The sequence below is a fragment of the Esox lucius genome, chromosome 19, assembly GCF_011004845.1.
Source record: "Esox lucius isolate fEsoLuc1 chromosome 19, fEsoLuc1.pri, whole genome shotgun sequence".
Lineage (NCBI taxonomy): Eukaryota > Metazoa > Chordata > Actinopteri > Esociformes > Esocidae > Esox > Esox lucius.
Window position 1 is genome coordinate 14,255,232 of NC_047587.1, and position 127,269 is coordinate 14,382,500.

The 127,269-nt window shown below is 42.8% G+C and overlaps 3 protein-coding genes across 8 annotated transcripts; all 3 read left to right on the forward strand.

The window, feature by feature from the left end:
• Positions 1-2,051: 2,051 nt before the first annotated feature.
• si:dkey-29p10.4 (tripartite motif-containing protein 14) lies at positions 2,052-10,907 on the forward strand. Its single transcript, XM_010883657.3, has 11 exons — positions 2,052-2,449; positions 4,502-5,171; positions 5,722-5,857; positions 5,957-6,052; positions 6,296-6,397; positions 6,815-6,961; positions 7,231-7,253; positions 9,012-9,157; positions 9,427-9,641; positions 9,999-10,121; positions 10,300-10,907. Exons 1-11 carry the CDS (start codon positions 2,179-2,181, stop codon positions 10,516-10,518), a joined length of 2,148 nt encoding a protein of 715 aa, XP_010881959.2. The 5' UTR covers positions 2,052-2,178; the 3' UTR covers positions 10,519-10,907.
• A 28,257-nt stretch (positions 10,908-39,164) lies between these two features.
• On the forward strand, positions 39,165-93,023 carry tp53i11b (tumor protein p53 inducible protein 11b). Of its 4 annotated transcripts, XM_020056778.2 has the most exons (9): positions 39,165-39,287; positions 47,881-48,009; positions 63,660-63,746; positions 71,784-71,923; positions 80,730-80,788; positions 81,009-81,057; positions 81,822-81,918; positions 89,072-89,173; positions 89,968-93,023. In XM_020056778.2, the coding sequence occupies exons 4-9, from the start codon at positions 71,795-71,797 to the stop codon at positions 90,102-90,104; spliced, it is 573 nt and encodes a 190-aa protein (XP_019912337.1). In that variant the 5' UTR covers positions 39,165-39,287; positions 47,881-48,009; positions 63,660-63,746; positions 71,784-71,794; the 3' UTR covers positions 90,105-93,023. The 4 variants fall into 4 exon arrangements, with proteins under 4 accessions (XP_019912337.1, XP_019912339.1, XP_019912338.1 ...); XM_020056780.2 differs by lacking the exon at positions 47,881-48,009; XM_010883656.3 differs by lacking the exon at positions 63,660-63,746 and having other exon boundaries at positions 39,166-39,287.
• A 5,086-nt stretch (positions 93,024-98,109) lies between these two features.
• Positions 98,110-121,570, forward strand: cd82b (CD82 molecule b). Of its 3 annotated transcripts, none has more exons than XM_029115180.2 (9): positions 98,110-98,248; positions 105,042-105,114; positions 107,972-108,044; positions 114,029-114,153; positions 114,852-114,926; positions 116,831-116,929; positions 117,875-118,048; positions 118,657-118,740; positions 120,997-121,570. In XM_029115180.2, the coding sequence occupies exons 2-9, from the start codon at positions 105,052-105,054 to the stop codon at positions 121,072-121,074; spliced, it is 771 nt and encodes a 256-aa protein (XP_028971013.1). In that variant the 5' UTR covers positions 98,110-98,248; positions 105,042-105,051; the 3' UTR covers positions 121,075-121,570. The 3 variants fall into 3 exon arrangements, with proteins under 3 accessions (XP_028971013.1, XP_028971012.2, XP_028971014.1); XM_029115179.2 differs by having other exon boundaries at positions 98,113-98,244; XM_029115181.2 differs by lacking the exon at positions 98,110-98,248 and adding an exon at positions 98,814-98,896.
• The last annotated feature ends 5,699 nt before the right edge of the window (positions 121,571-127,269 follow it).

The following is a 127,269-nucleotide window of genomic DNA, read 5'->3' on the forward strand; positions in this document are numbered from 1 at the left end:
GGTGTATCTAATTTTCCTCTTGACCATTCTCTGGTATTCCCTGGCGTTTCAAGTCAGGTGAGTTGGCTGACCAATCAAGCACAATAATACCATGGCAAACCAGTTACTAGTCGTTTCGGCACCGTGGGCTAGTGTCAAGTCCTGCTGGAAAACAAAATCAGCATCTCCACAAAGCTTGTCAGCAGCATGAAGTGCTCTAAAATCTCCTGGCTGATAGCTGATTTGACACTGGACTTGATAAAACACAGTGGACCAACACCAGCAGATGTCATGGCACCCCAAATCCTCACTGACTGTGAAAACGGCACACTGGACTTTGGATTCTGTGCCTCTCCACTCTTCCTCCAGACACTGGGACCTTGATTTCCAAATAAAATGCAACATTTACTTTCATCTGAAAAGAGGATTTTGGAACACTGAGCAACGGTCCAGTTCTTTTCCTCCTTCTCCCAGATAAGACACTTCTGACATTGTCTCTAGTTCAGGAGTGGCTTGACACTAGGTATGCGGCACTGGTAGCCTATTTCCTGGACACGTCTGTGTGGTGGCTCTTGATGCACAGCCACAATCCACTCCTTTTCAAGCTCCCCCAAGTTCTTGCATGACAATCGTCTCATCCCTGTTGCTTATGCACCCCTCCTACCACACTTTTACCTTCCAATCTATTTGCCATGAATATTCTTTGATACAGCACTCTACGAACAGCCAGCCCTTTCAGCAATGACCTTCTGTGGCTTTCCCTCCTCATGGAGGGTGTGAGTGTCTTCTGGACAACACTGTCAAGTCAGCAGTTTTCCCAGTGATTGTGGTTGTGTTTACTGAACGTATTTTTTATTCTAATATTTTGAGGCACTGGATTTTTGATTTCCATGAACTATAAGCCATAATCATCAAGACTGAAACAAAAAAAAGGCTTGAAATGTTTCACTTTGTGTGTAATGAATCTAGAATATATTAAGGTGTCACTTTTTTATTTGAATTACGGATTAAAAATAACTTTTCCATGTTATTCAATTTTTTGGGGATGCACCTGTATGTGTATGTACAGCATCGGGGAGACACCCTGTCATCCTCCTCAGCATGATACCTGCTGAGTGTTCGCGAAGGACTGGGTGGAGGGCGCGTGCACTGTTACGAGCCCTAGTTTGGATAGTCTATCTCTTTACTGGGGACCGCGGCAAAGTCCCAGACCGCTCTAAAGAATGTAATCTATGGAACACGGAAGTGGCACTGGCATTGTTCAGTAAATAAGATTAAGAAATATCTCCAGAGGTTTAGAGCAGGCCTGTGTTCAAAGATGAATTTAACAAACCACGGGCCGGGTTCCTTTATACTTTTTTTTGTAGTCCTAGACTAGGCTTAATCCATGTCTGCGAAACCAGACCCATAGAGCCATGCAAAAGATTTGTGTATCTATGTGGTCCAGGATTCTAGTGTATTTTATTTGAGAAATCTTGTGAAATTTGCACATCTTTCTTTATAATTAATCACCCTATACAGTCACCTTATCGGTCTGTACTATACGTGTTTCCTTTATTGACTGCTTTTAAAGAAAATAATGTTTTAAATAAGTGTAGTTTTTCAGTCTTTATTGCTTTGTGAGTGAAAATTGTGACTCCCTCGGCTTGCCTGGTTAGATAAAGGTGAAATAATAAAGTTATCTGTAGGTATTTTGAGGTCAGGTGAAGTTAGGTTGAGGACTATGGGAATTGGCCACATTTTCAGGTTGATTTCAGGGTCAAAGTCAGTTGTCAGGCTTCCACAATGGTGTGTGTGTGGGTGTGTGTGAGACAGAGAAGACCAAGAAGACAGTGGGCTTGAAATATATATATATATATATATATATGGGTCCAGAAATGTCTAGTTAGGGAAACTCGTTCAGGTATAATTGTTCAAGTGTATTAATCGTTATATCCAAAGCTAAATGTCGTTACCGAAGTATATATAAAACGTATAGGTTATATATTAAAAACAAAAAACGTTACGTTATTATTGCGTGTTGAAGATTAATAATTATGTCGCTGTATCTTTAAGAATGCCACGGGTGGAGAGTGAATTGGGTATAGTGTGGACGTAATTCAAAAAACCAAGCTCCACCTCCTGGTAGTTCCGTTTCCTTACCTTGTTGTCTGTCGTGTTGTTGATTAAAAAATAAGAAGACGCTGGTTCTTATTACCTATGGGTGCCTCGTTGGAGACCCCGGCCCGCAACCCTCCTGTGTGTCCTTTGTGCCACTGTGTTTTTCGGAATCCGACCGCGCTGAGATGCAAACACTGTTTCTGCTATGGGTGTATAAAGGAGTTATGGAGTGGTTCGCCATACGGACCTTACTTCTGTCCAGAGTGCAAGGAGGAGTACAAGAAATTGCCAATTGGGTTTGATATAGACACTACTGCGAGGCGGGGGAGAGATGAAGAGCCGACACATTCACGCACGCCTGCTGCCACAGGTATGGAACTTGGTTGTATTGGTTCGGTAAACAAATTGTTGCAAAACGTTACGTCAAACATTTCTATTGGACAAATGCAGGTAGGTCCCTTCCCGTTTCACTCTGTTGGACGCAACGCGTTGCTACTAAAACGTTTGTTTTGAGCGAAATGAATACACCTCAGGTAGTCTGGGTAGACATGGCATCAAGAAACATGTTTGGGAACCACTGATTCAGAAGACAAAATACGTGACATTCGATTCGAGCCTATTAATACTGAAAGAGGTTTGGGGTTAGCACTATATGATTCTTAGGCTGCAATAACAACTGCAGTACTGTGATATGATTACTAGCCTGCAATAACAACCGCAGTACTGAGATATGATTACTAGCATGTAGTAACAACCAAAGTACTGTGATATGATTACCAGCCTACAATGACAACCGCAGTACTGTGATATGATTACTAGCCTCCAATAACAACCGCAGTACTGTTATATTACTAGCCTCCAATAACAACCGCAGTACTGTTATATGATTACTAGCATGTAGTAACAACCACAGTACTGTGATATGATGACTATAGCCTCCAGAGTTGGGGAGTAACGGATTACAAGTAAAAAATAAACAAATAAATCAGTGTAATCGGATTACACCTACTTTTGAAACAACATTACTTTTGGATTACTTCAATTGAAAAAGAATATAAAATACATAGTTATTTGAACCAAAATATGAATTGCGCTCCTCAATTGTGTGTGTGATCATCAGGCGCTCAAAGGTGGATGCTCGTAACCATAGCGACGGAGGAAGCGCTAGTTTATATTTCTCCGGTTTTCGTTGGTTGGATGGGTGGTAAAAACAGAGTACATCTTCCATAATATTAGCTGAGTCATATAACATGTTATTTATCTACTCCACGCATAATTCTCAGAACAGGCCTACCTGGTGTTATATCTTTCAAGTTTCATGGTTTACTTGTCAAATGCACCTAACAACACAGCCAGGACCAGTTGCACCTGTTTAATAGATTAGGCAACTATTTGTTAGATAGCTGTAACATAGCACTGCCTTCAAGATAAAACATTATATGGAATTTACCATGACATTTGAGGAGAAAAGGAAGCACTCTGCCAAAGGATGATTATTTGCATTTGACACGGCCACATCAACTCCGTCCATACAGGTAGGCCATGTGATTGTGCTTGCTTTGCATCTCTGAAAATTGTCTTTTACTTTAAGTGCAGGTTTATAATCACAGTTTCTTTTGAAAATCCATCACTGGTGTCAATAACAATTGCAGGTTACGTTCGCGCGGGTAAATCTTATTTCTAAACAGGTGTTCAAGATTGCAAACGTGAATTTGCGTGCCGGGTGTTTCTGCAATATTTTGACAATGTTGGTTGTGGGGCAAGTCATTAGACTACTGCAGATTTTATTTATGCGCGAAAAGCTATGGATATCTTTTTATATGCAACAATGTCAATACCCTTTTCCAGTAATTGCCATTTATTTTTCAACAATGTTTTCAAGCAATTAAAAACATTAATAAAACACAAATAAGAGAACAGGCTTAGGCATCATTAGATTTTGGGTTATGTTCAGATAAAAAGTCAGATTCTGGGAGATTGAGGTTTATTGGATTATTTGGAATGACTGAATATCTGACCGACCTTTAGCATATAATGTAGAGATGTAGCCCAATCATATTGAAGTAAAAAGGAATGGTTTAGAAACACATTTCCAAATGCACTGTAGCCTACAAAACACAAACGGTAAAATGCAATTCCGTTATTGGCCTGCTATGTAATCTCTAACATTGATTGATCCCATAAAAGGTGTTCAGTTGGTTGTAAGCTATTCCTGTTTGTTTTCCAATGCCTCTTAATATGAAAGTAATCTAAAAGTATGGACAGGTAACTGTAACGGTTTACATTTAATCCCCAACCTTGCTAGCCTCCCATAATACCCAACCCTGCTAGCCTCCAATAAATTATTACTATAGCCTCCAATAAAAACTGCAGTACTGTGATACTGTGATTAATTTTTCTATAATGTATGTCTCATGTTCAGGCAGGGAAGGCGTTGGCAATGAGGTGAACCTGTTTGGCTGGAGATCTTCCCCCTCCATCTCGTCGCTGTCCAAACGTATTTTAGGAAAACGGCCTGCCAGGTCACCTGAACCAGGAGGCCGTCGCCATGACAACAAGAGAGCGGCCACTGCAACCAGCGTTCTATCCAGGGGAAAGGCCAATGACAGTGAGAGACCCATCACTTCCTCTTCCAGGTCATCAGCCAATCAGAACAGGTCCTATGATGTGGGTTCGTCCAGTGATGAGGAGACTCAAGCACCGTTAGCAACCAAACCATGTAATGCCTCCACCAGCAACCCCAGAGGTTTGGAACCGACAGGAGACCTTGTTGTTGACCTGGACTCTCAACCAGCTGCAAGAGAACCACCTACGGAGGCTCCCAGCGGATCAACGGGCCGACCCAGCAAGCCCACCTCTCCCGCCCGCGCCCCTGGAAGTTCCAACCAGTCCCCAAGCCTGAGTGGCTGGACCTCCAGGGAGAGCCCCGTGCCCTGCCACTACTGCCCCAGCCACGCATCCCTCCCCGCGGTCAAGACCTGCTTGGTCTGCGGGGCCTCCATGTGCTCTGATCACCTCCTTCACCACATGCAGTCCCCCGTCTTCCGGTCTCACCCCCTGGTTCTCCCCGTGGATGATATCTCCCCCTGGAGGTTAGGGTTTACTGGTTGTCACGTATTGACACATAGTAGGGGGTCGACTGATTTGCAAATGGGTTTGAGAGTTCTTCCAAATAGTGTTTGCTTTGTTCCGACCTTTGAGGGTTTGAGCTACAACATTTGACATGTGAGTCCAGGTCTGGTGGTTAATGTTGTCTATATGACACACAGGTCTGCATGTCTTCCATTTCTTTCCGAGCCTTGTAGATCAGTGTGGACCTGAGAGTCTATTTAGACTGTGGGCCGTGAAAATTAATCCTCACTTTATTTACAGGGTGGAGTCGCAGAACTTTTCATTTCAAAATGGGCCCACAGGCCAAAACATGTTGGGAACCCCAGATTTCAGTTTTTCAAATTGATATGTGTGTGTATCATTTTGTCTGTTTCCTACTTCGGTTGGAATGACAAGAAAGTATCACATCTTCAATCTTGTAATACTTTGTAGACAAAACTTAAATGAAAACATTTGTTTGTAATTCAGCTTGTTGCTGCTAGTTGATTGATAATTTGTCAAATACATAAATCATGATTTGACCATCACCAGGTGCCTGGAGCACCAGGAGATGAACCGGATCTTCTGCCGCCAATGTAGTGTGTGTGTGTGTACCGTGTGTACTGTGATCGGGTTGCACCGGGACCACGCATGTGTCAGCATCCGAGAGGCGGAGGAGGAGCTCAGGGTGAGGAACAATGGACGGAAACACCCATGACCCCTGTCTGTTGATCGGGTCATAAATTCAATGTATTGTGATATTTAGTACTGTGTCATATTCTTACAGGGGAGACTGAAAGAGGACATGAAGAAGATGCAGGGAACAGAATTGTCCTTACTGAGCAGAGTGACTGAGTTGACAGAGAAGAAGGAGTCCTTCCAGGTAAGAAGGAAGACAGGAGGGCATGTAAGACCTTGTGTGGGACATATTATTCATTGTTATGTCCACTCTGAGGTACACTGAGCCAGTTTTGGAAGTTTACTCAAAGGTTGCATCAGATAGAAATTCCATGAATAGAACTGACATGAGTCCTTATCCTACCTGTCGAAAATGCATATATCAGAACCTTCCAAGGCTTGGTGGTCTGCTTAACATGCCCCTGGCTGCTCCTCTCTCCCTCCCCAGGTGTTGCTTGAGGAGGCACGTGCAGGGGTGCAACAGCAGTACAGGCTTATGCGAGAGTCTCTGGAGCAGGAGGAGGCCACAGCCCTGCAGTGTGTCTCTCAGGTACGGAGAACCGTCTCCTCTAGAAACAATAAAACAGCGTGTGTCTCAGGTACGGAGAACCGTCTCCTCTAGAAACAATAAAACAACGTTTGTCTCAGGTACGGAGAACCGTCTCCTCTAGAAACAATAAAACAGCGTGTCTCAGGTATGGAGAACCGTCTCCTCTAGAAACAATAAAACAGCATGTCTCAGGTATGGAGAACCGTCTCCTCTAGAAACAATAAAACTGTGCCTGTCTGTCTGAAGTAATGCCTCAATAGCATATGTTGCCTTGACGATGGAAACAAGCTAAACAAAGCCAGCAAATGCTGGGTGTATTTAGGGGTCACACAGGGCTACAACTAATTCCTGGACTCTGCTGGCAGTGTTTATAGTAGTTTATAGTTGGTTGTAATATGGTGTGTGTGTGTTTTCCAGGAGGAGAGTACAGCTGTGGGGGGATTGGTGGAACAGCTGACCCAGCTACAGGAGACCGTCACTCTCCTTCAACACGGTCTCCATGCCCTGGAGGGGCTAGCGGACGCCCAGGGTGCCACACGCGTACAGGAGCAGGCCTTCATAATGGTGCCTGCTACTTAACCCTCTTTGTTCCTGACGGTTTTGGGGTACACAGTGTTTTTGGGAGATAGCGTGTGATTGCCAGGGTTGGTGTCAGTTTAGTTTTGGAAGAAAAACAGAAGTGAATAATTTTTTTATCAGATATCTGTTTAATTTGTTTGGTTCTCTTTTTTTATTGGTCTGCAGTTGAACTGGGCCCCTGGTGCATAAACACACAGGCCTAAACAAATGTAACATATCTAACATATATCTATTGTTTCTTCTGTCCTTGACAGGAATATGGCAAGATAAGTAAAAGGTAAGCAACTTTCATGAATAATCAGCTATATCATGGAGGCTCAAATCGTGCTGTGCCAAATTTAAAGATGGTTGAGGGAAGGTCATATCCTCTGTGACAAACAGAAAGTTGTAAAATTTAAAGCAGATGTGCCTTTCTTCAGTTTGACATCTGAATAGTGGAAACCGTTCATCCTTCATCAGAGCCTTGTGGTGAAACTATGACTCAACTGTAGAAATAAACCTCTAGGTTAAGTCACTTATGAAATATGTTTTTTTTTTTTATAAATTACTTTTGGTGGGAATATGTTTTGAAATGTTTTGTTGATCAGCTAACATCCATTATGACATGTTTGGGTCAGTTTCAGCTATATTTACATACAGTTAGGTCCCGATATATTTGGACACTGACACAATGGATTTGAAATGTAACAACTGAGATTCAAAGTCCAGACTTTAATTCAAGGGGTTGAACAAAAATATTGTGTGAAACATTTAAGAATTGCAACCATACACATTCCCTTATTTTTAATACTTTGTTGAGAATCCTTTGGAGGCAATGACTACTTCTTTCCTCTGCCACATCATCAATAAACACTAGTGACCCAGTGCCATTGGAAGCCATGCATGCCCATGCCATCACACTCCACCATGTTTTACAGATGATGTGGTATGCTTCGGATCCAAGCCTTCTCAATAAATATTTCTTCCCATCATTCTGGTACAGGTTGATTTTAGTTTCCTCTGTCCAAATAATGCTGTTCCAGAACTGGGCTGGCTTTTAAAGACTCATCTGGCATTTCTATTCTTGAGGCTGTGAATGGTTTGCACCTTGTGGTGAACCCTCTATTTGTTCTCGTGAAGTCTTCTCCTTATGGTAGACATGGATAATGATATGCCTACCTCCTGGAGAGTGTTCTTCACTTGGCTGGATGTTGTGAAGAGGTTTTTCTTTACCATGAAAAGGATCCTACGATCATTCACCACTGTTGTCTTCCGTGGACGTCCAGGCCTTTTTGTGTTGCAGCCATCACCAGTGCATTCTTATTTTCTCAGAATGTAGCAAACTGTTGTTGTGGCCACTCTTGATGTTCCTGCTATCTCTCTGATGGAATTATAATGTTTTGCCCCCTGTTTCACTTGCATTGAGAGCTCCTTTGACTGGATGTTGTGGGTTCACAGCACCTCAAATGCCATAACTGGAATCAACTCCAGACCTTTTACCTGCCTAATTGATGAAGAAACAATGAAGGAATAGACCACACCTGTCCATGAAACAGCTTTGGAGTCAATTGTCCAATTACTTTGGGTCCCTTGAGAAAGAGGGGTCTTCATATTAAAGATCTGTAATTACTAAACCCTTCGTCCAGTTTGGATGTGAATAACGTCAAATTAAAGCACTTTAAGCCCATTTTCATTATTTAACTGTAACTTAAATATATTTTTGTAAAACAGCCAAAATAAAAAAAAAACTTGTTGGTGTCCAATTATTTCTGGACCTAACTGTATATCCGCTATCACAGTTCAAGTGAGGTCTAACAAGTGAGGTCTAACAAGTGATGTCTAACAAGTGAGGTCTAACAAGTGAGGTCTTTGTAGCAGTGCTATGCTGCATTCATATCCACTTTGGAAGGTGGTATTCACCAGTTACAGGAGTGTCACCTGTCCAGTGCTGGTGGGTTCTAAATTACAGTGTTGTCAATGCAGCCTACTACTGAGAATAGTATTATTTATACCCTGCCTCACCCCCTCCTCTCCCCTGCCTCTCTCACTCCCCCAGCGTGTCTGAGAGCTGTTCTGTGAAGGAGCTGGAGGCTCCAGAGGAGGTGGACATTGCCCGTCTTCGATTCCTGCGGCAGTGGACTGAGCAGAGGCGGGACTCAGTGGTCATCTCCCTGCCTGAACGAGACCCCTTCAGACTGCTCTGTAGGTGACCTCATACAGGTCCTATTACAGGCCCACTCCGAAGCACAGGCTGCTGGCAATGCTAGGGTCGTAGGTTCAATAGTCTATGGATGACTGCATGCAGAAGTAAATAATAAATAAATGCACCAACAAATGTCAATTTATCTGGGTGAACGTGTCTCCTAAGTGACACAATGACAAATGTGTAGGTACTGAAAGAGGTTAAAGTTACGATCAGTGTTTCTTCTGGGGGTGGGAAATCTGTCATTACATCCCTGTGTTCTGTTCAGACGGCGCCACTCCCTGTCTGGACCCGGACACAGCCCACCCTAAACTACTCCTCTCTGAGGAGTACAGGAAGGTGGCCTACAGTGAGATCCTGCAGGCCTACCCAGAGCGGGCCGCTCGCTTTAGCTCCTTTCCCCAAGTCCTGGCCTGTAAGCCCCTGCAGCGGGGACGCACATACTGGGAGGTGGAAGTGTTAGCAGACGAGGGGAAATGGAAGGTATGAGATGGTACATGGGGGAGTTTCTGACCAGAGCGTCTGCTTGATTTATTAACACGATGAGTTGTAGAGATTAGATTAGACTAGAGATTAGAGTAGAGATTAGATTAGAGTACATTTAAATGTTCCGCTTTGATCGCTTGTGAAAATATTTTTCTTAAATGCCCTTGGTGACACATAACGACGACAAACAACATCAGACAAAGCAGTTATCTTTTTCCGTTCCTGTTGCCCTATCAAGAGTACGTTGTTGATTTAGTTTCATTTTATTTGTCCAGTGTGCACGCAGAGTAAAATCACGTGCCCCCAAAAATGTCATGAGAATAACCCAAACAATCCACCGGTCAATGTCCACAGGTGGGGGTCTGCGAAGGCCAGATTGGCCGCAAAGGCCAGAAGGACACCTGCCGGATTGGGTTCAACCCGTACTCCTGGTGCCTGCTGAGTGAGAGGGGGACAATAGAGGCCCTGCACGATAAGGCATGTCATTAGTTACACTAGAACATAGTGTTTAGTTCTCCGTCTCTGTTTAGGGTCCTATGTACATCAGCCAAATACACACCTAGTAACATGGGTGTTTTCATTCAGATTCTTCTCTTTCTCATTCTACTGAATCTCGATTCTTATCTTTCTACGTGTGATTATTTTCTTTCTAAAGGTGTCTGTTCCTGTGGAGGTCGATGACCTGGAGAGAGTGGGCGTGTTGGTGGATTTAGATGAGGGCAGCCTGTCGTTCTATAAAGTGGCACCAGGGGGAGCTCTGAGCTTGCTACATTGTTTTAAACAGAGATTCAGGGAACCGCTGTACCCTGCGTTAGCGGTGTCCAAAACACAGCTGACCATCACAGACTTGTTCCAAACACACTCTGCACAATAGGTGTTGGGTTGAGGTCCATTTTTAATGCAGAAAGTTAACTTAAACTTCCAATTCTCATTCCACATTTGCCTTCTGACAAATATTTTATATTTTAGTAGACATTCTTATCCACATCGACATCAACAGTAGTGAACGCATACATTTTTATTCTGCTATGCTTTGGGAATGAAACCATCTGCTCTGGCGCTACCAGCAACATATTGTAACCGAGTGAGCTACACGGGACCAATAAAACATTTATCTTAAAGATGGCATTTATTTAGGTAATTTTGTTATTGAAATGTCTTTCGAACTGGGCACTACATGGATGAATCTCAACACAGAAACAGTACTAATGATGTTCACGTGTGGTTGTTTTGAATTGTTTTAATAAAAAACCTGTCATGTGACACAATGACTCAACTTATAACAATAGATTGTATTGTTGTGATGCATATTGAATGGTTGGTGGTGGGGGGGAACAGTCATGAGACCTGAGAGGTCGGGAGGGAGGCGAGTTGCCCTTGCTACTCCCGAGTCAAGTAGTCCGGCTCTGCCCTGTCGAGGTTTAGCTTGAGCCGAGACGCTGGTCAGGCACACTGAGATGAGTGTCCCCAGCAGCATGTTGGAGCAGAGAAACAGCTGAGTGTTTGCTGCATAGCAGTCAGAAGAGAGACCATGTGAGGATATGACAGAGCCAGGTGATTTGGTGTTTAGACAAAAGAGGATCTGGAACCAAACCCTGGGGGACACCAGCAGTGAGAGACTGCTGAGCTGACTCAAATCAACCAGGTAGGATGCAATCCAAGTGTGCAGAGCATGAAAAGTGGAGAGGTGGACTTTTTTAAAGTTAGTCGCGTAGCGGATGCTCTTAACCAGAACAGCTTCCCATGGGAATCTAACCCACGACTCTGTTGTTGTAAGCGCTGTGCGCTACTGACTCAACTCCACACGGTTCATAGTGTAAAGGGCAGCTGGCAGACCTCGGAGGATGAGTACTGGAGAGAGTCGGCACGGGGAGCGGTCTTGGCTGAGTGGTTAGAGATGGCTCACTATAGTGTTTTGTTAAGATGGAGGGGATGCCGGTCTGTTGTCTGTGAAGTCAGCAAGGTCTGGTGTTGAGTTGTTGAGGAGGGCAGTGACTCAGGCCTTCCTGAAGTCAGAGTGGATGCAGCCAGTTTTCTGGGATGAGTTGATGACTGGGGAAGGAAGGAGTGGGATGAGCTCTCCCAAGAAGTGGGGAGGGTAATAGGGAAAGGTGTTGAGTGAGTGGACATCACCGCTTTTAGAATTTCACCTAGAGAGCAGGAAAAAATATGAATATGCCTTGGAGTTTGGTGTTTGAGGAATCAGGGAACTCAAAGGGTTTCGTTAATGGATGTCGTCAGTCGACAATGTCAAAACTGGGAGTTACACTTATCAAACCCCAAATGGCAGTATTGTTCAATTACATTCACCAGCCATGTATCTAAAACCCTGTATCAAACCTTGTGTGACACCGTGGCCCTTATTCCCCAGGAGCTTTTCTTTTCATCATGTTTATGCCACGTTTTTGTACGATGGGAGTCATTTAAGTGCACAGTGCAAAGAGAATGCATCCCTGAAGAACACACAGAAGTCTGCATTGTAGAGCCAGGTATTAGCATATCTAACAGGTTTTACCATCCACCTCCTTGCACACCTGTTGTTTTGCATGGAGAAAAAGACAACTTGGAGATTAGTCTTTACATGTGGTTTGTTAACATAGTCCTTTGTGACTAGACAGAGACTATGATTTATTCCTGTAAAAGAATTACTTAACATCTATCTAACAGAGAAAATTAATTGGAAGAACCTCAGTTGCCAAACACGGTTTTGAACATTTTGGGAGGGGGAGAGGGATAGGGAGACATGCAGAGAAGGGAGGGGGAGAAGACCGATGAAGCTAGCTGACCAGCAACTCTTTAACGACTGACCATGGGCGTGAAATTGTTGCCATGGCAGCCTAGACTGGCACACCTGCTCGGAATCAAGTTTCTCGGGTCTTGATGTAACACGTCCAGTCCGTATGTGTTGGAGGGAGGAAAGGCCGTTAAAAGGGCTTTTCAGGGCGTGCATGAGTGTCTCTGCCCATAGAATACAAACACAATGCAGAGACACAAGCTCAAGATCCAGATAAATACATTGGCCAGCTAAGGGCTTCCAGTTTCATGCTGGCGGTATGGCATCCTGATTGATAAGTAGTATCCGCCCATGGGAAGAGGGATTGTAATTATGGTCTGACAATTGTCTGTTTATTTAGCTAAATAAAATTCCTTTGCACTTTTATAAGGCTATTTGGCAAATTTGTATCATAAGTGTCAGAAATGTTTCTGTTTTGATGCTCAGTTCCGGCTCAGTGTTTGAGATTTGAACATTTAGCCGCGCTGTCTGGACATACCTGTGCGCCCCTGAGCTGTCTGGACATACCTGTGCTCCCCTGAGCTCTCTGGACATACCTGTGCTCCCCTGCGCTGTCTGGACATACCTGTGCTCCCCTGAGCTGTCTGGACATACCTGTGCGCCCCTGAGCTGTCTGGACATACCTGTGCTCCCCTGAGCTCTCTGGACATACCTGTGCTCCCCTGCGCTGTCTGGACATACCTGTGCTCCCCTGAGCTGTCTGGACATACCTGTGCTCCCCTGCGCTGTCTGGACATACCTGTGCTCCCCTGAGCTGTCTGGACATACCTGTGCTTACCGTTCCTGTCTAGACATACCTATGCTTACCTACCTGGTCTAGACTAGCCTCTTAAACCAGGCCTAGAATGTCGCTAGGCCTGGGGAATACCTATAGGAGTTTTGTTGCAAAGGGGTGGGAAAAAAAGTTTTGTCAGTAACGCCTCAAAATATGTTAACCCTGTCAAATGCATTGCTTGGTAAGGGCTTATAGAGGTGCTCACAAGAATAATGCCTTCTGTGCAACAGTGATGGCAGCATAATCGTTAAAGTTCAAGTTCAAATGTATTTATCAAATGCACCGAATAACACAGCTTCATCCTGCGCAGTTAAATTCTTGTGACATGGCTCACCCCATCGAAATCTGTAGATGTATAACACATTTGTGGTGAACCATATCAGTCTTTTAGATACAAACATAACCTTCTCCTAGGTAAATTGTCCTTATTGCGACCTGACTACACACTCGTGTTAGAGGATATAATAGGACTGGTAACGCTGAATGATGGCCATCACTACCTATCACTACCTCGAATGGCCATCACTACCTATCACTACCTCGAATGGCCATCACTACCTATCACTACCTCGAATGGCCATCACTACCTATCACTGCCTCGAATGGCCATCACTACCTATCACTACCTCCAATGGCCATCACTACCTATCACTACCTCGAATGGCCATCACTACCTATCACTACCTCGAATGGCCATCACTACCTATCACTGCCTCGAATGGCCATCACTACCTATCACTACCTCGAATGGCCATCACTACCTATCACTACCTCCAATGGCCATCACTACCTATCACTACCTCCAATGGCCATCACTACCTATCACTACCTCCAATGGCCATCACTACCTATCACTACCTCGAATGGCCATCACTACCTATCACTACCTCCAATGGCCATCACTACCTATCACTACCTCCAATGGCCATCACTACCTATCACTACCTCCAATGGCCATCACTACCTATCACTACCTCGAATGGCCATCACTACCTATCACTACCTCGAATGGCCATCACTACCTATCACTACCTCCAATGGCCATCACTACCTATCACTACCTCGAATGGCCATCACGACCTATCACTACCTCCAATGGCCATCACTACCTATCACTACCTCCAATGGCCATCACTACCTAGTTTTTGGGCTTTTCCATCGCCAAATTAAAATCAGACTATAGTCCTCACAGGAACTACCACAAGGGGGGTTTCACACCTGTCATACCCCACTTGGGATAGAAAACACAGCTTATTAGTTTAAACATTCACTGGAGAACCATACACAGTGATTTACGTAGATAACATCTCTTGGGATTAAGTTCAGCTGCTCAGGGGCAACTCACCTCCTTTGCATGATCAACAATATGAAATGACCAACAATTAGAGGTTTAGGAATAGTTAGGTTTAGGAGTCTGAGTTAGATTTTGGCTTTACGCGTGGAGTTAGTGGTAGGGTTAGAATTTATCCCAAAAAGGCCCCCTCTGTGCATGTGTCCCTCTGTTGGATACAGCAGGGCCATTAGCAGCCAGGGAGACATCAGCAGAGCATCGGAGCCTGTTCACAGTCCACTCTGCCTCTCTTGGGTTGCTTCATTGTCCACTGTCATCCCATGTGACTGTGTGTGTATGTGACTGTGTGTGTGTGTGTGTGACTGTATGTGTGAGTGTGTGTGTGTGTGTGTGGGCCCGCCCATGTCTGTCAGTCCGCAGCCCATCCCCCTGGTTCTCTGACAGATCCTTCTGTCCAGAAAGCATGTTCTGGGTTCTGACTGTTCATCCTTCTATTTTCTACTCCCCCCTCGCCTCCTGGTCTACTGGTCTTGATTTCAACCTGTCTGCTTGTCTCTAGGTCTCTGTGCATCATCATGGCCTTATTCTCTCTGAAGCCTGATGGCTCTTTAATCTTCCTCATCCTTTTATTCTCACCCATTTTATCTTCCTCTTTCTCTTCTTCCTTTTTCTCTGTGTCTCTCTCGTTCACTCTGTCTTTCTGTGTGGATGTATTCTGTCTCTTCCTCCTCTGTTACAGTGTGCACTCAACCTGATCTATGCATGCATTACAGTAAGTGGCTCTGGATAAGATGTCACACTATTATCATCGTTATTATAGTCAGTATATAATAGAGTCCTCTCCTTTCTGTCAGGATGGAGGTTGATGCTGCACTCTACAGGCTGTAGCAATCATGTCCCAAATGTCAACCTTTTCTGTACAATACTAATGCACAATAAAGGGTGCCATTTTGAACACTCAGATTTATAGTGATTTTCCTTGACACCTTTGAGACAAATGTCTCAGCGATAGTCAGGATGTGTAGGGTATGTGTTGGTGTTTGATATGTTCTCCTCTAACTATTTCAGATGGACTTCTCTCACGGTTCCAGATTGATTAGTCCCCTCATATTCCAGCCCCCACCCCCCCACTGTTCCAAATCAATTCACCCCCTCATTGTTTCAGATCGAATTCCCCTTCCTCACTGTTCTAGATCGATTTTCTCCCCTCATATTCGAGATCAATATCTCCCCCTCATTGTTCCAGATTGATTTCTCCCCTCATATTCCAAATCAATTTCCTCCCCTCTCCATTCCAGACGGATCTCCCCTCCTCACTGTTCCAGATCGAGCCCCCCCAATTGTTCCAGATCGATTTCCTCTCCTCACTGTTCCAGATCATTTTTCCCCCTCTGCTACCGAACACTGTTATTCCCTCGGGTGACAGGACAGAGATGCTGTGATTGACGTGAGACTATGATGAACCTAATCATGTTTTTTGTGAACATTATTATATTATATATGTGGACACTAAATCAGCGGTTCAAGTCAGGGGCTGTTTTCACCAAAAATCTTATCACCAAGAGGCCTCCCAAATAGCAGTAAAAGATTCTAGCTCAGAGTTTCCTCTTGAACTTTATTCACAAAGCTGCTGAGACCAACTTTTACTAAGGAATGGGGAGAGGTCTTAAGCTAAGAGAAAAGGAGGGGTTGACCCCGTTGCTATGGATGATGTCGTGTTCCCCAAACAAACTTACTTACTATACCCACTGTGATTGGCTGATAGGAGATGGTACTCTGTCAGTGAATTCATCATAGCAATACTGTAGAAGAATGTGTGATGTTACCATATTGAAATAAAGATATTCAAATAAAAATGTTGGCTAACTTACATGGAAAACTCATGCAAAACATATATGTTGAGGATCTCTCAACATATACGTATGTGCCCTGAGTAGGTTTATGAAATATATAACTTGCACTTCTCACATTATCATGATGTAATGCATGTCATATATTTTAACGTTGAATATTACGTGTTAAAATAATAAAATATATGAATATGCAGTACTTTAAGCATTTCTCATCAACAAGAGACTCATTATGAAAACAATATGCATACATTTTAATACAGTATCATGAATGCTATTCCTCTTTGTAATACTACTGCAAAGAAACAACTAGATAACATAATAAACACATGACAGGAAACAATGCAAATATGGAAATATATAAGTTATATGTAAAAGCTAAATGCATATTACCAACTATAATTTTATCATTTATGTAAATATATTTACATGTATTAAACATATTTGAAAACAGCCAAAATCGAATAGTAAATAAGTATGACATAAATCACCATACATTAGTAACACATAAAATACAAATACTAGTGTATGTTAAAAAGAAAATATAGGCACATATTAAAAATATATGTTTTCGAAAGATATGTCAATAAATAATATTTCCGTGTGGGAAGTGTCACTGATTAAACCAAGAATGATATACAGACTAGTCCAGATATATTCAGCTAATTGTCAGCCTCTTGCATGTCTGGCAGCCGGTAAACAACCTTGATCTCTGGTGTTATTGGGTTGTTTCTGTTTGTTGGTGAAGTGACTGTGTCCCTGACTAGCTCTACTATGATCATAATACCCTTGTGATTAAGGTGATATCTTGTTAAAAGCTTAGTATCAATAAATGTTTCTAAAACGTAAACCTGATTATGAGGCGGATTGCAGGCAGCAGTCCTTTTAGGATTGTTTGTGACCTGGTCTTAAAGGCTTAGGGGTCCTCTTGAATACTCCTAACATTTTACAGATTTAGGAGCTGATTTTATCGCTACAACACTTTGTGAAATACTCTTAGGCCAAAAATGTAGGAGGATGTTATGCCCATTGTTTTTTTAGAAGTTCTTCTAAATCAACAAGTTGCAAGCTATTTCTAGCCTTAAGATGTTTTTGTGAATATGGCCCCAGGAGTGCACAATGAAAGAAAATATATGTTTCAGAATAGAAAGAAAATAATCAAAAAAGCAAAACATAGAAGGCATTCCCAGAACACCCTACATATTTCTAGAACAAAAACATCTCATAATTGTTTGATGTGTAATTAAACTGGACCAGGCCACTTTGCCCTTTACTTACATGCTTATAGATTTTTGCAAGTTTGCGGTCAATTATATTTCAATTATATGTTTCTCTCTATTTAAATTCCCCTACATACTCTTACAGTGAGGAGCATTTGAATGGAATCTACTTGACTTTCTGAACTGACCAGAATTAAAATGGAATTCAACCTAACCCTGATTCAAACATTCAGCATCTAAAGTTGTGCTCAAAAGTTTGCATACCCTTGGAGAATTTGTAATAATGTGCCATTTGTAAAGAAAACATGTGAGCAGGCAAAACACGTTTTTTATTTCTTATGGGATTCACATTCAACTGTAGGTCATTACAGAATGGCACAATCATAAAACAAACATGGCAACAAAGATATTTTTTTTCAAAAGTCTGCATACCCTTAGTTCTTAATACTGTGTATTGTCCCCTTTAGCATCAATGACAGCGTGCAGTCTTTTGTAATAGTTGTCTATAAGGCCCTGAATTCTTGAATGTGGTTGTAGCTGCCCATTCGTCTTGGCAAAATGCCTCAATGTGATGCAAAGTCTTTGGTCATCTTACATGAACTGCACATTTGAGATCTCCCCTGAGTGTCTCGATGATATTAAGGTCAGGAGACTGATGCCAACTCCAGAACCTTCACCTTTTTCTGCGGTAACCATTGGAGGGTCAACTTGGCCTTGTGCTTGTTGTTCTGGAAAGTCCAAGAGCATCCCATGTGCAGATTTCGTACAGAAGAATGCAAATTGTCTGCCAGTATTTTCTGATTACATGCTGCATTCATCTTGCCTCTCTCCAAACATAGCGCTTATGGTTGTGACCATATAACTCTATTTTGGTCCTGTCACTCCAAATTACAGTGTGCCAGAAGCTGTGAGGCGTGTCAAGGTGATGTTGGGCATATTGTACCCAGGCTTTTTTGTGGCATTGGTACAGTAAATTCTTCTTTCTGGCAACTCAACCATGCAGCTCATTTTTGTTCAAGCATCGTCGTATTGTGCTCCTTGAAACAATCACACCGTATTTTTCCAGAGCAGCCTGTATTTCTCCTGAGGTTACCTGTGGGATTTTCTTTGTATCCCAAACAATTCTTCTGGGAGTTTTGGCTGAAATCTTCCTTGGTCTACCTGACATGGACTTGGTATCAAGAGCTCCTTGAATTTTCCACTTCTTAGTAAGTGATTGAACAGTACTGGCTGGCATTTGCAAGGCTTTTGATATCTTTTTTACATCCTTTTCCATTTATATAAAGTTCCATTACCTTGTTACGCAGGTGTCTTTTGACAGTTCTTTTCCGCTCCCCATGGCTCAGTATCTAGCCTGCTCAGTGCATCCACGTGAGAGCTAACAAACTCATTGACTATTTATACACTGAAACTAATTGCAATTTAAAAAGCTGCAGGTGTGGGAAAGTCTCCTTTAATTGCCATTTTCATGTGTCTGTAACAAGGCCAAACATTCAAGGGTATGTATTTGGGTGATTTCTGTTATCACTATGATTTTAAAAGGAGCCAAACAACTATGTGATAATAAATGGCTTCATATGATAACTATCCTCCAAATCAATACCTACATTTCACAATTTCCGCCAGCGTATGCAAACCTATGAGCACAATTGTGTAACCTGGTTGCCAGTGGAATGTTAGCAAAACAGACGGGCATCTAGGCTAGCATAGCCACACTGATAATAATGGGTGTGAAAAAGTAATTGAGATTTCCTAAAAGCAACCTGTTCATCTCCACATTCATCACCTATTCAGCTGCTTTATTGCACCTTGGTTTATGAAGGCGAAGCACCATTTTGATGTTGATGTTGGCATGTTTTCCCAAATGGTCCCCTGCTCCTTATTTCGTGAACTATTTTAACCAGCCCTGCTTCAAAAGTAGCAAAGTATTTAAAGAATAGGTTGTTGTTTTGAATGCATACATGATTTTTAAAGGCCAGTACGACATTGCTCAAAGCCATGTTAATGTCCTGCCTCTGGTTTTGTCTACCCACACTGTAATGGAGATGCCCTTCACTGTGCCAAATGAACCATCAATGTATCAACACACAGAGAGAGACAGCTGGGAGGAGCACAGAGGAGCCAGATAGACTCAGAAAGAGAGGAAAGAATAGCCAGAGAGAGGAAGACAGGGTATCTTTCTCCCTGACAAGGCCAAACGAGTACTTCAGCTCTGGTTCCTGCCTGTCTCAATGTCTCCAACCCTCATGACTCTCTGTCCCTGAAAATCACCTGTTCACAGGTTTTTGCTTCGGTAGTATTCACACATGTACGCGGTGATGTTTCACAACTCTTCTTCTCTATCGTTTAAATACCTTTTACTAACACTATGCTCATTGTTCCTACCTGATCATCGCTCAATTTGGTGAATATACCGTATGTATTTTACATTGTTTTACATACTACGTACAGAATCACCACACAAAGGCCATACGTTTGTATGTGACCTCAGTGAGATTCAAATTCATAACCCTGGTGAGCCACAAAAGACCACTGCATTGCTTATGTGCAATACTGTCAAATGCAGGACCTGATTACCATCCATAGTAGTAACCACAACTGGTAAGTATATAAGACTGGTTGTCATCCCAGGGAACGGCTTTCCCACAGCCGGATAAACAGCAAGGTAGAAATCTGAAAGCCTGAGCTGCTGTAAACCATCACAAGTACATCTTTGTTGATAATGGTGAAAATTCGATAGTGTTGGTGTCTATGTGCCTGTACAGTGTCGAAACATATCCATGTGTGTAGCCACATTGCACACCTCATTGAGTTCCTCCCGGTTATTCTGTTTGTTAATGTTAGCTTCCACCATTCAGATGTGATTCAGGCACTGGTTTGGGCCAATCCCTGATTACTGACCCTAGACCTGGCCCATAATCTCCTTTTTAAATATGGAGGTAGAAGGTCTTTGACCGTCCATCCCCATGAGCATGTCACCCTCCTTCCTTCCATTGTTAACTTTAAACTTGGTGGTTAAATAAATTATCTTGTGGTGAAATACGTTTAAAAACCAAAAGTTTTTTTAAATGCAAGTTTTAATGGGTTACAACAGTTATCAGTTTGGAGTTTTGTACAAATTGTTTTTAAAAATTGGCACATATTATTGATAATAGTCTGCATACTTGTCAGATGGCCAAAGTGCTGACAGGTCTTGTATCAATGCTGCCTAGGTCCTAGTGTTTCACTGACAGGTCTTATATCAATGCTGCCTAGGTCCTAGTGTTTCACTGACAGGTCTTATATCAATGCTGCCTAGGTCCTCGTGTTTCACTGACAGGTCTTATATCAATGCTGCCTAGGTCCTCGTGTTTCACTGACAGGTCTTATATCAATGCTGCCTAGGTCCTAGTGTTTCACTGACAGGTCTTATATCAATGCTGCCTAGGTCCTAGTGTTTCACTGACAGGTCTTATATCAATGCTGCCTAGGTCCTAGTGTTTCACTGACAGGTCTTATATCAATGCTGCCTAGGTCCTAGTGTTTCACTGACAGGTCTTGTATCAATGCTGCCAAGGTCCTAGTGTTTCACTGACAGGCTTCTCTCAAGTTTCCTCCTCCGTCACCTCTGACCTTGGATGGGGTGTGTCATATATGAAACCACAGTGGCATTTCCAGCCACGCCAGATGCCTGTGTGGTCTATGGCCGTTTATCAATCCACGTTTTTGTCCATACTTGCGTTCTTGTGAACTCGTTTGACGTCATCTTTCATGGCCCAAGTACGGTTCCAATCCAAAGAACGAAAGTTACAGAGAACGCCTGAAAGGCCCGGATGTGTACTTGATCCACTTGTTCAGCGAGAACGCATCTGATATCTCAGAAGTTAGGAGAGCAGAAAAAACTGCAAGAAATGGGTATTGTAGTCGCTGAATATTTGCTTATTTTATTTAAGAAATGGCTAATTTATAAATTTGCTCCGAATTTTCGATCAGCTAGCTAACATTATTCAGTGTAGTGGAGAGGCTAGTTAACTTTAGTTAAGTTCAGTAATTACAGTACAGGTAGAGAGGGACAGCTTTTTTAGAATTAAAGTTGATTTTCACATTCCAGAAAATGTCATATACAATGTCTTATATAATATGATTGGGGCTATAGTCTCCATACAACCTTCTGCCGTTCATCTTCACATCAATATTTTATTCAGGGACTCTTGAGGAGGTTACAGCCCTCATAGAGTGGAGGGGTATTGCGCAATAGCCAAGTACACATGCATCTCAATCCAGATAGGCGTGTTCTCTGTCCTCGCAATCTTGCAAGTCCATTCTCGCTTGGCAAGAACGTTCTTCTCAAGGACGATCTTAGCGTACATGGAATTGATAAACATCTGGTCCTCCTTTGCACTGGCTATGGACTACTGTAATTGGCTCAAGTGGAGAGAGAGTGAGCTGCAGTTTAATTCAGGTGTTGACTCACTGTGCCCTGGTGGGAGGCCGGGGGGGGTCGGAGGGGTCGGAGGGGTTGGAGGGGTCGAAGGGGTCTGAGGGGTCGTAGGGGTCGGAGGGGTCGGAGGGGTCAGAGGGGTCACCTGTGTGGCGATGTCTTACACACTTTCTGTATGGTGCAGATGTGTCACGTTGTGACATTGAAATCAGCTTTCAAACAAGCTCTACTTAGTAGCTGAGTTTACAAATAACAGTGGTGTATGCACAACTGGCTCCGGTTTGTGGCAGGGATATTTGGACAGATTTTGACGGGCATGGATGCCAGCTGGCACAGCGGGAATCAAAATGATTCCAGGCTGACGAGAGCCTTCTCAAAAGGCATAGACCGTAAAGCGCTCCACGAGAGAATGAACTCCACTGGAGATCCGGGGAAAGGGAGTGAAGTGGCTGCTCTTCTGGTTCAAGCTTTGTACAAGAATAGCTCCTTTTTTACGTAACATTCTGAACCTCTTCCCTGTATACGCCCGACTGATCCCGAGAGAGTTCCCTACGCATGAGGACAAACTGACATGCGGACCGAGGCAGTGACCGCCTGTGACGCAGTTCAGGCCAATCCCTCTACGGCTGAGGAGGCTTCTGTCAGCCATGATGGAACATGGATGAAAGAAGCTTGTTAAGCCTGTTAATTCATGGGGCGACCAGTGAGGCGGTAACAAGTTGTCCCACCAACCGCACACATCCATAAACATTCTTGTGATCGGATCACGTTGGAGGTCGGCTGCCCATTTGACGGCTACATGGAGCAGGTAAGCTATTCAAATATCATTGCTCATGTGACGCCTGAACAGCCTTGATTATCACTGCAAGCCTGCAATAACGATTTTTAAGAGCCTGGGGCATGTTCACATGCTGGCAGTATGTGGCCTTCCAGTCGCAGGCCTACGTGAGTGAAGAGTGAACCAGCTCTGGTCCAGATCAGTGTCCTCCCTCACTGGGAGGGAATGAGTCCATAATTGTCCAGGTATACATGTGTTTGAATTCCTTGTGTAATTGATGAATAAATCAGTAACTTTCTACTTATATTGCCCATATTGCATCAGCAGTTATTTATACTTCCATGGATGCCCAGTCTGAAAGCTCCATGACATTATTAAAATGTTGAAGCAAATTGGCCCGGAAAAACTCCCTAGAAAGGTCAGAACCGAAGTAGAGACCTTGAGAGGAGCTTGGCTCTGCAGGATGGCCAGACCTCCTATGGCCCTTCCCGGTGGAGATTAGAAGAGTATGTACATGACCTTTTAAGGCCAAATCATTTATCAAGATCCAACGTTTCAAATATAGCTACTCCTCAGTAACTGAGTGTTCAAAATATTCACAGGGGTTATATATGGAGCAGGAAGGTCAGGTCCTCCAGAGGAAATGTAAATATTTGTATTTGTTTTCGCAGTCAAATGTTAAAGATGCAGTCTGAGATTAACAAAATAATGTTTTAAACCTCCTATTTTGACCTGGGTGTGTAATATGTTGATTATTATGTGCATAATCTGTAAGTAGAATCACTGTCATCCCTCAGTTAGCCATGAAATCCAGGTTTGAAAGTGAATGGTTTGATGACATGTGGCTCGTTTGGCACATTTTCTGGGACTCCTTTTGGCTCTGCAGTGCCACTTTTTCAACTGGTGGCCAAACATCATGGAATGTGTCTTTAAGGGGTCAAGACTTAAACAGCAACCAGACCAAGTAGCTGAGGTATGACCTGTGACGGCTTGGGTGGTCTACAGAATCTACATCAGCAACACGTCCAGGTGGACTTCGGACAGGGACAGAGTCAGGGCAAATCCTGAGGCATTGTCCTAGTTCCGGAGGACGGGAGCCTACCTTCAATTTACCACAAAACCAAAAAAAGATCAATTACACCAGACAGGACACGTAAACACCAGCACCTCTGCAGCCACGTTTAAATGAAGTATGTGAAGTGTGTGTGTATATTTCAGCATTTCCTCCCTCAACTGTGTAGTAGCCTAAAAGCTTCATCTGTCCAGGTCATGTCACACATTGCTGAAGGTCAAGTGTGCTTAAATCACTGTGCAACAAGCTGCCAGCCTATAAGCACTATCTATTATTTGTTTTGTATTGTATTATGTTGCATACTCCGCTAATGGCTGTAAAAGTGTCACAAAGACAAAGGCACAATAATGTCAAAGTTAGCAAAGACGGGACACGGGCAGTCTTGTCTAAGTCCGGTTCATTTCACCCTGCTGCACGTACATTGCTCAGTGGTTCGGGTCCCTTTAAAAAATTAATTTATTTTTAAATAACTGAGGATGAGAAGGTTTAAGAGCTGAGGAAACAAAGACAGAAACGTGCCATTGTTCTGTTTGGTCTGATGATTCTTCCCAAACCCCCACGAATAAATTAACCCAATCATTACACAACCATTGCATTCTCATCGTTTTTTTGTTCCTTTGTATTTCCTCTCCCACTCTCTCTTTCTCTCTCTGAGGTTTTCTCTCACTCTGTCTGACTCCCACCTTTCATCTCTCACTCTCCCTATCCTCTCCATCCTGTTGTTAAGTGATCATGTTTTCTGGTCAAATGCAGCCGGGTGTTCGTCTCCCTGGTGCGTCAGCCTCTTCTTCCTGACCACATTCCGGATCCACATAACTTCACTCTTCCTCCTCATTAAAAGAAAATCTAAACACATCTCTGTGGTTTACCTTTGAACACACTCTAGTAACAGGAAAACGTCTGCAGGGAAAACAGCCCACATAACAGGACAGACCCTGACTAGTTAACTCACAATGCTTTTGCATATCAAATTCACATCAAAACCATTTGTGTATCTGATCCGAATCACAATCCATTTACATATCTGATCCACATAACAACCCGTTTACATTTCTGATCCACATAACAACCCGTTTACATATCTGATCCACATCACAACACATTTACATACTTAATCTTCATCAAATCTATTTTCATATCTAAACCACAACACAACCCATGTACATATCTAATCTACATCAAACCATTTACATATCGGATCCACATTACAAACCATTTACATATCTAATCCAACTCACAACCAAGTTACGCATCTGATCCATCCATTCCCTCCATCTATTTCCATATCTCATGCCCATCAAATCTTGTTGTTTACCCTAGATAAACTAGCTACAGTGAGATTCAGAATACCCAGCCGCCCGTTGGCATTCAAACAAACCACACCTAACGAAATCCTGTTTGGTTCATTTGGTAAGAGTGTGACATTAGCAGTAGTTTTGGCTCTCATATCTGCTAGGATCACACACGCATATAAAAGCTGCATATTCTGGATATTGGATAACTCTGAATGATTAAAGGGAAGGTAATCTAGAGTGGTTCAGTACAGAGATCTGACATCAGCTTGGCTCTTCCCTTTGTTCCTTTTTTTTCCAAAGCCAGATGAAAAGGAGGAAAAGGCGGACTATTTATATGTTAACAATTTGTACATTGCCAAAACACTGAACACAGCTTGTGATATAACATTCAAAATGTTTAGCCTGATGAATAAAACTTGTCTGTCGAAACGTTGGTAACACATTATTGAAATTCAATGTCTAGAGTGTGCTGCACTTTCTTTGCCAATAACATTCAAAATGCCTTAAGCCTTTTGAAACACTTTAAACAAAGGACTCCCATGCCAATGAAGTGCAGTTGAGTTTAACTGAGTGGACTTCAGGGAGACGGCGGACAAAGTGTTTGTGACATCATCATTGTTGTTGTTGTTGTTGTTGTTGTTGTTGTACGATTCTCTGGACTGAGGTCATGTTTACACTACCAAGCTCTGGAGGAGAACATCCATTTGGGACGATGTAGACTTCCTGTCAGGGAACACACACTGACGCAAACACGTGCGTACTCACACACGCACACAGTTCCTGGGTACTCTCTGTCCCTTCTGCTCTCGTCAATGCAACGACCTGGCCATGAGGCAGCAGCAGTATACAAATCAATGTCCTACGCCGTTGAGGACATCTTAACAAGATGCAACACGCCTGCGGTATATTGTCATTGTCTAACACGCTCTGATCGGCTGGAGGAGAAGTTGCAGCCTGGTTGAATTACATTTGTGAATCATGTCACGCGGTGTGTCACCGCAATGGTACTGTTATGCCGTTTTTATTGCTTTGTTGTTATTATTTAATATTATTTCAGAGGTCTTAGTACCGATATCCAAAACCTGTCAGGTTAGGTAAAGCAGCCAGTCTTACATTCCAAATTGTATGTACCAGTTTTGTTTCATTTGTTTGTGTGCATACACCTTTCACCACACAAACATTGATTCTAAATATAATGTAAGCATAATGTGAAACATAGTATTTTAGTTTGATAATGTCACGCTGTTGCTGGAGGCAGGACACAGGAGTTTAGGACTTTGATAACATAACTAAAACATGGACATGAAAACAAAAAATGGTACAAAGGAATGAAATCCAAACAACTAACCGATCAGACACAAGAGGCAGGGAAGAAGTAACTTCAATAGGGACACTGGTGAGGGTTCTAATGACAGTGATCAGGAACACAGGTGAGGGTTCTAATGACAGTGATCAGGAACACAGGTGAGGGTACTAATGACAGTGATCAGGAACACAGGTGAGGGTACTAATGACAGTGATCAGGAACACAGGTGAGGGTTCTAATGATAGTGATCAGGAACACAGGTGAGGGTTCTAATGATAGTGATCAGGAACACAGGTGAGGGTTCTAATGATAGTGATCAGGAACACAGGTGAGGATTCAAATGACAGTGATCTGGAACACAGGTAAGCGTACTAATTACAGTGATCAGGTGTCCATGCTCTAAATGAGGGAGAGAGGGAAATGCTGCCGTCCTATTTTCAATAGGTAGCTGGTTCCATCATCGTGTCAGCAAGAAGAAGAGCTCTGATTGGGCTGAGGGGGGAGCTGACTTCCTGTGGACAAGGGATGATGAAGGGATGATGAAGGGGTGGGAGTGACACGAGCAGGGGGTCCTGTCGTCAGTGAGTTGTCATAGTCAGGACGTGACATTAAGGGCCTGGAGTAGGACCGCTCTGGTGGAACGTAAGGTCATACTTACTGGAGAAGGGCTGTTGTCAGAAAAAGGATCCATGCACTCATGTTGGCAGTTGTGATGGAGAGATATCGGAGGGGACAGGGGAAAGGAGAAAAGTAGTTTATGGTCACCTGCAAGGCAGTGATAGAATAGACCATGGGAGGACATGACAGGACCATGTGACTTGGGTTTCAGGGAGGGCCTAGGACCGAGCCCTGAGGGTGTCACAGAACAGGCCCAAATCCTCTCCACGTCACCTGGTGGGAGCTGCCTGTCTGGTCGGATGTCATCCAACAGTGTGATTAGCCTGAGACACCCAACCCTGAGAAGCTGGAGTGGAGGACCCTCGCAGTGTCGAAGACAGCTGATAGGTCAAGGAGGATGAGAACAGAGATAACAGAGTCAGCTTGGGCTGTGAGAGCTGTGACATAGGGGGAAGTCGTCTCCATTGGGAGATTCGGAGAACACATGTTCAAGCATTTTGAAAAGGAAAGGCAGAAGGGACACTTAATGTTTTACACCATGTGTTTGTTTCTTGAGGGAAGGGACTACTGACTCAATAAAGTAAATAAGGTGCGGCTGTCATTATCAGCCCTTTTCTTTGAGCTCTCAGTGAATCAGTTAGATATGGAGCAACTGGAACATTTCGACACAATGTCGAGGCGCTGAGAGTTAGTGGATGTGGAGAGGGAGGGGACAAGGGTTAAGAGTTAGTGGATGTGAAGAGGGAGGGGACAAGGGTTGAGAGTTAGTGGATGTGGAGAGGGAGGGGACAAGGGTTAAGAGTTAGTGGATGTGAAGAGGGAGGGGACAAAGGTTGAGAGTTAGTGGATGTGGAGAGGGAGGGGACAAGGGTTGAGAGTTAGTGGATGTGGAGAGGGAGGGGACAAGGGTTGAGAGTTAGTGGATGTGGAGAGGGAGGGGACAAGGGTTGAGAGTTAGTGGATGTGGAGAGGGAGGGGACAAGGGTTGAGAGTTAGTGGATGTGGAGAGGGAGGGGACAAGGGTTGCAGAGGCCGAATCAGGAGAAATTAAGTCACGATGTTTAATATTACAGAGTAATGGTGACACCTTGAAATGGTCTGAGGAGATCAAGGAGGTCGGTCACTAGTATTGCAAAGCTGAGGGCCTGTGATTAAGCTGAGGGTTTGGGTCAGCTGTGGGGGGAGCCAGTAGCATGTCTCACACGTTTTTATTGGTGCTGTGAATCAGGGCAGCTGTTGGGCTCAGCTTATTGGCTGTGGCAGCACGCTGTGCAACGAGTTAGTGGAAGGGACAGAGTAGTGCAGAAAAGGTAAGACTGTCTGGGCAGGGGATAATTGGGTAGCGTTAGAGTGGAGGAAACAGAAGTATTTGTCACCGGCTATTTTCTAAAGAAAAAAATAATACAGACAAACAGAGACAAACAGCAATAGAAAACACAGTCATAAAGTGCAGTCCGTAGGTATTTTGAAGCGGACACATGTTTGCTTGATTTGGCTCATTGGATGTGAAGTTAAACAGTGATTAGGTGGTTATAATGCAAAGTGACAGATTACATTTCAGGGTATTCACATCCATGAATAGTAAGCCTCGCAGGAATGACAAGTCTCTCATGCACAGTCCACCCATTTTAGGGTGAAAGAAATAATTGAAAGAAATTTCATATTTTGTATTTGGTTGTTAATCCTTGGCATTTGATGACCCATAGACATCACCAGACGCTGGGTAACATCCCAGGTGAAGCTCTGCCAGGCCTGTACTGCAGCCATTTTCAGTTCCTGTTGGTTTCATTTTTGCCTTCAGTCTTGTCTTCAGCACATGAAACACATTCTCAATGCAATTCAGTTTGGATGATTAACTTGGCCAGTCAAGGCAATTCCACTTTTTGGCCCTGAAAAACGTATTTGCTGTAGGAGTAACTGTCCTGCTAAGTTGACAGTTTGAACTTTATCCCTACAGTCAATTGTATCATTACAAATCCAAAGTGCTAAAATATAGAGCCCAAAAAAACATACTTATGGACCACAAAATGCACAAAAAAAAAGAAAATAATGTTAGGTTCTATGTGGTTCATTTTCGTTTAGTGCTTCTGTTTTTGTACGTAGCCTGTTTTGTTTGCTTTTTGTCTTTTGTTTCTGAACGTGCCCTGTCCCTTTTGTTCCGAATGTTTTCACCAGTTTGTCATTTAGTTCTTGTTAGCTCCCTATAAAGTTTGCCCTTTCTCTGGCATTGTGTTATATGCTTCATTTATGTCTGTCCCCCCCACCAGTCTGTGGTTTTTCCTGGTGTTTTCTTGTTTTTTTGATTGCCTCTGTTCCCTCACTAAAAGCCTTTTCTTTGTTTCCATGCTTGGGTCCTGCTCAACTCTAAACGTAACAAATAAAGATAGCTGAGATTCTCAAATGGCCTCCTGTCATACCAAAAAATTTAAACAGCAAAACAACTCTGCAGAACTGTCTTAGCTGCTTGACAGGATGAAAGATTAAGTTTAATGAAAAAGTTACATTAGTAATCTTTGTTGTAATCCGTCAATAATAAATGTGCAACTGTCTTTTTAATTATCTATTTTAAGTTAGAACATTTTTGAAAAAGAACTCCATACTTGTGAGAACAGCAACAAAGCAATAGAGAAACAGTCATTTGTGGGAGTTTGTTGTAAAAATACTTCTTCTGAATCTGTCACCATTGAGTATTACCAGAGTATGCATTTGTTGTGGTAGAATACCCCTGTAATCCACTGTAATACCAATTAATTCTCTTTGTTCTCTGGTGGATGTGAGGTTTGATGGATGTGAGGCTTTGGTGGATATGAATTTTGTTGGGTGTGAGGTTGGTGTATGTGAAGTTTGGTGGATGTGAGGTTTTGGTGGATGTGAGGTCTTGGTGAATGTGAGGATGGGTGTATGTGAAGATTGTTGGATGTGAGGTTTTGCTCTGAATCAAAGCCTTACAAGGAAACTGACCATTCCCTCTATGGTGTGTGTGTGTGTGTGTTTGATTGGGTCAGAAATGTATGAACTCATTACCGTGAGTTTCTCTGGACAAGGGCGTCAGCTAAATCACTACATAAAGTGGGGAGAACAAGTATTTGATACACTGCCGATTTTGGTTTTCCTACTTACAAAGCATGTAGAGGTCTGTCATTTTTATCATTGGTACACTTCAACTGTGAGAGACGGAATCTAAAACAAAAATCCAGAAAATCACATTGTATGAAGAGTACCTATGATAAAAATTACAGAATTCTACATGCTTTGTAAGTGGGAAAACCTGTAAAATCGGCAGTGTATCAAATACTTGTTCTCCCCACTGTATTAAATGTAAATTGAGCTGGTTGTGTGTGTTTTTACATATACTGTATGTATATATATATATATATGTGCGTTTGTGTGTGTCCAGGCATGGCTCACACTCTAATACTTCCTTTCCTGGAACTACAGTGTCCTAAATGTCAGCCTTTGTCCAATTTATGCTCTGCGTTTGGGCTAAGGGTGAAACCAGGGGACTGTTCAGGGAATAGGGGACCATTTGGGAATACCTCTAGTCTAAGACATTGAGTCGTAGGTCAGAGGATTTGAAATTATTTACCGTTAACCCAAAGCTACTCTTCTGTTATTTTCTTTGCTTCTTAAACCTTTCTATTTATGACAACAGGGACCACTAATCTTATGTAGGGAAGATACAAATATGTATATAATTCCATATTAATGAATGCAAAATAAAGATGCCAAGTCTATTTGTGTGATCATGCCAAGTTCCTGTCTGCCAATCTTCCGACCATGACAGCCAGGGACTGATAGCTGCCCCCCCCCCCCCCCAAAAAAAAAATAAAAAACACATCAATCTTACTTCCATTCACTTCTACACCCCTGAAGTATGTGAAAGTGGAACAGGACCAACATGAACACCCAGAATTTAACCTTTGGACTAAGCAGGAGCACAAACGGATCTGAGTCATTTAGATTGTGATTTCCCAGATCAGAGTAACCGCACAGACACAGACACACACACACAGACACAAAGTTAATTATTTCTAAGACTGCTTTTTTTGGCACTACCAGCCTCACACTGGCAGAAACGGGTGACGTCTGATGTTCAGAACAAAGAGAGCAATCATGGGTGAATCTTGCAAACCGGATCTTTCTGTCAGCCCTAATCAGGCATTTATTTTACTATTGCTATGTTAGGTTAGTGAAATACAGATGTATCATAATTAAATGAGCGATTGTCCATGGGCTCAGTAATAATAAACTTAAATTAATTTCTTTCACATCAAATCTTTTCCACCTTAATAATGTCTGATTATTATGATCAACTCAATAGCGTAAATATATTCGTGACAATGTTGTTCATTAGAAGTAATCAAAGTAATGAAACATCTTGATTTCTGTATCCCAGCAAAAGTCATTGGGATATCCAGGGGACTTGATCTAACCTGCTGTGGTTCTTGGGTGGGTTCACTTTTGCATGCATAACTTGCAGCCAAAGTCATGAAAAACAAATATAGTTGTTGGGACCTCCACAGAACTTCAGCAGGTTTTGTCATGGTGCTCCGGATGTCCTTAAAACATTCACTGTTGGCTGGGATATGGAAAACATGCTGATGATGAAAATAAATTTCTTCACTGGCTCTTTGGATTTTGCTGGTACTAGCATTATTCAACTTTTGGAAGGGTAGAGGACATTGGGCCTGTAATTTCAAAATACGTGGTTAGCTACATAAGTGGAAAGGTTGTGTCTATTTGATTTGTTTTGGATCAGTCAAGATTCAGTCACTGATACAGAATTCCCAGTTAGATCTTTCAGAAGAAGTACACTTGATTTGCACAGCAGCTTCTCCCCTAACAGGTGTTCTTTTTAAATGTTTTCTGATTGAAGTTGACTCTTGACGAGTCAAGTTGACCCCCCCCCCCCCAAGTTTGCTGTCAGAACAAAGAGCATGTGCTGAATCAAAGTGTCAGTAACCTCCATCCAGGACACACTTTTGTGCAAATCAAACACTTCTCAAACCTCTCCATCCTTGGTCTTTGAAGAGATCCCTTTGGACTGGAGTCTGATTGAAGCAGCTCTCTGTCACGTGAAGCTCTTGCGTGGGATAAGAACAACCATCTGCTTCTTAATCTGAGTTCTTTGGAGGAGAAAACATCTCCTTTCATTCGGTTAATATCAAATGTAATTTCATTTCCTCTTCTCCTGTGCTGCCTTCATCTGACCGTTAAGTGGTCTGTTTTAAGAAGACGGTCCCACCTTATTCATTAATTCATTCTGAAGGAGGAAATTATCAACACAAAGACACAGATGGCAAATTTATTGATGTTTTTGGGGGGTAGTTTAGTTTAGCCCGGGTGCCAGACTGGTTGTGCCGTCTTGCCAGCTCTTTAGATGGGATTAATTCAAACCAGGCATAGCAATGTTTATTTACAGTACAATGTTCATCTCATGCCCACACGCTTCAAATTGTGAAAAGGGAGGGGGGTTGTCCTGTTATTAGTGTTATTCCGTACCAAGACCAGACTGGTAGTTGTTGTAGGTTTCTATACAGTACCCAAGACCAGTCTGCATTAAGCTAACCATTGTAAAACGAGTTACATTGTAAACCCTGCAGTGCAGGTTTGTTTGAATTGTTCCCCTTATCCCAAAAAACCAAACATGGTGTTCTCCCACCAGTCTGAACAGTGCCAGGCTAGATGGTTAGCTATAGCCTGGTTAGCCTGATACCGAGAACGTTCGTTAAATCTCCTACTCCACCTTTTGTTGCGCATCGTCACTGCCAAATAAACCTAGTAGGAATTTCAAAGCAGACCTTCCTGCCAGCCGTGCTACCTGATAATGGTACTTACCCACCGCTGCCAGACCACTGGCACCTCACAACCAAGGTTAAACCAGGCTCAGCGGTTCATCTCAGTAGCATGTGAAAATGGAGAGCTGGACAACGTGATCAGACAATGTGTGAAACATTCACATTTCGTGCGCTGCTCCCTGGGTGTGAGACACAGCTGACATAGAGAAGATCAAGTCATGTTTGTCGTTTTACAGGCCGTTGACAGGTCTCAGTTCTCTGAACACCAAATTGTCCTTCACAGGAGGAAATATCTGGTTTACTATTTTGGTAACACTTAGTAAAGTATAAGTACCACGTTCATCACGCATTATGAGCTAAAACAACCTCTTGGTTGTTTTAACATGAATGCTTCAGCCTTGTGCTTGGGTTAGCCACAAAGCTGTTAACAACACACATCAGAATGATTCTAACTGAATCGATCCACATGTGAGACTCTTTGCCTATTTGAAACATGGACACCTTTTGCAAAAGTCAATCCAAACCCTTCCCGGGACAGTTTTAGGACACACACCTTAGATATTTTACACAATGTCTTTTTCTAATAGTTGTGACATTTTAATTGCAACTTTTTTGTTTTTGATAAATGGCCTCTGGTTGATAATTGAAGTATGAATACTCAATAAAAAAGAATTGACTCAGTATATATGTGGTATATATGCAGTATTATCCAGTACTTCAATTTTTTCTGCTGCAATGGCCTCATGAAGCCTGCATTATGACCACCTAGAACACTGGAGGATTGAGATGTGAGGGATGGATGTGACCTGTCTGGCTGGACGGATCTCCAAGCTGGCGGCTCACCTTGTGACTTCCTGGTGCCAGGGAAAACAGGAAATCTTCAAGTCTGTGTGTAAATACAGAACTCATAATCCCGAGTCACTTTTGCTTCAGAGGATTGAGAGAAGAGTGTGTCGTGCCAACGTAGAGATAATAGCAACGGCGGATGGATAAAAGGAATGGAAACAAGAGGTCAGTCTGGGGTCAATCGTACAGCCACGGTTGACCTTTTGGACTCCCGTCTGTTTCAGAGCAACTGGACTGGTTTGTGTTCTGACTTCTGAGAGACACCCTCTGGTGACCTGAGCTGGCATTTTCCTGGGCTTACTGGCAGCTGCTCATAAGGTTTGCATGTTTTCTTTGCTCACCCTTTGTCCCTTCTGTTATGTTTCTGTTGTTTTGACCAAAAAGAAGAGAGAAAACACACAGCCAGTGTTTTTTTTTTTGTAAGAAATGGTTGTACTGCACATCTGATTGTCTGATTAAATATTTGAAAGAGAAACAAAGGAAGATGTGACTCTAGGGCAGGTCCTTCAGAATGAGAGAGGATATGCTGGTCTGCCAGGTCTCTGACGCAGGCTCTAGTTTCAATGACATCAGCTCTTCATAAAGAGTCAGAACCTGATACAAACAACACCACCCCCGAGACAGCACTTTGTTTGGGTACTGCGTCTCTGATATCAGCTGTCTCAAGAAAAGAAAAAAAGTTATCTGTCTCTGTCGAATTGGTGTAGATTTTGGAGTGTGGGGCAGACAGCGTAGAAAGAATCATAGAGCATCTGAAATAGATCCCAGAACAAGAGCGCTGAGAGATGAACATTAGACTAAAAAGAATGTGACAGACTGAATCTATTAAAACCCGGCAAGAAGGGCGGAACTGCTCACAGAACTGCTTCCCAGCTGCCTCTCAGTGGTTCATTATCCCAGCCACCCAATCAAACTGCAATAAACACCCTGTAATCCTGTACACTTTAACAACTCCTGCAGCGCTCATCACGGGAGCATCCCACACCTCTTCGGAAGGGTTAGCTTAGATGTGAAAGTCAAAAGTCAGTTCCATGTTTTTTTTTACAAATTCCAGGATGCTCTTTACATCATGGCAGCCGTTATTTGTGCTCTCACACTCTTGGTTTTAACTTCCTATTTAAAACCAAGACATTATTTTAAGACTTATTTTAAGACTTACGTATCTCTGTGTTCCATTTGTTTATATCCTGACATGGCGCTCACTGGCAGGTGTAACTTGTACGCGCGTTGCATTGAAGGGCAGGAAATTGCAACGTTTTGTCAGAGTGAGATGTTCTGGTTAGACAACCTTCATGATGTGTAAAACCTCAACCATGTGTGATGTGAAAGCAGGCAGTCACGGGTGGAAGATGGCGTTGTTTGTTTTCTCCTGTGACTTTCAATCACATGGTGAGATCAGATTTTATCACTGGAATTGCTAGAAAATATACTCCCAAATTCATACTATGAGCTTAGTTCAACTGTCGTTCTGCTGCAGAAATCAAAACTTGTTTGATCACATGTTAATGAACAAAATAAAGTTTTATGTGCTGTTTAAATTGCTTCCATGTAGTAAAGGATTTGGTATTGCTTAATTTTCTGCTTTATGGACAATGTCTGTAAGAATTGTTGTTGGTTTACACTTCATCAAAGACTGAAGATAATTCCTCTCCTTCTCGCTCCCTTTCTCTTAGTCTCTTTTTTCCTCTTCACTGGGAACCATTCCCACCTGCTGCTCAACAATAAAACCACAGAATATGCATGTATGTGTCTAAGTCTTTGTGCATGTCTTAGTGTATAAGATGTGCGTGTTGTATTGTTTGTGCTTTTCCTAGCGTTTGTGCATGTTATAGTATTAGTGTGTGTCGTGGTGTGTGCATGTGTCGTAGTGTAGGCTATGTGTGTGTCGTAGTCTTTGGGTGCAACAAAGTATTTGTGCGTCTCTGCCCTCATTAGAACCTTTTGGTACAAATTAAATTTACGACATAGAGTATAGGTGTTAGGTGATATTTCCAATTGCATTTGGAATTGAGTTTGGGGTTTGCATTTGGATTAAGATTAGGATCAAAGTTAGGTTTGGGGAAACATTTTCTGGTTCTGACAAGCCTAAAATATGTTTGTGTCTGTGTGTGTGTGTGTGTGCCTGCATGCAAGAATAGAAATTAACCAAATTGAAAAATCTGTGTGGAATTTGGATGGATGACAAGGGGTTAAAAACAGGAGCTATGTCATGATCACACACACACAACAATACTTTAATCAATTGGTTCAGCCATGGTAAATTGGCAATATGCCAAAACCCCCTGTGTGCTGTTGGAAGGAAGCGTTACCTCTCCTCCAGAAACTGAGATACAGTTAGGTCCGGAAATTATTGGACACTGACACAAGTGTTGTTATACTGGCTGTTTAACTAAATATATTCAAGTTCCATAAAAATTATGAATATGGGCCTAAAGTGCAGTCTCTCAGCTTTAATTTGAGCGTATTTTCATATTGGAGGAAGCGTTTAGGAATTACAGCTCTTTAATATGTAGCCCCTCTTTTTCAAGGGACCAAAAGTAATTGGACAATTGAATCAAAAGCTGTTTCATGGACAGTTGTGGGCTATTCCTTCATTATTTCTTCATCAGTTAAGCAAGTAAAAGGTCTAGAGTTGATTCCAGGTGTGGCATTCACATTTGGAAGCTGTTGCTGTGAACCCATAATATGCAGTCAAATGAACTCTCAATGCAAGTGAAACAGGCCATCCTGAGGCAGTAAAAATCCATCAGAGAGATAGCAGGATCATTAAGGGTGGCCAAACAGTTTGTTACATTCTGAGAAAAAAGAACGCATTGGTGAGTTCTACAACAAAAAAAGGCCTTGACGTCCGTGGAAGACAACAGTTGTGGATGATCGTTGGCTTCCCATGGTAAAGAAAAACCCCTTCACAACATTCAGCTAAGCGAAGAACATTCCCCAGGAGGTATAGGCATATCATTATCCAAGTCTACCATAAAGAGAAGACTACACAAGAGCAAATACAGAGGGTTCACCAGAAGGTGCAAATTATTCATAAGCCTCAAGAATGCCAAAAACATCTAAAAAAGCCAGCCCAGTTCTGGAACAGCATTCTTTGGACAGATGAAACTAAGATCAACATGTACCAGAATGATGGGAAGAAAAAAGTATGGAGAATGCTTGGAACGGCTCATGATCCGAAGTATACCGCATCATCTGTAAAACACGGTGGAGGCAGTGTGATGGCATGGGCATGCATGGCTTCCAGTGGCACTGGGTCACTAGAGTTTATTGATGATGTGACAGGAGACAGCAGCCGGATGAATTCTGAATTGTATAGGGATGTTTTGTCTGCTCATTCAGAAAAGTTGATTGGACAGCGCTTCACTTTACAGATGGACAGTGACCCAAAACATACTGCGAAAGAAACCCAGGAGTTTTCTAAGGCAAAGAAGTGAAATATTCTGCAATGGCTGAGTAAATCATTTGATCTCAACCCGATCGAGCATGCATTTCACTTGCTGAAGAAAAGAAAAAAAGACCCACAAACAAACAACTACTTAAGACTGCTGCAGTAAAGTCCTGGCAAAGCATCAGAAATTAGGAAACCTAGCGTTTGGTGATGTCCATGCGTTCCAGACTTCAAGCAGTCATTGCCTGCAAAGAATTCTCAACAAAGTATTAAACATTTACATTTCATTTATGATTGTGTTAATTAGTCCAATTATATTTGAGCCCCTGAAACAAGGGAACTGTGTATGAAAGTGGTTGCAATTCCTAAACGTTTCATAGAATATTTTTCAATATTCTACCCCTTGAATTTAAGCTGAAAGTCTGAAAGTCTGCACTAATCTCAGTTGTTTCATTTCATATCCATTGTGGTGGTTGATGAATATTGTGTAAGCGTCCAAGTATTTCTGGACCTAACTGTATGTAGCCTGCTCTTGGAGATGTATTACATTTGAGCAGAAGCAGTAGACGGTGCCTCTATTCATGCTTCATCTCCAGATTCAGAGAGACTTGTGGACAAGAGTATTAGATTAAATGTCTACATGCTGGCCTCGCCATGTTGATTTCCATGTAAAGGGATGTTAATTAGTACCGTATAGACACGCCCACTCACGAACACACACACACACATATGCTCACAAACACAGTGGGTAGCCATCTAGGTCATCATCTTTCTACAGAATTGTAGCTTCAGCCCACACGTTACAGTTAGCCAACCCAATTGATTCGCCAAACAGCCTAAAGCAACCAATCAAGGTTTGGGCATCAAACATTCAACTCCCACATAAAGTAAGGTGGACCAGTGACATATTAATTATTACAAAACAGGTGATTTCAATCCTGAACGCTGTACATGATTGGCTGATAGTTTGGGTATATGTAAGCAATATGGCAGAAGTATGGCATATAGCCTGGACACAGCTTTGCTGTGGTATTAGATTAGATTAAACATTATTGTCATTGAACAGTACAAATACAGTACAACAAAATGCAGTTAGCTTCTAACCATATGTGCAAATAGAAGAGGACAGGAAATGTACAAGTTTTAAATAGTGTATGTTACTAGTGGAGTGTATAGATGGGCAATCAAGGCAAATACTGTGTGTAAAATGCAAATTTAAACCAACAAAAATTAACTCATGTGTGTTAATAGACTTCCTGTATTTCAGCTGATAACTGAATATCATAAAGAGATTTAGGTCAGGTTGGGACACAAAAATATTGAACTTGTTAGCCTTGGTCTGAGCACTAGACTTGCAGGCAATGACTGCTTGAAGTCTGGAACGCATGGACATCACCAAACGCTAGGTTTCCTAATTTCTGATGCTTTGCCAGGACTTTACTGCAGCAGTCTTAAGTAGTTGTTTGTTTGTGGGTCTTTCTGCCTGAAGTTTTTTATCCAATTCTTGCCACTTCACTACTTTTACTTTCCATGTGTATCTAAAATGTTCAACTGCCGACCAGTGAATGTATGTGAGCTCAGCTCCTCCCATGTCTCATTCATACCATATGTGCAGGGGCTAAGCTCCTATACCACAAGGCCAATTTAACCCCCGAATGTAAGGAGTTGTGAGTTTTACTTATTGAATATCTTGGTGGCAGATTTGCCCCAAGGCAGAAATTAATTTGATTGGCTGACTTAATTGAGTCCCAATTTTGAATAAAAAAAATGGGTACGGGTTAGGTAAAGATTTATTGTAGGTAATGGTCATGGTTAGGTCAGGGCCCACAGGCTAGGGTAAGGGATTAGGGTAGGGACAAGCACTTACCCAGGTCAGTGCTGCACATATCAAATCGTTAGCTTAGTAAATATGTCGTGTATTGTTTATATGGTGAAATGCTCTCACATGTTTTATGGGTTCTTGTAAATAAACTACCAGCAAACGAGCATACCCAGTCTAGTGTCTAGATTACGGTAATGTAATGCGCTGTTTTGTCTATTACGGTGACTGCATAGATCCGCGGATTCTATTCAGAGCTTTTGCAAACCCGAGGAGCACACGCAGCGCAGCTGGTTAGCTACAATGTGAATATCCGTCCTTGTTGCTGTTTACATACAAGTTATAGGGAACTTCTAGATTGTCTTCGGTTGTAAGTATAAACAAAAAATTATAATTCACTTGCATTAGTTGAACATTGTCATTGTTTATATTTCACCAATATTACAGTGGCAAGTATATGTTTATGGTCTTGTAGAACTATGGGATTTCCTGCATTTTCATGCCCATAGAATTTGAAGGTATTTGAGTACAAAGCATAGTTAAGTTTTACTAGTTACTACGCCGCTCTACCGTTGCCAACGCAGCGTAACAAGCTCCGGCAGTCACCTCTCTTTACAACTTTATGCGGAGTTACCGGTTGATTAAAGCACTACATTCATAATATTGCATTATAGTTTTCTTCGTTTAAAAAAATCTCTCGAATGCCGTCAGTTTTTTTGGTTTCTGCCGTTAAAGTTTGTTGCCACATTTCATTAGAATGAAGTAATATGGTTGCAAGTCTACTGTCTGCTCTTTTCATGATCTGGACTACAATGTTGTGGATTGCGGTTAGACGTCCTTACTTAAAAAAATAAAAGATATCCCGAAATATACCGCACGTTCAAACAAGACGTATTCTGGGGGAAAGCCATCAAATGTGGCCAATTAATCAAATTCAATGCTTTAAAAGGAACTGGAAAATACTCAAATGTACTTTCATTTTGACGGACTATACTAATGAGCCATAGAATGGTAGAGGGACTTGCGAAAGATGGAGCGACTCGCAAATGATAAATGGATAAAAAGGAAGACGGCTTTGCCAATTACGGTAGCACTCGGGGCTCTTTCGTGGTCTGAAACGTTTCTGGAGTAATGTTATCAGATTTTGCAGGAAAGAGTGGAGCTCTTGTGTGTTTGCGTGCGCGTGTGTGCATTTAAGGAAATCTGGACAGTTATTTAAAGTGTTGTCTTCCTGTCCCTCCCTGTGTGCGTTCTGTACTTCTGCAGTGCAGGTTACACAATACTTCTGCAACAATTATTTGTTTTTTATTTCCTTGGAAATACCATGATGGCATGAGCAGTAGGGCGTGATTAACCTGGTCATTATCTCAGCATTAGGTCACTACATACCACGTGGACGGGTCTGGGACATTCTGTTTTTTAGGGACAATGGTCAGAGAGAGACCTTAACCAGGTGTCGTGGCATCTTAGCCTGTCTTGTTAGGAACTATTTCTATGATAGTGGCTCTCAAATCATCCCTTTTGGACACAATTTTCTTATGTTTTACAATGTGAAATAAAAAAGGATTTTGATAAAGAAAATAGAGCATTTTGGCATCAATGTTTGTCACAAGCCTTCCTAAGAACATCATCCCTACAGTGATGCATGGTGGTGGTAGCATCATGCTTTGGCGATGCTTTTCTGCATCAGGACCTGGAAAGCATGTAGTGACTAGTGTGCTACTTATACCTGTCAAGCCTTTTGGTTTGAGCATCTGACCTGTAACCAAAAGGCTGCTTCTTCCCGAGCTGGCAGTGTGAAAAACATCTGTTCTGTCCTTAAACAATAAAGTCAACCCCAATTACTCCCATGTTGTCACTTTAAATTAGCCAACTGGTATAATAAGGGTAAACAAAGGCTAAAGTTAAGAATTTATATTATCGGCACTGCAGGGTTTATCCATTTGATCACATATTGATGAAAGTTAGGGAATGTTTCTGTCAACCTTCAGTTATTTGCCACTGCCTGCACATGGAATAGCATATATGTGGCACCAAATAGACAGTTAATTGATATTGTTAATACTTCTGCAAAGTGCGTAAATGGCACTGTGTGTTATCTTTGGCTTTTTAAGCCGATAATGGCTAAACACTGGTGGGATAATGTAAACATTAGTATTTGGGTCCTGTAAGTATTCCCATTAGCCCCTGCCAAGGCATCAGCTAGTCTTGTTGGGGTCCCTGTGGAAATCGAAGCACAGCACATGAAAATACATAGTCTAATAGGCCTACAGAAGAAACCATAATACACACAAAGTATTCCCCGTTGGGTATCACAGAGTCCTTTTATGTTTTTTAGCAGTATGTATTAATATCTTGAGTTACCTGGTGTGGCAGACTTCCATGTTGTTATGGTGTAGTTTAGTGTTCAGGCCCTACCCTGCTTCTGTTCTGGCGCTGGAGATGAAGACGTCTGTGGTTGCACGCCTTGTTGGGCGCCATTAGCATGCATAGACACACAAGCCCTATTAAAGCTCAGTAGAAGTTATTTGGTGAAAATAAGGTATAGATTAGATCAGGGATTGGAAGACTTGTTGGCTCGAAAGCCTCACATTTGTCTTTTAATATACATTTAGTTTTTTGGAATCAATTTGCGAGCCAGCAATTAGCAGTTAATGAAACCCTTGTATGCCCATAATAATATACATACAATTTCGTCAGCAGTTTGTAGTGTTTTTTTGGAATCTTTTTGTCTTCAAGCTATGGCTATTAAGCGGTGGGAGACCTCAAACGGTTGACGTTAGGAACCAATCTTCCTACAGCAGAGACATTGGTGACTCAAATAACAGCTTGGTCGTTTTCATAATGAAGGCATAATTGCTCATAGCCTTGTGAACTGCCTGCATAAAGAGATGTGTTTCTATGCCACCTTTCAACACCTTCCTGCTTGCATGGTGTGTCTCTTCTTTAATTATGGAATAATTATCAGAGCTTCATTGCTTTTTTTTTTTAATTAATCTGCTGATTAGTCAGCATGTCATACGAAACTGTGGGTGGGTGGAGGGTCTGTGTTAAAAGAAGGAGAATTAAGGATGGAGGCTGAGAAGGAAGGAAAGCTTTATTTCCTTTGGGGTTTCCATGGAGATAAAGTATCCCAACAATTAATTAATGGAATGACTGATTACTTTGGATTCTGTCAGCTCTGTAGTTGGAATGATTGATTACATTCGCTACCAACAGCTCTCTAGTTGGAATGACTGATTACATTGAATACCGACAGTTCTGTAGTTGGATTGACTGATTACATTGCATTCCGACAGCTCTGTAGTTCTGAGAGCTCTCAGCACCTTGTCAGTGATAGACTGTGTCATTAACTGGTAGATGTCTGGGATGGATTAGGCATCAAGCAGATGTGAGAGTGTGACATGCCTGCACACCTGGTGGATGACTGTTAGAATTAGAGGGTGAAATCAAACCAAATACCATTCGTGGCATCCCCCCTTAGAATTATATATATATATATATATATATATATATATATATAATTCATTTCATCAGCAGTTGTATAAAAGGTCTTTATTAATACTGTGGATGTAATAACAAAGACAATGACAAAATCGATTATTACTGGCAGCTTACTATTCTTACTAATATTGTAGCATACTATCTGCCATTTTTCATTGGCCTGAACAGTATCCATGGTAAGCTATCTTTTTTTCTTTTACATAATTTTTTTTGACTTGATTTAACCTGGCAAGAAGGGCCTTGATCAGGGACGTGACCAAGGACCCAATGGCCACTCTAACAGAGCTCTGGGGAAATAACATCTTTACTGGTAACCATGACCGTGGGAGGGTCCAGACAAATCAGACGATTCTCAACATCAGGGACTGGGAGACTGGTCAGCATTGAGGAAAGCATGAATAGAGCAAAATACAGGGAGGTCGTTGAAGAAGCCCTGGACTGAGGTCCTGTATGCTCTTGATCAGGTTAAGGATTCATCTTTCCGCATGACACCAAAGCACACAGCCAGGACACTGCTGAAGTGAACTCTTGACAAGGCTGTGAATGTCATCTAATGGCTTGGACTTAACCGATTGAAAATCTTTGAGATCACAATTCACCGAATCTTCTCATCCAATCTGACAGTGCTTAAAAGGATCTACAAGGTATAATCACAAACCGCACAAATGTAGGTGTGCAACGCTGGGAGAGACAACCAAGAAGGCTCAAAGCTGTGATTGCTACAAGTTCTTCTAAAAACTTCTGATTAAAGGGGTCTGAATACTTACAGTCAACTCAAGAAACATTAGCACCAATAATACATTTCTTACACAAAACAGTTAAACCGTATTTATTCTTTCAGTAGGCTTAATTTCCTGCTGAAAGGACTTTTTCTTAACCATTCTACCACAAAAATTACCAAAATGACAGGACACCCTGAGGCTAATTGAGATAAATAAAACCAAATATCCTACATTGGCCAATTAATATAGTGAAGGTATTTTGTAAAATTAGAATATACTGTCCAAAGAGATTTCACTAGCACGGACTCTTCCAAACACTTTTTAAACATTACGAGAGACCCTGCCTGCTGTTAACTGACAACCACATAGAAAGTCCTATTTACCTTGGGTGCTATTAAATCTGATCAACTCTAAAATGAATTTGATAGCTTTTCAAAATAAAAAGGAGCTATTGTTGGTTTCTAAATTGTGCGTGCATGCGTGCTTGCACACACGCTGAACATTATCAACTTGCTTGTGGTTAATAGGGTCAAGACACGATTCTACCTCACTGTGGTATGTGTTCATTGCTGGAGATTAGCTTCATTCGGGCTTTACAGTTTGACTTGTTATAAGACATTACAAAGAAATAGATCAAAAATTATAATGTCACGTGCCTCCTCTGAAGCTGTCTGGTGCCCCCTTGGGAGGCGTGCCCGGTTCTTTGAAAACCCATCCTTCTCATTTAATCTCGTTATGACAGGTTGTTCGGTTTACGCGTATGATCTGTCCATGAGATATGACAACGAAGAGCATCATCTTAGATGGCGCGGATTCAGAATCAGTAGTTGTTTGTTTTCTCAGCGGCCTTCAAACATTGCCCTGCCCCCTGGCCCAGAGTTCACTGCACGCTGGCCTGCACAACATAAGCCACCGTCCAAGTCCCAGATGCCAAGAGCTTGGTGCTTGCTCTCCTGGGCAGCCACCATGACCAAGCAGATGGTGACCCTGTTCTTCAGCATTAATCTTCCAGTGACCATGACATTCTCTGCTGCCGTCTTGTCATCAAGTGCAGCCTTGTGCAGCGTCATCTTTCTGTCCCTTCCTAAACTTCAGCCCTGCACTTGAGTAATGCTAATGTACTAATATTAATAGTTTGGCCTAACAGGTTCTGTGAGGTTGGAGTTGAAAAACTTTTAATGAGAGAATGAGCTGAGCTCGCCATCCCTTATGGATTTAGTTGATCGCAAGGTTATGTATTTGTAAGAAACCAATACAAGTTAAGCTTATTACAGGCGTGCAATCTCCAATATACAGTACATTAATTTGGTTTGTGTTTAATAACTGTAATATGGATTCACCGGTATGCCCCTTGGTTCTATCGGCTAGGGAGGACTGGCCTAACACTGGAGTAAGTACCATAAACAGGTGAAATGCCTGGAAGAGTTTTTAGATGTGTGGGGTTCTGACTTGGATTATGTTTTACTGACTCTGGACACAGCCCACATGCATTTATTAACTATTACAATTTGTACACTTAATTTTCAAACGGCACATCCAGAAGAGGACTGACACCCCTCGGAGCCTGGTCCCTCTCTAGATGTTTCTGCCCTTTTAGGGAGTTTTTCCTAGCCACTGTGCATCAACCCTGTTGTTGCTTGCTCTTTGGAGTTTCAGGCTGGGTGTTTAGTAAAATCTCTTTGTGAAAACTGTTGATGTAAAAAGGGCTTTATAAAATAAATTTCATTGATTGGGGTTATAATGATGGAAAGATGCACAGTGGATGAGGAGGGGTTTTAGTTTTTGCTGTTTGAGGAAAAGTGCGCTTTTGTGCTTAAGGGATGTGGAAAAAGCAAGTAAAAGAAATGTGTGTGTGTGTATATACCGTTGTGCTCAGGTTTGCATACCCTTTGAGAATTGGTAATATACAGTGTGTACCATTTGTAAAGAAATTGAGTGAGCAGGCAAAACACGTCTTTTATTTCATATGGGATTCACATTCAACTGTAGGTCAGAACAAATGACACAATCATAAAATAAAACAGCAACAAAGAAAAAAATGCACTGACCCCTATTAAAAAGTCTACATACCCTTAGTTCTTAATACTGTGTATTGCCCCCTTTAGCATCAATGTCTATGAGGACCCAAATTCTTGCAGGTGGTATAGCTGCCCATTCGTCTTGGCAAAATGCCTCCAGGTCATGCAAAGTCTTTGGTCGTCTTGTATGAACCGCACATTTGAGATCTCGCCAGAGTGGCTCGATGATATTAAGGTCAGGAGACTGTGATGGCCACTCCAGAACCTTCACCTTTTCCTGCTGTAACCACTGGAGGGTCAACTTGGCCTTGTGCTTAGGGTCATTGTCATGCTGGAAAGTCCAAGAGCGTCCCATATGCAGCTTTCATGCAGAAGAATGCAAATTGTCTGCCAGTATTTTCTGATAACATGCTGCATTCTTCTTGCCATCAGTTTTCACAAGATTCCCTGTGCCTTTAGAGCTCACACACCCCCAAAACATTATTGAGCCACCACCATGCTTCACAGTGGGGATGGTATTCTGTTCACTATAGGTCTTGTTGACCCCTCTCCAAACATAGCGTATATGGTTGTAACCATAAAGCTCTATTTTGGTCTCGTCACTCCTGATTACAGTGTGCCAGAAGCTGTGAGGCATGTCAAGATGTTGTCGGGCATATTGTAACCGGCGTTTTTGGTGGTATTGGTTGCAGGAAAGGCTTCTTTTTGGCAACACGTCCATCCAAGTATCGTTGTAGTGTGCTCCTTGAAACAACCACACCGTCTTTTTCCAGAGCAGCCTGTATTTCTCCTGCGGTTACCTGTGGGTTTTTCTTTGTATCCCGATCAATTCTTCTGGCAGTTTTAGCTGAAATCTTTCTTGGTCTACCTTGGCTTGGTATCAAGAGCTCCCTTCTTAATAAGTGATTGAACAGTACTGAGTGGCATTTGCAAGGCTTTGGATATCTTTTTATATCCTTTTCCATCTTTATAAAGTTCCATTATTTTGTTTGTCTTTTGACAGATCTTTTCTGCTCCCCATTGCTCAGTATCCAGCCTGCTCAGGGCATCCATGTGAGAGCTAACAAACTCATTGACTATTTATACGCCGACACTAATTGCTATTTAAAAAGCCACAGGTGTGGGAAATGTACCTTTTTATTTTGTCATTTTTACCTGTGTGTGTCAGCTTGTGTCTGTAACAAGGCCAATCATTCAAGGGCCATTGGGTGTTATCATTATGATTTAAAAAGGAGCCAAACAACTATGTGATAATAAATGCCATCACATGATCACTATCCTTAAAGAAAAGACAAGAAAAGTTGTTTTTGCATGATCAGTCATGTTATCAAAATAAATGCCAAAATGTCACAGTTTCTGCCAGGGTATACAATATTATGAGCACAACTTTATATTAAGTGCTTAATAATATTATAATTAGGTGGGCAAAAGGTATAAAAATCTCTCCATCGTGGTCATGCTCTATCATGGCTTTGTTGTTCTCACTCACTTGATCTCACTTGATCTCTCTCTTTCTCTCAGTTGCTGTATCTCGCTCTTGCTCTCATCAAAGTATGCTTTACAGGTTTTCTATCATTCTCTTTCTCTCTATCACTCCGTATTTAGCTCATTATCTCTCTGTCTCTCTCTCTGCCTCGTCTCATTAATGCCTCTAGACCCCTATTCAAGGTCCCTCTTCTGTTCTAGAGGATATGGAAGAATTCATACATGTTTCATTGATATTTCTATGAAGATGTTCTCTCTGCACGTCTGCTTGTCCCCTGTAAGACAAGGCTTGGCTGTATCCTCCTTTTCTCAAATGTATTTTCCTTGGCTTCAGGACCACCTACCGGCTGAATATATTGTCTGTGATGGGACAATTCCTGTCTGACTTTTGGATAAATAGACATTTTTGTGGCACTGAGACCACTGGCCCATCAGATGTTTGCCGTCATATCTGTAAAGAAAAACAGTTGTGTGGTGGGAGCTATACTGAATTAAGAGCGACGTATCCCAGATTGCACAGTATCAGTGTGCACACAGAAACGGCTGTGAGTGGGCTGGGTAATTCCTTTGCAATGTTCCACATGTTGGCTGAAGCTGCCATTGATGTGAGCGACGGACACGTGGACATCTACGTCGTCTTATCTTTGCCATGCTCTTTGAAGCACTATGCTTTTGTCTTTCTGTTTGTACCCTTCTGATTGCCGTTTCTCTCCTGTAACACATTCACAGCTGTTGGCTTTAGTTCATGTGTTGTTGTGGGAAAGGAAATATTCTATTCTCAAAATTGAATGGATGTATCGCCTGCAGGATTTGTGAATCGGTCTAGAATGCATCAGTGCTTGCTTCATAAAGGCGTGTCGTTCTTCTAAACAGTGTGGTTCTAGAACAACAGTGTCGGGGAAACCCTTGCAGTGCTGGATTTAAAAAAACACATTGTATATATTCATACATATGTGCCCTAGTAGTTTAAATGTAGGCGTTTACCAAGAACTGTCATTCCACAAGGAAAAATATGTTAATGATTTAAGCCAGACTTCAGAATTTTGTTGTGCGCACAGCAAATAAAACAGGTGCACGGTAGAGCCCTGAAACCATTTCTCCAGACGTCTTGATGTTGAAATAATCCTCAAGTCCGGAGAAAATAAGCAGACAATCCATGATCTTCCAAATAGGATATTACATTTTTTTTATGAATATTCCCTTGTGAACAGTTATTTTCTAAACTCCACTACAGGGGCTTCTTTTCTGGAGGGGCCAGTACACCAGGATCTCTAGGCTCAGAAGACAATCCCAGACTGGGGTTAGAGGCTAGACGTGGGCCCCACTATCTGACTACAGACAAAACCGATTCATATAGATTCCAGTAAGTTTCCGCTCTTAATTTTTTCCCCCCAGCTATGTTTCTCTGTCCTGTAAGGCATAACCCATAGTATAAATGGTTACTGATGTGTCAGTTGTCTCAATGTTTATTGACGTGTCTGTTGTCTCCATGCTTATTGACGTGTCTGTTGTCTCCATGCTTATTGACGTGTCTGTTGTCTCCATGCTTATTGACGTGTCTGTTGTCTCCATGCTTATTGACGTGTCTGTTGTCTCCATGCTTATTGACGTGTCTGTTGTCTCCATGCTTATTGACGTGTCTGTTGTCTCCATGCTTATTGACGTGTTTGCTACTTGTCAGTAACACTTGACCAGTTCTGCTCTATATATGACATTTATGAAGACTGTTTTATCCAAAGTGAGTTACAGTAATGCTTACTCATTGCACATAAATTGACTTATGGGTGGTTTGGGAGTGGAAACGGTTATCGGTGGGTGGTATGCTTTACAGGCTACTGAGCCATTCAAATCTACCAGTAACTCATCGCTTCGTCTCTTGGTTTGTTTTCTGCTGTCGCCCTACAGCAAAGAACTGTGCATTGGAGTCCGACAATACGCCTGTTATTAATTTGTCTTTTGAGATGAGCCAAGGTCAGTCTTGGTCTCTGCGCCAAGGCAATGGTATATAGTGACTGGGCATTTTTGTCAATTCAGTTTCAGGTCACCAATCTTGCTGCTGTGATTGGTCTTTCTATCACAATGGCAAATTTGACATTTCAGTATTTATGGCTAAGTGGTTATTTTTAAGGCAAACGTTTGATTGGGGCTATAATATTCTTTGATTTAGGATTAGGTTAAGGATTTGTAAAAGTGGGATTTTTAAGTGCAATAAACTTTGTTGTCCCCATTTAGATGGGTGTGTGTGTGTGTGCTGGACATGATTGGTGTCACATTACTACTCACCACTTGAACAAAGCCATCTTTCACACGTTAGTCAGAAAACATGACAAATGAAGCTGCTGTACGTCAGACTCCAGATTGCTTTGAGAGGATGTGACGTCTGAGGGTTCATTGTGAACATGACATGTAGTTGGCCTGTCAGTGTCTCTCTTTCCCTCCCACTCCATTACACACCCTAGATCCGGACACTGACACAGCAAGCTGCAGCGCCACCGTGTTCTACTTCATTTGGTGAAATAGCTGTTCCCTTTCTTTCAGTGGCTTTCTCACTCTTGCTTTTTATTCCTCTATATCCAATTCTCCCTAATCAAATTTAAAGGGCTTTATTGGCATGGGAAACATTTCTTAGCATTGCCCAAGCAAAGTGGGAAACGCATGATAACAGTGAAAACCAAAATAACATAAGCTAATCTAAAGTGAGATGGACAAGGGGAAATTGAATTACGACATGAATATGGGTTAAGTTCGATAATGTTGTTTGTGTTTCATGGCTCTCAAGTCCTGCTGCCATGATTGCACATAGAGCTATTTTGCCCAACAGACATTGGAGCTTATTAGTGTTTGATTTGATTTCCTACTGTGTCTGATGTGAGGTAATGTTTGATCATACCTTTGCCAGGAGATCAGGAAGTGCAGCTCTGTTCCCACCTAATTTTTTTGGTCTCAAGACCGACTTGTCTTGAGAGAAGACCGACTGCAACAGCTTCTTTCAATAGCAAGATGGCTGGTCCGTCTGTCTTGAACCTGAGTGAGTTTTGGGTTTGGCAGAAGTCTGTAGTGCTGTAGATGTGGCCTATTCAAATTAGCAGGATTTATTAGGGCAACAGTTTTGGTTTAATGAATATTTAGATTATAGGCTGTTCTGTTTCACCTTTTTCATTGAAACATGTCGTACTGTCACATTTCAAAAGATAATGCCGACAATAAATATAAAAGGATGTTAAGGAAGAGATTGTCAGTATATCAATGTATAAATGGATGTTAAGGATGAGACTGTCAGTATATCAGTATGTGCTCCAGATCAGTAATTGCAGGTAAGTACAATCCACGCAGACAACTGTCATTCAGACTCCACACTGGCTGCTTCTACTCAACCATCCGGAATATTTAAAGGACATCAAAAACCTGAACAAACTGACCTTGACAAGTCAAGATCCCTCTTGGTCGTATGTGAGAATGCTTCAGCCAAAGCCTTTTTTATTTTCTTCGTCCCACCTTGTCTAATCTAATGGCAGTGGTGTCATGGAGGGTGCACACTGGGTCACATTCATTTTGGTGTTTTTTGATACAAATTAAGTTGTAGTTTTAAAATCGTAATGATTCGTGCCTGTGGGATGTTTTATTTCTCCTGGAGGCTGCTTCCGCTTCACTTGGGAATAATGAGACATCCTTCTGTGTCTATTGACTGTTGGTAAGTTTCTCCTGCTTGTTTTGTTTGTTTGTTTGTTTGTTTGTATGAATCACCTAATGCTTCATGCTACAGTTGCAGACTCTGGGGAGATGCTGAACGACATATGTCACGACCCAGTTCCACTGTGCCAGGATCAGTCTTTTCTCGTTGTTGGCCTGCTTCTGTCAGGATTGTACAGCTAGAGACTAGTGTTGAACAGATAGGTGTACGTGACCATCGAGGGGTGGGTGAGGCGGGGAGTGATTCATCTACATGACCCTGTTTACCGTTGACGAGTTCCCTGCCAGGTTAGCTTCCCTTGGGCCACTTTAAACTGCGTCCGTGTGGGGAATTTACGTAATTTCAAACAATGCCGTGTCACTGAACCCGGTGAATTAAACGTTTCCCGAAGTCGTTCCGAAACCAATTCATACGTGTCTCTGTCGTCAAACTGTGCCAGTGGAGCGCTACATTGGACATTCCACAACTTGGCTGTGGACCTGAAGTAGAACAGCAGATTCAACAGTCAAGGGCTTGGGGATCAGTAGGCAAGTTGAATCAGGTGTTCAGATACCCAGACCGGCTGGTTATCCCCTAGGAGAGGTTTAAAAGCCACTGCTCCAAATACATGGCACTGTTAGTAAGTTCTGTTTCAGACGTGTCAGCTCAGAATCGGCTCGACTTCTCATTATTAGCTACACTGGTAGAAACCCTGTAGGCCTTGCTCAGCAGGGAACTATGTTATAACATGTTTTGAAATGCAACTTCTTGAGATTTTATTTTAGTATTCATTCATTAAACCTTCTCCCTGTCCTCTCCAGTCATTCTTCAAAACACCCCTGACCTGAATTGCTAATCTCATATTGCAAACAATAGCTGGCATGTAGTTGTCACACTCCCCGAAGACACGCACACACACAAACGCGCGGTATGCAGGCGTAGGGGATTGACTGAGCTGATTCTTGATGTGACAGCCAACTGTATAATTGCCAAGCCACATAGAGACAGGATAGATGCAGCCATCGCCTTCCAGATAAGTCCTCAATAATGTCTCCTGCCAATTTGCCTACTTTGGTTTTGAGCAATGAAACAGTGTGTTGACTGAGCCACTCCTGACAACAGCTGTTGTTGTTGATCAAACACCGTCTCTGACATCGCACTCTCAGTTACCCTGCCAATTCTAGTTGTGTGTACTGAAGTTATAGCTTATTAACATGGGGACCGCAGGACTAGATTGTCTCCGTTTTAATCGAACTGGGAGATCTGTGGGCGTTGTGGTGTACAGCTGAATCTGCAAATCAGTGGTCAATGATGGAGTCACAGATACGCCATAAACCACTTCACATTTTTTGAGCTGGTAATTGATATGTTTTTCAGTCAAGAGGAACATAAATGATTGAGTATGTAACACAACTGTGTTTTTCCACCCCCTGCCTATTTCCAATGGTTTCTACCTCTTTTTGTTTAACTTCTCAGGAAGTGTGTGTGTGTTGACATAACGCCATGACGTCGCACACATACTAGATCCATGTCAGTATTAGTTCTGTTGCTGTATGAAGTAATCTGGCCTCTGCTGGTGTTTGTGCTGATCAGTGAAAACCTGAATGGTGAGCTGCAGGGCGAGAAACAACAGTGTGGATGGGGGTGTGTGTAAACATAACAATCTTCAATGTACGGTCACGGAGTTACGAGTCCATTCTATTCATTATGTCTCTACGTTAAAGACCCTATAGGAATAGAAACACCTTCCTGTTTTCTACTTGTTTTTTGGGGTGTTGATTTGGGAAGGTTTTCTCTGGGGTGGTTGAGTGGCTCTAGGCTGAATACATTGTGCTCGTTGTACAGAGGTACATGGTACCACCCAGAATATGAATGTTTGCCTGAGATGATTTCTCTCTGTCTGTCTGCCATGTCCCCGTCTCTCTGTCCCTTTCTTTCTATGTCCCTGTCCCTCGCACTCTGTACCTGTCACATTCTCTCCTTGTGTCTGTCTGACTTGTGTCTGTCTGTCCCTCCTTCCCCCTCCCACTGTCCCCTCCCCATCCAGCCGCCGAGGCCCTGATCCTAATAGGAAAGAACCCTGTGAAGGAATGTAATGAGATCTCAAAGGAAATGTCTGTGCTCATCTGATGTTATTCTTTCCTCAACTCTATCTTCTGTCCCTCTCAACTCCTGCATCACTTATTTGGCTTGTTCTGCCTAAACGCGTCCAAATATTTATGGCGGGTTGTCTTTTGGTTGTTGTGAATTGTCTGCTTTGCTAACCCCAATGAGCTCAGGAAATGCACGCTCAGGTTATTGGTCCAAATTTAGATGCGTCCACACACCCACAGACTTCAGTATGCATCTTAGAGTTGAGGTGTTCTGAGCGTGTCTGGTCTTAAGAGGGAACTGAAGCACATGTAAGCCACAACACTGAGGTTTCCCCTGGGGCTTGGACACGTCTGCAGGTTCCCAGCGTTTCCACACTCATTCAAACCGTCTGTCCACACTGACCAACTGCGCTTCATTGTGTCGCCTGTTAATTACTGCTAAGGGGACTCTCGCACATTTTGTTGTTTGCTAATGTTTGTGGACGTCATCCACATACCACTTTCTTATAAGGCCGATATCCTCTTTCTCCCTCCAAACTTTGCCCGTTAGTGATAGTCATGTGATTTCTGTGCAGTAGGCAGCGCACGCTTTCCCTACGCAGGAAACAGTCAGCTATCGAGATGCCTGGTGCAGTATATATTTTGCAGGTCTACCCAAAGACTCTGGTTTCTATGTGATTTTTCTCTCTAGCGACCTGCTGTCACCTTTGTGCTGTTATTTGCTCTCTGCACTTAGCGCAGAGGATTGACCAATCAGACGCGTGTGCGTGCGCGTGTGCGTGTGCGTGTGCGTGAGCGCGTGTGTGTGTGTGTGTGTGTGTGTGTGTGTGTGTGTGTGTGTGTGTTGCTTACTGTCGAAAGATTCTGCCTGGTGATAGCCATATAACGGTTTAATCAATGACTTGAAACGGCCAACGGCTGCCCCTGGCAACATGAAAACCACGGCGATAGCTGTCAGACGAGAAGTTCTTGGAATGAAGTGCCATAATGAATACAAACTAACCACACTGCAAGGAAGGAGGGCTGTTAATCATGATGCTTATATTTTTAAGTTTAAAAGAAATACCTTTTGATAAGGAGAGAGAAATGTTAGCAGATTAAATTGGAAAACTTCCTGTATGTGCCAATATTAAGGAAACACTGAAGCAATACAAAGTGTGAAGTTAAACATCCCTTCATTCACTGCGTTAGACTTGCTTGTATTTCAGAATATGCATTGGCAGTTATGTCACCAGATCTCACATTGGATTGGGGAGTAACACCCGAGCATGGCGTTTTTCCCCCACAATCAACCTAACACCAAATGGTAGAACGTCTTGGGCAGTGCCCTATTAACCGACTGGGTTCTTGGCACTTCCTTCACTTTTTCAGTTTTAGAGCTTAAATATGTTTATTATTGAATAAATTCCTGTGGTCTCTTACTGCATGTACGTTCCCCTCCATTTGGTACCCGATGGACATGAGCGTAACAATAAATCATTAACTATGAACAGCAGAAGTGCAGTTACAGAGCTGAACTGAAATAAACCGGTCCGGTGGGCGGTGAAAAGCTCATGCATGAATCAATGAGACCCGCATAACAAACCCAGATCCTCTGTGGATCAAGCTGGATGACAGTCGGCCTTCTTGATTCTGTGTGCCTGACCTTTATTGGCCAATTTATTGTGTTGAAGCTTGACTGACTAAGCGTTCTCAATCGAAAGCATGTCCATCATCCAGCTGTGCTGCCTAGCAACCAGGTTAGAGCACATTATGTCAAGCAATGTTTGGAGCAGACTGAGACGGGATTGGAGCAGAATATGAAGTGAGGCGGGATTGGAGCAGACTGAGGCGGGATTGGAGCAGACTGAGACGGGATTGGAGCAGAATATGAAGTGAGGTGGGATTGGAGCAGACTGAGACGGGATTGGAGCAGAATATGAAGTGAGGCGGGATTGGAGCAGACTGAGACGGGATTGGATCAGAATATGAAGGGGGAAAACAGAAGATTGTTAACCGGTACCTCATGGCTCCGTGTTCATCCAGCTTAGGGTTTCTCCATTTTTATAAACACATTTATGGTGCAACACGCAATCTTTTAAAAAATTATTCATGCTTTTAATATGATTAAAAGTATGAAACGATCTGCTGTAATAATGGTGTTTCAGAGTTTTATTTAACCCCCCCTGTGTTGTGATTGGCTGTTTGCCATTCAGTACTCCACCCCCCCTCAACTCTTTGCTGTTTGTGTCCGAGTTATCTACTGGAACATTAGCACATTAGCAGGAACAGAAGCCCAGCGAGCAGTCATCATTTGAAATATGAGCTGATCGGTCTCATTGAGTCCGTGAGATATATCAATTGTCGTCTTGCTCATGCACTCCCAGCCGATCACAATGTTTGAGAGTTTTGAATTATAGGTAATGAGAACGAGAACTATGCCGCTTGGAAAAACTATTATTTGGGATTTTTGAGAACATTTGTAAGCAATTTTCTTTAATCTAAAAGATGTAATTCTTTTTTTTATCACTTCTTCTAAATGTTTTCTGTCTGTCCTTCACGTTTATTTACTGTATGTACCGATCAACTTTGGGGGAACAGGTGACATCCAACATTTTTCCTGGCAACCTGATGCTTCTATTAAATCAATGTTTTGGAATGGATGTGGAGAGGCTTTTCTTGTTTTCAGGTGGACACTATGTAGCAGGCACATGCACAGATAAGGCTCAGCCTGTGCAGAGCACATGCCCTTTTGCCCTAGTGCCTTTCCAGTTGACATCGTGCTGGTCCGTCTCTTTGAGGCGCGTCACGCACTCTGGAGGGCAAGCGTTGCTCGACAACTCCGCCCATTCTTTCAGTTTCAGCACCCGCCTGTAGGAAGTACTGTGCACGGCCTGTGCTCTGTAGTCATGTAAATACTCATGGCCTGTGCTCTGTAGTCATGTAAATACTCATGGCCTGTGCTCTGTAGTCATGTAAATACTCATGCGTGATGGCACCCAAAATATACACAGAACCTTTGAGTGTCCCTTCTGTGCTTGTCTTCAGTCACCTATGCAAGTGGTTACATGGACATTTTGGTGGTTAGGTTACTTTTTAAATGTAATCCGTTACAGTAACTATTTTACCGTGTGACCAGGAATGTAGCTTTTGGATTATCCGTATGTAATCTTACTACTGATCAGTTTCTGGTGGATCATCTTCCCTTCAGTGAAGTTAGACTTTACACGTTCATACTGCTCTCCTACTTATGTGATCTAGCTTTTGCAAAGTCAAGTAATCTGTGTAGAATATTTTTGCAATCAGTGTTGCATAGTCAGTTATTAACCAGCCCCTGGCCAGGCAACACGCAATTGAAATCAGACATTTCCATAGCAACCTCCGACATCCACGACTTGAGGGACAGCGCTGTGGACTGAGGGCGTTGGAAAGGTGGTTCCTATTCCCAGATAGTTGCTGAACAATGGCACACATGTATTTGGCATTCTCCCCATCTTGTCATTCAGGATATTGGACATGCTTATCTCCCGGTACCGTTTCCAGAGGGAACTGAAGACGTCAGGATTGGGGTTGGATCTATGACACACCACCTGCTGCGCAGGGAATTAATCTGAGGATCTGAGGCAGACCTGTACAGACCAGTGCTCACTGCTCACCGAACCTGAACGACCTAGCATGACACTGAGCTTGCATCTGGGCCGGAGGTGGACCAACGAGCGCCCTTAGCTGGTTCGGTCCGGTCTGCGCTAGGTTTGATTTTTATGGTAAATAAATAAAAGTACTCATGAATAGGCGCCTAGCCAATGAGTAGTTACTGTAGGTATTATTTATCCAATAATAAAATGTAAGATGTACAGGAAGTGGCACTGTTTTAGCTCAGTGATTTACAGGAGTAAATAACAACATTTAGATGTCAACTTGCCTTATTTAGATTGGCAGCCCCACACGAATCCTGCCGAACAGATGCAAGTGGAGAGTTAATTTCTTTTACATTTTATTTTTATTTTTAGGCATGATTCACATGACCATTTGGCCGAATCACTAAAAATGTAAATAAAATGGTTCGTTTTTCAATGTCTATTGCTGGTGCAACCAATTAAAATTGTAGTTAAAAAGACATTAAAAAGGTCACAAAATACAACTACCCTACACTCAGTATTTGGTAGCACAGTCTTTGACCAAAATATTATTTCTCAAGTGTCATCATGTCATGATACTATACAGACACATATAAGGCAGCAAAAAACATCACTGAACCTCCATCTTTGACTGTGGGAACGGTGCTGTTTTCCTTCTGGCCTTCATTTTGTTTTCTTTAAAAATAGAGACGCTCATATAATACTGGCACAATACGAGAGTGGCTGCCTCTAGGTGACAAAGTCTGCAAATTTTTTGCATTTCTTGAAATTAAAATAAGCATATTTAGTCACTGTTGGATTCTGTTTACTTTTGATCCATGAACAAAATGTATTCAACCGAAAGTCAAGGGAGAACTTTCTTTGAGTCCATACCCATATATTATCAGGAAAATACATGCTTTCTCACAATGGTATGTTCCAACTATGGTCCATGGGCCTATTCATAGAGTCAACTCCTATCAGGAGGTATGGACAGGATGTGTGTGTAGAGTGTGTGGGGCCCATCAATAACGGGGCCCAGCACCAAGTCCTATCTATTGTCCTTTGTTCAGAGTTGGTCTGCACTTCTGTGTTAAGTTTCTCATGCCCATAATCTCTCATAACCTTTGCCTATTAGTGTATTGATCCACACATCCATGAGAAATAATCAGATGCATTACCTGCTGGTGGAACCTAAACATTTTCTCAGGTTTATATGTTGCGTGAATGTACGCGCAGAGCTAGTTCTACCATTTCCCAGACACATGGAACCGCTCTCTCTCAGAAGGATGTATTCCATTTTGGTCTGAATGTGAAGTGTTGATTTAACGGTATATATAAGAATCATAGTACAAGCAGTTTCACTCCATCTGATATGATCCAAACCTGTTGGTGACCCTTTGCAACATACCTTGTAACAAATTACACATTGTCACCCCTTTTCAATGCACACAAGTCTGCATGATCCATTCTTTGCATCGTTGGCAAAGCCAGTCATTTCATGGCATTAAACAACATCTAACATTTCTCGGTGCTCCGCTTGCGTCAACAGTTAATCAGCCTTTAGGTCTTGTGGTTACCCACTGGCTTCTCTCAACTGTCAGTTTCCTTCAGCCCAAGAGACAGATCATGAAACTGTTTTCAGAGGACCGACAAGAAGGGCACCTGAACTTTTTTTATTTTCTTCCTCTGCCAGCACAGATGGCAAAACGTATCACACACACACAGACACACACAGACTCTTCAAACCCCTAAGCGAGTCATCAACACAGTTAAACAGGAAGTTCTAGGCAGTTGTCGGTTTGTGTTGCGTGTATGCCACCATTTGACTGCTGTTTTGGGAAACCAAGGTTGGGATAATGGTACCATTGGATTTGTGCCTCCCTGTATTCAGAGATGAGATTATTCATGAGGAGGACAAACTTCTAACCATATATTAACATCAAGGACCTAATCAGGAGCAGGGCCACTATTTGATCCAGTCTTCTTTTGAATGCTGTCATAAGTCCTGAACTGTGTATAGTGGGGTATTTCTCCATTGATGAAGGAGATTGAAGTCTACTTCACATTCTGAGCTCCAGGAGATCCCATAAAGTTTAAATGATATTCGGATCTGGTGATTAGGGAGGCCATCAAAGGTGTTAGACGTCATCCTGGTGCTCATAAAACCCTATTGAATTTGTTTAGTGGAGTGTATAGGACCCATTATCATGCTGCAATATTAGAACTTCATGAGGGAACCGTGTTTGCACCACAGGGTGCACCTGATCCTGTATAATGACCTCATGTTCCTTGGCCTTCATAGGACCATGCAGAGTAATCATCCAACCCAGTGACTCCCACAAGACTCCTGCCATTATGGACCCCCACCATGTTTAACATGTCACCACTGACTGTGTGCTAAAGGCATTCTTATGGGGTTAGGATATAGGGTGAAAGGGGACTCTTCAGAACAGATGACCCTTTTCCATGACTCTGGGGTCTAGGTTGTGTTCCTTACACCAAGTCGATGTGTCTTTGTGTGTTGCCCTTGAATACAAGCGGATACCAAATGGTAGCCCTGCAATGAATTCCAGCTTTGTAAAATTCACAATATACAGTAAAATTTTTTTTTTTTTAGAGCAGGTCCTAGAGGTGCTGATTTAATTGGGGTTTGCGCAACCATCCTGTCCAGTGTTCATCTATTCCTGTCAGACAGCTCTGACTTACGACCACAGTTCCTCTTTGCTGATGCATTTTGTCCATGTTCATCATATGCTGTCAGGATTTCTGGGACTGTCCCACTTGACACACAATTTTTCAGTTTTTGTGACCAATGCCATTCAGACACCAACTATTATTCTTCTTTGGAACTCTTTTAGTTGCCTCATGTTGCTTTGAAAACTTGAATATCAAAATGCTAATTGTCAAACGTCATTTGTTTGACACCTCTGCAGCGGTGTTTGTGATTTAGTTCACACTAGCAGTCCTTTTCCGTGTGGTGATTCCGTGGTCCATCCCTTGGATGAGGTGGCCTAAAGGTTGGGGTGTTCCTGAAAAATGTGTCCTAGCTGTCTTGTTGATTATACCTGTGCCCTCTTGCCAACACTCCATGTGGCCAGTTGTTTAGAGCTGTGGTTGTCAGGGGCTCCTGTCAGCGGTTATCGGGTTCCTGCCTGCATTTGTGTCCCTGGGGTTGCTCCCTGTGGTTGTCTCCCTGGGGTTCCTTCACATTAGTTGTCTTTTAAGGAGTGGCCATAACGGTCTGTTACCTGTCCAAGGTTGTCTCTTGCTTCAGGCCCCAGCCTCATCTAGCCTTTACACCCTAGCTTCAAGCAGCCTCTTTCAGCCTCTCTAATGTTCTTCATGTCCCCACCTCTTCACCCTGGATTCAATCAGCCTCCTCTTGCCTAAGCCAGGCTTTTCAAAATAGCCTTCTCAAAAACAGCACAAATGGTTTGGGAGCCAGTTTAGTGTAAAATATTTCAGCCCGTTATATACAAAGATTGTGGTGGTGTTGAGTGGCTCTATGAAGTTGTGACCTGATGAAGACCGCTTTCTGTTGGGAACTAATGTCTCTTTAATACATGTCATCGGAGTGATAATGTAACTACTTTAAGAAAAATCTGGGTTGTCTAGACGTCTCAAGTGTAGTCATGGCCTAAGTATTTTGCGGCTCTGGCTGGCACTGTGTAACTGTGGACCTTTTAACCTAAACTCGTTGTGATTGGGAAGTCGCTGTGCATCATGTCTGTAATTGACGTCTTAATTCATCGTCTCCATGTGAATGGGCACTGTGACTGCAGCGCTTGCTGTTTGCTTGTGCACCCTGTCTGCGGAGTGAAGAGGAATGGCCTCTTCATCATGTCCGTGTCTTGCCTGCGGCGCTGGTGTTTACTGTAACGCAGTCGGGTCCAAACTCAACCCTCCAGTGGCTTCTCTAAACAGTCTGTTACTCCTGACCTTGTTAGGCCATCTGGAACGTAGTACAGCTTTCTGGGATGCCTTTTGTGATTCCATCGGAGCACATGGGACTGTAGCTTCCTGTCAACACTCAGCCCGGGCCCATCTGCTCTTGGGTACAGCCACCGCTGCCGGGAGTGCACCATCAACCCATGTTGCGTCTGTAATTGTTTTAACTTAAACATTAGCGTGATGACTAACTCTGTAACCATGAAAGTTAATGTGTTCGCTTAGCTGAATATTCCAACTAGCGTCTAATTCTGCCACCATGAACGTTAATGGGTTCGCTTAGCTGAATATTCCAACTAGCGTCTAATTCTGCCACCATGAACGTTAATGGGTTTGCGATGCTACGTCTGCCTAATTCCAATTTATTTGGTAGGTTACAACCAAATAACCAAACTAATTCGTTACTAGAGAAAATATGGTGATCTATTTGTTACAGTGCTCAGTCAGTTGTATTACAGGCTGTTTAATCCTGGTGTTGGCATCGGCGCTTAATTAGAGCTGGATTCTGCCGGAAGAGAATCCAAATGAATCTCTCTCCTGCGCCCCAATGTGTTCCACAACTTTCCGATTTGCAAAACAAGCACCGGTTGGCAATAAATAACATTGCCTCAACTCCCAGCTGTGGGGGTGATGGCTGGTAAAGTGAACAGACATGCTGCTTCTGAGATGGCAAGCAGGATCCTTGCTTTGACCTGGTGCCCATGGGGGCCCAGTCTGATACACTGCACTATGTAGGGATTACATATCTGTATCATAGTTTTGAAAGTGTATATGTTAGTGGACTGACCTGGGCTTTGTGTTTTCACATACAGATGTTGCATGCTCTCGCTAAAAGGGAATGATCAATGTTCGGACCTTCCTTGGTTGCGTGGGTAACTTTAGTTACTGGATATCTGCGAGAGAATTTTAAGTTGTTGAATATAAGAATGCCGTTTCATCTTCGAATCTCTAAAAGATGAAGAGCATGGCAATAGAGGGAATAAAAATAAGAATTGGAGGGGGAGAGTGAGGTAAATAATTGGATGAACAAGAAGGAAGGCAAAATACGTAGACCCGGCAGAGGCCTACAGAAAGATTCTGGTCTGTTGGTTGTATGTTGATAGATTATTTTTTTTTTGTCTTGGCAATGCCTATAAAACTAAATGGTTGTCACAGTAGGCTACTGGTACTTTTCATTCTAGTAGAACCTGCTTTATTATAGTAGTCTATTAGTGCCTTTTTTTTATTCCAGTAGTCTTTTAGAGCCTTCTTAATTATATTTTGGGGTTATTTATTTTGTATGTTTTAGAAGGCCCTTGCCCCATTTCCAATCATTCACTTTCTCCAAGGGAACCAAATTAATGTAGAATTTCATTTTCTTGGTCCTGACATCTGGACATTTTCAAATATCATTATTTTCGTCATGTTGAAATTCATCGTCAGGGCGCAAGTCTGACCGAATTTTGCCCAAAGATCTAGATTCTCCTGTAGGCCCTCCCTGGTGAGGACCAGTAGATCAAGGTGCTGCTCTAGGCCCTCCCTGGTTGGGACCAGTTAATCTAGGTGCTGCTATCGCCCCTCCCTGGTGGGGTCCAGTACATCTAGGTGATGCTGTAGGCCCTCTCTGGTTGGGCTAAAAGATCTAGGTGATGTTGTAGGCCCTCCTGGGTTGGGGCCAATAGATCTAGGTGCTGCTGTAGGCCCTCCCTGGTGGGGGCCAGTAGATCTAGGTGCTGCTGTAGGCCCTCCCTGGTGGGGGTCAGGATCAAGCAGATTGTCTAAAAACAAGTGTCTGGATTTCTGCTGTAGATTAACTTCCTGTTGTATTAATTTATAGTTGTGCTTTTCCATGTCTTACTTCCTTTAGACCCCAACCATGTGAAGAAAAATTATATAATCGTTATTTTTTTTATTTGATGCTATAAGTGTCAATTGTAAAACCTTCTCCCCCGACCTCATTTTCATATCAGGTGACCCCACATGGGATCACGACCCCTAGTTTGGGAACCCCTGCTTTAGACACATACCTGTTGTATCCCATTGGGATACGCATATATTGAACTGCCAGGAGAAGAGGGGTGATAAAATAATGGTTTAGGTCTCTCTAGGGTTACAAGAGGGATGATAGATAATGGGTTTAATTTCTCTAGGGTTAGGGTTAGAAGAAGGATGGTAGATAATGGGTTTAGTCTCTATTTAGGCTACATATTGATGGTTGGGTTTGAACAATGTTCAAGCCCTATGTTCAAGTAAATATTATAGCACTTTCTCCTGCTGCTATTTACCCTTCCTGCCTGTTCTGATTCTTAAAATAGGGCAGACCACCTCCGTCTCCAACTTCCAGCTCCGTCTCCAACTTCCACCTCCGTCTCCCTCTGCCTCTCCCCCGTCTCCAACTTTGTCTCCTGCTGCTTTCCCCCGTCTCCCTCCCCCCTGTCTCCTGCTGCCTCCCCCCTGTCTCCTGCTGCCTCCCCCCTGTCTCCTGCTGCCTCCCCCCTGTCTCCCGCTGCCTCCCCCCCGTCTCCCTCCCCCTGTCTCCGCCCCTGGCCCACCGTCTCCCCTCCATCTTACACCCCCCTTTCTCCCACTGCCTCGTCCTCCCACGTTATTATGGTACTTCTGTGTTCTATTGGTAAAAACTAGGCTTTTATTACTATTATTATTGTTTTATATTGAGGGAGTCTTCTACTGAGAGGATTGCTTCTTTGATGTTCATTAATTTAAGCCCAACAAATTGATATTGGTTACATTGGTGTCATCACACTGCCTCGTGTCCAAATGAAAGCAAAATATATTTTTCTGGTATGATTTTAAAGGGCCGTCAGCTTTGGTTCGAAGCGATTAGGCTGAGATTTGAATGAAGAGTTAATCAGTGCCATTTTACTGTACACAGTGGCAGGATCCTGTCTTTTTGTTGTGCTGTCTACTGAAATCCATAGTAGAGAGCTTAATTACTCTCTAGTGAGATGCATTTCAAGTATCTCTACTTCATACTCACAATAACCCAGAAGTTGCTAGATTGGCAGGGTTAAAAGTCTGTGGTTTTATTCTTGAGCACGGGGCCTAAACCTGTAGGCTCCCAGGTCGTTGCTGTAATGAGGTGGTATCTGGGTGGTAACGGACACAGTGACAGCAGGCAGCTTTTGTATGTACACTAATATACAGTATTACAATAACTATACAACATCTCTGTAGATACCAGGGTATGGTTCCTGCATTATTGTGTTTTGTCTGCTGTGCCAATGTGGAAAAAAATCCATCCTTAAAATAAAGGCTTTGATCCAGAAGAACAACATTGGGGAGGTTTTGGTTCTCTGTGCTCTCTGCTGTTTACTGTTATTTTTGAGTGTAAGAGATCTCGAGCTGCTTTTATGTACTGGGTCTTCATAATAACCTGGGCCTTGCTCCTGTTATGGTGGAAAGGAAGACATTCTGGCTACATACCCGACACACTGTTTTATAGTGTTAATTAAACATGTTACTAATTCATCTCTTGAGTACACCATAAATGGTTGGATGTAGTTCAGTATAAAGGGGGTTAACCAGGATCTGATATCCTCCTCTGTAATTTAACCCTTTCTCAGGTATTTCTCCTTTTGTTAAATTCCCATATGTCAATGAATCAATCAAATATATTTATTAAGCTCTTTTTACATCAGAGTTGTCACAAAGTGCTTTTGCAAAACACCCAGCCTGAAATATGTATACTAATTCTTTTTTTTAGGGGAAAAGCCCTGACCGTATTCATCATTCAGAGGCTAAGGAGGATACCGAAGGAAGATTAGTGGGCAGTGTTTCAATAAAGGAAGAGATGAGGATTAGAGGGTATTTGGAGTGTGAATTAATCACTGTTATCTCCTGTTAATGTCTTATCTCTGGCATTCGAGAAAGGCCACACTTCACCCCTGCAATCTACTTTCCTTTATTGGTGATCATTAATTCTAACTTGAGCCTTTTCAGTCCCTCGTGACTGTGATAAGTAGCATGCCAACTCATTGCTGTTGGTTACCGCAGAGTACATGGAAAAATACAGGTTGGGTTGCCATGACTTTAAGTCTATAGGTGGGCATAGATTCTGGGGGTGGATTACGGCCGATAGTCTAAAAAAAACTTACCATAACACGGTTTCTTCTGTCAGAATTGCTTTCAGTGGTCCATCTCAATTCTCCTGTGTATCTCTGAATACTCACCCCTGACCATCAGTATGTAAATTATTTGCAATGGTAAAGACCCTATACCATCACTCACACTAATGACCTGACATGCCTTTTAATCACAATCCCTGTTCTTTCTCCTGAACGTTCAACGACTCAAGATTTTTCCGTCCTCCTGCTCAACACTCCTAGTGATCTGTTCTAACTCAATTATTTATCACCATCAAAATTAGGTCTTTTTAGTTAACTTTTTTCCTTCAGCAGAATATCCCCATTCCTACTGCCTCTGTACAGACTTCTCCTATAGAACACAATATTAACCCTGTGGTTACTGTTAAATGATGGCAATAAATGTGCCATGGACCCGCCTGTGTCTGTCCAGTATGGGCCTGCCAGAACACACCTTATTCTGTCAGTTCTGAAATGTCTTGGTTCTTCTCCAGTGGGTTGGGGCATCATACTGTTTACTGTGCTTACATATGTTTTATTTTTGTTTCCAGTTGAAATGTTTTCATTCACACTTCAGGGATTAGAATTCCTTACGGACTCCTCTTCACCTTCGGTGGGACTGGGCGGGACGTGCAGCTGTTCCCACTCAGTCCATGTGTCCCCTAAAGGCCTACCTGGGTCTGGGTTGTATTTTTTTATTTTAATCCATGGAAGCATTTCTCAAGACACACTATATACCACATACTAAACACACACACACATGCACAAGACCAAAGCATCCTCACTACCTTGCTGTCAGGAGGACAGTTTTTAAGTTTTTAATAATGCAGAAGCAGAGGACTCATTCCATTGGCGGTTGCTAGGTAACTGCATCAGCATTGCCCTGGTGTGAAGTTAAAGAGATTGGAATCTTGAGATACAAGATGATATGCAAGTGTGTCTGTGTGTGATCCGCTTGTTCCCATCGTCATCGCATGTTTTTCGGGAGGTCAGTTATGCCTGTCAAACACTTGTAACTGACATGCATACGTTTGTGATTTGAATGTGTAAAAATTCTATGTTTTCCTGGAAAGACCCAAAATAAGTGTGGGCAGACAAACTTTCTTTTTCTTATTTTCCCTCTGTTATTTTTGTAATCTTTTTAATTGGGTTTTATTTGAATTGACCTTTTTAGCAAAGTTTTTTAAGATGACATGGATTGGGTCCACTTACTGGACAACAAAATGTTAAACCAATAATAAAACTTAGAAAGGGCATATACTTTAGTGTGTACAAAATAATGGATTTGGCATATTTTATCCCGGTACATTTAATTTCTTCTTGACTTTATTTAGACAAAACATGTTGGTCAATGTATTTTTTTATATTTTTTGTCTTGTGACATTGCACAATAATTGTCATGTCTCAAGACAACTATTTCAGTGCTCAAACTGTACGAAACAGTTTGTAAAATCTGATACAAATATCAAATAAATCGACCATTTCATTATAATTCATATGTCTGAAGAGAGATTTTTCTTGCTAGAACTTCATGCTCACCTGTATGTGTGGTCGTTAGTTCAGATGCATAGACTACAGAAACACTTCTTGTTCTCTGCGCCACCACTTTGCTGGTGAGGTCATTGGGTCTCTGAGTACTGTAGCAGGGAATGGGCGTGGAACACAGAGGCAGAACTGGGGTGATGTGTACCCAGAGGCAATTATTGAACAGAAACAAACAAACGTGGTGGAAGAAAAAATAGAATTCAAAACAGATGGCTTCTTCTGGCTCTTTCTTTATGCCTTTGGGCTCCCCTGGCTTCCTTCCTTGTCCTGGGTTTTTACCACACTTCAGTCTGTTGAGCAAACACATACATACACACACATACATACATACATACACACACACACACACACACACACACTTGTGTTTAGTTCTCTTGAAGCGTCTCTTGCTCCTCTGGGAGGTCCAGGTCTTTTATAAGTAGGTTGACTGAGCCTGATGAGGCGAGGCATTCAGTGACCTCTCCTGTTTGCATGTGGCTCCACTGGTGAAGCATTCGAGATCCTCACACCCGCCATGGTCCTGAACCTCTGCTGTCGTAATGCTTTCGTGAGGTGGAGCATGGCACTGATGGGGCCACTTCGCCACAGCAACAGCTTCCAAACAGTACAGGCCCTAGCTAAATGAAGTGTACACATTTTGGCATAGGGTTTTATTAAGGACACTGTAATAAAAGATCTGTCCTAAACACAACCTGTTTAACAGAGGATCAGGGATCAGGCCTAAATCCTACAGGCTTCACAGAGGATCAGGGATCAGCCCTATACCTTACAGGCTTCATCAAGGAACAGACCTCTAAATCCTGTCGGTTTCGCCATTTCATGACACATCTACTGTGCTTCTTTGGTTTATCCACAAGAGATTAGTCCGTAACACAACTTTCCCAGCTCTAAACTGAGTTTGTTAATGGTAAATTTTTTGCCCACATGGCAAGTGATTTGTGAGATCAAGGGTCATTATATCTTCTCTCATTCAAGAAGCTAGAAGGAACTGCAAATTTGTCCGTTTGATTGTACTTGCATTCATTAACTGGGAACCGTTAAGGAATGAGTCTTTTTTTTTTATAGATGGAGTTACCACTCGCCTCTTCTTTTCTTAATTTGTCTAAATTTGTCAAAATTTTATTTTAATCTTAAGCGTGTCTGCGTTTCTTTTGACATGTCGCTCTTTTCTCAACCCCAAATCGATTGACGTGATCGTGCCCCACTGCGTTTCAATATCCTGGCCATTGGGGTCAGTGGGAATTTCACTACATGTTTTATTTAGCACTCGCATACTTAACTCATTTACTACTCAAGCCTTTCGTTTAAATCAGGTCAGGAGGTGAAGGGGCAGAAATAAGGCACTCCTTTGCGTCGTGGTGATAAAATCTAGTTAATCTAGTTATGATGCCATGTTGCTGACACAACAGCACTACCTGTTTCACTGCCTTTGTGTCCAGTTTAACCAATGTTTGCAATAGTGATTCAATCATCAATCAAATTTATTCATGAAGCCCTTTTTACATCAGCAGTTGTCACAAAGTACTTTTACAAAACACCCAGGAGCAAACAACAACCTTGTTGAATTTCAGTGGCTAGGAATTTTTTGTGTGGAAGAAACCTAGAAAGGAACCAGGCTCAGAGGGGTGACCAGTCCTCTTCTGGCTGTGCCGGGTGAACATTTTAAGCCGCAGAGTAGCAGCTGGAATTGTCAGGTATCTTCTTGATCTGCAACACAACCAGGAGGACTTTGGGTAGGGACAGCAACGATTCTTTCAAGCCTGGTTCTCCAGAGGTGTGGGCAAGATCTCATGTCCTCCTAAGTTTAAACAGGGCAGGAGACAGGGAAAATTAAGAAAGTGCATTCCTTAGATCTACAAGGTTTTACAGTGGAGAAGGAAAACTGACCCTACTCCCCTCGCACAATAATATAGCGTAAAACCTGAGACGGGGGTCCAGTGACACTGTGGCCATATCTGGGGGAGGCCCTGGATAGGACCCTACACTGCCTGTGGCATCATGGCCTGTAGCGGCACCCAGGCTAGAACCACACCTATAGCCAACAATTAAAAATGTTTGGCTTGCAAACAAAAACATTGTTGCGTTCTTCTGTGTTTTTTTGTATAGATTGTTAAAAAGTTGACAACATTATGTATTTGTTATGTATTTGTATTATGTACTTTCCAAGATACCTTTTTCAGGAGCAGCCGTAGCTAGCTAGAATGCCAATGCTCATAGGGTTTTGATGGGCTTTGAAGGGCTTAAGCATAATGGATTTTATTGTAGTCAGTGATACACAGTATATTATACAGAAGATTTGTACAAGCTTTAAAAAAACATATGAAATGATAAACCAAAACTGTGTGAGCAATATGTAAATTACATGTTTTGCAAGATGTCGCTAAGAACTCTCTTGTGTTTTGCACTTCTGTGGCAAAAATGTGAATTCTCAAAGACTCTGAGAATGTAACAGAACATTTATTAATAGAACAATATCTAATCTTGTAGAAGTAGGCTTAGTGTTCTAGGATTGTGTATGTGGAGGTGGGTGGAAATCTTATCTCCGGTATTTTTACCAGGTTAGTGTGGACCTCTCAAACAATGCTTTAGGCAGCAGCAAATGGGGATCTTAATAACATCCTGAAATTGATTGTTTCCTCGGTTGACATAACCAGCAGGAATACCAATGGACTCTCCCTTTTCTCTCTCTCTCTCTCTCTCTCTCTCTCTCTCTCTCTCTCTCTCTCTCTCTCTCTCTTTTCTTCCAGTTTATTACTTGTTTCTCTCGTTTTCAACATATGGATGCACTTTTTGTTAAACGTGAAATCTTCATTCAGTAGTATATTTCACAGCAGAAGCCTCAACACATGCTATTGTGACCTGCAGGGAACTTCAAAAGAGTGTGTGTGTAAGTACATCTGTGTCTGTTCTCCTCTCCTTCAAAATTGTGTGTGTGTGTGTGTGTGTGTGTGTGTGTGTGTGTGTGTGTGTGTGTGTGTGTGTGTGTGTGTGTGTGTGTGTGTGTGTGTGTGTGTGTGTGTGTGTGTGTGTGTGTGTGTGTGTGTGTGTGTGTGTGTGTGTGTGTGTGTGTGTGTGTGTGTGTGTGTGTGTGTGTGTGTGTGTGTGTGTAGCTGGGGTTAAGTAAGTCTGTGTCTGTTCTCCTCTGAGTTCAGGTAGGCAGATGCGTCTTTTATTCATCCCTCTGTTTATTACTTCTCCATTATGCCCAACTCCCCCAGTTAAGCTGCTATGGAAAAATGGCAGCATTTGTTTCCCTCTCCTCCGTTCTGGCTCTGCTACTTTCACGGCTGAATGCTTTGCCTGCGCCCTAACTGGCCTGATACACTGTGAATTGGAACACATGGGGGCCCTCTGTACTGGTCACAAAGCTTTTCCTTTAAGCTATTTTGTTTAATAGAGAATGTAGTTGTGTGTCCACGTCCCAAATGACAACCCTGTTCCATGTGTGGTGAACTACTACTCTATGGGCTGTGGTCAAAACTAGTGAGCTATGTAGGCAGCTGGGACTTATGTTCTCGGCCAGGAGTTTATACCATTTCTTTCTGTCTTTTTTTCTGTGTTAGGTGGAAGAGAACATTAAGTTCTCTCTTGTTGTTCATTTATTTTACTGTCTGAAAAAATGTGGTCTTTATACACTAATGGTTGCCGAGCCATTCGACAAAATAACCACAGCAAATATAAGACATCATCCTTTTAGCTCTGACTGTGGTTGGTGGTTATCTTAAACAGACACCTTCAGTTAAACGGATTGATGGTCAGTTGCTCTGGATAAAGGACTAGATACAGGCTGCGGCCCTTGCATTTTATTCCAATAACGCGCCGCTTCTTTTAGAGATTTTTTATTGATTTTTTTCCCACGTGTATTTCTTCGCTTTGTTCTAAATAAATTTGAACGATGTACCAAAAAATCTGGGACTGTATTATTTGCACCTTTTACAAGTGGTTGGAAATAATTAGATTTCAAGCAGGTGATTCTTCTTTGAGCACTCTGTGGTGCGTTGGTGTGTGATCAGTTGAATCCCTATGGGATCTCCCGGTCCTCAGCAGATTTGATCTCTGGCAAGGACCTTCAACTAGATTCTGCCCTGAGATGTTGAGGGGTGCAGAATATGTCTTTCTATATATAGACAGACAGATATTGTTCAGGGACTGCCTGAAGCCTGGGCCCACGAAAACGCAATCAAACTGTTTTTGTTCTCTGCACAGGAACACTTTGAACAGATTTCTAAAATGAAAATAACTAGTTATTGGTGTTTTTACGGTCGTTTATGTCCAAAGACAACATTTAGGGCTACAAAGTCTCCCAGTGGCTACCAGGTGGGGAACTTGGATCTACAGATTTGTGGAAGTGAACAAATAAAATCAGTGGATGTTTTTATGGCATTTGACAGAATAGTTTTTTGATGTGTGTTTGGCTGTCTGACGTTTCTGTGCATGGGAGAGAGATGAGACTGTCCCGTTTACCCACCTCAGACCTCTTTAAATTCCCTTTATCATCAGCCCTGCTGTAACTAATACAGCCGGTGGGTGCTGATCAAGGATCTGTTTGGCCTTTGTCATTATGCACAGGACTACATCAACAAAGGGGAGCTGATCCTAGATCAACATTGGGATAGTCACATAATATGTATTACATATAATATGGCATATATAATACAGTCGATATTGGGATAGGCTTGAGAAGAACAGCGGCATGGCTTGTGCCTCAATCACTGGACCTGATTGGACATTCAGAGGAGAGTTTCCAGAACCTTCCTGACCTGTTACCTCCATTGCTATGGTACATAGACTTTGGGGAAACTCGCTGCAGATTAACAACTCAGACCGGCCCTAATGGTATGTGCAAAGGCATGTGACAACAAGTCAGTCCTTGTTGATCAGAAACCCTTTCGGGCAAAACTAGTCAAAATTACGTTTTTCCGACCATAACATTCTTTTAAATCAATTTCACCATGATGTATTTCCCAACATTTGTTGTCCAGTGGGAATATAAAACACTGCAGGTTGACAAACGAGTCATTTGTGAGTCCGAGGTATAAACCTTTAGTTAGTCTGACATTCTGCCACACTACCTCAAATCAAATCAGACGGCAGTAGATTAGCTCCATGGTCTTGCTGATGATGATGGAAGTGTTGTTATCCCAGCGTGCGCTAAGTCTATAGGACGAGACGGCGATGAATGAGCGCTGTGGATCCAGTTGGGTTGCAACACTCAGTAGGTAGGAAATAGTAATGTCGCTCTGGATAAGGGACTTAATGACTAAGTTAATGACTAATAAACAAATGCATGTGTCATATTTTGGTGCACCTATCCATTGAAGTTGTGAAATTCCACTTTGCTTATAGAGACTGCATCGTTGTACACTCAATGGAAGGGGCCATCAGAGGGCTCCGCCCTTGATCATTTTGCTCCTTGCGCTTTGGGACACCTGTGCAAAAGGCAGAGCGTGGCAAGGAGTTGAGGTTAGGGTTGTCGCAATATACCAGTATTGACGATAACCATGATATTTAAAAAATTAAATCTTGATATCATGTTAATAATAATACCATGTTCACTTGGCGAAAAAAACCCAAAAAACCCTCTCGGTTTTTCCATTCATGTCACTTATAGACAAAGGATGCATGTGCTTAAACTAAAAGTCTGGACCTTTACACTAGCGTTCTAGTTAACGCCTTTTCCTAGCCTATTCACTAGACAAAATGTTTCTGTATTTTTCCAAAAACCAGTGTAATTGTTCTTTTTGAACAATTATTTTTGTATTTGTACAGTTATGGTTACAGGCTTTCTCCACCTCCAAACACTCTTATTTTGAGTGTAATTAATTTGCCAAAAAGGAGAGAAAGCATTATTGTTTCTTCAAATTTTCTATAGATACCGTGATAATATCGTTACCGTGAATTATTTTGGCCACGTTAATCGTGTTCTGAAAATGTGATATTGTGACAGGCCTAGTTGAGGTCCAATTGGGATTCAGCAATCGTCTCTTCCTTTCTCTTCAACACTCTTCTCTTTTTTTTTCCTTGTTCCAGCTCCAGCTCTCTCCATCTTTCTTTCCCCTCTAGTAAATCTAAACCCTGTTGATGTTAATGTTACCTAATGACACATCTACATGGTTCTCCGGCATCAGAAGAGCATGCTTCAGTGACCTCAATGAAATGGTGCCAAATCTAAATGGCACTATGTCCCCTCCCTCCCCCAGGTTAGTGTGCCATGGCCTCCAAACCACACCCTCCTCTAATGAAGAAACACAGCCAGTCGGATCTGGTGAGCAGGCTGAAGACCAGGAAGATACTGGGGGTCGGCGGAGAGGATGACGAAGGAGAGGTTCATAGATCAAAGGTCAGTAAGGAGCACTTACTTGCATGTGTGCATCTCTCTCTCTCTCTCTCTCTCTCTCTCTCTGCAATTATCTAATCAACCAATCACATGGCAGTTGCTTCAATGCATTTAGCGGTGTGGTCCTGGTCAAGACAATCTCCTGAACTCCAAACTGAATGTCAGAATGGGAAAGAAAGGTGATTTAAGCAATTTTGAGCGTGCCATGGTTGTTGGTGCCAGACGGGCCGGTCTGAGTATTTCACAATCTGCTCAGTTACTGGGATTTTCATGCACAACCATTTCTTGGGTTTACAAAGAATGGTGTGAAAAGGGAAAAACATCCAGTATGCGGCAGTCCTGTGGGCGAAAATGCCTTGTTGATGCTAGAGGTCAGAGGAGAATGGACCGACTGATTCAAGCTGATAGAAGAGCAACTTTGACTGAAATACTCGTTACAACCGAGGTATGCAGCAAAGCATTTGTGAAGCCACAACATGCACAACCTTGAGGCGGATGGGCTACAACAGCAGAAGTCCCCACCGGGTACCACTCATCTCCACTACAAATAGGAAAAAGAGGCTACAATTTGCACAAGCTCACCAAAATTGGACAGTTGAAGACTGGAAGAATGTTGCCTGGTCTGATGAGTCTCGATTGTGTCTCGATTTCTGTTGAGACATTCAGATGGTAGAGTCAGAATTTGGCGTAAACAGAATGAGAACATGGATCCATCATGCCTTGTTACCACTGTTCAGGCTGGTGATGGTGGTGTAATGGTGTGGGAGATGTTTTCTTGGCCCACTTTAGGCCCCTTAGTGCCAATTGGGCATCGTTTAAATGCCACAGCCTACCTCTGCATTGTTTCTGACCATGTCCATCCCTTTATGACCACCATGTACCCATCCTCTGATGGCTACTTCCAGCAGGATAATGCACCATTGGAGATTCTGGTTCTGAGGCTTCAGTGTGTTACTAGAACACGTTTCTGGACCAGTTAGGTGAATGTACTTGTATCTTGGCTCAACTTTTGGCATTGCATGACCTGGTAAGGATATGAAAGGGGGTCACTGTATTTTAGATGTTTTCAAAATAGTCTTTTTTGAGTTATTCTTTCTGAGTGAATATTGGCCTAATTCTGCCCAGCATGCCTTGTTTGTAATTTGCCTTTCGACATGTTGGAGAAACTTCCAAAATTATGCTTGCGAGGTTACAGTGGGGTGTTTGTCCCACTGAGGAAAATCTGGAATTGGATGTTTCATTCCTGAGGCTTCTGTGCTGTAGTAGAACAGGTTTGTGAACTCAGACAGGACCATTTGGATGAAGGGAGTCTAATATCTTTGTTGAACTCTTGGAATTGCAGGGTCCTCTGTCTGTCTCTCTGTCTGCCTGCCTCTGTTCTATTGTGTTGACTGTGAACCCATCACACCCCAGTGAATTTTGATCACCTAGCTGGCTGTACGTGTTCCCATGCTGACGCTGCTGAATAACCCCTTGGGGTAACACACACTCTTTGCTCAGCCCTTCTCTCACATTCACTCACATGAGGCCCATATACATGAACACACACATTAGCACAAACGCTAATGTAACATCCTTACAAAAAACATATGCAGTTTACAATGTGCCACATCAATAGAGTAAACATTCTATGTGCATAATATAACATGAATATAGCACAGTCTACTTACAGAATATAACATGAATATAGAACAATCTACACACAAATTATTTGGTGAATGCAGTAATGTCTACATACCAAATATATCATGAATACAGTAATTTCTGCATACAGAATATACCATGAATACAGTACGGTCAACATACAGAATAGACCGTAATTCCCTGTTCATAACCCGCACCATGTACAGCTCTGGAAAAAATTAAGAGACCACTGCACCTTTTCCTTTCCAAAAAAGTCGAAAAGGAAGGTTTTGAGTGAGGAACAGAAGTGTTAAAATTAAGAGACCACTGCAAATTGAACGCTTCTGTTCCTCACTCAAAAAAAGGTGCAGTGGTCTCTTTAATTTTTTCTGGAGCTGACAATGTATTTTTCAGGGAAGACCTTGCTTATTTCAGCAAGACAATGTCAAACCACATTCTGCACATTTAACAACAGCATGGCTCCGTAGTTAAAGAGTCCAGGTGCTAAACTGGCCTGCCTGCAGTCCAGACTTGTCACCCATTGAAAACAAGTGGTGCATTATGAACTGAAAAATACAACAAAGGAGACCCCGAACTGTTGAGTAGCTGAAAACCTGTATCAAGCAAGAATGTGAATACATTTTGCTTTCAAATAGACACTTTTTTTCTATTAAATATGGGGATAAATAATTTGCAAATCAGTGCATTCTATTTTTATTAGCATTTTATGCAGCGTCCCAACTTTCTTCTAAACGGGGTTGTAGGTGAAGAAGTTAAAAGGAGTCTCAAGGTCATAGGTCGGATACTGTGTTTGGCTGAGTTTTTGTGATGTCTGTTTCATTCTACCCGTCTTTCCTTGTTTAGATTTGATAAAGAACTACTCTCATTGAATTTGGTACACCCATGCTAACAGCTAAGTGAAGGTTATGGCTACTGTATGTTTTGGTTAAGGGCTATACAGGATATTTGGGATGACCCTACCCTTAAATCTACTTTAACCCCTCCTCTTACCTTAACCCAATTGCTCCCAAACCAAAACATTACCATCGAAAGGGAAGATGGTTTTCAGTGTTTTTTTCACTATCTGGCATTTGACCCATGTAAATTACTTAAATGTATTCTCAGGACAACCTAGTGTGGTGACGCAACTTGTGAGAAAGAAGAGTGAGTCCTTGAAAGCCATTTTCTGCTTGTTTACAAGTGTAAATACTCCTGAGGAGAATATTAAATAGTATTGTGATTATAAGCTTGCTTCATCCATTAAACAGCAAACACTGAAGATGTGATGTGTTTTTGTGTCAGTTCGGTTGCCGTCAGAGTGGCACAGCAGGTACGTATTCCCCTGATACCACGACCCCTGACCCGCTCTTCTCACATGACACAGTGAGTGACACAGCAGGTACGTATTCCCCTGATACCACGACCCCTGACCCGCTCTTCTCACATGACACAGTGAGTGACACAGCAGGTTGATGTGGGTGAGACGTCCTCTCAGGACGGAACCCATGACACACAGCAAAGTATCCAAAATTATCCTCTGACCTTCACTGCATTAACTATGATGGTAACCATGGTACAGACACACGACAAACACACTTCGTCCCTGTAAACACACACACGACAAACACCCTGCCCCGGTAAAGACACATCCACGCACGACACGCATCTCATCCCTGTGAACACACACGACACACGTTGTTCCTGTAAACACACACTGACACACACGGTGTGCCTGTAAACACACACACGACACACGTGCCTCGTCCCTGTAAACAAAGGAGGGAAGTCATCCTTATGGTGCCCCGCTGGCCTTCTGTTCTCTGGAAACAAACAGTGTCCGTTTCCCCGGAGACTGAGAGCGAGCTTCCTCGCCCAGGCTGCTGCGATGCCAGTCCCCAGGCAAGTGGTTCCAGTAGGCCACCCTTGAGGTGTGGAGGGTTTAGGGTGGGTGGGCACGTGCCAACAGGGATGTCCTGCCCTGGCTGTGTACTCACTTAGCCCTCCCTCCACCCAGACTAGAAACCACGAGAGGCTCAGGCCGGCCTCTTGCTGCAGAACGTAAAGCACTGGAGAGAAGGAATCTGTGAGGATGTACTGGAAATGACTCTTTCGGCCCTGTTTTTTTTTGGGGGGGGGGTTGTTTGTTTAGTCAGGAAGTTGGAAATGAAATTTGTTCCCGGGGGTTGTGGGGCAATGAGCAGTGACTGACAATAACAAGAGCGTGATAAGAGCTCAATAGTGATATAAGGTGGATTTTTCATGATGTAAACTGTTGTCTTGCGGAAAGCAGCCCGGCTCAGAGTGATTCATGGCCAGCGAGACCATAATAGTCTGGATTATGGTATGGTTGTTTTCTCCCTCCATTGTATTTCCCTCCTTTTCTCTTCCTCCCGCTTCCTATCTCAGCCCCCCCTCCTTCCTTTAATTTTGCGTCTCTCCCGGCTCCATCCGTAGCCAAGTTTTGTGCCGGTGATTGAGCCTGTTCAGTTGCTCCGTGTTCCTGCTGCTGCAGACCTACACCACCATAATGCAGGTTTAGGCCGCTGCCAAGATTGAGTACCCAGTGTGAGACCCATTGTCTTAATGGTTTGACCAGCTCCGGTCTGAACCATTATTTACACAGTCAGCCAGAGACAGGCATGCAGACCTCAGCTCCAATGTCAGTAGAAATGAGATGGTTAGGGCTGGGTTGGCACCACAGATCCAATTGGATTCACCAGTTAGTGCCATTCTGGACTGCTTATGCTAAAGCCACTGGTTTAAACATGTCATTGCACATAGCAAGCACCCAATGGAGTTTTAATAGAAATAATGTCTAGTTTGGTGTTAACTGTATGGGTGTGTGACAACACATTAAAAAAATTATCCAAGGCCCTCAGAAGAAAGTTTCCAAGCTATTCGTAGTACATAGTTCAGAGCGTCCAACAGATGAACAATTCATATGGACATTGTACAGGTCGTCCTGTTAAATTCAGGCCAAAACTTACCCAAAGATGCTCATACAAGTCTCTGAACCCCAGAGCAACAACAGGGGAGCTACAGGCCTCTCTTGCCACAATCATTGTTGAAGTGCATCAGTCAGCTGTCAGAAAGAGACTGAACAAACCTACATGGGAGGTCAGGAAGGTTGAAGCCTCTGCTCTCAAAAAAATATAGAGTCTGAAAAATGACTGGCACCTGGGTAAAGACGAACTCCTGGAACAATTTGTTCTTGACAGGCAGACTGGTTGAGTTATAATAAAGGCATGAGCCTTTATATCTGATATCTGACATACGCTTATAAACAAATTTGCCTAAACGAAATAATTATTTTAGCTAAATAACATGAGAAAAATATTACACTGGTATTTCTTTATATTGCTTGAAAACAAATCTTGTATTTTCTGTAGCTGAATTCATTCATGTGCACAAGCTCGCCCTGAAAAAGGAAAACTGACACACCAATGAAGAAGCAGTTTTCTTTATTGACCTTATTACTACCCTCCATGTTAGGATGACCACATTTTCAAACCACCAAACCGGGAGCCTAAAGTGTACCACACGTTCATGCACGCGCACAGGAATGCTCTTATGCACGCATGTTGGTCATCTTGCGTGTTTGTGGTTGGTGGAGCGGAGGAGCTGGCCCTGTTTACTGTTTTCACTGTCCTGTCTCTTTTTCCGCTCCCTTGATATTTGAAAATAATTGTAGCTTTGCTAAGCAGATAAACGTAGTTGTTTGTTTGGCTTCGATTCGTAAGTGGAAACATTACAGTAGTATTACAATAATTCCATGTGTGGTTCTGGGTGTAAATTTGAAAATGAAACCACTGTCTGCTACAAGCCACTTATGTAAATAAAGATATTAGTCATAAAATGTCCTACACACAGGGCTTGACACTGGCACCCGCCAAATGCGGGTAGAATTTGTCTGTGGCGTGTAACGCAGTCACTCTTACTATAGCCACTTTGGCGGGTGGCATTCGATATATCTACACACAGGGTTTTTCCTGATTTCAAAGTTCAAAGGCAACAGCCTTCCCAAAATCTCGCACCGCCTCTGTGTGTTGGCATAGTGAGACATGATTTTGCGCTCATATAGAAAACGAAACATTGCAGTTAAAAACACTGTAGGAGGACACTTTTTCCATATTGAGTGTTGCCAGGTGGGGTATGTTTCCTATTCAATTTGGCTGTTTTTAATGGGCTTGAGCTGGTCGATTTTTTTTTTCTCCGGAGTCTATCATTCTCATCTTCATCCGTTTATCCGGTATCGGGTCGCAGGGGGTTAACAGCTCTAGCAGGGGACCCCAAACTTCCCTTCCCCGAGCCACATTTGCCAGCTCTGACTGGGGGATCCCGAGGCGTTCCCAGGCCAGTGTCGAAGTATAATCTCTCCACCTAGTCCTGGGCCTACCCCGAGGTCTCCTCCCAGCTGGACGTGCCTGGAACACCTCCCTAGGGAGACGTCCAGGGGGCATCCTTACCAGATGCCCGAACCACCTCAACTGGCTCGACGCAAAGGAGCAGCGGCTCTACTCCGAGTTCCTCACGGATGGCTGAGCTTCTCACCCTATCCCTTTTTCCGGAGTATTCGTCTGAATTCAGTTTACTATGAATGAAATCTGGCAACCTTGCATACAGGACCACAAGGGTCCAGACATCGAGGAGATGAGTAATGTCTGGAAAATGAGTGCATCCCAGTTCTCTTTTACACCCAAGCATGTCAAAATATTCCAATAAAACTTAATAACCGCAAACTAAATTTAACCAACAAATCTATTAACATTTTTAAAACTTTTCAGGTGACTTCTAGTAGCCTAAAATTACACCTTTGTTTTTAAAGAGAGATCGCGAGACAAACGAAGGTTACTGGTGAAAAGACCACCAGACTAGGGTATGTACTATCACCAAAAACATTAGGTTATATATACAATATATACCGTAAAAAATATATATAATTAACATATTTAAGTTACTAACAATATAAACATATGAACGTGAAGACGCAGGATAAGCGACATCAGCAGAGCCTAGTACAGCTGAAGGAAGTCGAGGGCGATTAACGATGGGGCGTCAATGCAAGGATGAGGAAAAATAACTTGACAAGGCTGTATTAAATACAGCTGTTTCGTTTTTTATGCAAGTCTATATGAACAAGAACATAGTATAACCAAAATGGAAAACAATAATGACTGCGATTAATTATAAAGCTGATGGGTGATTTTCATATTTATTTTAATAGTTCTAGGTTATATTAAGAATAAGTATATTGCTTGCGTATTTTGGTCGATATTAGGGACGATATTGTAGCGTGCATTAGCTGCTCAAGTGGACATGGACAACAGGGCAGATTTAACACCATAATAGTTGTCTTTTACAAGTGTGTAGCCACGTTATATAAATTATTTCACAGAGGGACGTCCGGTAGAGTGGGATACCACCTTTGCCTAATAGTGACTGAACCAGTGAACAAGACAGGCTAAGATGTAGCACACCATAGTCAGATTTTATCAAATAAACATAATTCCCCAACAACAAAATGGTGGCTAGTGAAAACTCTCAGTGGCTAGTATAGAAAACCACTAGCCACGTGGCTGGTGATCAAAAAAGTTAATGTCAAGCGCTGCCGACACACAAAAACAGGAGTAGGCCTATACTGTGTAATGTTTCTTAAATAATAAATGGAAAGTGTACCAATTAAGAAGATTTTGATCCATTTCCTTTAACTTTGTGTGGCAGAATCTTTAAAAAAAAATATCAGGTGTGACAAAACAGTTCATCTGCCACTTTAAGGGTGACAAGGTAACCATGGTAACAGAATCACTGCGCTTTTCTCTCAGAGAAAATCTGTCACTAGATGAAGTTTTAGCGAGCAGTTGCTGTTCTAACTCTAACCAAAATTGAAATACCAGCACGTATATAAACAAAACAATGTTAGGGAAACACCCAATTAAGTCTCACTTGAGGAGGTACATATTTATTTGTGCCTTAATTATTCTGCAATATTTGATCTCTATCTTGCTTGAGTTCTTTCTACCCCTTCTTTCCCCCCATGCTTTTGTAAACTACAGGGAGTTTCTCACACAAACAGGGTAGCCTGAGTGGTCCATCCACTGGGCCTTTAGAGCTTTGTCTGCATTCTTTCCTGCATGTATTTGTGACTCTCTTGACTGGAGGACTGACATGGCCTCAGGGTGAGAATTCGATGGCTGGTCGAATGACATCTATTCAGCCACTTCAGGCATGTGATTCAATGTAGCGCATGGGTCAAATTGCAGTCTATGACCTAAATAGTGGACCACTTTTGACCAGTGGCCTATAGGGATTTGTGGTCGGAGTAGGGTGGTATTTGGAAGCTGTCGGGTCCTGTTGTTCTAAAATGCAGTGGGAAGAGAAGAGAGAGTTGTCAGCTGTTTTCATGTGGTGTTTTCTAGGGGCACGTGTTGTGTACTTTGGCCTGCCTGGCAAAGGGTCAGGGATTTTACACAAGACTTCACCCTGGCTTTGCGCTTGCACATTTTTGTCATGTTTTGTAAATGTAGTTTTGAGCAATTACAAAAAAGCCATTCAATACAGCTCTATTTGTATATGTTTTATCCTGGCCTTTTTTTCATGTCTAAAACTTACCTGAACTGTGGTTCAGTCTCAGCTTTGACTGTACCCGTCTGCCTGAAGATGCATATGATTCTCACTACTTTCAAGTTTCTGCTCCCAAGACCAGGAATTTGCTCGGGAAGTAGAGGGAACGTTGGTGGGCGACATAATGAAGAGCTATTTGCTGATTCGTTCTGAAAGACGTTTTCTGCTAAATATAGTTTGTGACTCATCATAGACCAGGGTGTCTGCTGACACTTTTTGTGCCCTGTACTAATGTCAGGTACAGTTCTTAACTAAAGAGATGTTAACTAGGCTAATTTAAAACAGATGTGTCTGGTAGAGTATTGTTCTTACAACGCCAGGGGTGTGGGTATGATGTACTCTCTCTAGATAAGATGTAAGCACTTGTTATTCACTCTGAATATAAGCATCAACTTCATTACTTACATGTAACTATAAGAATTTACTCTGTGTCTCTGAATAAATGAGGCCATTGATATATTCTTCAAACCCTCTTCCATTTTCATTGAATGAAATACTGTTAAATGTATACATATAAATATTTACATTTCTCTGTCTGTCTCTCTCTCTCTCTCTCTCTCAACAGCTTAGTCAGATGCTGGGGAATGATATCAAGTACCAGGTGCGAGAGCCAGTTGGTCTGAGGTAAGATGGCAGAAAGGAATATGGATAATCTAATGTTAGTCTCAGATCCACAAAATATCTGATTTTAGTCTCCGGTCCACAGGAAATCTTATGTTGGTGTCAGGATCTAAAATATAATAACCCTTGAGCAAGGCCTATGATAAGTGTGTCTGCTAAATTACTGAAATGTTCATTTAAAATCCAACCCGTTCCTGTCTCTGCCCCTGCTGTCTTCCTGCAGGGTCTGGATCTTGCTCTCTGCTGTGGGCTTCACGGTCATGTCCCTGATGGTGAGTCCATACTGGGAGATACTGGGTCGTACCACCCGTGATGGGCTGCTTTTTGTCTCTTTGTGTGTGGGAGTGCAAGAAGTAGTATATGACATCATCGTTCCTTACTGTCTTTTCCCTCACTGACTCTCTCCTCTTCTAGCTCTCTTTACTGAATAGCATTAAAGTCTAGGCTGTTTCCCCATCTCTGTGGGTCATCTGGGACCAACAGCCCTGCCTTTGTCTTACCAGTACATTTACTGTGTATTTGAAAGGCCTAAGTCCCTGTTACTGTTCGTGTGAATGGCCTTACTGTTGAGGTACAGGAAGCCGGGACTGTTCAGTAGTGAATTACTTTGTCCTCACTTGAATGGTGTATTTGAGGAGGAACTGCCTGGTGACGTTGTCCCAGACAAACCCGGCCTTCTTGGAGGAGGAGATGATTCCGCTCCAGGCCCTCAGATTGTCTTCCCCTCCCTCCCTCCCTCCCTCCCGCTTGCTTCAGCGGTGCATGTTTTAGGGACATGACTGGGTACAGTTGTGTAAGCTTGTGGTCAATAGAGCTCTACTTGGGAATTAAATGCCTGGGGACTTTGGGGCAGACAGTCCGTATCTATCTAGGAACCCCTGACTTGGGTCCTTGTTCTGTCAGAGTGGTTGTTGTCTGACTGCGACGTCGCCTGGTTGTGTAAGTTGGCCCAGGCTCTGGTGTGTTGGGCGAGGGACTAAATGTGTGTCTTCCCAGGTCTTGGTGTGTTGAGTGAGGATCTAAATGTCTTTTCCAGGCCCTGGTGTTTCCCAACCAGCTGTATGAGGTGATGTTTGAAGAGGAGATCAGCAACGCTACGGTCTCTATTAGACTCTATGGAGGAGCCCTGCTTAGTAAGTACGCACATACACAGGCACGTAGGCGTAGACACATTAAAGTGTACTCTCAAACACAGACAGACAGACAGGCAGACACGGACGGTGGGTCAGACCCACCCAGATGGACAGTCCGACAGAAACTGATCGGAACTCTCGCACACTTACCCTTCCTTTTGATGATCTCTTTCCTTCCTGCAGTGTTCATATGATTTCTCTACCTGTCACCTGTCCCGGTGCTGTCAGGTTCCATGTTCCGTTCCCATCACCATCATACATCATCAGTGCATGACTAGAGCAATTAGTCTCATCCCAGACGGCATGTAATCTCCTCAACGCAGCAGAAACGTCTTCAAGCTACACGAGCACAGGCCAGGAATTTCATTAGATTCAGTATTGCCCATCCACATAGTTGAATCAGCGGCGTCACAGAAACATCACTCAAAAGTACCACGCAACAGCCTTAATCTCTGGATGGAACGTTCCAGATCACCATTTAGCCGGCAGTGCTATGGATAAGATGTCTCCCATTGGGAGGGTGGAATGACGGAGAGAGAGAATTGGTTTCTGTACGTGTTTGTGCACGTTTTGGTCGTGGGCTTGTGTATGTTGGGGGCGGCCTCCCATTCTCTTTCTTGTAACAAGAATATTCCCCTCATTTATTCACTCTTTAATTTCTTATTTAGCGGGATGTTTTCCCTCTGCCGTATAGAGCATATTAATGTGTTGTGCAATTATTTTCTCACCCCTGCCCTCTGCAACACATCAATTGGATTGCTTGGAAAATGAGAAGCAATTTATTGTACTTGCATTCATTTGAAACAAGGTTGCCAATATGTAATCTCATTCAGGTAGGAGCGAGTTAGTCAGTCATTTAATGACCTGCCGGTGGTGCTTTGGATCACACATGGGATCAAACAGTGTTGTTTCTCTGTATACCACCACCAACACAGCTACGACTACTACAACTACCACCACTAATACTACCACTACTACAACCACTGCCACCACCAATACGGCTACGACTACTACAACTGCAATCACTAATACTACCACTACTACAACCACTACCACCACTAATACGTCTATGACTACTACTAAAACCACTACCACAAATACTACTACTACAACCACTACCACCACCAATACGGCTATGACTACTACTAAAACCACTACCACTAATACTACTACTACTACAACCACCATCACCAAGAATACAACAACTACTACCACCACTACTACAAGTACTACAACTACTACTACAGCCACCTCTTCTACTACCACCATTGCTATAACTACTACTACTACTATTATCACTACTACTACTGGTACCGCTAAAACTGCTGCTGCTGCTGATACTACTACAGCTACTACTACTACTACCACCACCACCACCACTACTATCACTACCGCCACTACTACTACTACTACTAGCCGGGCTTGCCTGGAACAATGCAACTAATGAGAGAATCATCTCAAAACATTTTCTTTAGATTCTGACCAGTAACTGAATTGTAGTCACATTGAATCTGAAATCACATATAAAAAATCTGCCATCATTTCCTTGGTCAAGGCACGTAACCCTAACTACTCCCATCATTGTTTATTCATTGTGTCCTGATCCAAATATACCATACCAAACCATAATAAACCTTTCTCACATTAGACAGTAAATGTTAATTCTGTTTGTGACATAAACCATGCATGTGCGTCCAGTTTCAGCCTGGTTCCCCCACTTGTCTCTTTTTAATGGAAATATATTTAAAGCCATGGTAGAACATATAATTATGCAAAAAGTAGGAGATAAGGGAAGTTAATAGTGCATGTTGTTGACGTCAAATGGCTGCGGATTATACAGTAGATTTTAATGTTTCTAATGAAAACCGTAACTCCCTCAAATGTTCTCTGAATTCATTTGCGGATTAGCCCGGGACATTGCGGGGGGCATTGCAATTGGCCAGCGGTGTCCGGCTTAGTGGGGTTAGTAAACAAATATTGTTGCCTTGCCTTGTTGCACTGTAGTGACTCCTTGTGGTAGCTTGGGCTTAATTAAGTTGGATGGCCAGAGAGTGCATTCCCTCAGGCGCACAAGGATTCTGATACCCTTCTAGATGAGGCAAGCAAGAACGTTTATTTATATTGCACAATTCATACATAGAAGCAATTCAATGTGCTTTATAAAGAAAAAATAATATATATAAAAATACAAAATAGCATAAAAACAAATACTCAAATGAAAGCATCAAAACAACATCATAATAATAAAACATAGAATACAAAAATAGAAATCATTCCCAATAAATGTTGCTGTCTGGCACTTGCGTAACTCATTGTTGAAGCTGCCAAGGCTTTGTTTATAGATGTCATTGTGAATTTGAAGTTTAGTTTTCCTCCACTTACGTTCCGCTTTTCTACATTCTCTTTTCAGGGCGTTTACCATCATTGTGGTTCTTCATGGTGTTTTCTGTTGGCTTATTGTTTTGTTTAACTTTACTGGTGTAATACGATCCATGACATTCAACATTTTGGCATTAAAATGATCCAGGAGCACATCAACTGACTTAGCACTTATTGTTGGAGAGATATGGCTTCCATAAACTGAGCATTTCTGTACTTTCATTAATGTACCTTTTCATAACAGAAACCGAGTTGACTGGAACATCCGGGGTGATCAGTGATTCAAAACGACACAGAAATTATCAGACAGTGCCAAGTCTTTAACCATGACAGAGGAAATATCCAGACCTTTAGAGATAAGCAGATCTAGAATGTGGCCTTGAGTGTGTGTACACTCTTTCACATGTTGAGTGAGATCAAAAGTGTCAAGTAGTGCAAAAAGTTATTTGGCATTATTGTCCGTATTATTATCTATGTGGATGTAAAAATCCCCTGTAATAATAAATACGTTATAATCAACTGATATAAAATAAAGTAGTTCAGCAAAATCACCAATAAAATTGCAAAATATCTTGGAGGTCTGTAATTGGTTAAAAACAAAAAAAATGTGGGTACCCTTGAATGTGGAACAGAGGTATTAAAAATAAAATTACCAAGTGTATTTTGTGAAATTAGACAGGTTTACTTTATAAGTTGCATACACTAGATTCCTTCTATTTCTAATCAACACAGGAATAGCGATACCGGGTCCTGGCTTGTACTCAAAACAGTCTGCATTGCTATTTTCACAATAGCAGGGACCCAAAGCACATTACCGAGTATATTCTGTGCTCTGTTGAAATACAAGACAAGGTTGTTGACGATGGGGCAGTGGTCTAAGCAATCGTTTTAAACCGGGCTGAGGAGTGGGACGTAGGGAAAGACGAAGGTTGAAGAAGGTTCCATCTGAAGTTTCATTATTGTAAGTACTCATATTAGCAGGACTGTGCTGAAGGTTAGAATGTCTCTTTGAAATCCATTCAGCACTGTGAAGCACAGAGTCTGAGCGCTGATGGCGCGTCGCACAGTGATGCACAGCCCTTTGTTCCAGTTTTTGGTCTGAATCTATATTTTCAGACCCATATTTCAGTCAGTCACATAAGGAGTTACAACTTTCAGTCATTCTTTTCCTCTCTCTATTTACACATTTGCAGTTTTTTAGGCAACTATATGTTTTTGAGGGAAATGGCAAAAGAGCGATAATGCCAAGGGACAAGACCCTGTCTGTCTCTGGGTGACTGCCGTTTGGAAATCTCTTGTTTCTGGTAGCACACAATGCTCTGAAAGGCTACACATTAGAGCGTGTCATTCGGTTCCACTAAATCAGAGGTCTCAAACCGGCTCCACGGAGGGCAGAGTGTCTGCAGGTTTTCGCTCCCACCTTGTACTTAATTGACTAATTAGGTCACTAATTGGTTAGTTTCTACCCCCACCTGGTTGTTTAGGTCTGAACTGGGAACCAATTTCTAGAAAAAACCAAAAACATGCAGACAGATGGCCCTCTGTGGAACCGGTTTGAGACCTCTGCACAAAATTGTTTGACAGTCACTATAAAGGGAGAGATGGACTGTATGGATGGCGCAATATGTGCTACATCTCAGTTGTATCCCCTCAGCTGTTCAATGTACTATGTATACCTTTACCGAGGCAGTTAAAACAACATTGCATTGCCATGGAGAGAGAGAAGGCGTCAGGATCAACAGAACACCATCGCCTTCAGCAAATGGCAAAATGATCAATCAGCCATGATTTCAGTCAAGCCGCCACCTGTGGATAAACAGACTCACCGTTGTTTTAAATTACACTGGGATTGATTGGAATGTTGCGATCCAGTCTGGGCCTATCCAAGACAATGGCCGAGTACAGCCATTCAGGATGCAGCAGTGGGAGTGCTGAGGTCAGACAGAGTGGGCACACAGCCTGGGCTGACACACAACTAAAGTATTCCACAGTGGATCAGCTGCTCAATTAGCTTCTGGGTCTATACTTGTTTGGAGAACCAGAACAAAGAGCTTCACCTGTCTTAGAAAAGGACGAGCTGTTCTATCAGCCGTGCTAATTCATGAGAGCGCTGCTCTTCATCTCACACATGTCATCATTTCAGGATAGGTCTATGGTTCCGTTGCGTTTCAGTGGTCTGTCCACAAAAGGCAGAGCACACAAAACAATTTTTAAAGTCACCCAATTGGCTGCCAGACTTGAAATTGATTTGAGAGTAGTTTAATCGATTGTTCAAGCGTCAGTCGGCCATGCACTTGAATGCAGGTCTGACATGCTTTTATGTCTTCTTAGTCTGAGCCTCAGATCCCTTCAGACTGACCTTGTAATTCTTTCAAAGGTCAGAACCACGATGTTTGGCTGGGCTGCCTTCAGTCACCATGGTCCTGGCATTTGGACGGGCCGGCCAGGGGATTGTTGGATCTCCGAAACGGCGAAAGTGTTCTGGCAGGATCTCAGCTGACACATTTTTACTGTACCTTCACTTAGGGTGCCGATAAACATATTGTTGGATTTATTCTTCTTGTTCATCTAAATTCTAATGTATCAGGTTTGTTCAGTTCCTGTAATTTTATATACGACACCGTTTCCAATAACATTTGGGAAGCTGTGTAAAATGTTAATAAAAACAGACTACAGTGATGTGCAAATTATTTATCTCTATATTTAATAGAAAATAGTACAAAGAAAACATATCAAGTGTTGAAACGGAAAAGTGTTAGTTTTTGGAAAAATACATGCCCATTTTGAATTTGATGCCAGTAACAGGTTTTTAACAAGTTGTGACAGGGGCATGTTTACCACAGTGTTGCATCACCTCTTTTATCAATACACCGTAAGCATTTGAGAATTCAGGTGACCAATTGCTGTAGTTTTGAAAGTGGAATGTTGTCCCATTCTTGCTTGATACAGGATTTCAGCTGCTCCACAGTTCGGGGTCTCCTTTGCTGCATTAGTCTTTTCATAATGCGCCAAATGTTTTCTATAGGGGACAGGTCTGGACTGCAGGCAGGCCACCTTAGCCCTCTCCTCTTTAGCCCGAAAGGCGCGGGTTCCATGGTTCCTGAAAATCTAACATTTTGATTCATCAGACCACAGGACAGTTTTCCACTTTGCCTTTGTCCATTTAAAATGAGCTCGGGCCCAGAGAAGGTACTGGCGTTTCTGGATCTTTTTTATGTGTAGTTTCTTCTCTGCATGGTAGAGTTTTAACTTAGTGGATGCTGTGACGTACTGTGTTCACAGACAATGTTTTCGGAAGTCTTCGTGAGCCCGTGCAGTGATACAGAATCGTGTCTGTTTTTAATGCAGTGCTGCCTGAGGGCCCGAAGACTGGTCCCTCATATACAGAGATTCCTCCAGATTCTCTGAATCTTTTGATGATATTGTGTACCATAGATGATGAGATCCCTAAGCTCTTTGCAATCTTTTCATTGTGATATGTTATTCTTGTATTGTGACACTATTTGCCTGCCTGGTCTTTCACATAGTGGTGAACCCCGCCCCAAACCTAACTTCTGACAGACCCATCTTCTCTGGAATGATTTTTTAATACCCAATCCAGGTTTAATAAGGTTTTAATGATTTGCACATCATTGAATTCGGTTTTCCATTACATTATACACAGTGTCCCCATTTTCTGGGAAACAGGGTTGTATATGCTTTTCTAGGTTTCTTTCATATTTAATTTTCTCAGCTCTTGTGAGTTCTATTTATTTGTAGGAAATGTGCTATCTGAAGTTTGATTGAGGACAATAGGGTAATGAGAGGGTGGGAAAGAAGGAGATTGAGATTTTACACAGAAGGAGGGAGGCAGGCAGGTTGCGGGGAGAGAAGGCAAGGGGGGGAGTGACAAATAGGGGAGGGTGGGAGAAGGGAGGGAGGGAGGGTTTGGGAATGGTAGAGAAATGGGGGAAAGGATGAGCGAAGTTCAAACAGGAGGAGTGAAAATGGAGAGAGGGGGTCTCATCTGCTGACCAGATGGCTCCTGGAATGCAGGAAGGGATATACTGCCAGCTCCATCGTCGCCACGCCCCTCTCATCCCCCAGCTCAGCACCACATCTCATCCCACCTGCCTCTCTCACGCGGGCGTGTTTTGGTGTGGATGAGGACATTGAAAATATACCGACAGCTTTGTAACGAATCCCTCCACCACATCCATCAGCTCAACGCCCACTTACCCTCCACCTCCCCACACCCCTGCTCCTCCCGTCACATGTGGAGGTGAGGGACAATGAGTGGAATGGGGAGGGAGAAGACCTGGGAGTGTGTCCAACACGTTTTGAGGAAAGCCTGAATCCCTAGTTTGTCCCAGCATTCCAGAGTCCCTGTCAATAGGACCCGTAATTGCTCCAGCATATGTTGTACTGGGCTTCGGGAACACAACACAGGAAGCCACTGTTGTTGCGCCGCTATCACAGATTCTCCCACTTTAGGGACGTGCATTTAGATGAATCACTGACATATTTAGTACGAGTACGAGTGGCTCGTGTATTAATGTAGCGATCTCCTCCACTGAGCCGTCCACCTTAAACGGATGGATTTATAGCTAGAACAGGAATGCCTACATACAATTGACCCCCATCCTGTGCCGTAACCTCTGACCTGTGGCGTTTCCTCCCTAAGGTCTATCCCTCACCGTGTTTGTTTGTGCCTATATTCACTTGGGTTCACACACAAGGTCATCATTCAGCCTGTGAAGTTTGTCCCCTGACCTCTCACCTCTGCCCCTTCCAGGTCTATCCTTAATATTTTGGAATGGAGTCTATACACAGGAGAAAATCATCATTCAGTGGACTCTGCTCAGTGAAGCTTGCTACTTTGCCGTCCAGTTTCTAGGTGAGATCATGTCCTTCTTCAAGGGTAGGTTGTCAGTTAATTCATTATTTTTGGGGAGGCTCTTGAGTGCCCATTGCAGCCTCCCTTAAAATAATGAATAAAGCAAATTACAGAAAATTATTTGATAGGAATATTCTGTTAATTTAATTGCTGTGTTTTGTGCTCTTGAATCTGCTCCTTGTGATCTTTGGGTTGTGGTTGGGCTTACACTCCCATCTGGTGGTTGGTACAAAATAGCACAGTTTGGAGTCTCAGTGACCTCCCAGTTGTCAAGTCCTTTTCACTCTTCCTTGATATTACAGTTCTTCTTAATTGTGTACAAGCATTATAAGGAATTTCAATGTGTCTGCTGTTTCCTACATTAATTAAATGTTATGCCACAAAATGGTCAATGTTTTTATTGGTAGACAATCTGGTAACAAAATGAAGAGATCTAATTTTTAACCTGCTTATTTAAAATGTTCTTCTGGGAAAGGGATTTTAATTGCGTATGAAATGTTAGGATTGAAATTCCCAATGTATAGCAAATGTTCAAAGTTGCATGTCCAATTTGGGTCAACAAAGTTTTGCTAAGAGAAATTTGTTGATCCTTTAGTCTTTTCAGATTTTGTCATCTAGTGGAATTCATTCAAAGACAACAGTTTTTATGCATATTTCACTTTTAGAGGCAACGGCATAACAAAATGTACCATTTTCCTAATTGCCCAAGATCTTCCGGATCACAAACCGGTTTCTAATATCGTCAGCTAAGCACAGAGGTTATTTACCACCGTCTCATTCGGATCTGGTTTCAGTGACGTCTGTTACCCTGGTGGAGATGGGCTCGTTGCCCAGTGCTGCCCTCCTGCTGCTCCTGAGCAGGATGCTCTTCCTCGGGGTCACCCTGCTCTACTACCACCACCTGGGCAGAGGACGGCCCAAGAAGGTCTGAGAGGACCGGCCTTCATCCAACTAAGGGAGATGTTCAATGTTGTGCAGCTAGAAATGTAAAGTGTAGAATTTGACATGATTCACAGTACTGCAAGACCAACCGCCCACTCATGCCTGGACACAATATATCTATGTCAGAATGCTAGACCCTGGGGTTTGCGCAGGCAGCCCAATTCTGATTCTGTTTTTCACTGACCGATCTGATCAGACCAGCTCTGGACAGGATCTGATGTGATTCGGCAACTGGCCAGTTTGCAGACCAAAGATAAGAGTTGGGCTGCCAGTGTAAACACAGCCTGATGAACCACAGCAGCCAAAGACAAGTTACAGAGGTCTCAATCTGTGAGGAACCAACAAAGCATCTGGTTGTGAAAGTATATTCTGTACGCTACTCATAAAAGAAAAAGGAAAAAAAAAAGGTTCTGTCAGTGTACAGACAGCTGGTATCGTTTTGGCGATTGGGTTGTTTTGGTACTGTTCCGGCCAATCACGTGACTGTGTACATTCCAAATGACACCCTATTCCTTACATAGTGCACTACTTCTGAGCAGATCCCTGGTGACTCCCATTAAAACATAGTGCTCTATAAGGAATAGGGCACCTATTTGGGATTGTCCTGGGATGTAACCTGAAACACCGGGCTGTGTTTCCATGTAGAGTCATTCTAGACAGTTAATTTTTGTTTTCCAGCGTTCCGTGTGTGTTCTGGGGCAGTTGGAAGAGATGTGCTTTAAACGTTCTGTCCCCATCAGAGTCAAGCGCTTTAAAGGTCTTGTTTAGTTTTTATGGTATTGTTTGGTGGTTGTTTTAACTCCTCCTGTGCACCAATGTGAACACAGCACCATGTCCTGCGTTTTTTTTTTTAAGTGGCCCCCGCCCATGCTGTCCATATCTACTCAGAGGTCCACCTGACACACACCGGGAAAGACTTTCAGAACATTGGGGGTTCTGATTGTCCAATGAGTATAGAGATGCTAGCCTTGGTTCCAGATCTGTTTGTGCTATGTTTGCAACTTAGCAAGACAACCGAAACACACCTGGAACCAGGCTAGAGATGCCTCATCCCCTAAATGTTGAAACTGAGCATAGAATATGAAGCACATAGGGAATCAACATTTTTTCAGGGATGATAACATTAACTCCTCAAGTTTTTGTCAAAAAAGGTTTGACCAAAGTGAACTAATTCTTGACAAGATGTCTATTGGCAGCCTACTGTATATGTACACTGAAATATTTAGTGTCCATGAAACAGTGTAACTTTGGTAATTAATTAGTTAACAGCCACTTGGATACTGAGGGTTCTCTTGTTTTTCTGTGTTCATGGTTAAATGGAATGTCAACATGAAAACCAGGGAAAATAACACTTGCTTTCAATGTGTCAGCCATCACGCAGTGCATGTCAGTGTACCAGTTAGGAGGTTATTTAAAAATGTAGCATCATTGTATACACATTCATATTTAAATCCTGCCTTATACATCTTCAAACAACAGTCACCACATGAGTCACACAGAGTGTACATGCTTGTAAATAATGTAACCATCTACTGTATACTGTACCAATGCCATGCGGTGAAGTTCTTCGTAACGGAACAGGGAATACGTATCAATTTCTTTAGCTCATTACTCAAGTAATATTTTCTAGGTTTCTAGTAAAATTAAGTTGAATTAAAGGCCCAATGTGGGATTTAAGGAGTAATCTTGTAATGGTGAGAATCGTGTTTTGCAGTTGTTTCTGCTCTATTTAATTGAATCTGTTTGATATGTTGTAACTACTGTATATTGGCAACAGCCGTTTTTGATTATATGTTAGACAGTTGCATGCAGTCTAGTACTCTGTACAGAAATGTAGCCCCTCCATAGTTCTTTTGTAGCACATAACCCAAGGTCGTACTATGGTCTAGCATGGTGTTTATGGTGGAGGAGAAATGGGCGTTAGCCATGAACATGAAAGTATTTTAATTTTGACAAAAGAGTTGAAAATTATTTTTCTATTTGTGCGTGTTGTCGTTACTGGTACTTTATTTTCCTTCGCATTAAGCCCTGTATGTAAGTACAATGTTCTTTCACATGTCCTCTAGTCCAGGAGTAAGTCAGTGTTACCCTGCAAGGTCCAGGGGACTGTGTCTGGGTCCTTCGTCATTTAGTTTAAAAACTCAGTTGTCTGTGCTAGAGACCATGGATCTTTATGTCCAATAAATGGGGTTTGAAAGGGTGGGAAAAAGGAAATTAGGATTATTTAGCCAATTTTGTCAAGGCAACCAAACACCGCTGACCCTCAGATCTACAGGACTGGCTGAACATCCTGTGCTGTTGGCATAAAGTAATATGCTGGTCGCTCCTACTGCAATCTGCTGAGCGTTCCATACATTAACACACACGTCACAAAAGAATTCCCTCTTAACGTGCAATTCGTAGTCCGGCCTCCTCCAGTTCTGCGGACCGTCATGACAACCGCAGTGATTACAGAGTTTTAAAAAGACTCCACCTCGGTCATGCTAGGTGAACCTTTAAATCATCCGCCTTGCGAAATGCCTCAAATTACTTAAGAGCCACTCAATTTTGGTGAGCTGTTCTTTTTCTCATGGAAAAGATGAAAGTTGAAAGCAATATATGCAACATAAAAAGATTTGACTAAATCACAATCTGTATGTCTATCGTTACTGCCTTCGGGAAACACTTGTCTGACTAGATTTAAGTGATTTGGGTACCGTGTGGCTTAAGTCAAGTTCAGATGTTTACATTTCTCATGTATTCTGTTTGAAACCTGTACCAGTTTGGATGATTTTAGATCAATACTGTAAAATGCTAGTTTTTTTTTTTTTTGTACACTGAAACAGTATTTACTGTGCCTCAAAGGATAATTCTGTCATGGACTTCCACAGTTTGAAATAAATGTTTATTAATTTTTGAGCCTCCTGAATCAATGTTGTGTGTTTATTCCCCATTTACTCATCCGCAATTTGGCAAGAACTGACAGACATTTTAATATACGGAAAAATATATAAGTGCAACATCTAAAGTGTTTGTTCCATGTTTTAATGAGCTGAAATAAAATACCCTAGAAATGTTCTGTCACAGTGTAGGTGAAAAAGCCGAAAGCAGATGCAGGAACAACAATTTACATTTAATTGCCAAAGCAGCGAACATTGTAGTGTTACCACCAACACAATGACCGTTGCAAGACTCCTAACAAAGTAGATAAATGAAAGCTGGTTCTAGGAATGGGATCCTAAAGCTAAAATTAGATACTACCAACAGGTGCAAACACAACAGCGCATGAAGAAGAGAACGCGACAACACTGATGCCAGGTTAACAGTGTGACGTTTAGACAGTACTAGACAACGAATCCAAGGATCTGAGGGAATATACCTACACCCACTAATGGGGAATGGGAATCAGGTGAATGTGGTAGAACGAGACAGACTGCTAAATTCAGCACCCTGTTGAGAGGGGTTGGGAACGATGGTGACTAAAAGGCAGGTGAAATGGACCGGCGCAGGGGAGGTGGTGTAGGAGGCACTGCACCGGGAGGAACGGTTCTATATCGTGAAGCTTTGCCCACAGGGGCTTCGCTCCTATTGATTTACCCTCTCTGCCAATAGGCAGTCACTGAAAAATAAAATATATAAAAATATGCAAATAGCACCTCTCTAGGCCATCTGCCCCATGGCTATTAAAGAGGGGCTCACACCCCAATCTGCCTCCCTTCTTTCTTCACGTGAACGTTTATTTATGCGATCTGGTGATTTTCTACGAGATTCAAGGATGACTCCGCCAGCCTGGCGGAGAAACAATACGCTCTCTCGGTGCAGTATCTTGCGGCCTGCAATAATGTGGGCCTCCTAGCTGCGGCTGTGGCTAGGAGGGCCGCACCTCTTTGTACCCGGCTGAGGTTAGCGAGGTGGCGCGTGCCTCTGCGGCCATCCTGAAGCTGACTCAGGCCAATTCCCTATCGACTGGTAGGGTGATGGCGACATCGGTGGTGCAGGTCCGGCACCTATGGTTGGCCTTGACCTCTCTGAAGGAGCCGGAGAAGGTTCCTTTTCTGAACGCTCCACTTCAGGAGGCCGCCCTGTTCGGGGCTACAGTCACCGAGGCCCTGGTGCGCCAGAAGAGGGACAGAGAGGAGCGTCTCCACTTGGGGCCCCTCTTGCCCGTCCCTTCTTCGTCGGTGGCATCCTCTGCTCCTCCGTTGCGGTACAATCCTGTACCGCAACGGGGCGTTGTCGCAGGCAAACGACTCGATTGGGGCATTCCCTGTACTGGGTCAGCCGCTGCGGGCTTGGCTCCTGAGAGGGCCAGGCTGCGGCGTCAGGGACTGACTGCAGGAGTGGTCACGACCATTCAGGGCGCGAGGGCAGCCTCGACGGCGGCTAGCTATTCTAGCTCTTGATCAGATACCGTTGCGGATGCTGTCCCTTAAAACGGCGCTTTTGTTGGCTCTGACCTCTGCTAAGAGGGTCAGTGACCTGTGTGCGCTGCCGACGCAGCCTGGCTGTCTCACCATTAATGGTGATAGCAGCAGGGCCGTGTTGCTCCCTAACCCGGCCTCTCTGCCCAAGGTGATCAAGGCGTCTTTTCGTTCCATGAAGATGGTGTTGTGGGCGTTTTCTCCCCCTCCCCATGCGGGTGCGAGGGAGGAGCGGTTGCATCGTTTGTGTCCGGTCCGCGCTTTGCCACAGTATGTGCAGCGCACGGCCGCGGTGCGGACCGCGCCCCAGCGCTTTGTGTCTCACGGTGGCGAAACAGCGTCTGTCTCACTGGTTGTGTGAGGCGATTGATCTTGCCTACAGGTCACAGGGTGTTCCTACGCCTGGTGGGTTCGGGGCCCACTCCACACGTGGGGTGGCGGCCTCAGCCGCACTGTTTAGAGGCGTGAGGGTGGAGGACATTTGTGCTGCCGCGTCTTGGGGGACGCCGTCGCTGTTTGTCCGATTTTACTTGCGTGACATGGCCACAGCACTCTGTGCTCAGTGTGGCTGAGTCTGGGGTGTGAGTTGGGTCCGTTGAGCTGCTGGGACAGCACCGTTGACTGCTCCGGGGTACCTGTGTGCTGGAGCGTCTCCTTGTGCGCCGAGTCCGGGTCTCGGCGTGTTCTATGGGCTGACCTCGGACGCTCCTTTTCGGTCAAGGCTGTTTGAGGAGGTTCGGTTGGGTTGGTGCGGTGTGTATATTCGTTTGGGGGCTGTGATCAGCGCGCAACCGTATGTGCTTAGTGGGTGCCGGATGGAAGCGGTTCTGTGTCGTGGTTTCCACGCCTGGGCCGTCCTGTTTGGTACTTATATCTTTGGTGAGGTGGGTGACAGGCAGGGAGAACATCTTGGGCTACGAAAGTAACCATCGTGACGTGTTCTATACTCACCAAGCGTGTATTTCTCCCATTTGAGAAAGATAGATTAAGGCCTAATTAATGTATTTCAGTTCAGTGACAAAATGTAACTTCGTAAAATCTTTGAAGGTTGCACGTTGCCTTTACATTGTTCAGTGTGTGTTGACAGCGCTGTAGCCAGAATAGCCAGTACCCTCTGAACACATTTGTGCCAACACGCCCACCTGACCATAATGCCGGTTTCTATTATTGACTGCATGCGCAGGTGAGGTCCTTGGAACGCAGGAAACATGCCAACCCTCCTATCAAATATGACCTGAAACAGTTTCCCTTTAGGGAAGTGAGCCCCTGCTCTGTTATTTCCTGCCGACTTCATTGCTGTCCTTGGCGTTAAAGCAGTGGGTTAAAGTTAGACTTTGGTTAATGGCAGCTTCTATCACTACCTACACTGATGTCTGACTGGAGGAGGGTCACAACTAATCCTGGATCAGCATTTCTGCTCCCTCTAATGTCTTAGTTTCACGCAGCACCTCAGAAAGCAACCACCAATGTCTGCCACCTGGCTAGAGCTGTATTGTTGTCTGTCTTCCACAGTGATGCCCTTTGGAAAGGGTGGTATAAACTTTCACGGCCGAGGTGTGGGTAGATTACCACACCTCTGTCAATGACTGTCAGAGTCTCTCTGAACTGTGAATTCAACATGTGTTCTGCAACACACCCGCTGAGGCTTGTGGTAAGTTTGCAAGCAGGAAGCATAGACCATAAACCGCTTGCTGAAAGGGAAGTAACAGAATCAACAATGCAATCTAATCCAAACCTTGTGTGTGTGCTTGTGTTGCACACCTGTGCGCCAAACCCTGTGCGCCAAAGTCTGAACCAGACTAAAGATGTTTTTATATCTTTTTTTTTGTTTAGATTTGTGAGGTTGATGCTGGCCCTGTGAACATGCCTAGAAGAGAATGGGATTGTGCATTTATTACATGAAAAGTACCAGGGTCTTTCAAAACCCCCAAGGGCCTCCCCAGTGAAAGTTTAGTGTTGTCATACAGTTGATGTTAATACCCAAAGAATGATTAAAAACCAGTGTACACACCTGGAAGGGCCCATGACTGTGTTTCAGGAGGGCTGAATGGTGCCACTAAAGCATTACTGATTTTGACAGGAAAGTGTATGGATGTATTCCAGGCTAAACCGTGTAGCGTACATCAATTACACGAATGAGGCGGAAAAATTTGCCCCCTTGTGATATTTAAATTTTAAACCCTGTTCCATCCTTAATCTCCCAACGCCCTGTCCGCTGCGCTCTGCTCTGTCTCTCTCCGCCTCTCTCCGCTTAATTGGCATGTAATGCATTCTGTTAATGGTGCCAAAGCCTTCATCTCTTACTCTGCACTGCTTGACCGGTGTTTATAGTACGTGGTACTAAAATACATGGCAGGCTGAAAAGGCTGCTGTCTTACACAGAAAAGGTATGCGTGTTGGAGGTTTAAGTTGTCTTGTTGCAGCTAGATCATCTCCCTGTACTGCAGGTTATATCCTCACTAGACTTTTTGTAAACCTCTTACAACTTCATTGAGCCTGTACATTTTGACATAAAAATGACTTAGAAACTACCTTCGGAATGTGGCAATGTCCATTCGTTCTGCTGCTGCCACCCTATGTTACATCATCTTAAAAGATGAGTGACCTGTTCAAGAGGCAGCCCAGTATGCCCATGCCATGACACTTAGGTCCACCATGCTTCACAAATGAGGTGGTATGCTTTGGATTATCTGCAGCTAAATTCTTTCTCTACACTTTTGCTTTCCCCATTACATTTGTCTCATCTGTCCATAAAACTGTTCAAATACTGCACTGGCTGATATCTGAATTTAGCTAATTTTAATCTGGAATGTCTGTTTTTGGTGCTGCTCAGATGTTTGCATCTATTCTGCTGCCGAAGTTTTCTGCAAACGGTAGGCTTCATTGTGACACTCCAGCTGTCTGGGCAGTTGGTGATTTCAAAGACACTAATTTTTGGTTTGTTTTACACAGCTCTGGTCATTCTTCTGTCATCAGCTGCTGTCCTTTTCACTGGCCAACTTGTTCGGTGCCGATTGCTAAAGACACCAGTGGTTTATTTTTTTTTTCGGGACATGTTGATCGGGAGTGTTGGTTTGGATATGTCCTACTTTTGTGCTATGGTTCTAATTGACTACCTCTTTTAGCATCCAAATCGCAATTCCCAAAACTCACATAAATTGGAGGGATTTATCTCTGACTGCTGTAATTCTTAGTTGGTAAAACGTGTTGAAACTGACAGAAATTAAAGGTGACATACTGTTCTTTTGCCTCATATTCACCATTTAATCACATTTTCATATGCCTGAGTGTAGAGCAAAAATAGACATTTTTACTTTACTGTCCCAATACTGGAGGGAACTGTATTATTATGTTAGGGCTATTTTGTTAATGCTCTAAACGCGTACTATACACTTTGGAAAAGCCTTCATCCTAACTACACAAAATGTACCAAAATCACAACATGGAAACGGCTCGATTTATTGCGAAAAACCACTGCCTATTGTAGAGGCAATGACGGGTTTTCCAACGGATTTTCCCCTATATTTATCACCTTTTAGACACGCAAAGGAAAAATGGAGTAGCCCGTGTCTACCGCGTGGTGGAGCTCTATCAATCCCTTTCCCTTTCGATGCCCGTCAGTTATACAGCGCTCTACCAGTTCCAAACACACACATCAAGTTCTCTTAAACACATACGCTCATCCGGACAGTTGAAAAGACAGAGATCCGTTACATTTTACTCCAAACTGTAAGTATGTATTAACTTTTATGTGTTTTGCTATGGTATATTATTGTAGTTTGTAGTTATTATTAAACAATTTACACGGTTTAGGTATCATGTTTGTGCCACGTTTCAGTGTCATTCTACATTCGTGGTATTCCCTTTAGAAATGGCAGTTCGAAAACTTTTGCCTGGCTTGATATTAACTGATACTGGCTTTTCCGGCTAAAGTTAAACCAGCTAGCTAACTCACAGCCATTTGTTGTCCGTCGCTATACATTGTAAGCTAATAAACGTATTTACCTGATGTATTTTATCAAAATGGAACTTAACATTACCATCTCTAAATCTGGCTATCAAGCCACGGGGTATCCGTATAGAACTAAGATGAGTGTGCGCAATGCATCTTGGTTGAATGTGATAGTTATGATATTTGTTCAGTATAGCTAGTTATTTTGTGCTGTATATTTACAGGATAAGTGAAGTCCGTCTTTTAATTTATGAAGAAGTAGTGTTTTGTTCAGTGGTCTTGGGGATTTTTTTTAATGCGTGCCATTCGACTTTGTAGGCTTGGCACAATAATACTCCGTGTAAACGGATTATGTCTCATTCCACGTCACCCCCACTTTTCCCCGTGTGCTGACAGTTGGTAAAGCGGAGTGCAGGGGACCCTACCAAGGTATTAAGAGATTTTAACCCCGGGGGGTGTACAAGACTATGGATTCAGCGTCGCAGATGTGGAAATGGGTTGTGTGTGTGTGTGTGTGTGTGTGTGTGTGTGTGTGTGTGTGTGTGTGTGTGTGTGTGTGTGTGTGTGTGTGTGTGTGTGTGTGTGTGTGTGTGTGTGTGTGTGTGTGTGTGTGTGTGTGTGTGTGTGTGTGTGTGTGTGTGTGTGTGTGTGTGTGTGTGTGTGTGTGTGTGTGATAGTGAGAAAGAAAGAACAAACGCGCGCGAGTTTGTGTGTGTGTTATGATAGTGAAAACTGAAAATAGAGCTGAGTGCTGATTTGCTCTGGGAAAGTTGTGTGTAAAGCATGACTGAGTTTGAACTGCCCTCATAGCCATGGGAAGCCCCTCTGCGAGGTCACAGAGGATCAGTGTTTTAGCAAAACACTGATTATAGATGTTGGATTATCCCATTTTGTGTGTGTGTGTGTGTAATGATAATGAAAATGAAAGATAGTGCTGATTTGCCCTGGGAACGTTGTCTGTAAAGCATGACAGAGTTTGAACTGCCCTCATAGCCATGGGAAGCCCCTCTGCGATGTCACAGAGAATCAGTGTTTTAACAAAACACTGATTATAGATGTTGGATTATCCCCTTGCGTGTGTGTGTGTGCGTGCGTGCGTGTGCGTGCTTGATACACAGTATGGAGAGGAACCATAAGCTACTTCAACATTTCTGTGGAGAAATTGGCATCTTCCACAGGGCCTTTCTGACGTTCATATTGCACACACATGGATATTCGTGTTAATGTTTGGGGAAAAAGGTTCTTTGTTTGCTTTGCTGAAACCAGTTTGCATACACTAGATTGTTCTCTTGTATATGTTAACTAGAAATCCTGGTCTACATGTCAGGTTCTACCCTCAGTGAATGACACAGTCAGAACATTACTTTGTCTTTTTGTTTGGGGAAAGTAGTATGTATAGTATGCTTACAGGTTCACTCTGTAATTCAAAGGCTCCGCTACTTGTTTTGGTACATAGCTAAGGTTTGTGGCTAAAGAAGTGGGGTGGGCCCGGTGGACATAACCACTGGCATCGTGGCACGCCTCATTCTCATTCTGAGGCCAGTATGCTTATCTACCGTTTATCGCCATTCACCTTAGTCTCAATCTGTCGTTTCAACAACATATTGATAAAACAGCCACTTGCTTTGCTGTAGGGAGGGACGGACTGGAAGAAGTTGGCCAACACCTAAGGGGGGTCTTTGAAATGGCTGGCACCGGGGCATGGTCAGGCTCATTCTAAGGGACGGTCAGAGAGTTCCCTACATCTGTTTTGGATAAGAGTTTGAACATTTCAGGAATTCTTATGACTAAAGGTTACTGGCTTGCCTAGGAAAAGTTGAGTCATTCAGTCTGTAGGCTATGTTCTCTTACAATCAGCAGATTCTGTTCTAATGTAATTAAGGCTTCTTAATCTACGGGCTGGCCCCCAAAGTGGCCCTGGGGCGTATGAGAGGCATTGACGTACAGCTACAATTGCACATGGTTACTGATGTTTAGGAAACCCATGTATTACTTGTTCTGTCTTCAAGGTTATAAAAAAAAGTCTGGTTTAATTTCTCTTTCCTCTATTCCTTCTCTCCCAGCCTCCCCCCCCCACCCCCCTCCCGCCCCCATGGATTTTGAGAAACAGGCGGGGAGAGAGGAGGTACAAGGCATGGAGGAAAGATGAATATAGAACAAGCCACAGTCCCAGTGTGTTCTGCTAACAGTGTGGCCCTGTTGCTATGCCCCAATAGCAGCAGTAGTACACGGCCACACATTATGCCTTTCTCCTCCTTGGAAAATGAATTCACTGTTTGAAGAATGTAAAAGGCCACATGAGGACACAGTTTAGGTTATTTGTAGGCTAGCTACGGTCACTTCTAAAATAATCGACACCGATGAACTTTAACAAGATGGGCTGTATGAGATGAACAACATGAGAAACGTGGAATATATTGTTCTTCATTAAATTATTCAAGGGAATCAATCAATACTACACATGTTTTAAATTATAGCTGTGTTTCCCAAAGGATGGTGTACGTTTTGCACCCTCCAGGTGCAACAGAATTGAAACTTTTCCGATCATTTCTTTAAAATTATATTGGAGTCCACATTGGAAGGGCCCTTGGACCCTAGTCTGACTATGTCCTTTGGTCTAAGGTTATGGATTGCCCTCAACCACAAGTTTCAATGGCATTAAAATCTAGCAAGAGGATGGTTTATGGTTAAAGAAACATTTCTTTATGGATTTTGGTGTATTCTTGAGGTCCTGGTTTTGCTGATTTTCTTAGCTCCTAGCGGAATCTATTTTTAAGTGTCCCTAGGGGCATAAATCATTTCTAATCTTTGCTCATATCTAGCCTAAGTCTAATATTTTGTTTGTTTAAATTCTCTCTGTTCACCATCGAGGCCTGAAGTGTAACAATCTCTTTTAAGGATTGTGTTTTGTGTAGTAGTTAAACTGCTACCAGTACTCCTGGAATTAGTTGACTATATAAAAGCCTGTTTTTTTCTGATGTGTGGGCCCTTCTGGTTTAGTTTGATCCCATCCTGAAGTTTAGTATTATTATTATGGCACAATAGTCACCCTAGTTAATTATATCAAAGTGGCTATTGCACACAGACCGCACTGAAATTTAAAACATGTATAGTTAAAAAATATATATCAAAATGGGACTCAAGCTGGGGTGGTCAAGGCAGATTGGTGGGTTAGGCTGAGAATATCAGAGGGTCGGGAATAACACCATATATCCCTATTTCGGAAATGTCTGGCAACTTATGCCATTTCTATAATGGAATGGTAGAATGAAGCATTGTAATTGGTTGAAACGTCTGCTCAGCCGCAATGTTTGTGTTTGTGAAAGAGCCCCAGAGCCAGCAGGCTGTAGTGCTGATTCTGAACTGTATTCAATATTTGGAGTTTTGCGTTCTTCATGCTGAGTCTCAATTGGTTGTTTGTCCCTTTGGAAAGTAGGTTTAATTCTGTGTTTGCTGAAGTTTACCATTGTGGTCTTGGCATCTGGACCTTTCTTGGAATACCATACTTTTTTCTTGCTGAGATTCAAAGTCAGGGCTCATGTTTGACAGGATTTGTGCAGAACATCCAGCAGCTGTTGTAAAACTAAAAAAAAAAAAAAAAGAAACCTCTATCTTTCTCTGTGCTTGTATTCATGTATGGATGTTATGTTTCTATTTACTTTGTTTTTACGTTCATATGAATCTGTTTTAAAGTAGGCATAGTTCGTTTTTAGAATTGATTTACATTTGATCTTAGTTTATTTCAAACCATTAATTTAAGAGTAAATGAAAACTATAGCTGACATTTGACTAAAAGTGAAAGGACTGAAATAAAATATAAAAACAAAAATGTGACCCTATGAGTCTAATAGCATCTCTGAAAAATACTTGTTTACCGTCTGGTGTTTATGACGCCAATACAACCAATGGACTCTCGAGTTCTAGACCTGCTGTCTTTGTAGTTTTATAACCTTCCCGACACTGATCATCATGTCTTTGACAACTTCTGAGCAAAGCACGGCAGAGTCATATTATGATCAAAACTCACATTGATTCTCATGTGGGGGTTCCCAGTCTCTCCTCTGGTCGTGTCCGGAAACCTACCACCGACCATTGTTTGGTTTGATGCAACCGCTGCATCTGGAAGGGTCTGGAAGGGTCTGGAAAGGCGGCGGTGAAGGGGAGGACTGAGCAGGCTATATTTGGCCCTTTGAAGGGTTAACAAGGCAGCTGGAGTTGGGATGTTTCTTGGATTCTCATGATAGACTGATGCCCAACCCTAAATTCAATTTGCTGTCTAGGCCCAATCCAGCCCTACTGACGGTCATCCATTAAAATACCTGGCAAACGGAATACAAATGTTTAAGGCTGTTCTTGTTTTTATATTTATATAGACCTATAGCAAGTTTTTAAGTTACCAAAAGCACATTATCTATGTGTGTACAGCCTGTGTGGTCTCTTACAGAATGTATACCATACTTAACAGAGTTATTGCTTAACAAAACTATTTCTGCTAGTCCTTTTTTTAAGACACACTTAAAATATTTCCACCCTTCCCATCTGTCTCAAACAAGCTGATATTAGGCGTGTCAATTACCAATCCTTTCTCAAACGTTTTAAAATAGAGGAGTGCTGGCTTTAACAAGGTCAAAATTACAATTGTGCATTTGACCCTAGCGGTCAAATGCACAAGGCCAAAATACCTGGTAGGCAGACGTTTGAAGGGAATTGACAAGATGTCTGTCTCAGGATCGTTCTTGTGTTGTTCCTGGGTTGGCATTGCTGTAATACATCCATGTTGTACTGATGGGGAGTTATCCTCCTCCGTCCTCCTATGATATTTTCCAGAATGTTTACTGTCTTCAAATCACCACAATGGCCAGTTTTATTTTGGGTGGTAGCGTGCATGTTTTCTTTGGTTCATATGGCTGGTTGTATCCAGGCCATGGTTAGGCTGTCCAGAAAAGGACTGGTGATTGTTTTTGGTGAGGGACCAGAGACTGAAACTACTAACAGACATTTTTATGAACATGATTTCAAATGAGGTGGAGGTGTCTTGGTCAAGTCGAGGTATTGAAGACCATTTTTAAATTCACAAGTGTTTATTCAATGGTGCAGAAAACAGAAATGAGATGTTTCTGTCCCAAGAATTGTTTTATTTAAACACATGTGTTTTTTTTATAGGTCTGTAGAGACTGTGTGTTTCTGTATCTGTGTCTTACATCGCTAGATGGGGAACTACTTACAAATGTACAGTACCCATCAAAAGTGTGGACACACCTCATTCAAGGGTATTTCTTTAGTTTTACAATTGTCTGCATTATAGAGTAGGCTAAAATTCAAGACGTGAAACTAACACACATGGAATCAAGTAGCAGCTAAAAAGTGTTAAACAGATCAATATACTTTTTATGTTGTGGATTCTTCAAAGTAGACACATTTGGCCTTGATGACCCTCTTTGCATTCTCTCAACCAGCTTCACAAGGTAGTAACCTGGAATGTGCTTCAATTGCCTTGTTAAAAGTGTGTTAGGGTGGGTGTACAGTGGGTGACAATGTAGGGTTGGTTTACAGAAGACCATCTTTGTTCGTACTCTAGTAGTCCATATTATGAACATGATGCTGTCGCAAGGCCCGATCCCCAGTATAACTCCCTATACCGATGGCCAATCACAGCCTCATCCGGTCCAGTTTAAAGGCCTTTTGCATGATTAGGCCTGGGATCAAAGGGTGTTCCTTTGTGTTTGATATGTCAGTTATTAGATGCTCATCTCCAGACAGGCTTAAATTTAGTGAGTTTATCTTAAAATAGCTAGGTGGGACAACCACACAAACCAGTAATAGTACTGTACATTTTACTCAATGTATTTCTTTAGCTATCTGTGAAGTCAGTCCTCGAAGGAAGAAACATCACTGTGGGGTTATTTTAGATGTTACCTCTGCATCAAAACCATGATGCCAACCAGTTTTAGTTCTAATGTGGTTGTATTGACGTCATTAAAACCCATTTTGGGCAATGGGAAACCACTTGCAAACTTCCCCCCCTTAACCTCACTTTCACCGGCATAGAGCACAAGCTCATTCTGTGACCGACAGCTCTGTGTCTGTAAACATATCAGGGCTGTAGGTTCACAGAGAAAATAAATTAAGAAGTTGTTATCTAAGTATAGAAATGACTGAGTTACACTTTTAAGGTGTGTTGGACTGGGGGAGAGGCCAGGGTTTTCTCTAGGCTGTCTAGAGTGTGTGCACTATTCTTTGCTGTGAAGATCAGTTATTTTTTATCTCTCTCGCATATTCGTTCTCTCTATATATTTGTCTGTTTATTCTTTTTTGTGTGTGCTTTTCTCAGATTTCTTCTCTTTCTTTTTGTCTTTCCTTCCTTTCTTGCTGTTGTGTTACATTGCCAGAGAGCAGCCCTGCAGGGCCAGGTGTTCACAGTCGTTGAGACTCTGAAATAGTGAAATATGCTGTTCTGTCTTCTCCATACTCTATCCTGAGTTCGGGAACATGCTTACCCCCCCCCCAAATAACCTGGGATTTATGGAAATGTTTTGTGTGCTATGGCCTAATGGTTTCCTTTGGTATGTTGCAGAGTCGTAACCATGACGAAGGGATGCATCACGGCAACCAAGTACTTCCTGTTCCTCTTCAACCTCCTGTTCTTTGTAAGTGACATCATTAATTCATGATTTCTTATGCTACTTGCCCTTAGAGTCAAAGCCAGCAAACTTGGCTCACACTGGGGTAAATAGAAGTTATCTAACAACGTCCCATTTATTTAAACTATGGCTAGGAGTTTTGTCTAATTTAAAACAGGGCAAAATGAAAAATATTCCATATAACAAATTAGGAATTCACTAATTAGAAAGTTAGTAGTTGATGTGATCGCTGATGTTAAAAAGACTATCACAAAAGTACAATGAATCAAAACATTATCAAATTATATAATAACAAAAGCAATACACATTCTCTTCTGTAACTGTACATTATAAGTCTAGATATGAATGGAGATAATCAGGTATTAGGCATCAAAAACTGCGAAAGAGAATAAATTATAACAATAAACAATAGGATATGTCTCGCACAATTTGTCCGAAATAATCAGACATTTTAACACAGTCAGATTGTGGGCTGATAAAAAGGTGCATCTCTGTCACATAATTGAATAATCCCAATAACGACTTATTGAAATAAACATTTTTAGACGTGTCAGGTTTATATGTTAATTTAATACGGTGGGCAGTTTTCCAGTTTGGATACAGGCGCTATGTAGGCTGAAATTTGAATATCGTGGGCATTTTAAATATAGTATAAGCTGATTTCCTAGAGATAAGCAAAGTTATGTATGTAATGTTGCCTGCCAACCTGGGGCCTTTCATGCTGTGGCTCTGGCTGTTCATACAGCTAGAACCTGCGATTTTCAGTTGGATCCCTTTCCACCAGATCTTCAGTGGTTCTGCGTTTGTGTATTTAGTCTTGATCAGCAGCTAAAATTGAGGATCCTAATGAAATTCCAAATGTAGTCCAAACGTGTGGGTTTTATGGTCTTCCTGGAACTGACTCAGTGCTGATGTACAGACACTGGTTATAAGACCGCAACATGATGGTAAAACATGGTCCTGACAAACTGGGTCTGTCGCTCTTCCAATTGGCTCATTCATCCATTCTCCTCCCATAACCACAATACATGATATAGGTATTTTATATGGGCACTTTAGTATTGTAGTTACTAAAATGCACATATTCACTAATGTATTTAAGTGACTCTGGATAAGTTTAACGTCAGCTAAACGATCAAACTGTCTGGCCCAGTAAAACATGACTTAGTTGTTTGATGTGAACCCTGCCTGTGTCTAATGACATCTGGGTCTAGGAGAGGAAGTGGTAGGCTGTTAGAGGTTATTTTCTCTAAGGATTTAATTACTTGTTTCAGTCAAGTGTCTCAATAAAACTGTCTCAAGCTTTTGGTGACTGAACAGTGGTCACATGACCCTGTCTGGCCTTAGTGGGAGGCGATTAGAAGTGAAGGATGCTATGGCAACCACCATTCCCATGTTGACATCCTCAGACAGTGGAGGTTGGGGTTTTGTCAAACAGAACAGCGTAACGTGTTTACTCTACGGGCCCTGTTCCCCAAAAGTCAAATTTGAGAAAATCTAACAAAGTAGCCAGATTTTAAGAAGGGTTGGAAGATAGAAGATAATGGTATGCACGGTTGGATGTTGCGGTGTGTTTTCTGGGCCAGCCGGGCCATAGAACCAGTCCAGTTCTGTTTTTGCTAATGAGGACTCGGAGTTGCCGCAACCGACCCTCCAAACAGACAGGCCTCGGTCCGGCAGGCGGATTACACTGATGACACTGGGGTGTGTAGATTGGGTTTCCGTGTCGAGGCCGCGGGGTGGACTGGTGAATTAGCGGGCGTCTCTCTCATCTTTCCTGGACGAGCCCCCTCCAAATTACACGTTGGCACTTAGACTCTTTATAGCCTCGTTACCAGGGACGTGGTACAGCTGCCAGTGCCAGCGATGCTGGAGGCCTCTTAGTGTCCTGGAACGGAAATGAGGATTAAAAGACTGCCTCTGATTAGGTCCAGACCTTTTATTCCGGGTCCAGAACTGGCTGTTCTGTATTCTGGTGACCCTTCAGAACTCAGGCCTTGTTTCCTGGAAGTTGAGCTTTGACCTGCTGTGTCAAGGGGGACTCGGCAGCATTTGTCTGTATCTGAGAAAAACCCTGCTTTTATAATTTAATGACTTTTATGACCGTTGTCAGCATTAACTATAAATAGAGCCTGGTTTTAACTTTAAGTACAAAACAGGCTCTATTCCCTGTCTGCCCTCACTTTATTCAAAGCAGTAACAGAAAAAGGGAATTGAAGTGGGGGTGGGGGGTAAATAAAGATGGATGATGGGATAGAATGTAATCAGTCCCAGATGTAGGAGAGAAATGCAGACAAGCTGTATCTTCTCATAAAAGCAGTGTCTTCTCCAAAAAACAAACATGCACACACTTTTCCAATTGTATCTTGGTTATTTCACAAATCTGGTATGCATTAAGACACAGAGGACACTCTGCTCTGTTTGACTGTACTAGACTAAAGCACTGCACTGTCTACTACTAATGTATACCGTACAGTAGTCTACTACACTGTATTCCACTCTACTGAATTCACACGATGTACAGTTTCAAAGTCTAAGCATCATTTATTTTAAGAATTATCCAGCCGATAGAGTCCCTGATTGCTTCCCAGTTTACAGCATTCATACACAAAGCCACATGCACTTCATTACCGTACTGGCAATTCCTTTGCACAATAAGGGCGACACATACAGATGAAATGCATGCTGTGTTTTGCTCCTTAGGACTTTGCTTCTTGTAATCTTATGAAGGCAAAAACATCATAACTTTATATTTATTACTTTACCCTACTCTTCTGCACTAAACTGTACTGCTCTGTACTCTTTACTGTATTCCGCAATATTTTACTGTACTCTAATGCTGAATCCCCTGTTTCCTCGCTAGATCTTTGGAGCATTAATCATGGGCTTTGGACTGTGGGTCCTTCTGGATAACCAGAGCTTCATCGCTGTTCTACGTAAGTTGCACACAAACACAGCTGATACTCCCAATTTAACACTCAGCAACTCGTCTGTGCACACCTGAAGCCAAAGTAGTAAAGGGTCCTTGTCATATGCTGAACTGTTGGTACCCTGGTGTGTCCATTCCTACACCCTGAACACTGAGCCGTCACCCCTAAACCCTCAGACCTAAACCACTCAGTCCAGTTGTAGCAGCTAATGGGGGTCTTTCTGGTTCACATGCTGTGTGATGAAGCACCAAAGACTCAGAGATGATGATGATGATAATAAAAATTATTAACTGTATCTGCCCACCGTCATTCCTGCTGTGGCTTTACAGATGTTCTACCAGGCAATGAAGACAGTACCAAACCTGCCTTTTACCCGGAGATCCCACATCAGTAAAAATCTGGGTCACTCTGGTTTAAAGCAAATGGAGCAGGGAAAAATGGATGGAAAATATGACTATAAATCAGACTAATTTATCATAAATGCTTTCAATGTGTTCTTCCTGTGTTTTACCTCAGCCATCTTTTCCCTCTCAAGTGTTCTTCTTTCTTTTTGTATCTGGCAACTTCGTACACTTTGGAAATGTGTGTATGTACACAACTTTCTATTCTAACAGCTTTTGGAGATATACTCACTTTTACTTCAATGCAGAAGAATGGGGTACATAACTCAAACATATGAATTTGCAGTTTTTTATACAATGACTATTGAACAGATTCCAGACTGAGTGTAATTGAAGGTGATTGTTTTACACGATTTGGCAGAAGTCTGTAGATACTCCATCAACACGTTGTAAATCTGGAGCGACCGCCGAGATATCTCTCAGGCAGCAAGGGAGAGACGTAAAGAAGGCTATATTTAGTAGGGAACGCCCATAGGTGCCTGAGTAATGACTTGTGAGAGAAACGAGTCTGATGTAGTGATTTACCACAGTTTGACATGTTTCCTGAAGCTTTCTGTGACTCCTTGGACACACACACACGCACACACGCAGTGTTTTTCCCAGCCTACTCCGACATGGTCTGGCTTTTCTCCTGTCCTCCCAGCGGTTTTATAACTTTACAGGTCTTGGTCCAGAAATACCTTTCTCATCTCAAGGGGCTTCCTGGCTAAATAAACAGCAGCATTAAATGTGTCAATGAGTCAGGGATGTTCTTCAGTCTGGACTGCCTTGGGGCTTCTCCAAGGTCAGCGATTGTTGACCGCCTTCTGCTGTTTATCTTCTATTGGACAGGCGTCCATATAATTGTATTTTTAAGATATCAAAGGGAAAACAAATCCCAGATCAGCACTGTGAGATTCTTTGTGAATATGGCCATGGACTGCCCGGGTTAACAATTAAATGACTTTTTACTGTCCGACGTGAAGTTGTCAGCTGCTTCTCATTGGTCAGTCTCTAACTGCCACTGTGGCAGAGATTCATTGGCTGTGAATAGAAGACCAATCATCATCTGGGTAGGTGCCTGGGACATAACAGTTCTTTGTCATCCAGGCAGATTTAGCAGCTGTGATCCATTGTTGTCATCATCCAGCTGTTCCTCTATATTACAGCCAAGTTCCTGTTTTCTCCGTGAGACCATACCACTGCCCTCCTACTCCCCGTACCCTTCTCCTTATCCCCCTCCCCTTAAATCAGCGTTTCTCCCTCCGTCATAGGGCCAGTCCAGCTGTTCCACCACAGGACTCCTACTCTGATTATTTGTCGTCCTCTAACTTCTCTTTATTCTCTGGTGTCCAACCAACAGTAGCTGTGCATAATCATACACAACTGCACTGTAACTAGCTAGCAACCAGCGGGTCACTTTGTCCAAACCAGCGGGTCACTTTATATCAGCGGGCCCCATCTTTGTTTATTAATTCTCCAGGTCCTCCTCAGAAGTTACTGGCCAACTGACAGAAGCCTTGCTGAAAACAGGATCTTGTGTTTTAAGTTATTATTTTCTATAGATTATATTAATAGAGCTTTGTGCAGCTGTACCATAATTTTAGACCCCCCCTGGGAATGTTTTTGTTGCAGTCTACACGTTCTTCAGCTAAAGATTTTTGAAAAACATTTGTTCAAACTTTGTAGAATAATGCTCAGTGGAGAGGGATTTGAAAGTGAGTAGGATTCCAAACCACTTCAACATTGTCAAGCATGAGTTACGTAGGCCACAACCTCATCCGCTAGACCACCTAATGTGTTACATAGGTCACAACTAAATCTGCTTGACAACCTAATGTGTTCTGTAGGCCACAACCTCATTCGCTACACCGCCTAATATGTTACGTAGGCCACAACCTCATCCGCTAGGCCACCTCATGTGTTACGTATGCCACAACCTCATCCACTAGACCACCTCATGTATTACGTAGGCCACAACCTCATCCGCTAGACCACCTCATGTGTTACGTGGGCCAGAACCTCATCCACTAGACCACCTAATGTGTTACGTAGGCCGCAGCCTCATCCAGTAGACCACCTAATGTGTTACGTAGGCCGCAACCTCATCCACTAGACCACATCATGTTACATATTCTGCAAACTCATCCGCTAGTCCACCTCATGTATTCTGTAGACTGCAACCTCATCTCTCTCATCTATTCTGTAGACTGCAACTTCATCTCTCTCTCTCGTGTATTCTGTAGACCAGCAACCTCATCTCTCTCTCATGTATTCTGTAGACTGCAACCTCATCTCTCTCTCATGTATTCTGTAGACTGCAACCTCATCTCTCTCTCGTGTATTCTGTAGACTGCAATCTCATCTCTCTCTCTTGGATTCTGTAGACTGCAACCTCATCTCTCTCTCTCTCATGTATCCTGTAGACTGCAACCTCATCTCTCTCTCGTGTATCCTGTAGACTGCAACCTCATCTCTCTCTCTTGGATTCTGTAGACTGCAATCTCATCTCTCTCTCTTGGATTCTGTAGACTGCAACCTCATCTCTCTCTCTCATGTATCCTGTAGACTGCAACCTCATCTCTCTCTCGTGTATCCTGTAGACTGCAACCTCATCTCTCTCTCGTGTATTCTGTAGACTGCAACCTCATCTCTCTCATGTATCCTGTAGACTGCAACCTCATCTCTCTCTCGTGTATCCTGTAGACTGCAACCTCATCTCTCTCTCTTGGATTCTGTAGACTGCAATCTCATCTCTCTCTCTTGGATTCTGTAGACTGCAACCTCATCTCTCTCTCTCATGTATCTTGTAGACTGCAACCTCATCTCTCTCTCTCATGTATCTTGTAGACTGCAACCTCATCTCTCTCTCTCATGTATCCTGTAGACTGCAACCTCATCTCTCTCTCGTGTATTCTGTAGACTGCAACCTCATCTCTCTCTCTTGGATTCTGTAGACTGCAACCTCATCTCTCTCTCTCGTGTATTCTGTAGACCACCTTGTGCCACTGAAGGATCTTCTTTCCATTAGAGCTTCTCTGTTAGTACCCATGGTGACCATAGTGACGAGGAACACGTCCTTGCCAAAACACAGCTTGCTGTATACTTAAACTGAAAAATCTTGGGCCTAGTGGAAGCGATTTTCAAAAGACGAAGTGTATCCAAACCAAGTGAAGATATGAACTGTTATTCCGCAGCTGAGCTCAAACAAAAGCAGACAAAGCTACATTTCATAGAATGCATTCAGATTAGTGAGCTAATAAAGTTAGATGTTACTTTGGCACACATTGATTTTGGGATAGATTCTGAAATGCTCTGTTTATCCGTTTAGTTAATCAGATAACTTTGTCAGTATTGGCCTTGTGAGAAGTAAACAACATTTTAGTGGACCAAATATGTGATTTATAATTAGATTACATTCAACTTTATTGTCATTGAACAGTATGAGTACAGTACAACGAAATGTAGTTAGCGTCTAACCAGAACTGCATATAGAAGAGGGCAATACTATCCAGTTGGATAGTGTGTGCCTTTTCATTCCCTCTGCCTGTGTACCGACTCGGTATGTGGCCCTGGAAATGTTTGTACAGCGAACCCTGCTATGCCAAACACTGAGTGTGCTGCTTTCTTTAAGCACATTAGGACTCACTGTCCCAAATGGCACCCTGTCCCCAGGGTAGTGCACTACTTCTAACCCGAGGCCTGCAGGGTGGTGCACTGTGAAGCCAGCACGGTGCCTGTTGTGAGTCTCTTTAAATGGACATTTCTGTGGATACCACCAGAGGAACTGTTTTGGAAGTTCCAGTGGAGGGAGTCTTCCAAGTGCCATGGAAACAGACCACAGAACAGAGGGGTGTGGAGGTCCTGCTGACTACAGGAAAAGGCTGTGTCTCTGCTACAGAGGAGAGTCTGCATCTGTAGATCTTTTTTGTTGCATTGCAACATTCTTTTTTTACTTTCATTACATTATTTGGATATTTACGTTTCTGTAAATGTTAGATATCTCAAACTTTTATGGTAGATGCATTATAAACATGATGAAAGGGTCACAATGTTTGAATTGAAAATCAGGTCTTTGCATATCCCTTTCCATATCCCCAGTCCCTTTCTTAGATAGTAGGGTGACAGCTAGGATGTTATAGACCCTGGATCAATTATGGGTTAACTGCCTTGCTCAAGGGCATAATGCCAGATTTATCACATTGTCTGCACAGGGATTCTGTCTTAACGCTCTAATCACCGGGCTGCCTGCCACCTGCTCATATCCGCAGATTATTAGCCACAAGAGCTTACGCTAATAACTGTTTCCTGTGTGTGGCTTTTGAAGAAAATCCTTTCAGAGAAAAAGCTTCAGAGAAAAAACGTGTAAAAAATTTTTTTTTACACGTTTCAACTTCGTGTTTCGACGTACACATTCTGTATCCTCTGTTGACCCAGGCTCTCAAAACATTTAAAAATTAAAAACCTTGCATGCCTTTGTGTTAACCCTTGAGAACACTATGAGTTGGCATTTTCCGCTGTGTAGGCCCAAACCAGGAAGATGAATTTAAGACATATCGTGTGTACACAGCAACTACCCTCTACACCCATGGCGGTGGCGGCTGGTGGGGGGGTCCTTTGGCACTAGAATAGCTTGCGTCCCATGGCGACTTTTTCATCCTTAGTAACTAGCCTCTCCCGATTGTGCAGTTCATTCATGACACACCTACACTAAAATGTACTGACACACACACTGTCTTTCATTACATCAGTGTTAATTACACCCCCGTAAAGGGGAGACCTGAGCCACGTTTAGCTGTTCTATAAGGGAGACCTTCTCTATACTTAGCAAGGGACCCCAGCCTTTTCATTATACCCTAGCCACTAACATGAACAGTACATGAAGGATGTAGGGTGTGTGTGTGTGTGTGTGTGTGTGTGTGTGTGTGTGTGTGTGTGTGGAGACATGCATGTTGAGAGACATACGGAGTGTAATGTATTCATTTCTACATTGAAGTTTGTTGGAAGGTTTATAGTGAAGCTACTACTTTAACATTTTTGCTCTGTTGTCACATATTTAGAATTTGAAATGTAATTATGTTTCACAGTAGGGCGCTCCGCCCTGTTCCTCAGTTGGGATCGGTGATTAAATTTTTTATGGACCATTTTCTTCCTCTCACCCACAAACGATTTCTCCTCAGTCTTGGCCCGATCTAAGCCATTCACGTCATTTGTCATTATTGTAGGTGGGACGTTTTTTGAGTCAATTATCAATGAAATCAATCAAATTTATTTTATAGAACCCTTTTTACATCAGCAGTCGTCACATAGTCCCCTTACAGATACCCACCCTGAATCCCCAAAGTGTAAGCAACAACAATGATGCACAGTGCCTAGGGAAAACTCTCTAGTAGGTCGGAATTTAGGAAGAAACCTAGAGAGAAACCAGACTCTGAGGTGTGGCCAGTCCTCATCCGGCTGTGCTGGGTGAAGATTGTAAGAAAACCAGAAAAGTTGCTTTTGGGTGACACGGCAGAGGGTGGACATCAGTCCCAGCATATGCGATGTGAAGGGTTGTGTGTTCATCCTCGCGTGTGTGTGTGTGTGTGTGTGTGTGTGTGTGTCCTTCAGAGGAGTCCTCCACCACCCTGCAGGTGGCCTCCTACATCCTGATCAGTGTGGGATCCCTGTCAATGGCCATGGGCTTCCTGGGCTGCATCGGAGCCATCTACGAGATACGGTGCCTGCTGGGCCTGGTGAGAGACACTCACCCACACACGCACAAGCCCCTGACATGCTAATCTAACACTTGTCTTATGCAGGTCAGATCCTCGGTTTAATGGTCTGCATTATGTTCACGTTTCCTGAATTAGAGGGAGTGGGGGGGGGGGGGGGGTAAGCCTGTCAGAGGTTTACGGGTGGTGTAAGGGAACTGGGTATGGTGGGGGTCAGATCTGGGGGGATGGGGTTTAAACCTTTTAGGGCCACAGCTAAGCATCACACTCCGTCTGTTCCAAAAAGGAAAGTCCCCTAAGGTCTGTGGAACTGAGGTACTGTACGTGAATACAATGCCCTGATCGCTGCCTTCCCGAGGGGTTAACGTTGGACCGCTGTGAGTGACCCAGTTAGGAGCACAATGGCCAGCTGTCAGTCACTCTGTTGCATCCCGGCCTTGCTCTGTGGGACGTTAACTTCTAATGGCTGTGGAGACTTAGCCAAGCTTTTTCCCCCAATTTCACTTCTGAGAGTGAATTTCAGATTTGGACTAATAATATGAAACTGAACAAGTCATTTTTTGTTTTTTCACTCTGACATTTGGAGTTAATAAAAAGTTAACACATGGTTAATATTTGCTGTTAACCCTAGCGCACCTGTACCATGCTAACTAGACCATCCGAGCTGCTATCATGAACTTCTGAAACTCACTTTACCATGACTCTCTGTATGTCCTCAGTACTTCACCTGCCTCCTGCTCATCCTCATCGCCCAGGTGACGGCTGGCGTGCTGATATATTTCCAGAGAGAAAGTGTGAGTTCCGCACACACACGCACACACACACACTCTTTTCCTCGTTGTCTTCCTTTCCCTCCAACCTACTCATCTTTTCACTCTTCCTCCCTCTCTCCCTCCTCTGTCCCCCAACCATCTCTCGCCATCCCCCTCGCTCTCACCCCTCTCCCTAGGCCTCCCACTGCTGGGACACACTCAACATTCTCTCGCCTCTAGACAGCTCTACCTCACTGGGGTCTGCTGACAATCTCCCTGCTCTGTGAAAAACAGTCAGCAGTAATCTGTCAGTCAGCCAACCAGGCAGTCAACCAGTCAGCTAACCAGTTAACCAGTCAAGTCAACCAGTCAGTCAGTCATTAGGCTCTGGTGAACATGTCTTACATGTTAACAGTAAGAATCTGTCGAGGCTCACTTAGAATGATGTCATCACCAACAGCTGCAGTTCCGGGTTTAAGGTTTTCATTATTGATTATTTAAAAGATTCAGAATTGGGCAAAGGCAGAGCTTGAAGTGGTGCAGTAATTTCCAGCCTGTGTTTGAATTGGGTTCACAGTTCTTAAGCTCATTCTCCGCCAGAAGCGGAAACGGGTTGTAGTAATCGCACTTGTCATGGTGACTGATATCAGTTGCTTGTTTAGTTGTCATGGTGACAGGGACAACCAAAAACGCAACAGGAGCACAGCTTTGTCACATCCCGGCCCTATGTGCTCCATGCCCAGCACAGCTGGGTGATGAGTTAGTGCGTGACATGTTGGTGGGAGGGGAGAGATTGAAGGGCTGAGAACAGATGCGGAGGAGGAGGTGTCAAATTGTTTTAGCGGAAAGTGGAGGAGCAGCAGGTGCCGGGCGCTCTCTGAGGGGGTGACATGTTCCGCCGTTCCCCCTTCTGCTCTGGAGGGGGTGTTCTGTGATGTTCCGCCGTTCCCCCTTCTGCTCTGGAGGGGGTGTTCTGTGATGTTCCGCCGTTCCCCCTTCTGCTCTGGAGGGGGTGTACTGTGATGTTCAAGCTTCACCATTTAATGTCACATTGGGTTGTCGGTGCTTCTGGCACAGTCAACCAGAATCACCAACAACCCAGTGTCCAGCAGCTGTGGGTTTGATTCCGGTATGAAGGTCTACTGAGTTGAATGGCGCCTCAACCCATGCTCCAGAGTAGGTTGTATGTGGCAAGGGATGGAGGTTGTGAGGAATGGGGGGAGGGTTACAGGTGTCTTGAGGGGGACGATGAGGGGGAAGTGCAGCGCATGCGGTTGTAAACATTACTCTGTCGTAACGTGGAATGTCAGCTGTATGGCTGTAGAGGCCCAAGTCAAGGCCATGGTTCATTATAGCACATCGCCCCCTGCAGGGCAAAGCCAGGGTTGAAAACACACAGACGGACATGGCTCTGACCGAACCCTCTGAGTGGTTCACAGGGTCAGATACCTGACCTGGGTCCATATGGGCATGTAGCTCATAATGATAGTATATATGTCATACCCACTTGTTGGAACCTGGTATAGAGGAACAGTTATGGGTGTGTGTGGGTGTGCTTGCCAAACGGGAGGATTTTGTTTCAGCTTATCCGTGTTAGTTCTCCTAGCTCAGTTAACCTCACGACTCATGGTGGGTGGGGTTGCTGTGGCCCGTGTGTGTGTGTGTGTGTGTTCAGACATGCTCTCTGTGTTAAGGGTTTACCACAGGGGAGGGTGGGCCCCTTTCCCAGAAGGTTGGGCTCCTCCCCATCACCAGCCCTACACTACCCAGTCTTTAGACCCCTCCCTTGTAACCGACACAGTGTCTCCTACCTCCTTACAATGTCTCCTATATCCTTATCACTTTGAACCAGGTGTAACTCATCGGCAGTGTCAGACATGTTTTTGGCATCCTAACATGGCAGTTATGTCACAAGCTAACGGTTATGTTTCTCTGTCCACATGCAGCTGAAGCACGAGATGTCCAACATAATCAAAGGGATGCTGGTTAACTATACCGGTCAGAACCGAACCACAGAACACACCTGGGACTACATCCAGAGGACAGTAAGTGTTGAAGCAGAATCTGGGCTCTTGCAAAAGCACATTTGGCAACAACAAGAGCTAAAATTAATCTTTTAAATCAGATTCCACATTGGACAAAAAACACCACAAATGAACCAAGCAAGCTTCTTGCCTGTCTGTTAATTATCATCTGTCCTAACACACTATGAAAATCAAATTTGTTTGCCGTATAACAAGGTCATGACCCAAGCTATTATTTAATTTTTATTAAACCAGGACACATTCTCATTTTAAACCGAGTCCTGGCAAACAAAACACCAGCATAGTAAAACATCCAGTCAAAGCAACATAAAAAGACAACATTAAGACAATATGACAATTTAAATGGGTGGGCTTAAAAACAAACAATTTGTGTTTTGCATCCTTTCATTCTGTTATGTAAAATCAACAGCCTGAAGGTTAAGAACCTGTAGTCCACCCAAGCTGCAAATCCGTCCCACTTCTCTTTCAGCCAAAAACTCTTTTCTATTTTTCAACACTTTTGATATCCATGAAGTATAAATACCTCAATAGCCAGCTATGAGAGGAGCCAAACCCTAGCATGGCCTTGCTCTAAGAAACCAAACAGATTTGTGAAATCTGTTTGGTTTCTCCTAAGAATCTGTTTAAAGGACTTCACTAAGCTTGTTAGGAAAAATGAACTGAGGCCCGGTTGACCTTTCCATCCCCTGGGCTGTGAATAAGTAGACCTGCCTCAGTGGGTATTGTCGCAGTGTTTTAAGATGTATTCAAGCCAAGAACTTTCACAGCACTGCCTGCACTCTGATCTCACCTTGTTGGAGTTTTAGCCAAAGAGAGAGGTTCTGCATGCTGTCTAAATAATTTATTTCAGAAAGGAATGTCACCACTATAAACTAGTTTAACTATGCTGTCTTCCCCCTCTTTCTTTCTCTCTCCTTTGTCTCCCTTTAAACACCCGCCCTCCAGATGATGTGCTGTGGATGGACGGGGCCGGGTAACTGGTCGGAGAACGTGCAGATCCAGAACAGTTCCATCCCCCTGTACTCATGTTCTTGCCGGAACATAACCCTCCCCGGGACGGACATTGCAGAGACCGGGCTCTGTGAACACCTCTCAGCGGAACTGCCTGTTTACCAAACGGTACGGGTGGATTGGGGAGATTCGGTCTTCTGTACAGAGAGTGAGGGAAATCAATGACTTTGTGAACACCTGTAAGAACCCTTCCAGTGTCCTGAAACTGTGAGCTGCGAAATCCCAACCTAAGGTTTCGCTCATTAGGTTTGTGTCGTACTTGTGTTAATGGATTCGGAGCACATTTAAGACATTTTTAATATCTGGTCCTTGACCCAAATCTAAGCAGTTCCTCTGCTTAGATTTGACCCAACCAGAGTTGGGTCATCTCAGCGCCCAGGAGCCTAGTGATTACAGCATCTCACAAGGAACCAAAAGGTTGCTAGATCAAATCCCTGAGTCAGCATATTGACAAACCTGTCATATCTGCTCTTCCAGGGCACCCAATCCAACAGCCCCCCACCAGAATTTAGAAGGTTGGGCTAAAAAAGGGTAGTCAAATTTAGATTGGACTATGTGTTCAGTTGAAAACATGCTGAATCTTTAATGACCATGGTTACCTCTGGTAATAATCTATTAGCCCAGTCCAATGACACTATTGGTTCACAGCACCATCATATAATCCTCTTTCTGCAATTTTCCCTCCACCCCCCCCCCCCCCCCCTCTCTCCCTCCAGGGTTGTATTCACAGTGCGGAGAGCTGGCTGTGGCAGAACTCTGGGGTTATTGTTGGAATCTGCGTTGGGGTGGCGGTCATTGAGGTATCAAAGCTGTGCCTGCCCTGATCCTGCTCTGTGTGTGTGTGTGTGTGTGTGTGCGTGCGTGCGCATCAGTCAATTATTTATCTATGAGCGCTAATATAATGACAATGTATTTCTATTGTAAGTCTGGTGTAACCCTATGTGTGTTTTTAAGTAGGATGGTTAAGCACTTTGTGTGTTGTATTGGTGTATGCAGAATGCCACAAAAATCATTTCCCCACTGGGATAAATGAAGTTGTAAACATGGAAATTAAACATGGCACCAAAATGTAGCCACGTGCCAATCAGTAGCATACATTTAGCTGTGGCTAGTAGCCAGCATATAGAATTTGTCTGTTCACCTAATTTGTTAGCTAGCTAGCTAACTTAAAAACCAACTATGCACCTTTATAAAACAAAGTGGATACAATTGCTAGGGTTAAAATTTCAGGTTTAATTTACCTACCTACCTTTTGGTAATGGGCCTTTAGGTGCCTCTTAAGGTTCGTAGTGTTCTTGTCTGTGAATGTATGAATGCAAGATACCATGTCCGCTTTCACTGTACAGTGCGTCCTATTTTTTTCAGTTATATAAAAAGTGAAACCAGATTCTGGATTGCATGCGTCCAGCCTTGGCACCCAAGACGGGTGTAGCAGGTCTAGCAGTACTTGAGCTAGAACACTGCATTTTAATCTTAATCTCTGAGGCGGAATATACATTTTTTTTAAATGTGTAATGTTTATACACATTAGGTAACTAGAGGCCAAATCAGACAACTCCCGTATACGCTGCAGACAGAATGTCTGGGATTTGGTGATTGCCATACGAGGCTTCATTACTGTTCTTCTAGCAGCAGGATATTATACTAGCAGCTCTAACTGAGAATGTATTTTTAAAAATAAAAGCCACCATTGAAATATATAAAGGCAGCATAGTTAGCAATCTAGTCTACATTTTATGTTTAATGTCCGTTCCAATGTTGTTTGTGTCTGTTCTTTTTTACAGACTACATTGTTAACTATATTGCCTTGTAAATTTCAATTATGGCTTTTATTGTGATAAAGGAGTGCTGCCAGCATAATATCCTGCTGCTAAAATAACGCTAATGAAGCCTTGTTTGGCCATTACTAATGTGAATGAATGAGAGTACAGACGTGCCGCGAGCGTCAAGACATATATGGCGTCAGAGCGAAGTGTCTATTTTCACGCGTCTTCGCGCGCATCTCTAGCTCAAGTGAGCTGACAAATAACACAGAAAAAAGTCAGTGTGCCCTACCAAGTAAGGAAATTGCTTGGCGTGAATTTTCTTCAGGACTCCCCGGGTCATCTCGTGAGAATGTACTTTTGGTTGCTTATGTTGTTAGTACTTTTGAGCTAGCTTGTGTGTGTGCATCAGCTAGCTTGATAGTAGTATCCATTTCCAGTAGAACATATAGATGTGTAAACCCAGTCAGTACAATAGGCTGTAGTTGAACTGTTTAATTATTAAATTTAAGACAATTTAGTTAACATTACCCCTGTTAAAAACTAACTAATCAGTCAATCAAATTTATTTTTAAAGCCCTTTTTACACCAGCAGTTGTCACAAAGTGCTTTTACAAAACACCTGGCCTTAAACCCCAAGGAGCAAACAACAGTAGTGTTGAATTTCAGTGGCTAGGAAAACCCCCCTAAGAAGGCCATCATTTAGGAAGAAACCTAGAGAGGACCCAGGCTCAGAGGGATCTATTTAAACTTAGTCCAGGTCAGAAGCATTCCCAGATGGACAAGGAAAGGGACAACACGGGGAAGGGGCAGGTGTCAGCACAGTGGCATCTGAAATCGTCAGATATCGTCTTGATCTGCAACACAACCATCAAGTTATATTTCTATTAGTATACTAGTCGAAAAACCCACAGCGCATAACTTGGGATAACGTAAGTGCAGGAGTGGACAAATCGCACATTGGACGATGTTAATGAAAATGTATGTGTTACTAGGACGTGCCCTAAAAAGGAACCGGAAAGCAGTTTGCCCAAGTCACTACTTTTATACTTTTCACCGCGAATTCCAACAATTTCCTAGCAAGTTGTAAATATAGCTAAACAAAGAACAACCTTGCAGTAGTTGCGCGCCTATTTTGAATGACCACTTCAAAATTACGTGCCCTATATTGACGCTGTTGACGTTCGTCTGTCATGTGATTTGGGCTTAGGACTTGCTTGTTCTGTGACAATATTTAGTTGTCTAAATTTACACTGGTGTGTGTGTAATTGACTTGTGTGTTTTTGTCTCCAGCTCCTGGGGATGCTCCTGTCCATGTGTCTCTGTAGGAGTGTTGTCCAGGAGGACTACAGCAAAGTACCCAAGTACTGATGAGGAACGGCTGAACACACACACACCGGAAATAAGCGTACCATATGGTCATGTGTCTTTTTGGGACACATTTGTTGTTTATCTTTGATCACCAGTTATTGACGTGGTTAGATATCTTTATGAATTCAGTGTTGGGTTTTTATGTGTTGGTGTAAACAAACGCCTGTACGTTCTTCAGTTCTCTCCTGTTTGTCCTGGTCATTAGGTTACTTAGACTGGTAGATTAATAGAAACCTTCCGTCTGTGTTTATAACAGCACTTAAGTCTTGTAAGCTGTTGATCAGTCAGACAGACAGAAAATTCAGACAGACAATACAGACAGACAATTCAGACAGACAGACAGATGTTCCCGTAGTGATTTTTGGATCAGGTCTGATGTCTCCATTTTGATCTATTCATTATGATCACAGATGCTGAACTGATGCTAGATCAGCACTATTTTATTTGAATATGGGCCCAGAGCAGGGCTACTCTCGTGGGGTTAACATCCTTATTCCTATTTTCTCCATTTATTCTCCCTCCCTTCACCTCCTCACTGCCCGCTGGGTCATTAATAACCCCTCTTTACTCCTCCTGCCTCTCTGTCAAGGATGGGTCTGGTCTAGCTGTTGTCTAACAAAACAAATAGCTGCCAATATGAACAGCTTTTTATTAAGTGTATTACCGAAGTATTTCTGTTGGTGTTTTTCACTTTCAGTTCTTTGTGTTTGTTTCGATGTGTCTCTGTCATTCTGATGTATAGTGTTTTCATGTAGTGGTTGTACACACGTCTTCAGTAAGGGAATCAAAAGCGAGAGTCACATGAGGACACATCAGTGTTTTATACACGAAACCGAGCTGTCTTTTTGCTCTGTTTTTATTCACAAGCCTTTTGTTGTTTTTCCACCCCTTATATTGAATAAATGCCTAATAGCACACGTTTCCCTACAAAGTGCTCTACTTTTGACCAGGGTTCCCATTGACCCTGGTCAGAAGTAGTTCACTTCGTAGGGAATAGGGTGGCGTTTGAGCTTCCGACAGTTCTTTTGTTGTCTGTTGGCTCTAGCGTCTGGCCCGCTGGTGTGGCAGCTCTGTTGGCAAAGTTCTGTGCCGAATCCTCTGAGAAATTGGAGCCTGATTTTAAATGGCGTTTAGAGTCAGAATGAGACTTGTGTTTAGACTGCCGGACCTTTTAGGTCTCTGGTTTCCAACCACAGTGTCTTTACCGCCCAGAGTGTCTACCGGGGCTGTCAGTCCCATGGAGATGGATAGAGAACTGATCTGGGATGAGACGTCTTCACATGGTCACGTTTGAGGGTTGTCGCCATTTTGAAGTATCCACATGGCATGAACTCCTAACGCCATTGGCTGATCCCTCTTTTTGACCCGACTGGAGTGCTGTCGGATGAGTTAGACAGTGAATTATAGTAGAGAATTAGTACTATTTCAAAGTGGAGATTGCTTCATTGGTTGCCACCCGTGTTCAAGGAACAGACCATAATGAACAGTTATGATAATGTGTTCTCGATCCATCTCTGTGGTCTGGCCTTCCACAGAATCCACAACATTTAAGACAATATGAAAGATTTGTTTTTGTATTTTTTATTTTTTACCTCAACTTTATTAATGCAATTTATAATTGTTGCCATTTAATTTCAATAAATGGCAACATTAGTAATTTTAGCACTAGTGCGATGCTTGTCAGGAAGTCGGACGTTTTGACATGAAATTGAATTGCTTGGTAATTCAGAAAAGCTATTTTAAATTCACATGAGGTTAACAAAAACTCTCATTTTCTGCCAAATTTGTACTTAAATAATTTAACTTAAATTAAGATTTCTATTATGCATTCAAAGTTTTTTTTGTCGTTACAGGACTTTAAACTCATGATGTTTTTTGTATGTTATACATGTAGAGGAATATTTTGCTGCAGTTAAAGGCAGTACATAAAACAAAGTATTGTGAATTTATATTCAGCATAAAGAATTGTTAATAAACAGAATCCATCCACATCTCTCTGTAGTGCTGTCGTGTTTTAAAATGTAGGCCAAGGAAAATGATCGGAGGAGAATAAACGTTACACTAGATGGCCCGCATGGTTTCCTCAGGGCACTTTATATTACTTTCTGTTGCCAGGGCGTTAAACAAATGTTTTGTCAAAATCTGCTAAAATAATCCACTGGGTGACCTGAAGACAGGGTAAGAACTGAGTAGCTCAGTTGGTAACAGCATGGCTCTCCCAACCCCAGGGCTGTTCACCGAATTTCCCCTGGGGACCCACTATGTAAATTAAGCACGAAAATGTACTTTCGTCACTGTTAGAACCGTCTGCAAAATAACTTTCTCAAACCCAGAAATCTGGTGTGCTAGCGTTGGAATAGTTTTAGTACATGGAGAGCTTGGTGTTCCCAAGGAGAGCTTTTAAAATAAAATGAACATGACATTCTGGTGTGCTGGGATCTGTCAGCTGTAATACCAAAGGTAGCCAGGAGATGGCAGCACAAACACAGCCACTGTCAGTCTCAACTCTGCACGTTGGTGTCTTCAAAAGCTTGATGGGCTGAGTAAACAACAAGAGGAAATCCTGTTTTGCCTTGTCTCATTTCTGACAGGTTTTGCCATTGTACAGTCGCAACATAGATCACTCCTCTTTACCGGCATTTGCCTCAACGTTGGCAGAGCAGTGGTTGTAGACTGTGTTCAGGCCGAGCCAAGGCCATCGTTCGTGCAGGTACCCTCATCTTAAACCTGTGTTCAGCCCATACCCTTTGTTCAACCTGCATGTGGTATCTGTTAGCCCGTTGTCTGATGAATAGCTGATGATGCTAAACCATTGTACTGGTGGAAGTACTAGTAGGTGCGGGCTATTAGGCTGTCATTTATCACTCACTAAACGTACCCCTGTACCTCCACGGAACCGTTAGGATGCATGCGAGTTCCTCAAGGGGCCGGCACAAATTTGGAATAGTTGGAATAGCTGCTGCTTTGTTACGCAATCCATATTGCCGATGGATAATTATTATTTTGTTCTACCATGGAACCTGTTGCTCCAAAATCAGCCAGAGTCAGAGATATTTGAAGAGTCACTGGAAATCTTCCAGCCAGCGTTCGGAACCATATTCATGAAGACAGGGTGGAATGGTGGTGAGATATTCTCAGACAGATTGCGAATACTAATTACTTATAAACACAGACAGGGGAGGAGTAGTTTATCGCTAAGTAGATGGAGGTTGTAGTTCTTACTAATTTAATCACATTGCTCAGTACGTCCGTAGAGTCAACCACTCTCACTGATTCCTGCCTCTAAGGACACGGTTCAGTAAAACACCCAACTCCTACTAAGTCTGTCTGGCCACGGGGTTGTACTACTATGTCTGTAGTTATACAAGCTAAAGGACGAGCTCTGTATGCTGGGTTTAGGCCGAGGGAGTCAGTGCAGCCTAGTGGTCAACTGCGTTGGCCCAGTAAACGAAAGGTTGCTGGGTGTAACTCCCAAGCCTACAAGGTCAAAAACCCTGTTGCTCTGTCCCCAAGCTAGATAGTTAACCCTGATGTCTTCATGCTGTTGCTGTAAATAAGAATGTGTTCTCAGCCTTACCTCCCTGGTTACATGATACGGGTACAGGGATGCAGTAGGAGCATTAACACAGTGTGGTTGAGGCTACATCCTGTCTGCGACTGTAGGCTCAGTTGGTTGAATGCACAAGAAACACCAGGCTACCCACATAACCAAACTCTGACTTGCAGGTTCCTGCTCGAGTTACAACAACTAAAATGTGTGTGTGTGTGTGTGTGTGTGTGTGTGAGACATGGTTTGTGGCCAAGGCTGAGTCGCAGGATACATCCAGATCATCTCTCAGCACACAGTACCACACGCGCACACAAAGACACAGAGACCAAAGACTGGAGAGGAAGGAAGGTCACCGCCGGTCTGTTTCCGCTGTCCCTGTTGTCACTAGGGCCTTCCACCAGGAAGTAGGATAGAGGGGCTGGCCAATAAACAAGCATACAGAAACTATAAGAGCATGAGGTGACTGGAAGGAAGGTTCAATAGTAGTGAAGGCTGTATAGATACTAAATGTGGTAAACAGGTCAACAGAATGCTGACTGTGGGGAGTAGAAGACCGATGTTGACATTCACCGTGGATATTCACCAAATTTGTCACGATGCATTTATTTCAACGGGCCCACAATGTACTTAGTTCCGATATACGTTTTTCACTACACAACATTCAGAAATAATCCGTTTCAGGTTTAGAAAAAGTGATTGCTAAATGCTATCTCCCATTCATATCAGCTGGTGGGATAGCTAGCGCTCAGAAATTGTGGGTGTTGTAATAAAAGTAGATTTCTTTCTAGCTAATGTATTGTTAAAAAGTCCTAAAACGTAGGTTCGACATCCATAAAAGCATCAGAGTAAGATTTTATCTGAACAGTGTTTTTTTCCCCACGCTGACATTTCCACTGTTCTGGGTGAATTTCCATCAACCTCTTCAACGTGCATACGACCGGAAGGTAATAGGTGGAGAAGCTTAGTTCCAGTAGACAACTTTAGTGAATAATCTGCAGATGTCATCTGAAATCAAATTAGTGTGTGGTCACAGGACGTAAAGGCTATGTGAATACGTTGCGATGGTGTGTTTGAATGAATCCCAGCCGTAGTTCGACTCCGACATAATGGAGCTTGTTCTGCGAGGATGTCTTCTGAAAATGTAGCTAGCACTACAGACCAGTATGGTAGAGGTTTGAAAAGGGCACATAGGTATCTTTCACCGCAAGTATTTCCTGTATGGTATTCGTCAGAATGAGGTGCGTGATGACACAGCTGTATGAGGATGTTACTGTAACTGTTCATTTCCTCATTGAGCGCAGGACCATTGTCAAATCTCATTGAAGAAAAACCTGACTTATACAATTTGTTAATACAAGTTCCTATCATTCTGTTTGTTGTTCAGCACTTGTGGAGATCAAAGAGGACATTTAAACCATTTGGTAGTAGCTCTTACTAGTCCTCTGATAGACTAGGTGTAAGATTCACCATGTTACTAGGGACATAGGGTGTAAGGTTTGGGGATTCTCTGGATTTTCTGTCTGTGTCTGACTCAGCCCTTCCATCTACCCTCACAATCTCCAGCCACATGGCCTTGGCCCAGGCCCTCTTCACTGCCTGTCCGTGCTAGTCTTACTACCATACCCGGCCCTTCCCGGCCACCCTGATAAAACGGAAATTAAAACCAAAATTAGAAATAAGTTTACGTAAGGCAGCTATAGGAAGCTATTCTAAAACTAAACACCAGACTAAAATAATATAAACAACGTTTGCAAGTTCTATTTTATACGAAAGAATCTTGTTGGGCCCGAGGAACGGGGATGGTGGGTGGGTAAAGTCTTGTCCCGTTCCAGCAGGGGCGCTGGTGCATCACTTCCTGTTTAGAAGCCCTTCAGCCCATTCAACAGAACCCAGGACAGTCCTCCCTATGCCTTCACTGTTCCCCACAGCCACACTCTTCGATAAATGCACACATGCTCAACATGCAGTTCTATGCAAAGGTGGTGAGCATACAAATCCTAGGATACGAGCAATGAGTATGTAATTCACAGGATTTACAGTTGATGCCTTTGAAGAATCAGAAGTGGAAGGTATGGTAAAGAGCGGATAAATGTAATCGCTTAGTCTCCATATCTTTATCTGGCATAAAAACAACATTTCAGCAATGCCTTTAGTCTTATGCCTGTAGACATATACACCTTCATATCGGTTTGCTATTGATAAATTCTAGGAGGTGAGCAGAGTTTTTTTTTATGTTGTGCAGCACATCTTTTTAGTTAACAGTTAATCGTTTGGATGCGGCTTGACTCAGATCTTTGATGACTTCTCCCACCCAGGTCTTCTCTCACCCTGGATTCCCCCAGGTTGTGGGTTTGATTTCCATCGGGGACAATTGTGAAAATATATGCTCTCACTGCTATAATTCTCCCTGGAGAATTTACTATATGACGAAAATATAAAAAATGTCCCACATTAAGCGAATAGATTTATTTTATATGTGGTCCCCTGCGGGGATTGAACCCACACCCATGGCATTGCTAGCTAGCGCCAATGTTACCACAGGAGCTGATAGCAGCACAGTAACTCTCATTATCCCCTAACAGCCACTCTGCTTTTACAGTCCACTGACAGCGTGTCAGTCACATATTTCTGTGGTGGGGTGCTAA

Bases quoted from the DNA above. Each gene is read 5' to 3' on its own strand.
- si:dkey-29p10.4 (XM_010883657.3), top strand. From the start codon at position 2,179: ATGGGTGCCTCGTTGGAGACCCCGGCCCGCAACCCTCCTGTGTGTCCT. The intron at 7,254-9,011 runs GTAAGCAACTTT...TCACTCCCCCAG, and splicing joins TATGGCAAGATAAGTAAAAG to CGTGTCTGAGAGCTGTTCTG. The intron at 9,642-9,998 runs GTATGAGATGGT...CAATGTCCACAG, and splicing joins CAGACGAGGGGAAATGGAAG to GTGGGGGTCTGCGAAGGCCA.
- tp53i11b (XM_020056778.2), top strand. From the start codon at position 71,795: ATGGCCTCCAAACCACACCCTCCTCTAATGAAGAAACACAGCCAGTCG. The intron at 71,924-80,729 runs GTCAGTAAGGAG...CTCTCTCAACAG, and splicing joins GAGAGGTTCATAGATCAAAG to CTTAGTCAGATGCTGGGGAA. The intron at 81,919-89,071 runs GTAAGTACGCAC...TGCCCCTTCCAG, and splicing joins CTATGGAGGAGCCCTGCTTA to GTCTATCCTTAATATTTTGG.
- cd82b (XM_029115179.2), top strand. From the start codon at position 98,126: ATGCCCGTCAGTTATACAGCGCTCTACCAGTTCCAAACACACACATCA. The intron at 108,045-114,028 runs GTAAGTTGCACA...TGTGTCCTTCAG, and splicing joins GAGCTTCATCGCTGTTCTAC to AGGAGTCCTCCACCACCCTG. The intron at 114,927-116,830 runs GTGAGTTCCGCA...GTCCACATGCAG, and splicing joins TATATTTCCAGAGAGAAAGT to CTGAAGCACGAGATGTCCAA.